Source organism: Lonchura striata, chromosome 5 (genome assembly GCF_050655825.1).
Source record: "Lonchura striata isolate lonStrDom1 chromosome 5, ASM5065582v1, whole genome shotgun sequence".
In the NCBI taxonomy this organism is placed as follows: Eukaryota; Metazoa; Chordata; class Aves; order Passeriformes; family Estrildidae; genus Lonchura; species Lonchura striata.
In genome coordinates, this window is record NC_140707.1 from 65,610,254 (window position 1) to 65,753,250 (window position 142,997).

The 142,997-nt window shown below is 44.2% G+C and overlaps 3 protein-coding genes across 15 annotated transcripts in view; 2 read left to right on the forward strand and 1 right to left on the reverse strand.

The window, feature by feature from the left end:
• The first annotated feature begins 6,802 nt into the window (after window positions 1-6,802).
• Window positions 6,803-65,141, forward strand: CEP170B (centrosomal protein 170B). 9 transcript variants are annotated; one of them, XM_085580846.1, is made up of 21 exons: window positions 6,803-6,941; window positions 8,281-8,416; window positions 20,151-20,240; window positions 23,248-23,326; window positions 25,947-26,005; window positions 27,285-27,423; window positions 35,792-35,893; window positions 36,438-36,914; window positions 39,130-39,192; window positions 40,069-40,817; window positions 42,821-43,006; window positions 43,202-43,310; window positions 44,763-46,538; window positions 49,771-50,020; window positions 52,251-52,410; window positions 56,249-56,287; window positions 56,875-57,018; window positions 58,530-58,618; window positions 59,176-59,269; window positions 60,194-60,245; window positions 60,964-65,141. In XM_085580846.1, the coding sequence occupies exons 2-21, from the start codon at window positions 8,312-8,314 to the stop codon at window positions 61,197-61,199; spliced, it is 4,998 nt and encodes a 1,665-aa protein (XP_085436972.1). In that variant the 5' UTR covers window positions 6,803-6,941; window positions 8,281-8,311; the 3' UTR covers window positions 61,200-65,141. The 9 variants fall into 9 exon arrangements, with proteins under 9 accessions (XP_085436972.1, XP_085436977.1, XP_085436974.1 ...); XM_085580851.1 differs by having other exon boundaries at window positions 49,876-50,020; XM_085580847.1 differs by lacking the exon at window positions 6,803-6,941 and adding an exon at window positions 7,460-7,579.
• A 4,954-nt stretch (window positions 65,142-70,095) lies between these two features.
• On the forward strand, window positions 70,096-84,022 carry PLD4 (phospholipase D family member 4). The gene is made up of 11 exons (XM_085580856.1): window positions 70,096-70,139; window positions 72,773-72,862; window positions 74,978-75,216; window positions 75,895-76,078; window positions 76,373-76,493; window positions 76,849-76,976; window positions 77,145-77,345; window positions 77,756-77,895; window positions 80,885-81,050; window positions 82,060-82,156; window positions 83,397-84,022. The coding sequence occupies exons 1-11, from the start codon at window positions 70,137-70,139 to the stop codon at window positions 83,612-83,614; spliced, it is 1,587 nt and encodes a 528-aa protein (XP_085436982.1). The 5' UTR covers window positions 70,096-70,136; the 3' UTR covers window positions 83,615-84,022.
• A 4,072-nt stretch (window positions 84,023-88,094) lies between these two features.
• AHNAK2 (AHNAK nucleoprotein 2) overlaps window positions 88,095-142,997 on the reverse strand; it is a 72,503-nt gene continuing 17,600 nt past the window's right edge. Inside the window, exons 2-8 of one of the 5 annotated variants that reach the window (XM_085580845.1) lie at window positions 113,277-113,381; window positions 112,397-112,486; window positions 111,703-111,759; window positions 110,963-111,104; window positions 110,453-110,628; window positions 102,642-109,655; window positions 88,095-101,636 (exon numbers count right to left, since the gene is read on the reverse strand). In XM_085580845.1, the coding sequence (XP_085436971.1) occupies window positions 89,073-101,636; window positions 102,642-109,655; window positions 110,453-110,628; window positions 110,963-111,104; window positions 111,703-111,759; window positions 112,397-112,486; window positions 113,277-113,381 (20,148 nt within the window). In that variant the 3' untranslated portion in view covers window positions 88,095-89,072. Of the gene's footprint in view, window positions 109,656-110,452; window positions 110,629-110,962; window positions 111,105-111,702; window positions 111,760-112,396; window positions 112,487-113,276; window positions 113,382-129,032; window positions 129,204-137,842; window positions 137,951-142,997 lie in introns of those variants that run through there. The other 4 variants (XM_077783931.2, XM_085580843.1, XM_077783930.2 and 1 more) reach the window with 4 other exon arrangements.

Sequence of the window (142,997 nt, forward strand, 5' to 3'; positions counted from 1 at the left end):
GGTACCTCTCTTTTTGTTCAAATGTCACTTAGCCTTTCTTAATCAATTATCTCAACCTCCCACAACTCATTTTTGGGAATTAATTTCACCAGCATGGAAATACCCGGGAACCTGAGTCTTGCCAGGAGTGTTGCAATGATACAAAGATCTGTGCCCAGTTTACCTGAGAGCTTGTTTCAGTCATGATCACTCCGCTTACCTGAAATGAATGGAGCTTCTACTCATAAACTCTGCAGTGAGAAGGACAGCCATGAGCCATGTGTGTGCAGTCAGAAAATGTGCATTTTTTGCAGGGTTTGAAGACGGTTTAATGAATGTGGAACACATGGCAGTTCATGCACCTGCTGACTAAAGAAGATTATTCTAAAGTATCCTGAAGCTTTTAAGAATCAGCATGTAATGAAGCCACTACTACATTTCAAAAATACTGCTCTGTTGGTCTCCTGCTTGCAGCCTTTTTTCTCCAGTGATGCTGGTAATACAACTCTTTTCCTCAAATAAATAAATATTATTCTGATGAGCTCTCATAAAATGCCTGACAAGCACATAAATCTCCAGCTTGATGGCTTGTATGCTATAAATTACTAAAGCTGCCCCTACAGTTACCCCATCAAAGTGGGCTGGCTCCTCTAGACACTACTGACCTTTTCTTCCACATTCATAGCATTCTTCTACCATTCTCAAGTGAAGAAAGAGCATCACTAAAGATCAACAGAGTGGAGTATGGTTTTAACTTCACAGGACAGCAAATATGTGAATCTCCAAGTGATTCAATAAATTATTCCCTGCAAGGCAGCAAATTATGAACCTTCTCTTCCTGTAAGGCCTTTGCCACTACACTGGATATTACTGAAGACATATTTTTCAATTTAAAGGGAACTATATATTTTTTACATGTATCTATTAAATATTTCATCAAAGCTTTTCATCTTGCAGGCAAAAATGATAACGCAAGAAACCAAGTAGGTAGTTTCAAGCAGAACTGACATTTTCATTAAACCAGAGTGGCATGATCTAGTGTCAGCAGAGAAAACACTTGTTTACAGAGGCAATAATAATGATTGCTTTAGAGATGCAACCGTACTGTTACCTAAAATGTTCTTTATGACATCAGCAAAATAAGTTTACTGGTCTTGGATTTCAAATAAAATGCATGAATTTGCTCAAATCATACAGGAATGACTTCTTTTCCAGAAGTTCTCATTTACCCACTGCTGAGTCTCTAAGTCTTGTCTTAACAAGTCTCTTAGGCAAGGAGCAACCTTGAATAGTTCATAAATCAGTAAGATCCTGTTGAATGACAATGTTGTAGTGTAAACTGATGTTTCATTTTGAACTAGGATTTTTATAATCCTCATGAATTTTAATCAAATGGCCACACTGAACTAAATATGAAAAGGATTTTCCTAAAAATGCATAAAGTTGAACCAGTGGGAGAAATTTTATAAAGAATCTTCTGACTAAGTGGACCCTTGGGAAAGGGTAGCAGAGGATCACTTGCATTAGAACAGAGTCTGCAATGAATGTACTTGCAAAATAAACCTTGGTCCAGATCTGAAAATGTGCAAGTGCATGAGTAGAGTACTAGGGAAGAGGAAGGAAAAGAAATAGAGGGGGTTACTGCAGCAAAACTGCTTAAGGAAATCCTGCATTTCCGGCATTCAAACAAATATTCCTGCCTTAGCATTATAATAACAACCACAGAGGAAGAGGAGAAAGAATTTGTTCATAGTTGGGAGGGCAAAGCACAGCCCTCTGGCCATGCACGTTGTGTTGAGTTCTCCAGGCCATGTGAAATCATTTTTTCTGTTTAAGTAGGCTTGCAACCTTTCTCTTAAGAAATATACACATATATGAAAATTAATTGAACGAATAAGAGGGAAAAGAACCCTGAAATAGAGATGATCTCAAGCTGCCTGTTGTTCCCATTCTCCCACACAGGAGGCCTCAAAACCCTGCTGCTTCTCTTATGAAACCAATCAACTTTCCCTGAGAAGCTATTTCTTTAAATGTGATATTGAAATGGCTCTGACTTGCCATAAGGTGATTCCCATTTAAGATGCCACACCATACAACTATGTATAATCTGACCTAATCTCATCAGACAGCACGACATCATCATTGACGAGCTTTTACTAATTAAACCCCCCTAAAAAGAGATCACTTAAGCGTATGTTTTAATTCTTTCAGCGAAGTTTTATACCACACAGATCCTAGATGAGACATTCTGACAATGTTCACACTAAACCAGCTCCACTCTTTTATTGCACTGATAATTCTTCCTGCTCCCCTGCCACAAGTTATGAGGGTCATAAATTAAAAATAGTTGTACAAATTCCTCTCCATAATAAAAATAAGATTTTTTTTGTGGCTTAGCTGGGGAATAAAGGAGGATCACTGGAGAAGGCCATACTGCACATTCTGGAAAGAAGTGTTAACACAAATGGGGTTTTATTTTAGTTGATTCCATAGTAGTAAAATTAAATTTCACGTTGGCATGTAGGACTATGCTGTGGATAAAAAAAAATACAAGTAAAATTCTCCAGCTGGTTTAAAACAAAGATGCCAAACTAAACCTGTTTTGGGCAACGCTACCACACTACAGCTAAGGATCTGTCCCTATGGCTGGTTAATAAACAGGTTAAAAACATGAGTATTGTAAAAAGTCATCTTGTAGAACCATGCAAACGACAAATGCCTGTCCCAGTCAGACTGTATCTGTGCAAATATTTATGCCAGGGAATAACCATGCATATGAATGGTCTTATTGTTTTCCAGTTGACTGGGTAGGGTTGGGGCCTGTTCCTGGCTATACAGGAGAAGAGAATGTTGGCAACCAGCACAACCGAGGTACTGGGCAGAGTGAAGGAATGGTGCTTAGATAGAGAGGAGGGGCAGATTGCTTTTGTTGGTCCAAACTCAGTTCAGCAAGGTTCCTACACCAAGCTAACTAAAATTCAGATAAGCATCCATTTAAAAATATTTTTTTTCATTCATTTAAAAATCATCAATCAGCAAGAAATTAACAAACAAACAAACAAACAAACAAAAAACCCAACTGAAATCAAAGGAAATATTTTTGAAATGACACTTAGAAGGCATATAATCAGAAGGGGGATTATTTGCATGTTGTGGTGATCCAGCTCATGCTGATAGCCAGAGCCAGTGATGAAAACTTTGGTCTCAGGCTCCATAGGAAAGGGCTCAGGGCAGCCAACAGCACCATTAGCTGTGTGAAGTACACAGGTCCAGACCTGCAGCATTCTCTTGTGAAAGACCACAGACCTTTCCTGGTTACAGTAAAAATCTAGGCAGAAATCCTGACCTGAAGTGGCAATGTTCCAGGCACACATCTCCCTGCAGCAGGGCTCAAAGAGCTGGCATTGTTCCAATTTTGGCCTTCTGGGAAAGAAAGTAATCACTGAGTAGCAGAATCCATTCAAATGAAGAAGTGGTTAAGAAACCCTGCATGACCTACTTGTGAACCTCTCCTAATGTTTCTCAAAGTGAGTTAACAAAGAACAAATGAAATAATCTTGGGGAACAGTGACTGACAACTACAGCCCTTGGATGCAAAGTAGTCAGGAATTAACGAGCTGCAAATTTACTCATGAATGTGTGTGCATACAGCTGTGCACACTGGATTTCAGCCAGCCTGCAAAGAGTTAATCAGGCCACGTTCACTTAGCAGTCCTGCACACCTTCATTTACCCACCGTGTTGACATCTAGCTCATGGACAGGGAAAACTGCCCTTCAGAGGGGGAGCCAAACAGGACATCTGGGTCAGGCTGTGATCGCTCTGGAACAGAAGCCTCCTCTGCAGCAAGATGCAGCTCTTGTTTGGCAACTCTATCAAAAAATCTCCTTCACATCAGAGCCTGCCAGCAAGAACTTGCCTTAGCTCAGTTCCTTTGGGAATGGTGGGATCTTTGTTTTGAAACAGGAATTTTAAGTGGTTCTGCTCCAAGCTGTGGGTTCAGGGTGTCAGACAGAAAGTATTTCAGTGGAGCAGATGACCTGATTCAATGGTTCTGGATACAGATTGCCCTGTGACCTGTTAATCTTCTGCCTGGACATTTTACCTTGCCTTCAATCTCCTTGTTTAGTGGGAATATGAGTGCTCTGGGACAGGGACTGGTCATTACTGTGCACCTGCTCAACGTACAGAGCAGTGAACCTCCTGCCACCCGGGCCATGCAGGTTAACACAGCTGTGAGCATGTCCCCTGTAGCTGAAGGTAACAGTGCTGTAGATGGATGTAGAGGGATTTGCATGATAAACATATGCCCCAAATTTAGAGTGAACCGCATTGTGCTGCTGCTACACCCAACTTTGTGAGGTCTTTCCTTGGCCTCTCAGCCAGAAGAAGTGGTTTTATGTCACTTTTATGGTGTTGTATTTTCCAAGACAGTTGTGTGTTTGGCTAGCCTGGGGGGTTGAGCGGCCCAAGGGCTACACTGCCTGCCAAAAGGGCTTGTTTCAATAGGAAAAAAAAGTAAAACTCAAGGTACAGCAGTGCAACAGCTTGTCTTCCCCATGGACACAAGCTCCGACTGGGATTTAAAGATGACAGTGTAGCACCAGGATATGCTGCCCACACACTCTTTTTGGAGAGGTGAGGAGTGAGGAGAGAGGACAAGGAAAAACTCCACTTATTATCTTTTTTATTCCTTTTAGATCACTGGAGTAAAATAAAGAGGCTGCAATGCAGCATTCAGCCAGGCTCAGGGTATTGGCCCAAACTTCATCTTCAGCCAGGTCAGAAGACTCGAGGCGGGAACAAGGACTTTTTTTCTTCCCTATAAATGCTGAAGTACTGACTGACTGCTCAAATAAATACACGTGGATAAATGCATAGTAAAACTGGGCTTAAAGAGAGACTAAAGCAAACACCAACCTTTTTATAGCAACTTATTACAAAGATTTGCCTAGATGGCAGGCTTGTATAAAGAAGTAAATTATCCTGCTTCCTTTGAGGAGTATAGAGATGCTCTACAGCTCAGTTCATAGAGCAGCCTCTCCAGTAAATAGATGTAGTTCAGAAAGAAGTGAATAATATATATAAAAACTTAAGCTATAGGTCAGTTAAATCAATAATAAAAGATCATTCAGTGACAGGATAAGCTGGCAAAATAGGGCAGAAGTCCATTTTTACTTATAAAGGATTTCTATTACTTCATGGCAGCACTCAATACAAAAGCCTTCGAAGAGCTGTGGAAGTGGGAGCTGCTCCCTCCATCCTCCTGCCTGGTGTCTGAGGGACACAGCACGCTGCAAGGGTGTGGTGCTCTGCTCCAAGCAGAGACTAAGAGCACTTCAATAAAACACAGATGCTGCAGCTCAGCCAGCTTCGAAGACTTTGAAGATAATGATACCCTGAAATCACTCTGGGGCATGATGTATCTGCCAAGAAAAAAGTCAAATGCTGATTAAAGAATACTATTAATTAAATAATAACAAAGTCCTACTTCTCTTCAGAAAGAGGAGGAAAAGGAAGAAATGCTGTTTTCCTTCCCTCCTTACAGTCCTGCTGCAGTTCACTTTGCCATTCCTGGCTCCTCAGCCTTGCAGCAAAGGTATAAACCAGGAGTAAGCCCACAAAGTGATGTGGCTAAAGGGCCACCCCCTGCAAGTGGTGTCACAGACCTGTGGTTTCCATGCCATCAGACTTTATTAAGATTACATCCTGAACCAAAATTCCAAAGTACACAATACTGAAGAGACCAAGAAAAGCTCTTGCAGGTGACTGAGAAACAATATTCAAACCCAACTTTACAGTGTATAAAAGCAAAGCTGTCTTTCCAGCTGGAATATAAGTCTGGGGAAACATCACCATGAACTCGGTGTCTTCCTATAGAATTCCTTCAGCTGCCTGTGTCAGCTGGAGCCAGAGAACCAGTGTTCAGCTGCTGCTCTTTGCAGCTCCCCTGACATCTGCAGGAGCTGGGGCTCTCTTGAGAAAGCTTCACCATGATACTCAATGCTCATCACAAAGGGAGAAAAGGTTGTAATTGCTCGCTGCACTTACTTTTCTTTAGAATTTTCTAATTACCAACGACTGAAAAGAACCCATAAAATGGCATGTCTTTTCACAGTACCCATTTTGGGCTCTTATTCCATGGTTAGATGCTCAAGACTAACTCGGTCCTGCCAACTGTGTTTTGGTACTGCCCTGCAAGAGTTCAAGGAGTGTATGTGGAGATGGATGCCGACCTGCAGGTTGGTAGAGAGTGAGAGAGACTGGTGCTGAGGCTCACTTGGGTGGCTGTGCTGGGACTGGAGAAGCAGCTGGTGCTAGGACTTGGTGGGAGAAGAGGCTGGTGTTGGACCTCCCTTGGGCTGGTGTGGGGTCTGGTCCCAGAGTCTCACAGAGGCTGCACCTCCAGCCCCATGGCATCAAGCTTGCATGTTGGACCTTCCCAGGTGAAGGATGGCTGCCCTGGTCAGAGAGGTGCCAGAGGCTCTGCCGGCATTCACTGAGCCTCTCCGAGAGCCTGAAGTGAGGGATGCTGAACCAGGGCAGAGCATTACACTGCCACAGGCTTCCTGGAGAAGCTGCGGACGCCCCATCCCTGGAGGTGTTCAAGGCCAGGACGGATACGGCTTTCAGCAACCTGGTCTGGTGGCTGGCATCCCTGCCCGGGGTGGCAGGGTAGATGCGATGCCCTTTAAGGTAGATGCTCTTTAAGGCCCCATCCAACCCAGCGCACGCCGCGGCCGTGTCCCCGCGGCGCTGACACGCCCCGCAGCCCGGCCAGCCGCGGCCGCGGACCCGCCGCCTCCCCCGGCCGGGCCCGGCGGGGCTGGAGCCGCCTCCTGACGTCGGGAACCTGCGGCGCGGGGGCGGAGCGGGGCGGGCGCCGGGAGCGGCCCGCGGGGCAGGCAGAGCCGGCTGGCGGGGCGCGGTGCCCGGCTGCCACCGCGCCGAGGGCCGCAGCAGGTAGGGCGGGCAGGCGGGGGCCGGGGGCCCGGCACACAAAGGGCTGTGCCGGCGGCTCCCGGCTCCCCTTCCCGGGTGGGCGCTTTGTGGGGCCGCGGTGTGTGGGGCCGCGGTGTGTGGGGCCGCGGTGTGTGGGGCCGCTCGTGTGTCGCGCCACGGGCGCGGCAGCCCGGAGCGGCGGCTCCCGGAGCGGCGGGGCCGTGCGGGCTGTCCGCGGCCCCCGCGGGCTGTCCCCGGCCCCCGCGGGCTGTCCCCGGCCCCCGCGGGCTGTCCCCGGCCCCCGCGGGCTGTCCGCGGCCCCCGCGGGCTGTCCCCGGCCCCCGCGGGCTGTCCGCGGCCCCCGCGGAGCTCGCTCGTCCCCACCTGCGCGCCCCGCGGCCGCTGAGGCGGCGGCGGGGCCGGGGAGCGCGGCGCAGCCCGGGGAAAATGGAGATCTCCTTCCCCCGGTGCGCTTAGGAATGCAGCTGGGAGCCCGGGAGGTGGGTGCGGGGAAGGCGAGAGCCTGGCGTGTGCGGCTGAATCCTCCTTCCTGCAGCCAGGGAGAGGAAGGTGGGATGCCGCGGGGGAGGCCCGGCAGCAGGCTGCCCGCAGCCGGGCTGTGGCAGCGACAACGAGCAGGTGTGGCCGGGAGAGCGCCGGTGAGTGCCGCACGCAGGTCACAGCTGCCGCCCCTCCGCCCGCTGGGCGCCGAAACCCCGCGGGGAGTCGCAGCCTGCGCTCCCTCACCTGGCGTGTGGACCAGCCGTGCAGCGGGGGAGGAAGGGAGGAAGGATTTGTGGGCTCCCAGTTTACACCAGGATGGAAGTGGGATGAGCAATAGGGAGGTTCTCCTAGCACGGGTGTAAGCGCTCCTGGGAGTGCGCTGTGAAAGGTTAAGGGAGCCACGTTATGTCACCTTACTGATGTGCTGGTCCACGTCTCTGATGATGGGAGAGGCTCAAGCTGTGTAGCACTGTGGCAGTGGTGAGGAAATGTTCTGGAAAGGAGATCTTTTTTGTTTTCTCTTTTTTCCCCTCCACCATATTTCATAATGTCATTGATTGGATTCAGATGGATGTTTCAATTTTTTAAACAATCCTTTCTTCAGATCCTTAGTCTTACTTTGCCATGGGAATATTTCTAGGGCTGCAGAGCTCCTACACATGGGCAGGAGGTCCTGGCAGACACTTCACAACTGCTTGTTGTCACCAGAGATTTAAAATAGGAACACAAGTGCATAGGGCAGCGTTGGGTCCCATGGTAGAGGGAAATTTGGGAACAGCAGCTACACACTCTTGTACTTGTGCAGTTCATTAATAGCTAACTCTGTCTTGTGGGGTTTTTCTTTTTTTGTGTTTAGGATGTATAAAGGTTAAGTGCCAAGCGCCAAAATGAGCGTGACTTCGTGGTTCTTGGTGAGCAGCACTGGCATTCGCCATCGGCTCCCTCGGGAGATGATATTTGTTGGAAGAGATGACTGTGAACTGATGCTCCAGGTAACATGACGCTTTTTTTTTTTGTAATTCTTCTGAAGATGCAGTAGATGTGTATGTAATACTGGGGACCTGTAGAGATGTTTGATGCTTTGAAGAGACACCTTTAAAAGGAACGTCTTCTTTTTGTCCTGAGTCTGCGTTTCCCCTGAAGACTTCATGTTTGTGACAGTGAGTGAGGTTTTCAAATTGCCATGTCATCAGATGGATAGGATCCATAGTGGTGGGAGATTAATCAAATAGATTAACTGTCTTGATGCTACTAGAAGCAGTAAACAAAGACATGCCATTCTGTCCTGATCTGTGATTATGCTGCTGGCTTTTTTAGCTTTTAACATATGCACTGTTTACATGTGATTTGAATGCAGGCAGGGTTTTTTGTTTACCTGTTTTTCCCCTTTAAGTTTGATTGAATTATTCATTTCTCAGGTGTTTTTATCATGGTAGAAAATGCTGATGTTTAGCAGAGGAAATCTGTTTTGGTAGGCTGAGTAGGCTGGTGACCTCTTCCCAAAGTAATTGTGTTACTTGGGCAAATTTTCAGCTTCAGTTAGTACTTTCCATACCAGCATGTGTCTCTGCTGGACCTAATCCAGCATGTCTGAAGTCTTGACTGAGGTTCTGATGTTTGACAGCATAATGTAGTAGATGTCACTCCAGATGAATGGAGCTAGAATCTTGCAAAGAGCTTCTGACACGAGCAGTTTAGCTCAAGAATTTGTAGAAGCTCAGAATTAAAATAGTGATTCTGCTAAACCCATGCCATGAGTACTTAGGTGCACAAAAAATTTTCTATTGCACCTGCCCATCCCCTTTTTGCCCCTTTGTGAAGGTGGCAAATGTTCCTGTAGGTGGCAAAATTAGGAAGCTGCCTACACAATGGAGACTCTCTCCTCATAATTTCCACTACTGACCTGATCATAGGCATGTCCTAAATGCTGTGCTGAGGATCTACTGAGGAGGCTTTGTCTGTAGTTGCTGTAGGGATTTTGTATGATATGTTAGTAGGAGGTCTGTTTAGAGAGGTAGAAGTTGTTGTAGGAGGTGTGCTTGAAGGGCAAGGTGCTATCTAGATGTAATAAAATGTCAGTGTCCACAAGAGGAGAGTTTGCAGTGTTTGTCCTGCTCTGCCTGCTGGCAGTGAGTGGCATGGCTGTGCTGCTGTAGAGTTGGGAGCTCCTGTTCCACAGCAGATCGTTTGTTTGGGTTCTCCCATGAATCACACTATCTCTTATTTCATGTTTCTACATGTCTGGCTGGTGAGGCATGTAAAGGTGAGACATTAAAAATGTCCTGATACTTGCTGTACATCTGCATTTGGCTGCTCAGGAACCTGATTGGCATCTTCTCTCATGACTGGGAGGGAGACACACACAGTGTCCCTGGTTTCCAGAAATGGTCTGAGTTTTAGGCTGCCCATCTTAATATCTTGTGAAAGAACTTGCGGCTTGTCAGCTTTCAGTATTCTGACAGTCATGTCTTAAGCTGTGGTCTCTAAAATAATAAAGACCCCAAATAACAATTACGCTTAAAATACACAGCTTTTTTCTCTAGCTGCTTATGGGGTTAACTGGATGTTGTGGATTGTGAGCCACTCCATACCAGCCAGAGTTTTTCATGCTTCTTTGCAAGTCTGAGCTGGCTTGTCAGTGTTGCTTGTGGAGTACCCAATCTTGTGAAGCTCTTGATTTGCCATGCACTTTTCTACAAGGTAAATGAATTGAGATTCCTGGAGGAGCCAAGAATATATGTGAGGCAGTTGTATCTAAGGGTTCAGAGGTTGTGGGTGGTATTAAAAGAGTTACTCATTATTTCACCAGAGTGAAGGCTCTGGATTGTCTATAAAAGCCAGCATGGGGTGAGCTGCATGTGACCCTTTATAAGCATAGTGGTCTGCTATCTCCAGTAATAAAGCTTTTTCTAGGCTCACATGTAAGGTCTTGTTTTGAACAGCACAGCACATTCTTTTCCTAGCCATTTGCTTATGAAGATGTTTTCCAGAGCTACCTGGGGCTCCAAATGAGATGTTTGTAGTAAGACTGAGTGCAGAACAGAAACTGTGAACATGGAGTCTTCATATCCAAGCAGAATTGTATGAGAGCAGATGGAGGATGGATCTAAAAATAGACTTTTCCCCTACTGTGACTGTCCATGTCAGAGAATCGTTGTGCAGACTGGCACAATCATTTGTCTTGGGGGAGCTTAAGAAGCAGGGCAGTTATCAGAGCAGATGGACAGAGCTCTTGTGGCAGTTGTTTGCACCTTGTTGTATTTCTGGCGTACTGACCCTGAAACTGTATATTCACTGCATGGTTATTTTCCATCTATATTTCAAGATACTGGCATTTAATCCTTTAAAGTGCACAGCTGGGAACAAACTGGCAGTGACTGGGTGACCTGGTCATTGTTTTTTCATGTCTAAGGCTGTTACTGCTTATTGATTTCATCGTGATATGGTTTGTGGTTCCCTGTTGAGACTACGTGTAACATGGTGCTCAAACACACAACACAGAGATAATCCTTGTTCTGGCGACCTGCAGTCTTGCCTTCCTCATTTTACTGTTTTAGGAGTGTCTTGTCTATTGATATTTTCTTGGAATGTGCTGTCTCAAAGTATCAGGTCTCTAAACAGCAAAAAAGGATGGATTTGTCACCAAACAATTAAGCTTTAGCTTTGTCTGGTTTTCTTATTTCATAATACAAGTAGTGGATTTGCTTTCTGATTAACAAAGAGGTGAAGAAACCCAGAGTCTTTAATCTTAGAATTGAGTAGGTCTGATAGTAGGGAAACATAATCTACCTTGATATCTTCTATACCTACTAAGAGGATTAGAAATATTTTAAATGTTTTTGCAGCCCTCTAAAGCTTCTAGTACAAGTAAATGCGAGATTTACATTGGGTTTGAATAATGCATGGGGGAAAATGCCATAAAGTGTAGCTGTAACTTGGCATGCAGTGTTGCTACCAGAGCCAAGGGCTCAATTCTGCCCTTTTTCTAAGAAAAGTGCTTGATTTCTTCAACAGCCTTGCTGCTTCCTTCAGGTAACAGTGAACAAACTGCAGGAGTGTGGAAATCTGGACCTTCACTAACTTGCATTGGTGTGGATTTTTAATGTGAAACTTGGGGGTGTTAGGAAGTAACGATCTGAAAAAAATCTACTCTTTTTTTTAATCAAAAATAAAAGAATTTTGGGACCATCCTGAAGAAAATATTTTTTCCCTCTCCCCAGCAACCTTATTTTGGGGAATGCAGCTGCCATTTTTATCAGCTTTGATCATTTGCTTAATGTGATGAGTATTCAGGGAACAAACATTTTGCAAACTCAAAAATTTCACTTAACCATTAAAACATTCTCCGCTGCCCCTAAACAAAACTTATATTTTTTTTTTTTATTTTTCCTAAATGTAAATATTTAACAGAATGGAAAGCAGTGTCATGATTTCCCTGTGTTTGTTTGATTATGATGTTTACTGGAAAATTTGGGGAATAGAAATGTTTAATCAGTGCTCCCCTGATTATTTCCCTCCCTTTAGAATGATGCTGTGGGCATGTGAGTTTGTACATGCGTGTGAGTTACAGCAGGAGTAGGTGCAGGCAGCATGGTGCTTTCTGTTTTATGCCTTTATCCTGTATGCCTTTTGGGACAACCTGACATTTCCTATCAGGAGACACTGTTTGCAATTGCTTATAATTCTGCTAAACTTTGTAGCTGTTTGGGATGAGAGTTTATTTTCCAGGCATGTTTTTTATGCCGTGTGTTCTGGATGCAATCATTTACCTCCTGTCTTTGCTGTGAGCAACTCTGAGAAAAATGCTGTTTTCTTCAGGTCAATTATTTAAAAGTATATTTAGCCTGTTCTTTGAAGTTCTGGCATTGTAGTTGAGCTGGGTCAGGGAAGATTTTCAAAAGTGAATGACTAGGTTGGAGGTGGTGTTTTTTTTTTGTTTGGTTGGGGTTTTTTTTGTTTGTTTGTTTGTTTTTCCCTTAATCAATAATCCAAATGTGTTTGACCAAGTTCCAAGCCTTTGAATAAAAGCTGGAGTTTGAATGTGGTCAGCAGGGACTTACTTGATAGTATTGCCGTAAGTAATTCCATCTGGGAGTGATGTTGGCAAGGAGATGGAGTGGAGTAGTGTCACGGGTTGGGCAAAGAGGAACTGGGTGCAGGTATTCACAAGACTAGAGTGTAGATGTAACAGCAGCTGTACTAGATTAGATCAGAGTACACCTAACCTGGCATCCTGACTCAGTGGTCAAAGCAGCTGTCGAGGAAAGGGCAAGAACAAGCCAAGAGTGTAATGATACTTCCAGAATGCTTGTTTAACCTCTTCACCTGTGTTTCAGGAAGCCACAGGTCAGATCTTTGCATGTAGTGCTTGCATTTCTACTCTGTAGAGCTTCACCAAATGATGAAGATTTGGCCAAGTGAGGAAGTACAATGAGGATTCTGTTTGTGCGGAGTGAGAGGAGGAGCAGCAGGACTTGGAAGAGTGGAGAGGGTGGTGCACATAGGGCAGAAGATGCTCGGAGTGGGCAAAACGGGCATTACAGGATGTGGCTGCTGAGCAGCATTGCCTTTAGGCCTGAGAATGGGTCAAGACTTGCTGTTTATTATTCTGGTGTCAGAAGGGAGCTGTGAAAGCTCCTAGCCAAGCATCTGTCACTGGTCCAGATGGGACCAGTGCTGCTTATGATACCAATTAGTCAGTTCAAGTGGTAAGTCCTTGTGAGCTGGACATAGTTCATTCTCCTGGTGAATCACACTAAGGTAACAATACTGTGTTTCCGTCTTTTTAGCCTGCTTTGTTAAAAAGACAGGGAATTATAAGCATTCTAGGAACTGAAGGAGTATTCTTATGGCTGCTAAGTCAAGTGTTTATAACTGCAGAGCAGTTACAACACCCTAGTGTGAAGGCTGCTGAAGGCTGCCTGTGTAATTCTGCCTCTGCCCCTGTGTACATAGGCATGAAGATGCAATCTGTTATTGTGTAGTTCCTGGGTATTTTTCCCTGCAGGATCTGTTCTGTGTCTGGTATGCAGGGTGCACGGCGTGTTCCACAAATAATAGAGTGCAAAGATGAACTCTGCCTGTGTGTGACATCTGGTCAAATTAAGGTTTCATTGACCTGGTGTATCCTGCCTTCCCTGGGCCATACTTGATAATATTGTGTCTTTGCTGTGTAGTTTAGTAAGTGCATACATAAACAAGTGCAAACAGGTGTGGTGTGGGTTGTCTACAGTGTTATGCTGGGAAGAAGCAGATGGTAAGAACTTGGTAGATGATCTTTTTCCTGGTCCTTCTAGGTGCATTCACTACAGTGCGGAAATTGCATCCCTCTATTGCTCACATATTTCCAGCACTGGGAGCTCCCAGAAGAAGCCATGAGGAATCTCTGCTGGGTTTTGTGTCTGGACCTCCTTCCCCATGGCAGTGTAGGGTTGAAGTGGGAAGCTGTAGTCGGACAGGGAGATGCCCCACCTGTGCTGTTTCACTGCAATTATCCAGAGGGTGTGAACAAGCACCTGAGTTACTCCCTGGGTGTTGGGAATTGCCAAGAGTAATTCATTAGGTGCTACAAAGGAGGTAAGAGTCTTATAAAAGAGAATGGATCTAGCCTTGGGAAGGTGCTGCTTTTTGACAGGTAGTGTTTCCAGGTGCTGGGATAGCAGCTGTGGGAGGAAGGATGCACATCCTGTATTTCCAGGCCTAGAGTTGTTTTTTTGGCTCTTCCTTGTACCATTGTGTTCTGTTAATGTGCACTTGATGGGAGGAGGTTACTATGCCTGATGGCATATGAGTGTAGGAGGCTGGAGGCATAGCAAGACTGGCAGATCTGGGAGGGGAGTTCATTGCTGGAGGCAGGGAAGGGAGAGAGGTGATGGTGGCACTGAAGGCAGATGGTTATTAGGGTTGAGAGGGCTTCATGCAGGTGCTGGAAGCCTGGACTGCCAAGGGAGGGTTTGTCCCACTCTGGAGTGGGCAGATTAAAAAGGGAGATGCATCTTCCTTGTATGAGATCCTGATACAGGCAGTAGCTGTTCAGCTGCACTATAAAAATTCAGGCTTGTGTCCCACCTAAAATGATGCTTTTCTATTCCTCCTGGGTGGCCATGTAAAACAAAGGGAAAGCCAGTGCATCTTGGGCAGCATGCTCCCTGCCTGTGGTCAGGATCTGACCCTGGGACACTTGAACCAGTTCACTTTGGGAATGGGGAACCAACAAGCAAAAACCCATTTTACTCCAAAATAACGGGTTAAGTTTTTATGGGAACCATGCCAGCCTCCAAATCCCTTTGCCAAGCTGTGGGGATTACAGTTTCATTTTCCTGGGGGATTTCTCTCTTTTGTTCAATGCATTATTTTTTTGCTTGAATACTCAGGCCTTGGTTCAGCCACAGATCCTCAAAGTCCATTATTTTGGCTGCAGCAAAGCTGAGGGCAGGAGCCTCTGCAGCCTGGGAGCTGTAAGGCGAGTCCAGCCCCAGGATGAGGTGGCTACACTTGCTGAAAAGATTTGTCTGCTTAGGCAGAGTCATTAGAAGCTGGCAGCACCTGCCCCTGGGAGCCATCAGGCTGCCACAGGGGTGACACACTTGCAACCAGCCTGGGCCAGGATGGAGCATTCACTGATATTCTGGAAAAGTATATATATTGTATATAAAGTATATATTGGAGGGGCCAATGCACACGACACTGTGAAATGCTTTGTGGTGAAAGAGAAGGACCCAGTCTTCATGTCTGTCATTAAATGTTATCCAGCATATATTTACTTTTTTTAAATTTAGTTTTGTCTATCTCCATTCTAAAGTGGGACACCAACAGAGGTTTATATTTCCTTACTGGGGCACTTGTGCAGAATACAGTACTGGCAGAAATGTAACCTGTTCACTATGGAAAGTATTTGGGCAACTGTTTTATTGCATGCTGCCACCAGAACACTGCAGTTATTTTGTGCCAGAAGTGCACAGCAGTCTGCAGTGAGGAACAGGGAAACTGCTCATGTTTGTTTATTTTATCTCCAGTGCCACGATGCCTTGCGGCGCTGGCAGGGCTGAGGTCCAAATCTCAACCCCAACTGGTAGGTTTTCACCCATGGTAATTCTCCTGAGAAAAAAAGTAGCATCTGTATCTGCACAGACAGCTGAGCTGTGTCTGCTCCCCAGCCCTGTGGGGAAATGCAGGCTGGCTGGCTGGATTTCTCCTCCTGCCTTTCTAAGCAGGTGTTTGTGCCTTGTGGATTTTGCTTAGCATCTCTGCAGCTCATGTGTTCATCCTGAGATCCCTGCTCTCTGCATCAGACCCTTCACCAAACACAAAGCTGTAGGGTATGTAGCACACGTAGCCAGTGTGATTTGTGCCTCTGTGGAGATTTCTGGAAGCTTTTGAAGCTGATTTTGCTGATTTGATGATGTGTGCAGTTTTGAGAATCACAAGTTGCATGGCTGATTGGAACCTGGTAATCCAAGGTGTTGGTACCGCTGTGGGACTGGCAGACCCCCAGGTACTATCTGATTAACATGATTGTGGAAGAAGGAAGAGCTATATATAAAGTACCTCCATCCTCAGTTATATACTGTGTGTGCATTTTGTCTACTAGGTATTTAAAGCATGATGCATGGTAGATAGTATGACAGAAAAGCAGCACAACCTTATATTAGGAAGTTATTTGAATGTCTGGAAATTCCAGCCTTGGATGAGGACTGAGTATAGTAACAAATCAGTGTCCATGTTTTCCCTGCAGAGAAGTGTAAATATTCTTAATCAGAAAAGCACACGTGTTTTCTTGAGAGTTGTTTTCATTTGATAACAAATCCAGTGTTGGGACATGGTGAGAATGCTATGTACTTCCTTCATTTCCAGCCTCTGGGAGTGTAGCCTTGTTTCTTGCCTGAAGATCACCACTGCCTAAGAGGACTCCTCCCTTCCTTCTTTTCCCCTTCTCAGCCTCCCCTCAGGTGTTCCAGCTCTGGTTTGGTTGTTTGGATCTCTTACCCATATCTCGGGACTACTGCTCACCCTGTCACAAGTGCTTTTCTGGTGAAACAGATTAACTGCAAGGATGCACTGGTTATTTTTTGCTTTTGACATCTGGATATGGGTAATTGAGGTTTCTTATTAACACTTTATTGAAAAATCTGTTGCTTGTTTTTTTTTTTTTTTATTTTGGACCCCTGTGTCTACTCATGATGGATCAGTCTTGCCTTTGGTTGTAGAGGTCATGGCTGATCATTAAGCGAAACTCAGTATTTGCTGCACGTGTGTATTTAGGCTAGAAGTCCTCTTATGTTAGTGATTCAGTCAACTTAATTGCAGTTTTTCAATTTGTAGAAGCCTAAAATCTTTCCAGTGAAGTTGCAGATGGCTGGGAGCTCTGCAGCCATGGATGTGTTGACTAAGGCTTCTTTAATCACTTTCTGTGATTCAGCAGGTCACTCCTTAGAAACCACTGACCTGCTGGGCTGAAGTGACTGTCCCTGGGCTCTCATGCTGTTACCAGCATGGAAACTGGTTTGTCTCCTCATGGGAAGTGGGATTGAGGGAGCGTGCTCCTCTCTGAGACAAAAGCACCATCAGCTGCTGGCACTGCACACAAGAGCAGTTTATGTTAAATGTGACTGATGTTGAAATAAACCACACCTCAGTTCTCAAGTAAGAGTGACCTTTGGCAAGTCTGCATCAAAATAAATAAGGTGTGATTTTAGTTTCTTTGAGTTTCCTTGGAGACAGGTCCTTAGGAACTCCTGCTGCCAGTTCCTGTGATGTTTGCTGGCTTAACATAAACAAAACTAAGAAAATTCCTTCACTTCTCTGCAAAAGCATGACATTTCACAGAAGTGCAATCTGCGTAACAGTTTGCCTTGTTCCTGATGTACTCTTAAAGAGATGCTGAGAGGAAGACTGTGGGTCAGATTTTGCTTGTTGTTTTGACTCCTTTTGCGGTGGGCTTTCTTGAACACAGCTGAAACTTCCTTGGAAAACAGGGTGGCATACATTGGTTCATTTGGTGACCTCTTTCTGCATTTATGGAGGGCAATATCATGTTGCTAGAATATATGTCTGCTCCCCTGAGATGACCCTCATCTGTTGGGGACCCCTGAGTGGCTGAAGTCAGCTGTTGCAGAACGCAGCTGAACAAGGGCTGTGCTCAGTTACATCAGGGTCAGATGCAGGGCAAGTTGAATTTTTTGGAGACAGCTGGTTCCCAGAAATAAACTTCTTTTTAAGTGACCTGTGATACATTTAAAATCAGATAGCAGATATTCCCTGGTTTTTTGTCTGGGTTAACTTTTTGGGCTGGAAACCTTTCTGCCTTTGGAAGGGGGCTAAGTGGTTTGTTCTACCTTTAGAATCTGTTAATGTTTAAATGAGCCTTCATGACGTGCTGTAAAAAACTAAAGCAAACACTGCTGCACCAGTTAATCAGCATTCCCTCGTATATCGTTGGGAACAGTGACACCCACAATTTTGAGTAGCAGAGGGATCACAGGGAAGACAGACCACATCTCTGCTGTGCAGGCACAGTCCTGTGTGTGGTTGTTTTTGACTCCCCTGGCATGAAGCATAGCACGTAAATGCCCATGAGCAGGGAGAGCGGATGGTCATCCCCCTCTGCTTTGTAGCTGAGGTGTGATGAGCCCTCCAGGAGCCCTGTCCAGAGCAGTGCTCAAACAGCCAGACTGTTGTGGGGACACACTTTGGGCTCACATCCCTCCAGAGGGTGTGAGGGACCAAGTGACGGATCAGGAACAACCTTAGCTTGTGTAGCATCAGCTGCTGTGGTACCTGAGGCTGTGCCTGGAGATACTGCTGTCCTCAGGGCCATGTGCTGAGGTGCAGAGGGCCTGGGCAGTGTCCCTCAGCTGTGCTTTCCTGGACCATCCTTACCTCACACTGCACACACCTGCCACACCCACTTTGGGTCTTTGAAAAATGGACTGGGGAGCTGCATCTGATGTAGATAATAAGAGAGAGAAGCAGTAGCTTCACTGCAAATGCTTGAGGTCAGGGGTCAGACACCAAGTGTGGGGATGGCATGGGGATGAGGGCTTTGTGTGTGCCTCTCCCGGGAGGGCTTTGCTGTCTGTTGCTTCTCATGTTTAGTGCTCAGCATAGCAGGAGACACAGGTGGGCTGTCCCCAGTCACGCTCTCTCTGCCTGTCCCACCTCTCTTTGTGTCTTTGGGGAGGTGATTGCTGTCTGAGCAGCATCAGTTGGGCAGCAAAGCATGAAGTGCTTCCTTGGAAGTCCAGCAGCATGTGGATAATTGTATTAGAGAAGGAGCTGGAGGCTTGGGGTCACTTGCCCCTGTCCTTGCTGCCTCTGCTTGGAGTGACATGTCATGAATAGTGTGAGGGACTTTGCAAGGTGGAAGGGTAATGTTACGGCCAGGTATGTGCTTGCTTCATATTGGTACTTCAGGGTTATTCTGGAGGATGTGTCTCCTGGGCTGATGGATGCTCTGCAGAGGAAGGAGATGCCATTTCTCAGGTGTTGTGGTACTTCTCATGTGCTTGACATTGGCAGGGCCAGAAGAAATTCCTGTAAATAGTAGTAGTTTGTGTGAAAAAAGCCTCTTTTTTTTTCACCAAGGAATTGCCTGAAAGAATCTTTGCCTCTGCATGCTTGCAAGAAGCCAGATAATGGCTTGCTGAGAGCAGTGCTGTGGAAACCAGTGCGTCTGTACTTGGCAAAAGGAAAGGACTTCCAGCAAGAATTTGTTGGTTGGTGCCCAGGAAGATGAGGATTAGCTGACTTGGAGCCTGGCTGGTCTCTCTGCTCTGGTATCATGGCCTCCCCTCCCCTGGCCTGAGGTACCAGGGAGATCTCAGTGCTCTGTGTACATGCTGCTTCCAGTGTCTGCCTAAGGTCAACTGCAGCAAGGACTCAAGTTATGAAAGGCAGCAGGTCTAAAAACAGACAGTCTGGTGTCTTTATAGCTGTAACACAGCATATTTCAAAATTATTCATAGATTTTGTTCTAGCACTTCTTCACAAGTCTGACGTGATGCCTGCTCAAGTGTCACACTATGTCTTGAAGATAAGGTGCATTACTTGTGCATTATGACAAAGCCAGTGGCACCAGATCACTGTCAAGTTCAGTGTACTCAAACCCAGTTTACAATTTAAATATTCCTGGAGTTGCTTTCTTGCTTATTCTAGGTTTACTAACCTCTCTCTAACTTGGAACACATCCTAAAATTTAAATCAATTCCAGGATATAATCCCGGGAACAGTATAATTTTTTGGGAACAAGTTTAGTTTGTAACTCAAGAAAATGACTTTTTTTTCTCTTTGAAAAATAGGAAGAAATGATCCCAAGTAGAAGCATCCCTAGTGTTGAGGCCATTGGCCTCAGCAGTTGAAAAATGGAGATCTTCTAGCTCATGCTGGCTCAGATCCTGGCCCTCAGGCTCTCAGTTTGACTGATTTTGTTCAGTGTCTATTGATATAATTTATTGAAATTGTGGCATAGTCTTGACAGCCTTCAGCAATTTTTAAAAACTTTTTATTTTCCCTTCTCCATTAAAATAGCCTATTGTCTTCAAACTCTGCAAACAACCATGGAAGCATTTACTGCTTATCCTTCCATTATTTATAGTAGTAAATAGTATTTAATCCTTCCTGCTTTCCCCCTCTGTCCCCCTACCCCACATGAAGGCAGTTTAATGTCTCAGTGTTGGCAGTGTCTATTATGCCTGACTGCTCTCACGCTCGCTGTGCTTCCCTTGCCAGTCCCGCAGCGTGGATAAGCAGCACGCTGTGATCAACTACGACAAGGACAAGGATGAGCACTGGGTGAAGGATCTCGGGAGCTTAAACGGAGTAAGTACCAAACCTCCCAGCTGGCAGGGGTGGCCTGGTGCTGTGCTGAGTCTGCAAGCACTCGTGTGCTCGCTGAATCCTGCTCTCAGACCATTTTGGGTCACTGCAGCTGTTGGCATGAGTTAAGCCAAACATGCATAATTATTTGCAAGGCCTGAGGTGGAGGTCATATAGCATCTCATCTTGGGAGGGGAAGGCTTTGGTGAATATTGTATTGCTTTTTCCCCTCTCTGCTGGTGTCCTTGCAGAATGCTTCAGGGCTCACAAAATTATGAAGCCTCTTCCAAAAGGGGAGGAAATAAATTCAGTGTCATGTTGGGGATCTTAAAGCTGGTGGAGATTCTGGAGCAGCTGTTCAGCACGAGCAGGGTAACCTTTTGGTAGTTCAGTTGTCAGTGCATGGAGTGATTTATAGGGGGATGAGACATTTAAGTTCATTGGGGGAAACTACTTAAAACCACCTTTTTTTTTATAATAATAAAAATTGCTCTTTTGCCTGCCTTGAGCCTGGTTTGCGTGAAGGCCGAGGAATACTGTGAGCACAGCAGAAGGAACTGAGCCTGACTGAATCTTAACACTTGCTCTGGTTTGACTTATGCAGTGGTGTTAGACACCTGAATTCCATGATATTTAAATATACCATTGTTGCTAAAAATGTCCAAATGTCATAGCATGCCTCTGTTTTGGTAGTTTCTTCATACAAGTGGAGCTATTCCTCTGCTGGAGCAGGCCTAAGCTAGATTCACATAATTGTTTTCCCAGTGGGGGTTCTACTGCAGCCATTGTTTCATTGTTTTGGACATAGAAGCCCTCCACCATCACAGCCACAAAACCACAAGATGAGCCCAGAAACTTGTATAAAAACAGTGGCTAAAGCAGCCCTCAACCATTCTGCCTCTTCTGGCATCTGAGCGCAGCAAGAATGAGTGCTAATCCTTCTCAGCCTAATAGCTGAAGGCATGCAGCCCTGCTGAAATGGGAATATTTCCAGTAACTGGTCTGGACTCTAGCTGGATTCCTGGTTCAAAAGCTATGGTATTTACCTCATGGTGGCAAAATAGCAACTGAAGATTCTGTTTGCAAGGGAGGGAAGACTTGTACCATTAATTATTTCCTATCTTCACATGCTAAAGCATAAGAATTTACAACATTTTAATAGTAGACTTATGCTTAGAGAGGCAGTGGAGTAAAAGGGAGTTACAGCAGTGCCTGCCCTCTGCAGCTGATCAAACATTTCTGTTGAAAAAGACTCTTGTGGCCAAACCAAATTTTGCGTGCAAGAAACATATCTTTATTTGAAAATTGTCACAAAAGCTTGTTTTCCCCCCTAAAACGAAAGAAATCACTTTTGAGCACCTTGATTTTAAATCCACTTTCAGAATTTCCTTTTATTTTGTATTTGAGTAGTCAGCAATGCATTATATGGCTTTGCTGGATAATCTGGTTCATATTAATTGTCAAAGTGTTTTATATTGTTTTTATTATAATGTTCAGGTAATTCTGCTGTCTCTATTCAGAGGTTTTTGTTTTTAAGGATAGCATTTCTATCCAGATTAAGAATTTTACTAGAGTTACTTTACCTCAGGTAAACATGGACAAATAGGTAAGTATCAAAATGGGTTCATGCAGACTTTTTTGAATTAAATTCAGCAAACAATTATTCCTTTTCCAGGTGCGATTGTTGTGGGTTTTTTAAATATTAAACACTTTAATGCAAATTGGAATTCTGTGCCTTTTAACTAGCTTCACTGTTTTTATTCTGAAATTACAGGCCTATTTCCCAGTTCTTCTGTAAATTGCCAGGAAAGTGGGGGCTGTTGTCTGCTGAGGTTCTAGTTTCCTGCTCTACCATTTATTTTTCCTCTGTGGTTAATGCTAGGTCTTATCATGCATGTTTGGCTTGGCTGAGGTGAGAAGACAGAAGGAAAAGACTGTGTTGCAGTCATGAAAACATGTAAATTCATTTTCTAGTGTAATTTTGTTTCCTCAGCTGTATTTGCATTAATGGCACAAAGCCCCAGCAACAGGTTCCTGGTCTGAGAGGCTGGGTGAATCCCACCATGCCAAGTAGGGTAACTGCTGGTGTCTGACTGCCTCAAATCCAGCTGTGGGAATGGTGAATCCCCATCAGCACTCTAGGGCTTCTTCAGCCTCTTCTTATTTTTTGTTTGGCCCAGATAATTGCAAAAATACATGGGTTAATTTGTGAAAGATGTACATGCACCCTTGGTTTGATCCTCGGTTGGTCTGGGAGAATTGTTTCATAGTGGTTCCCCTCAGGATGCAGAGACATCAAATACATTTATTCACAGCTGTGAAATACATGTCTTGCACCTTTAGAAGGATGTTAGTTTCTTTCAGCCTCAATTAACTGCCTGGAGCATGGGAAAAAGGGGTGTGTGAATTTTAGCATGATGGATTTGGTTATCTCAGACAGTGTGGCCGCAGCTGTCTTGGTGATGCTGATTCAATTTTTTTTCCCATTTCCCTGTGCATTTTCATTTCCCCTTTCCCCCATGATAGGCTTTGTTTGTTAAATTATCAGACCTTGGGGCTGACACCAGTCTTGTTTGCCATCCAGCAGAAAGCTGATTCCTAGTTCAGTAATTAAGGGCATGAGTTGCAACCGTTTGCTGGTTGAGATGGGTGTAGGAGAATCAGGAGCATTTGAAGTTCCTAACTTCAGGCACCTCATTTCCCTGCTCAAGTCAGAGACTAAAATTGTATTTGCAGTTGGTGCAAAGGAAATCACCCTAAAGGTCCCTTCACAGCACCTTGCTTTGAAGCATAATTGGAGTGCTCTGACTTGCCCATGGCAGGTACCTTGCTGGTGTTGGTTTTTCCAGGGAACTTAGCTCCTAGCTCCTGACTTGGTGCCAGCACGCTCTGAGTACGTGCAGTGCCATCAGCAGATGGACATGGGTGCCCACCAGGGAGCACCATCCATCTGAGATCCATCATCCTGATATCCTTGGTCAAAACCCATTCCTGTGCTTCTCTCCTGCAGACATTTGTCAATGATGTGAGGATTCCTGATCAGAAGTACATCACCCTGAAACTGAATGATGTCATTCGCTTCGGCTATGATATCCTTTCTGAAGAAGACTGGGACTCAGGCTTTCTTTGGGTTTTGTGCTGTTGGCTGCATGAAGAGGTACCAGGGCTAATTGTGTCTAATGAGTAAGGTGTTTGTTTTGCCTCTTGTAGCCTTTGGATGGCTCATGAGCTAGTGTTTCTCTACTATGAACCTGATTCAGAGCACATTAATCATGATGCCTGCATTGGACTTTGGATCAGGCTCTGCACTGGCAGTACTGACTGTGGAAGTGCCTCTTCAGTCTCCTCCTAAGTAAGGGTTGTGGTTTTTTATTTTTATTTGGGTGGCAGCTGTAGCTGCTACCAGCTGGGAGCAAACATAGTTCATGTATTTTTGTATGAACTAACATCTTCCTATTTTTTTTTAATTCAATTTGCCTTGTTTTATTAGTCATTTCACTCAGATGCTTTCTTTCAAACAATTTTCAGGCCTTCAGCCTTCAACAATTAGCTGTAGAGTTTGTGGCCAGACCCTTGACTCTGTACTGATTAAAGTTTGCCTATACGAATTGGTTCTGCCACAAAATGCAAGAGTAAATCTCACTTTAACAACAGCATAGTTCACCTCTAGCAAGGGAGGCTAGGTTTAGGTTACTGCTTTATTTACAGACTACAAATCCTGCCAGTGTCTGGTCACCTTTGCTTTCATCCCTATCTTTATCCTGATGTAATAGTATGGCTGGCTATAAACATAGATGTTGACATGCCTTTCTGAGCCCGAAGAGCAATAGTGATAAGTAGAGGCTCCTATTGCTGTCTTTTCATGTAATTTAATCCTTTTTTCACTTTTTTTCAGTGGCTTCTATCTGCCAAACTTTGCCCACTCAAGATGAATTTAGATTTAGAAGTAGCAAGTGTCTTCTCCAGGGTTTTGTTTTTTTTTTTTTTTTCTTTTCTGGGGAGATGTCAATTAAAACAGTCTGGACATTTCTGAGAATAGAGGCAGATACTAAGTTTTACCATTTGGTGGGGGAAAATGTTTGGCTGGAAAACTCTTGTGCATCCTTGACCCCAAGGCCACATTCTTCTGCCTTTTGCTGTCCCCATGATAATCCATTTGTGCTTGGCCATGCTTTAGCACTTGAAATACTCCAAACCTTTAGCCTTACTGGTCTTCCAGGGATCTGGTACCTCAGCTCTCAGCAGTGACAGTGCAGGAGCACTCACTGTTGCAACCAGGATTGCTTAAACTTATGTGTGTGCTGTCCTGGATCTGCAGGAAAAGAGGGTTTTCTGGGCCATGGATCATAATTTGGGTTTTGGTCACTGTCATCTGGGATCTTGTCATTAAAGATGGTGTCTTGCTGCACATGCGATGAAATCTGTTACAGGCAATCTCAGTTGAAGCTTTTCTTGACTTTGCAAATGCTTTTTTTTAATACAGCTGTTTGTGTATGTTCTGGTCTCTTGGTGTGTGAAGAAATGCACACAAGACTTGTCATGAACTCCAGTCCTGGGAAGGCAAAAATCAGTGCCTGGAGCATGGGTGGGTTTTAATGACTGCAATACCAGTTTAAACTTTTTACAGAAAGCAATTCTCAGCAATGATCAGCTGAGTTGAAGCATTTAGTCCTGCAATGCTTTCATGGCTATTCAAGTGAAATTAATTGTGAAGTGAATTCTACAACAAAAGTGAGTTGCAGATTTTATTGCCCTCAACACGGAAATTTTAAAGAATGTAGGTTTTAGAGTAGTCTTTGTGAGATGTACTGTACCTATGGCAGCTGTAAGGTCTTTCTCTGCTTTGCTGCTTCGGTGCCACTCTTTAGCAGAGCTTTCTGTGCACACTGCAGTTCAGCTTGGTGTGGATGGCAGCATCTCCTGAGGTCTTGGAGTCACTGTGTCCTTTTGCAAAAGAGCATTTCTCTTTTCCATTTACAGTTTCACTTACAGGCTGTGCACAGTTTCCCTGCTAGGCCAGTATCACTTGGTTTATTTTTAGTCCATCTTTCCTTTTTCCTCCTCTTTGGTTTCTGCTGTGCTGATTGGGTTGTTCATGATGACATTCCAGATGCCAGCTTTTTTTTTTTTTTTTTTTTTAATACAGCATTGCTGAGGATTATTGCCTGGGCTCAACCACATGGATGCCTCCCTTCCTAAGAGGTCACAGCAGCTCACGACCTGATTTACTTTTTATCTAGAAAACTGCAGTGACTGAAAGGTCTTGCAAGAGAGCACCATGAGCACCATTGTCCCAGGCATTTGAGCAAGGAGCTGAACTCTGCTGCTCCCTTATCCAGCATTTGAGACTGGCCCATCTTGGCCAGGATACTGACTGGTCTGCCTGAAGCTGCCAGCCAGGTGGAGAGGATCAGGGTGTAAGCTGAGCTGGGGCTCTGGTTGCTCCCCCAGGTCCTGCACAGAGTTCCTGGTGCTCCTCCAGGCTCCTCCTGCTCAGGTCCCCTTGTCTACTGCCCCTCAGCTGTTGTGGGTCTGGCCAGCAAATGTGACTGCACAAGAAAACCATGCTGGGCTGCAGCACGGGCAAGTTTTACTTCCCGGTGTATTTTATGACTTTCTAGTTTTATTATCTTGTTTTCTTTCTGTGACTCAATGCTAGATTTCTTTGTCCATTCAATTCCTTTGTATTTTCCTTAATGAATTCTGTACATTCCAATATGTATGTCCTGGAGCAAATTCAACACAAAGTCCCAGAAGAAGCATTAAAGGTAAGAGTGGCTGGGTGCAGTGCATTTACAAAAGAAAAAAACAAAACTTTACGTACTCTAGTGATGGTCAAGCAGAGTGAAATATTAAAATACTCTTGATGGCAGTGAAATGTTTCAGAATGTGAGGCTCTCCTTGGATTTGGACTTAATAAAACCCTCCTTTGAGGAGAGATACATTTCCCAGTTATCTCAGTTCTGATCGCTCCTGTCCCTGTACTTGCATGTAGATCAAGTTCTTTATGTTTCATGACTGCCAAGGAAAAAAAAAAAAATTACTTAAAACTGTAAGATGTTAAAGAACAACCAGCACATGAACTTGTAGGTGAAGCACAGCAGAACTTTTTTCTTCCCAGAAGTGGAGCACAGATGTCTTTTTCTGAGCATGGTGACTTATGCCAGCTCCACCACACCTCCTCAATAAGGCTGAAGTTTGCTTAATTTATTCATGTGTACCATCTCATTTTTTGCCTCCAAGCTCCCTGTTTTTACTTACTGAGCAGTCAGTCCTCTTAAGAGTGAGGTGTTTTTTAAACATTGTTCAGTAGCAGGTAAGAAATATTCAAGCATCCCCTTATCTAAGGCAGAAAAGCAACCCCCTCTGGGCAGGAAAAAAATGCTGTAATGTTCAGCTGTGGGACTGGGCTATCAGTGCCATGCATCAGCTCTTGGCTAGCAGATACTGCCTTCCTAGCCCTGTTCCATGTTGGCAAGAATAGGAAATTTAACAGCTAGAATTGGGCAAATGATACATTGAACACACTCAGGGATAATCTGGATGGGTTCGCCCTTTTATTAATTTACTTGTAATAAACCAGCTTCTAAATAGTTCATTTACTGTGTTAATATGGAACCTGTTTTAAGGTAGAATCACTTTCCTAGCTGGGGAGACAGTTTGGATAAAATAATTAAAATAGATTCCAATTGCCTTTGCTGAAAAACCGAGATAATGCAGATGAGCACTCTGAAATAATTTATAATGGTCCTTTAAGAACAAAGGGAATTTCAGGATTTGAATCCTGAGTGGAGAATGGCCTGAGCTCTGATTCTTCTCAGTCTGTTTTTTAAAGGATTTTCTAATTAGTTGTTTTGCAGCGCTAAGTCACAGTGACCTTCTTGTGTTCTACAGTTGTCACTTAATGGCTTCCAAATGAGGTACTTCTCCTGTTCTGTAGCTTCTGCTTAGGTGTGCATGCTTTTTGTTGAAGGACACAGCTGCAGTGGAGTTTTGGGTGATCTGTTGCTGGGGAAGAGGGTTTCACTGCTGTTTGTGTGTCTGCAGCATGAGAAGTACACCAGCCAACTCCAGATGAATTACAAAGGCACGGCCATGAAGAGGGCGGAGCAGCCCATGGAGCACGGTGTCTACACAGAGTCCCCACAAGCAAAGCTGGAGAAAGGAGAGAGGAAAGCAATTACAGGTACCTGCTTGGCAACCAGTTAATCTGCATTCTGAGCAAAGTGCAGCTTGAGCTCTGTGCTGGGTTATGATTCTGACAGTAGAGTCTTGTGGGTTGCATTTGGGAGCAGTTCTGGAAGGATCATCTTTCTAAACTCCTGGAGTATTCCAGACTCTGGGATTTTGGATATTCAGCCTCAAAAAAAAAAAAAAAAAAAAAAAAAAAAAAAAAAAATCAGCTGATATGATGGCTTCTACATGCGTTGTCTCTGTGTTTGTTCTGGAAAACCTGTGGGCAGAGCAGGTTTGGTAAGTTCTCTGGCACCTGTCTGGTCTATTTTTAATTTCCTAATCGTGAGCTGGTGTTTGAACAGAGAGGGTGAGTCAGAGTAGAAAATGTATAGCTGCTGTGGCATGGTGCTGGCAGGCAAAGAAGCAACAAGCCATTTCTTTCACAAAGCCCTGGATGGTTTTAAATGGCTGTATTTCCTAACTTGCCAGTATGTGGAATTGAAACTGAGTGCCAAACTGGGAGATGTTTGCTTCAGGTTCGCTGTTCCCTGGCTTCAAACCTTTTCTATTTGAGAAATTCCTTCTCTTCTCCATTTTGCTAACTGCTGCCTGCCTTGAAAGATCCTTTGTTGAACTTGGTTTCTCTGTGTTCCCCATTATGGTTTGTCAGGACCTCCCCAACAGTCTTGTCTCACCCATTTCACCCAAACTCCTGCCTCCTGTGTGTGCTGTCCTGACAGGTCTCCCTCCCCAGTTCTGCTCAGGTATCAGTTAATGGCTTTCTGGAGCTTGCTGGTTCATGGGAGGAACAAATAAGGTTTTAAAGCATACTGGTGACATGACTGCCAGTGGTGGTCTTGTGGCTTCAGGATGGCAGAGCAATTGAAAAGCTTTAGGGTTCAGCAGGGAGAGTTGTCCACTCTCTGTTGGAGGAAGAATCAAGGAGGAAAGGGGATGGACAAGTAAAAGAGTGAGGTAAACATCGTGGGTGAGTTTGCCTAGAGACAGGTGTGGCAGCTTTCTAGAAAAGTGTACAACTTTGGGCTAACCTGTTAAGGCTTCATGATAACTAATTGGAGTGGGTTGATTGACCATAATCTCCCATGTATTGTCCTTATGAAAATCCCCCTAAGTTGGCACAGTGAACTAACACAGTGTAATGTTCCTCCCTGGTCTCCTTGCTGTCTCCAGCTGTGTGGGGAAGCACGTGCACCCATGTGTCTGACTGCCATTTTGGGTACCAGAAAATCTTTCTTTGTGTTGCTTTGGATGTGTCTGTGTGGCTGTGTTTGAGCCTGAGTGTGAATGTAAAGGGATGGAATTGTGGATGATTAGGTGTGGCACTGGGGAGGGTGAGGAGAGGTGAACCCCACTGGGAGAAGAGCTCTCCATTGCCATTCAAGGGGCAGGACGGTCTTGGAAAGCTTTGCCAGTAACTGGGACCACTTTGTGTTTGCTGCTGCCTGGTTCCATGAACACTGAGTTTTTTATTCTTGCCACCTTCCAAAAGACACTCTCATTGATTTTAACCTACATAGCATAAGCAGTGGATATTTGGAACACCTTCAAAGCCAGGACGTTGAGTGACTCTTCAGCAAGGTGACCCGTTTCTCTGGCCTGTGATTCGCAGACCTGCATTATGTTACTGTCATCTTCAGTGGGCACAGACCAGAGGTCTGAGGCAAAACAGGCTTTGTGTTCTTACTGGGGACCAGCACTGAAGTATGTCACATGCAGTGGGACTGATGGGCAGAGCTAAAAAAATCTGTAAAGTGCTGCTAACCCCACTGAACTATAGAGGAAATCAGGACTTTTTGTTTGAAGTATTTTGCTGAATTGGACTAAAGCATGTGGAAACAAGAGCCTGAGCATTAAATCAGTTCCTGTCTCTCCTAGGGACTGATTTAGCATCTCTGTCTCGTGAGCAGAATGATCAGTGGATCCTTTCTCATCTGCGAGGTGACTAATTCACCTTGTCCTTGGCTGCACACCTGCACTGTTTCTCCTCAGCTGCTGTGGGGAGTGGCAGCAATTTGAAATGATTAGTGAAAAGAAGAGTGTAGTGTTCTTAAGGGGAGTGGGCTTGCTTAGTGGCAGCAGAAAGAGGCTTTAGGGAAAATCTGTTTTGCTAAGCCTGTAGGTATTTAGGAATTTGCATTGACTAATTAAAGCAAGGTCTGGGCTGACAAAAGCCTTTAGAAGGATCGGTTCCCAGGGCCCGGGTGGAAAAGAGGGAGAGGGAATGCAAGCTTTCAGGGAGGAGGTTTAACAAAACAATGTAAACAATTAGAACTGCTTAGAAATGGGAGGAGGTGAGGGGCTGAGGATAAAGAGATCCAGAGGAGTGAATGGGAAACAGTCAGTTTAGTCTTTATGCTGTTGAACTTGCAGCTTTTGGGTGTATGTTGCCTGTAAGCAGAAAATCATCAGTCTGTGAAATGTTGGAAGCAAGGAGCTTGGTTAATCCTATAGCTTGGAGATGGATATGAATAAAAGTGTCCACCGTTCAGCTAGTTAATGCTAAAAATAGCTATTAGCACTCATGTCTAAAGCCTTAAGTTATTAGGAAGTCAGGTAGAGCCTTGAACTGAGTAGATTTCAAGACAGTCACAATCCCTATTCCCATCTGTTGGTACCTGAGTTGAGGTACTTGATGAGATAAGCTGCTTTGTGGTCTTCTGTTCTCAGCACATAGTTAAAAATACTCAGGCTGATCTTAATTTTTTTGTTTTTGCAAAGCTGCCACAGCCTGATGGGACTGGGTAATCCTGAATCTGATGACTAACCTCTGAATAACTGCTGCAGGCCTGAGTTTCCAGGGGTGGAGGCTGCTTGCAGGGAAATGGGCATCATCACTTGCAGGAGCAGGACCAATTGCAGGAGCTTCTCCCGCGATCTGTGAAATACGTTTGCTCACCAGGTCAGCGTCCATGTCATTAGTTAAGTCCTCTCAGCAGACTGGACAGCTTGAAAATCTTGCTGATGTCCAGGGCTGAGGTCAGCAGGCAGCATGGATGGAGGCAGTGGGAGCTGTGCCCAGTTGTGAAGTGGTTTCCATGGTCTCTGGCTGCTTTCCCCATGAGATCATGGCAATAGCTATTTAGACACACAGCACTGCCCTAGCCTTTCATTTAAGGGAGTGGTGTTATATCTAGTTTTTTTGCCTGAACTAGAGTGGTGGTAACTGCAGCATGTTTAAGGTTTGACCATGTTATTGATACATTTGTGATCGTCAGCCTGATTTGGAAGTCCCTGGGGTCCGTGTGTGTTCACAGCAGGTACAAATGACCAGGGCCTAGATTAACTGTGCACATAGGAAATAAATTGTGTGGCAAAGAGTCAGAGAACTGCTTTATGATTATTCCTACTAGGTCTGAATTCCCTATTTTGGAGAGGAGTTAAAAAGCAGACATGTAAGGAATTAATTTTAAAATATTGTAGCTAGATATCTTTTTTCCCCCCAAGGCCTCTGCTGTAAGAAACCTACTCTGCATCTTCTGGAGATGGACATTATTGTTATTAATAATGAATCAAAAACAGTTTGACTTAAAGCAAGCTGGATTTCTCATGCTTTTGTTATGACTTACAGTAGCGAGCTTCAAAGCTGTGTGTGCTTCTGTGAGCAAAGAAATTTGCTGTTGCTGTCTCTCTCTCATGATTGTGTGAATCTTTGTGAAGATTTGAGCAAAGCACAGTGCTCAGTCCTGTCCTAACCACAGGGGACACCTTCAAGGGAAATCAGGACCCTCTGTTTAGTGGGAGCTGTGTGCTTGTCTTGAAAGCTCTCCTTCCTGCTTGATGATGGAAAGCAGCTTTAACACAGTCTTTCTCCTTTGCCTTTCATCACCAGGGGTGTATTTCTGGTTGTGGCCTTGTGTTCTGTGTGATTCACTTGGCCATAAATACACCCTTTGTATTGACACATCTCATTCTCTCTTTCGGTGCCTCTCCTTCAGATGATCAATAGTTCTATATTAATTTAACAGGCCACATTTTTGTCAGACTGTTAAGCAAATGGACTTCCCTTGTTTTGTGCCAGAGCAGCCTTCATTTTTCCTTTTGAGTGACTGCCCCAAAAACTGAAATGCAGGAGCAGAACCACGTGTATGTCAGTGGTCTTCCCTGTGTTACACCATCACTGGTAGCTCAGTATTTATCTGGCTGAATGCTTGTGCTGACCTCAATTCAGTTATCTAAAAGGATGGTTTTCGGGCTGCCTGCCTGAATTGATGAGCCAAGAAATATGTCTAAATGAATTGGCACCATCTGGGCAGCCTGGCACGGAGTGGAGAGAGGTGGTAACGAGCTGCCATCAATTGGAGGAAGTCTCATGTCATTAAAATGACTGAGCAGTTCATTTTCATTGGTGTTCCTCCCTTCACCACTGACTTGAACAAGCCCCAAGTTTCTCTGCTCTTGCAAGAGCATCCATCTTGCACTAAAATAGAACAGACAGGAGGTGGCTTCAGGGTGCTTTGCATGTCTCAGGACACAGGCAGACATGCTGCTCTGGATGTTGCAGGTCCATGTTGAGGTTGCTACCCAAAATGGATCCCAGCTGGTGAAGAGCAAAGCCCGCTGGCACAACTGCATGTGTAGCTGCTCCCTGGCCCACTTCTGTCACAGCCATCTGTTTTAGCTGCCTTCCCATCGTGCTTTCCCCCCCTCCCCTCCCTTCCCCTTTTCCTACAATATTGCTGTGTTAGAGCTGGTGCTGGGAGAGGTGTCAGTTGTGCTGGCAAATTAGAGGGACAGAAGCTTCTGACTGAGCAGGGCAGCAAATTCATGTAGCTCTTTGTGCTGGTTTTGGCTGGGGTAGAGTTAATTTTCTTCCCAGTGGCTAGTGTGGAGCTGTGTTTTGGATTTTTGAGGAGCACAGAGTTGTTAATACAGAGATGTTTTTGTTATTGCTGAGCAGGGCTTACATAGAGCCAAGGCCTTTCCATACTGCCACGCTGGAGAGGGGACTGGGGCTGCCTGAGAGGCTGGGAGGAGATACAGCCAGGACAAGTGACCCAAAGGGATATTCCAGACCCTATCACATGCTCAGTATATAATATAGGGGGAAGGAGGAAGTGGGAGGGGATGTTTGGAGTGATGGTGTTTGTCTTCCCAAGTCACTGTTATGTGTAATGGAGTCCTGATTTCCTGGAGATGGCTGAACACCTGCCTGCCCTTGGGAAGTGATGGATGAATTCCTTGTTTGGCTTTTGCTTTCCTTACTAAACTCTCTATATCTCAACCCATGATTATTCTACCTTTTACCCTTCTGATTCTTTACCTTATCCCACTGGTGGGGGAGCAAGTGAGTGCCTGTGTGGGGGTTGGCTGCTGGCTGGGGTTAAACCACAACACTTTTTTGAAGTCAGAGAAATTTTACTGTGTTTCAGGATCTGTCTACTTTCAGCTACAGCCAGGAATGATGGTGACTGTCATGTGACTTGTCACTTGACAATGTTACTCAAAATGCAAATTAATATGAAGCTCAGTGGAATTAATTAATTGCTCTTAAAATATTGAAACTGTCCCCAAATAGCAAGATACTGACTCAGCTTTCCACCTGTGCTTTTTGGAGTTTTAAAATGAAGTTCCCGTTCATTGTGGAGGTTGGGAGAGGAAAGGAATGAAACGCCACACACACAAATGTGCAGCTTTGTCACAGATGCTGTAACAGGCATTGCAGGTGGGGCCATGTGAGCTCTGTGTCATGGGGCATGAGGAACCCTCTGCTGCTGTGCAGTGAGTGCAATGCAGTGTCTTCCACCTGATGGCCCCAGACCTGTGCACTCTGGCCAACCTGGTGCACTCTTTTTAGGTGTCCTAGGCCTGCCCTGGGGTTTTGACTTTGTGCTAGCTTTTGTCAGAGGGGCAGTTAGGGTAATTTAAAAGTACCTATTAGTGCCCAGGGAAATTTGAAACCACAGAGGAGCTGGATCATTATTCTTTGTAAATCCTTTCTTTTCCTCCTTCAGCTTCAGTTGTAAAGTTCCTCATCAACAGAAGAGGTCTGACTTACTCAACCATGGTTGTCTTTTCCCTGTAGTAGAAAAGCTCCTGGCCAACAAAGGCAGAAGCTCCTCCTGTATTTGTATTCAGATGGGACAGAGATCTTTGAGCAATTTCTGGGAAGACTTCTGTTCTGCAGGATGGGTGTGAGCTCTCTTCTGCCCCTCTGGACACTGACTTATCTTGGAATAGATCACTGGCATCTTCTAGACTAGGGGGCCTTTGGGATCCCTTTGGGGCTGGGATGTGCTGGAGAGACGAGCTGTTAATGAGCTGCAACTCCTTTCAAGATGCAAGCAGTAACAGCATCCATCCTTGGGAATGGTGCTGCTTGTGCAACAGTGGAGTGCAGGTGGTCTTTGCATTTCATCTATAGGGTAGTTGATCCCTTCAGGCACAAATTACCTATGACATAACTGGCTCTTGCTAATGGATTTGTGTTGAAGTGTTGATGTCCTTCCCCTGACTTCCCCCAGATAGCTGCCTCTTGGCCATCAACCCTAAGATGTGTACTGCAAGCCAGAGGGTAATAATGCATGGTGTGCCCAAAGTGCCTGGAGCAGATCCTGCATGCGTGGGGTGGGGTCTAGTGGACAAGTTATAGCATGAAAAGAGTATGGTAGGTTTCTGCTAGGCTGTGTGACAGAAGTTCTCAGCCTAGGAAAAACCAAGCCCTACACTGGAATAGGGTTCACTGACAACCTTGTGAAAAGGTTTTTAAATTATTTTTTTCCCCTCTCTCCCATGAGTGGTTTACACATCAGTTATGAAATGTATTGCTTGGCAATTCCAATTTATCATGGTGAGAAATGCTTCCTCCTTTGAACTTTCAAAGGCCGCCCACATGGTTTATCTTCCATGCACTCTAGGCAGGGAGGAGAGTAATACTTTCAGCCTCTTTTGATCCTCAGTGAGAAGTGAGGCTGCGTGGTTAATTTTGAAACATGAACAAGATCTCTAGAAAAGGGCCTGTGGGCTGCATCTGTAAAGCAAAATTTTTGCTTGTGGACTGTCAGTGTATTAGCTTGTATTATCTGGAATGATCCTAGAACAAAAATACCTGAAGCAGTGGCTGCTGGGTCGGTGTAGCTTTAGAAACAACAGCATAAAATCAGGCTGCTTTTTAAATTTGAGTTATTTAATTCCCCTTTGTCTCCTGACTTCCCTTATGCTAACAACTGCTTTCTGTCGTGTCCCTGCTAAAGCAGGGAATGCAAAATTGCAGGGCTGTTTGAGAGCTGCTTTGCACAGAGCAGTGTGTGGCTTGAAAACCACAAGCTGAGCAGCAGCTGGCAGTAGAATCCCAGCTATGGCTCTGGAGCTGGAGCCAGGGTTTCAAGACATGGCCAGCTACAGCTGCTATGAGCACAGGCAGAAGCAGCCTAAAAAAGCTGGATCTTAACCTCAGCCCCTGACCTATCCTGGTATTTCTATCGCCTCGAGATGAAACAACAAGAGCTAATTTATTTGCTTCTCTTGAACTGTGAAAAAACTGTAGTATTGACTGCTCCACAGGCAAATTGGGTGTATTCTTTTTGTTTGTTGCATAAACAACATCAGCCCAAGGCACTGCCAAAACACAACCTTGTTTTGTGGGGTACAAAACAAGGAGCAGTGGATCAGCTCCACTGAGTGGGTGCAATGAAGCCCTGATCTTTCAGTGAGTGCTCACCGAATAGAGAAATAATGTAAGCCTGGCTCTTCTAGTGGAAATTCTCCATGAGAAAAACCTCTGTCCTACAATGACTATGCAACTCATTTGGTTTACTATAAATAAGCTTTAGAGAGTGAGAGTTTACTGCTTCTTTATGAAAGTGTGAGGAGATGGTTTTACTATTTTTCCTAAGTTTGTAATGCTTTGAGAATTTCCTTTTGTGGAATGTGTGTCACTTACAGTGGGAGTGGCAAACAGTGCGAAAAATCTGTAGCCTGGACATATCCAAGCACATAGTGGGACAAAAAGGGTAGAGTTAAATTCTTCCCAGTTAAGGTGAGGAAAAAGATTTTCACCCAAATTGCAGATGAGTTGAAGACAGTTTTGTGGGTAGTGTTTTGTAGTCTGTCCTGCCAAAAATCTTCCACTTTATGTGTATAGTAAGACAAGAAAGGGACAAAAGCCAGTATCTGGGAAACACATGAAAGACAATGAAAGGAGGTGGAGTTAATAACTTGCAATAGAATGTAAAAAGGAAAAAAGGGCAAAACAAAGAAAAGCCTGAATATATTATTATATATAATTTGCTGTTGTTGTAACTGTGATGTAACAGGTTCATGGTCTCATCTGGCCCTGCTGTTTTTCCCCTTTTGCTGTGCAGTTGAACCTGGTAAATTAATATTTTCTGTGTTAAAGTATTTGCTTATCCTCTTCCTAGAAACGAATACTTACCGCACCCCTCTCTATGGGCAGCCCTCTTGGTGGGGGGAAGATGATGCAAATAACAAGGAAGAGAGAAGGCAGGAGGAACATTACTCAGGTAATGGAGGTGAGGTGGGGTGGGGGCAGATAGGGGACACAAAATTTTGGCACACTTTTGATATTTACTGTTTGAAGCTGTCCTCTTTCAAGATTTCTAATTACTACTTCTTTTTGTGCTTGTATTTGCACATTCCTGTGTGTAGGTTGCTGCTGCTGAAATTGGCATAAGGGGGAATTAAAATGTTTTCCCTAAAATATTTGACCACTAGAAACAGCAGCTGTGGAGTAAATCACTAAGTTTGTTTTAGAGTTAGTTGTGTAGCCGTATCTGTTTCTCACCTCATCATCCTTGGTCTTAGCACTCCAGTTGTTTTCAGTCTGTGTGTATGGAAGAGGCATGTAGTTTTCACTTGTGCAATAAACCCGATGTTTCCATCATCATATGCTTTACTGCACAATGAATGTTTTATTTCAATGCACGCACAGTGTATTTGTTCTCTAGCAGAGAGGGGTTGTCATTAGTAGCCTTTCCAAGAAGTTGAAAAAAGTAGTACGGAAAAAATGTTATTTTATCCTTTTTTTTTTTTTTCCCACTTTTGTAGAGAGATCAAAAGAGATAACCCAACACGAAGAGGAACTGAATGGGAATATTTCTACTTATAGGGATGCCCAAGAACAATCTGTGTTTGCCTTCCGGAGAGAGCCAAGTTATTTTGAGATTCCAACTAAAGAATTTCAGCAGCCATCAAAGTCTACAGAAACACAGGTCCATGAGATCCCAACAAAAGATGTTGATGCTGTGGTAGCCCCTGTGGTACAGAGTCATGCCTCTTTCACCATTGAATTTGATGATGGTACCCCTGGTAAAATAAAGATAAAAGACCATATAACTAAATTTTCACTCAGACAGAGAAGACCCTACTGTAAGGAGCCAGCTCATACAGAAGTAATGTCAGCTGAGAGCAAAGTGGCTGACTGGCTTGTCCAGAATGACCCAAGCCTGATGAGAAGGCAGTCTGCAGGAGATGATGTTTACAGTACCAAGAGTGACCTGCCAGTTCATGTGAGGACTCTTAAAGGTGAGTGAATGTCTTGTCATGTGGACAGAGCTCTCTGTTGGCCATGCAAAATCCAGCCTTTCATAATAAAATATGAAAACCCTTCTCCCATCAAGGAGAACTGGACTTAATTATCTCTACTCCAAATTTGCAACATAAAGAGTATTACTTTAATGACTGTTGGTATTTTGAATGCAGCTAGCATGCTCTTCACCTGAAGTCCTGTGTGATGTTGGCTTGGGGACACTAATGTGACTCCTCTGCATCTGTAATGCCAGCTTAAGAGTAATTGGTTGAAAAAAAGATTTTGTTTTTTAAATGTCTAAAATAATTTCTATATGGTCAGGCAGGCTGATAAATACAGATATTTCAGTGAATTTGGTTCTCTTGTCTTCCCCTACCTGATGGAATGGCTTCTCTTTTTAACATTAGTCCAGAGGAGTCTAAGCATGATCATCCTGCTGCCTTAAGTCTGAGTGTGATCATCTGGTAATGACCAGACTCGGTTGGATGGCCCAAAGTTGTTACAGAGACAATACTGGTAGAGTTGAGATACACATGATCCCTCATAGAGGAAATTGTTGTGCTTGTAGGAAAAGGTTTCTCCTAACCCAAAGCTTTCCTAAAATCCTGCTCTGTTCAAAAACAGCAGATTTAGTGGACCTGTGTCTTGTTAAGTGTGTCACTGTGAGGAATTCTTTTGGGATTTTCAAAGGTCTGAAGTTAAGTTTGGAGCCCAGTTCTTAGGTGATGGGACTTACATGATTCTGATGCAACTTGGAATGCATTCTGCAAGATTTATGATTGCTTGGGTGTCTCTTCTTGGGCCATCCACTGAACAGCTTGGAGGAGACCAGTGATTCCTGCATTCTCACTGCCTTGCCTTTGGAAAAGCTAGTGTTTTGAACTGCAGCTTGAGCTGATTCTGTGGAATTGAGGGTTACCAGACCTACTTGTGCTTGAGGTCCTACTTAAATAAGTAGGACCTTCTTTTCTCTTAAAGGAATATTGCTTTGACCTTCTTGAAAAAAACCCCAAAACTCGTTATAATATGAAGAGTTTTATATATTACACCTCCAAATTGCTGGTTTGGTTACATATTTGTGGGAACCCTGTACCTGTAAAGTCTCATATTCAGCCATATGGTTGGGCATGGCATGGAAATTGAACTAATTTTTTGGCCATTGCTTGGTTCTAGTCCTTCCCAATAAGGGACAGTGTTGAGGTGCCCTGTTTCATTATTCAGGGTCTTATTTTCAGCATAATGTGACTGTGATGGATGGGTTTGTGCTGGGATTCTTTATTTTATTGTCATACTGGATTTTGTTGACTTACTGGAGAACATTGTCAGGGATAGAAATGTGTTTCAGTGGTTTTGCTCTTTCCTCTTGGAGAAAACTAGAGAGTTGGGCAGGTATTGCTGTTGTGATGCACAGGAACACTGGCTGCATTTGCCTGTCTACAGTCCATAAGGCATGGAAAGAAGCTGAGGTAATTCAGGGCATAATTTGCATATCAAGAAATCAACTCTGGACATTTGATTAAAACGTACAGTGTTGATGGCCTGAGGAGCTGATCCGCCTCTGCTTTGGGAGATGTCATTTATCTACGATAGCTGTGCAGCGTGTTCTTCTGGCAGGGCTAATGTTGAAGATGAGTTGGAGGCTGCTGCTGGCTGCCTACCAAGTTTGGTCTCCAGGATCAGAAATGCCCTCCACTGGGGCTATATAAGGAGTATTTGTTCACTTCCAGCAACACTGTGGTGAATGTAAAGGCTGGTATCAAGACTACAGGGTGTTCAGGTCTTAGCAGCTTGAGGGGATGTGCATGATGTTCTGCTGGGTCATCCATGAGCATGGTGCATGTTTTCCTTGTGTCCTCACCGTTTTGCATTCATCAGAGCTCTTCCTCAAGACCTTTAATTTTAAGAAATTTCCCTTCCAAGGATGAAGCTTATCAGCCCTCAGGGCACAATGCAAAGTTTGCTGGCTTTCTTCATGAGTGTATTAGCAAACTCTTCATAGAATTGACTCCTGGGTTGAATGGACCTTGCATTAAATTCTAATCTTTCACAGTTAACTTGATGTAATAAATGGTCTTCACCCATGAGTTTGGAGAACTTGCCAGGTTGGTTTGAGCAGTTTTCCCTCAAACACGTGGTGTTTTAGCCAGTATATCTTGCTACATATTACAGTCTCGAGCGCAGAGACCTCTTTCCCCGTTCTCCCGATGACAGGTTCCTGGTCGTTGACTGAATCGTGTTGTGTGCCTTCACACCCGTTTCCTTCTCCAAAAAAAGGTTTGTTTTTTGTTTTACTTTTAACTTTTTGTTTTAATTTTGACTTTTTGTTTTACTTCAACTTATTTTCTGAGAGTCCTGAGCTAAGGTGCTGAGAGGCAGGCAGGCACTGATACATAGAGACAGTTGTAAAGACGGTTGTTGCTAACATAAGTGAAAAGAATTATAAACTTAGTTTAAGCTTAGTGAACTCTTAAGTAATGATTTAACCTTTGCTTGGCTGGTGATAGGATGGTGTAACACACGGGGTGATTCTTAAATCTCCAGGAAGAATAAAGAATCCTACAAATCCACTTTTCTGTTAGCCTCTGGTTTATTTCCCCTTGTAGGGTGCTCAGAGATGCATGTACTTGTAATGCAGTGATCTGATCTTTCATTGTGGGGATTTGGTTTCATGGTATACAGTGTGAGGGTTTTATTTCCTGATCCTGCAGAGATATTTCTGTTCCCTAAAAGAGAAAACCTAGCGAGGTGGTCTTGGACTACAGTAATTGGATATAACGGCAAAATAATTTCTTAATTTTTATTTGAATTGATTAAGTAAAGAAACAAAATATTAGGTATGTAAACCCATCACCACCAGAATCAGAAAAAATCAGAAATCCATGAGCTTGAAAGTACTTCTTGAATTCTTCTTAAATAAATAATGAACTTGGTAGCCAGCCAGTGGTGAAAAGTGGGGTCAGGAGAGAAAGCTGCTTTCTCTTTATTTCTTCTGATAGGGTGTAATCCCTGTACCACACAGATGTCTTTGGAGTTTTTTAATCTTACAGAATGCTTTTCTTGTAACTGAAATGATAAATTTCAACTGGGAGGTAATGACAGGCCTACAACAACGGAGAGTATGAAGGTCAAATCTGCATACCTTGTTTCCAGGCAACAGGCACGAGGACGGGACGCAGAGCGACACCGAAGACCCCAAGGCGGAGAAGGAGACGACGACGGGTGGGGAACGCCCGGCAGAGCAGACGAGGCTGCAGCGCCAGATGAGGCGTGACCCCCACGAGATGCTGCACAACAAGCAGGCCTTCGTCATCGAGTTCTTCGAGGACACGCCGCGCAAGAAGCGGTCCCAGTCCTTCACGCACAGCGCTCACTCGTCCCACAGCGACACGGATCCGGGGCTGAAGAGCAAGCTTGAAAAGCGCAAGAATGCGTTGCCGGCGGAGAAGCCGGGAAATTCAGTGCCACCATCCCACCTCACAGCCCAGGCGGGCAAAGCCACCAACAGCTCCTGCGGGACCCAAAGAACCAGCTCCTTCAAGAGGGACAAGACGGAGGATCGGATCAACGCTTCATCCTCCTCTGCTCCCAGAGCCAAAAGTTACGGGAGCGTTGGGAGGAAGTCGAAAATGGCTCAGGATTTTATGGCTGAGTACTTGCGTGAGACTGCTCAGTCTGGGAAGCCAAACGCTGAGAAACCAGCCCCTGTGCCCATGCCGGTAGCTCCACGCGTGGTTATATCCTCAGAACCAGAGCCTGCCTCTGCTCCACCTCCAGAGGTGAAGTCTGCCCAGGGCAGGAGGAATGATGAGGAGGACAGTGTAAGTGAGACGGGCACATACACCATTGAGACAGAGTCACAGGACAAAGAAGTGGAGGAAGCGCGAAAAATGATAGATCAGGTAAATTGTGCTTTTCTGTGCTTGGCCAGTGAGCTGAGGACTGAAGGCTCAGAGGGTCTATATGAACTGTTGCCATGAGGGGATGCAATTGGGTGCAGCAGGGCACCCAGTTAGGGGTGGAAAATCATCCTGGGTGACCTGTGCTAAGGATAGGCCCCAACAAACTGTGATGCTTGTCTTTGAAAAATCCCATCAAAACAACAAAATTGCAAACAAACAAAACCCCACAGAGTTAAAGAAGGCAAAATATGCCCATGGCAAAGAACTGCTTGCTCAAAAATGGAATTTGGAAGCAAAAGGGAAAGAGTGAGTTTGCCATCTGTTTTGAGGAAAGGCAACACCTGAATAAAGATCAGGCTGTTCCTGCTGACAGCTGTGGCTGGGAGCAGCTCTGCTCTCTAGGACTGCTCCCAAGCCTCTGCCTTGGCATTGCATCACCTCCTGCCCGCTGTTGTGAAGATGGGAGCTGTAGCCCATCACTGATGCATCATCCCATGGTAGGCCACAGGAAATGCCAAGGGCTGGTGCTTACAACCCTTAGTGGCAGATGTTTCTCTATTTGGCTATGCCTGATTAGAAAGGCAGTGCTTGCAGTCAGGGCAAGTGGCAACTGGCTGAGATAGCAAAGGGTGTGATCTAGGGCAGAGGCAATCCCAGATGGATCTATACTTGTCTGGATTTTGCAGAGTGAGTGATTGCCTAAAAGCTAAACAACAGAGGTGAGGGAGGCTTAAGAAGAATCCACCTAACTAACCAACCGCAGGGCAAATGAAAGTTTGGCTGATTTTCAGGTTTAACTCTCATCTGCGGTCTATTATGAAAACAAAACTGGCAAGTTGTTATGAAGATTTAGTGAAATGTAGTCAGGAGGATGGCAAGGTTTAAAGGAAGCCTTAATTGAACCTAGCTTTAGAGCTTTGTATACAGTGTTTATGAGCCTGGATTTAGTTTCTCTCCTTTGTTTTTGATTACATTTGTTCCTTACATCTTGTTTGCAATGTGATCGGAAGCTTTCAGGGCATGGTATTTAGGTCACAGCAAGATCCTAGTCCTGACAATAGGTGACTAATTGTTCTGATGGAGAAATATGAAGGAAAATGCCACAAAAATACAAATATTTCTGGGGAGTATTCTTGGCAGCCATGTGACTCTGGCAGACAAACTGGCCAGCTTCTGGCCCGACTGTGCCATAGACTTGGTGCAGTGTGGACCTGCCACTTGTGAAACAGTTAATAAGTGAACCTCAGTGCTTCTGTCCAGGAAGAAAGAAAATGAATTCTGGACTTACTTAGGTTCTAAGGTGTTTCTGTTCTTTATTCCTCCACCGTTGCAAGCTCATTTTTTCAACAGCAGTGAGAGTGGAGGTCTTTATGGCTATCTGCACAGCCAAGGCACCCTCCGTAGTGGTATCTTTGTCAGAACTTCTTGCAGTCAAGTGAGAGGAACAAGCCCTTCTGAGGCATGAGTCCTTGTCATTCTCCATAGAAGGCCTGTTTATCTTCAGGGGGAATCTGTGCAATGAGTTCAAACACTCACCCATCTCAGAGGTGCAGCCTGTCCCAGTTCCTTGTGGCAATGCAGGGCTGCTTTGTTCAGCCCATTCACAGCTACAGTCTATGAAAGGCACTGGGGATGGAGCTTTCCCATTTTCTCTGTCTAAATCTTCGTGAATGAGCTGGTAAGTAGCTTTCCTGACATTCATCCTAAATTTCTCTGGGCTGAAAAGTGAAAGTTACTGCTGTTAAAGGCAACACCCCTAAATAATGAGGGAGAGAGGAAATGTGGGTGTGAGTAGAATTCTATGATTATGTATATTTAAAGCTGCTACTGTGGAATACAGAATAAAATCATTTACATGGTTTGCATGGAAGCATTGGCAAGTGTTTCTGGCCTCTTGGGATCATAGTTTGTGTGTGACTGATGTTTCACAGATTTTCACAGATTTTGACTAATGTTTTTCTGTTTCCTTGCATTTTTATATTCCCATGCAAACATCTTTTCAGGTTTTTGGTGTTCTTGAATCGCCTGAATTTTCCAGAATCTCTTCAACCTTTAGACCAATAATTAAAGGTGAAAAAGATGACACTGGTTCTCAGCATCTAATCAATGAAAATGGCACTAGTCAGAAGTCACCCTTGCTCCAGGCGTTTTCCTCAAAAGCTGTGAATGGGTCTCAGGCTGAAGCACAGGTATGGGCAGTCCAGGTGGATTTCCTGGGATGGTGGAGGTGTAGATGGGTTTTCTGTCTGGATGTAAGTGTGATGTGTAGCTTGATTTCCATCTCAAACACACCAAGTAATGTCAGTATGAGAGGAGAGGATTTTGTGGCTAGGATTTTGTGTACAAGCTCTCTTTCTGACCTCATCTTCCCCACCTTGTTGTAGATGTCTGCAGCATCTCCAGGGAGTCAGAAGTGGGTGTCAAGGTGGGCGAGCCTTGCAGACAGTTACTCTGACTCTGGATCTGTCTCTGGGCAGGGTGATGGAAATGCAGGTAAGTCTCATCTGACACTGCAGTTCAGGGATATCTGAATCTAAACCAGGATGATAGAAAAAGCAGAAACTAAGGGCATCTCTGCATCTGGCTGTAGCTTATTTTCTGTTCTAGCTGTCGTAGTTGGAGATGGGAAGCACAGAGTGAATAGTTCCCAGTGGACTGAAGACAGAGAGAGCCTCTGGTTTGCATTTTAGAGTTATTCAAGAGATTCTTAAATGTTAGTTTTGACATGACTAAGGGGAATCTGGGAAGGAGAAGGCTTGTAAGGGCTTTGGGTATTAACCAGCCCCAAGCTGTGATTCCTTAAACTGCCTTATGATGCCTGATGAGAGCCCTTTGCACATAGCCTTTGAGTTAAGTTCCTGACTTTCATGTTTTTTGTATGCATGTCCTGTGTCTGGCTGTGCTGAGAATTTAGGCTGTTCTGGGATATGCTGTTGAGTGGCAGTTCTAAAGGGTGGAGATCAGTGTAGAAAATTAGATATGGTGGGAGAGAAAGGAAGTTTGAGGATATCAGATTCCCATCATAGCTTGGAAGACACCTTACAGACCCTGTGGTCTTCTTGGTGTGTGAGAAAAGGAGAAAAGCACTTTGTTGGCTTTTACAAATGTTTTCAACCGTTTTTTGATCAGGATTACTTGTCATATGTTCTTTCCATCAACAGCTACAGCTAGATCCAATAAAGATTATAAGGAAGGTTTGTTTCAGAGATCATTGCTACTGTTTTCACACCATGTAGGACACCTAACTCCTGGAGTGCTTGTAATATTACCATAACCAGATAACCAGTTATCCTGGTATTTAAGAGGTCTTATCAGATACGGAAGCCTGGCCAGCAGCATGGGAGAAATAGAAACATTCTTTCTATGGAGTGTTGGTGTCCCTGCTGATAAGCCCATGTGTGCTGGGACAGCGAGCTGTAATTCACAGTCTCTTGGTTATTACAGGGTCTTTCTCCTGGGACTTTGCTCTGGGATATGAGTGTAGGAGAACTTGTACTGTGAAAACCACAATCTATTTAGTCAAATGGGCCATGTTGTTTAAAATGGCGCTTAGAACACTGCATACTGATGTCTGATGGCTTTTCATCTCATTCCTGTGGCCTGATTGATACTAGATCCCAGCAATGTCATTATACTCCATAGTGCTTGTACTGAGAGGTAAATTATGGGAGGATGAATCTGACATACTACCTGGAGAGGGGAAGGTGTGGAGCAGTGTGATTCAGCAAAGGAATTAAGTTTAATGTCTGTATTGATAAACCCAAGGGAGCAGGGACCAATCAGGCCCTGCTGATGTTCATGTTACATCAAACCTTAGTTCTAATCACATCTTATGACTGCTTTTGTGGACTTACACTTTGCAGGATCAAGCTCTTCCTAAACAAATAAATAAATAAGTGACATAATTTTACAGTAATTGATTCTTTTCCTCATGACTTTCTTCAGAAAGTGGGGCACCCCCAAAACCTGGGGAACCAGAAAACTCTGTACCCTCAAGAACAAGGCGCCTTCTTCCCCAGCTCCCACCAAGTGATAAATCAGACAGCCCCACTCCCCCAGTCCTGGTGTGCCAGGAGTCCTATTCTGAGGTTACCAAGAGAACCATTGTGAAGGACCACTGTGTGGAAGCCTATGGCGATTCCAGCAGCCACCTCTTCATCCAAGAAGACCTGGATCCGGATAGCCTCAGCGATGCCAGCAGATCTGACGATGGCTTCAGCACGGAAAAAGGCAAGAAATACAAAGAGAACAGCAAAACACTAGAGCAGATGAGGGAAGACAATAGATCAGAGAGCCGGCAGCCAGGAGCCTCCCGGATCTCTCACGTGAGAGCTGGGAGTGAGCCAGTTTCTACTTCTTTCTACATTGGTGATGACAGCAATGATTCAGAGGTTCCCTCCAAGCTCTCTCTGAGTGTGTCCCACACTCGAGCAGACAAGGACAGCAAGGATCCAGAGTTTTCCTTCAAGTGTGCTGGCACAGCAGTTTCTGGAAAGCCACCTGTCAAAGATGTTAGTGCTTATATAAACACAGCTGGAAAAGTTGTCATTTCTCTTCATCAGAGTCTTCCTCAAGATCAAGAAAACATGTCAGGAAAGGAGACAGCGTCTTTTGTTAGACAGGAAAGTTTTACCAAAGATAAATCAAGCAGTGGTGTTCCTCAGAATAAACTCCCACATATTTCAAGTCACCCTCTGCTTAAAGATTTAGAGGCTGTTCGGTCAACTCGTATGGACTTTAGTCAGGACACTCATCTTCTGCTTAAGGACACTGAAACTGCCTTGGCAGCGCTGGAAGCCAAATTGCTTGGTCAAAGCCAACAGCTGGAGCCATCAGAAACTGGTGGTCAGCTGGAGGACTCCTTGTCAGGGGACTCGGATGTAGACACGGCCAGCACAGTCAGCTTGGTGAGTGGCAAAAACGTCCCAGCAAGTGCCCCGAAACGCAAAGCAGTTGTGAGCTTGCAGAAGGAGAAATCTTCCTCCACACCATCCATCCAGGACCAGTGTGGGCAGCCCAGCGCTCGGGACAGGCTGACGGAGAAGCGGAAAACGCAAGCACCGGAGGCACCCAACCGAGCAGAGGCCGCCAAACGCTTCCAGATGAAGCGGAGCGCTGGGACTCGAGGGTCACTTGACTTCACAGATGACGAGAGAAGCTCAAACCCACCCTACCTGCCAGTCCCAGATGCGGTTGTGTCTGACCACGAGCACTCAGTTGCCCGGCCTGTTCCCAGGAGGAAACCTTTCACTCAGGTCACCAAGGAGGATCAGAGCAAAACAACCTCGAATGTGCAGAAAATCCAGCAGGTTCTCACCCGCTCCAACAGTTTATCCACCCCACGACCCACAAGGGCCTCGAAGCTGCGCCGTGCCCGGCTGGGAGATGCTTCGGACAACGAATGCGTGGACGCTGAGAAAACAGCCTCCAATTCGGATGCCACTGCTCAGGGCACCAAGCAGCCCACGGAGACGAAGAAGCTCTCCCGGCTGGACATCCTGGCCATGCCCAGGAAACGGGCAGGGTCATTTACAGTGCCCAGTGACTCGGAGACGGCGCAGTCGAGGACGGGGTTTTCGGGCCGCAGCGCCGAGTCCTATCGGAAGACGGGCATTACGGAGGTGAGAGCTGCAGCCAGGAAAACAGCAGCTGCTGCCTCTGCCAAGCAGCCTTTCAGCAGGACTCGTTCAAGCAGTGTCAAATATTCCTCCTCATCATCCTGTAAGTGGTCCTGCTTTGTGTTTCTCCCCTCTTCCCTGTTTCTGACTTACAGGCAACACGTGGTTGCCAAGGATTAGTATTACAGTAGTAGAGGTGCTGCCTTGGTGAGTACAAAAGTCTGCATTAAGGAGCAGCACGGATGTTGAGACTTCATGTGGATTTGGAGACAGCAGAGCACTCTTATACTCGGTGAGATGGTATTGTGGTTATGTCTGTGAGGATACTACAAATAGCTACTTCTTTTTTTCTCCAGTGGTTTATTTTTTGAACAACCAGTTGCCATTTGACAGTACTTTTTTTTTAAAGACAGAATTTAATGCCTTTCTAGTACTACAAAATATTCTGATCTGTTTTACTTATAAGATTAAAAGTTTTCTCCCAGAGTGTTTATAATAATGTTGGTGACAGCTGATGTCCAAGGTGGCAGGTTTGAAAGCATCTGAAACTGGAGAACAAGTAATATATGTCCCTGTGTTGTGAAAGCTGTTCCCTTGTTGTTCCTGATAATATAAATACAGAGATAGACAAGACACTGCACATTGATTACTCCAAGAAATTGACACTTCTGTGGATTTTCAGTGACTTTTGCCACAGCTAAGGCAGGTTCACAGTTGTGGTTCCCATGAGGCAGAGGTGTGGGGACTACATCGCCCTATAGTTGAGTACTCAGCAGACCCTTGAAATAACAGCATTTGTCACACTGAAATCAGCTTTCAATTAAGAGATGGGGACAATTCAGATGAGAACTTTAGCATGGTAATTGGTAATGGGAGATTGTTCCTGAAACCTTTGGTCTAAGTTCAGGTCTGTGCCTGTAGCTCTTGACCTTCTAGAGATGTGGCAAAGCAGATGTGTTTGCTTAGGATTTTTGGAATGAGTGGTAGACAAAGGGACAGGAAGAACGTCTTTGGCTGGATTTCTCAGTCCTGTTGAGAGGAATGCTATTTCCAACAGTTTCATGATTTTGTTAAGGGGTCTTGGAGTTCTGGATGTGTCCTTTAATATATTTTCATACAGCTGAGTATTTATCCCTTTTGCAGTATTCATTTTTATTGCATGCTAAAAATGTTATTTGCTGCTTGTTTTGATTTGGATTGTTTAATACATTCAGCTTCACCTTTAATTTCAGTGATTTTTTTTCTCACACTGTTATATGCATGTACATCAGAATGTGATTAAGCTAAAAGAGTATGTACAGTCTCTTCTCTTGCCTTTTTTTTTTTTTTTTTGAGATGATGCTATTATTAACGTCTTGTTAATACTGATAAATTTAAAGCAAGATAATGTGGTCAGAGTTTTCCAAACAGCAGGTGCTCTTTGCGCTCCCTCTGCCTTTGGACCACAGGCTTCAAACCATTTAGAGAAAAATTATAAGTGTTGGCCAGTTCTTTATTTAAATGAATTGGTTTTTGATTTCCACACCTCTGTAGCAGCATGCTAACACTTTTCCTTGTCCATAGTTGCAGCAGATGATGCTAATCCTTCCTCTGAATTAGTCACTCTTAAAATACTAACCTTGTAATTCCTTGATAGGAATTGATCCTTGTGCAAGCTCTAAGTACATGCTGGTGTATTTAGAGCTTCATCATGCTTGCTTGTCGTGTGATCCATGCTCTTGTACTAATGCTGTTGTAGACATAGCAAATCAGCAGCTAGAACTCCTTCCTGCAACAAGAGGGACGTGTTGTTAAACTGGACTATTGCACTGTGCCATCAAGACTTTTTTTAGCATGATACAACAACCCTTGAAAGCTTTGAATGTCAGGCCTAGGGGATAAGGAGGCAGATGTGGCTGATTTATTCCAGGAGTTCTTAGTGTTTAGCTAACCATGGGAGCTCCCAACTCTCCCAGTGGAAGAAAGTTAATCTTGCTAGTGGAGGAACAGTGTGAACTGTCCGCCCATGAGACAAGAGATGCTGGTAGATTGTTGGGCCGTATGAAGTAGCTTTCTGTGAAAGTCACAGATAACATCAGAATAATCCAAGTTACCAGTTCTGAAAGCTAAAGGCCTGTCTCCCATGCTCCTCTGTGTATATAATTTGTATACTCAGGGTAATTTAAATGATATTGAGGGAGCTGATTCTGATTTCCCTTGGCGCACAGAGATGGAAAATGAGTCTCATAATTTTAAAATTGCTGTTCAGTGACAGGGTGACCTCTTGATTCTAAAACTGCATTAAAAAAAAAAAGATGCAACTCTATGAATTGAATATGAGCAAATTGATTTTTATTATATATATGTATATAAAAACCCTAAGCCAAGGCATTATTATAGCTATGGGTGGGGTGAGATAGCAATGTCTAGGAATTCTTCTTTCACTATACAGTAATTATCTATAGTTTCTACCTGCATCTTACAAGCCAAATTAGTTGGTTTTGTTTGTATGGTGTATGATGCCGACTTAACTCACAGGTAGTGTTTCAGTGTTAGGATTGTCTTGGTAACACAGTGAAGTTTTTTGTCTGAATAACTCATCTGGTTCTGTGTTTGGTGGGTCTTCATTCTCCAGGGGTGGACAGAAGAGAATGAAGCAGTAGCTGTAGAGAGTATAGTGAAGCAGCAAACATTGGGAGCCCAGTTTTCAAACAAAGACACCTTGACATTTCCCATGCAAAGAAGACCTGGGTGTCTGCAGAACAAGTTGGGATAAGTGAGCAGCTTCCACTTGGCTCCAGGGCTTGGAGCCAGTCCTGACTGTGAACGCTTTCTTGTAGAGTGTCATTAATGGTGAATTGTGAGGCAGGAGGTGAACACGGGGTGTGTACTCTTGCAAATAACACCAAGCACCACTGTCTACTCTTCACTCAAAACCCCTTCCTTCTGCTTGTACTTGAAGCTAATTAGAAAGGTATCTGCAGGCTTGAAAATTGGGCTCTCTTTAGAAAAGGATTTCTGTGGGACTATGAGGAGTCTGAAATGTGTGCTACTTATACACAGAGCTTCTGTGCATGGAAAACTGAGTCTGTGGTAGTAATTTACTACAGTGGAAGCGTTAACCCAGTCATTATGATTTTCCATTGGAATTTTCCACTCCAAATTTGTACAGTGAATGGGAGCCATAGAGGGGCTCAACTCTGAAATAAACTCAGAGAATGTGGTGTTTTAACTTAAGATCTGCACAGAAACTCTCTTTTCCTTGTGCTCTTGGGCTAGTTTTGTGTTACCTTTCAGCCTTTTGTAGTTACTCTTGACTACTGTCCTCCATCTGAAACCAATTCATTTTTTATAAGCATCAAGGCGGAGACCACAGGGTTCAGATTACACTTCTACTTCGGAGGAGGAATATGGCTCAAATCACAGCTCCCCTAAACACAAACGCTCCCATACTTCAACAGCCACACAAACACCGAGGATGCGTGGCTCTGGGCTGGGCAAGCAGAAACACAACGGCAGAGAAACAGATGAGGATGAAGATTTTGATGACAACCCTGACCCCTACAACTTCATGGCGCAAACAGCAGAGATAGCAGAAATAGCCAGGTGAGGTGGGGCTTTATCTGTTAACCTATGAGTTTAAAATGTGTTGTTTTCTCCTTGGTGTTCAAATCAAACCCAGGTGTGGGGGTAGAAGGAGAGGCTCTCTCCTATTGTTTGTGTGCCCACATCTCCTTTATATATGAACATTGACTTGGAAGTTTTCATGAACCTTTACAGCCTGGATATGCTGGTTGTACCTTGTATCTACAAAAGGCCACAGTGCAGGCTGTTGTCTCTTGGTTTGTTTCTTGTTCAAGCTGTAGGAAGTCTAATTGTTTATACCTGCATAACTCTGCTCTCTGCTGGAAGTCACAGTGTGTGTGTGTGTGTATGGTGTGGTTGGTGTGAACTCTCTTAATTCTCTGCAGAGGAAGTCAAATAGATTAGCAAAGACTGAATATGTAAACTGTGGAAGCTGCTTTGCCTGAAGCTGGTGAAGGAGCAGTAAGGAATAGCTGCAGGGCAGAAACCTCTTTGCTGGGAACAACTGAATCTGAACCTGTCTAGACCTTGTATATAAATGAATCCTTGCTTAGCTTGATGTCCCTGGATACGGTACTTGCTGTGTACTGGTGGTCTGATGGTTGCCTGGAGGACCTCAGCAATAAAGCAAATAGATTCTTTTTTTAAACAGTGGCATTTGAGGTTTGTCATCTCTAATATGCAACTGTGTTATGCCAACTTTCCAGAAATACTGGTCTTCCATTGTACTGGCCATACTTGAAATACTTTTGCTTGAGGAAGCTGCCTTGTGTCTGCTTTTGGCCACATCGCCTTCGCTGCTGCCATGCTCACCTCCAAAGGACTTTTCTTGCTGAAAGTTGCTGTCAAGCTGCTAGAAAGTGTGTCAGCCTTCAAACCAGGCTGCTCTACCTGTGCTGCACGAAGTGTGTGTGTGTGTGAGATGCCAGCTTCCCTCCCAGCAGCATTCCCAGCACGGGGAGCGCTCTGGCTCTCAGCAGCTATAAATAAAGGCTTGCGTCAGACTCGTCTGGCGCTGCAGCGTGCAGGGCTCTGTCACAGAGCCTGCCTGGTAATTGCAGTCCTGATTTCCCTTGCTGCTCCCGAATTAACTGGGAGGGGTTTAGAGGAGTCAGGGAGAGTTAAAAGGGAAAATGCCACTTGTTTACAGTACTGAGTCACATAATGGAAGTGTTTGGTGACAACTCTATCCAAACCAGCACAGAGAGGGGTTACCTTATGCAGGCAGCTCAGCCTGTATTTTATTAGTTCAACTGTGCATTTTCTTTCCAAGCAAATGTTTTGATGAACTGACAGTTTTATCGCATTGCTTGTTTTCCTTGTGGGTGCCTTCCAACTTGGAATATTCCATAATAATGTGGGGGTTTTTGTTGGGTGACATGTTTTGGGGTTTTTTTTTTTGGTTGGTTGGTTTGGTTTTTTTCATTAAAAGAGGACAGTTGTTTCAAGTGAATCTGACTAGCTGTAAGATTATTTTTTTCTCATGGAAGTTTTCCTTTAAAATTACTGTAACAGTTACTTCTGATCTGAAGGGGTTTTTTAAAGCTCTACTACCAACAATCCAGAGATTTAGGACCTGTTTTTGAGCTCTAGAGCAGATAGAGCAAGGTCCTGCCAACACTGAGTATTAACTGTACACCTGTCAAGGGGCTTGAGGTTTAAAGGCTTGGTTTCTGAAAACCAGATCCCTCTAACGTATGCTATGCTTATCCTCATAATCCCTCAGCTCTTCTGGAGAATGTGGAGGCATATTGTGATTTTCTGCCTACAGACCACAAGGAAAATGCAAGAGAAATTGAGGTTTTTTTCTTTAAGTAAAAAAAGAAGGTTTTTTTCCCCTGTATGTACTTTTTAATGGAAAACAAAGAAGACCCAGGAAAAATTAACTATACTGTATTAAGAAAACAAACAAACAAGAGAAAGAGGTAGAGTGAATGTGTGGAGGAGCAATAACATAAAATTTCTTTATGGATTGTCTCTGCTTTCTGGCAGTGTGTAGTTACTAGAATTTGCTTTATATCAATTCTCCACTTTGAAGCTGGATTCAGGTGGGAAGGGGATTTATTTTTTGTGCAGCCAGAACATTCCTCAGCACCTTGCCAAGGTAGCCCATAAAACACTGCTTGCCCTAGCCTCTGCAGAGGTTATAGTTCCCACAAACTTTTTGTGGCTCCTCTTTTTATATTTTATGAATGTGAGGCACGTTGGTATTCTGTGTCCTAATGGTTCTGCTTCATTGCTTGTGCTTTAGGCTCAGCCAAACCTTGGTGAAGGATGTGGCCATCCTTGCTCGAGAGATTCACGATGTTGCTGGAGATGGGGACTCGCAGAGCTCCTCGGGGACGGGACCAAGTCCCTCCCTCAGCTCTGTGCCCAACACTCCGGCCTCCACCATATCGGCGAGGGAAGAGGTAAGGGCTGCAGTCACACACATCTCTGCCCCTCGGTGCTACTAAGTGCCTGGGGCATGACTGGAGTGCGAGACCAGGGCAGCATCCCCAGTTGCTGCAGCACTGAAAAACCTTCATTCCTTGTCCTCCTAAAGAGCACCACCAGAAAGACCAACTGCAGCCTATTTAGGGTGCTCTGTTTTGTCCGCTCTGCTGCAGCCAGCCTTGCAAGATTCATTTCCTAAGGCTCTCAAGGCTTCTGTCTGGACACTGGTCCCTGAAATTTGCATCTGAGGAGCAGGATGGAGGGGATGTGTTGTGCTGCTGTGCCAGGGAGCCAAAATTTTCGTCTTTGTTTCACACAAGGCACTGACGGTGTGTGCTGGCTGCACTCTCTGTGTCAGCTGTGTTTTGTACTTCTGCTGTGTCCTTTCTGCCAGCACTGTTGAATTGCTGTGCAGGTGTTGCTTGAATCCCTTCCCTTCATCTGAGTATTGATGGAGGAGGACAAGGACTCTGGGAGCTGGGCAGGGAGGCAGGCAGGTAGCTTGGGAAGTGCTGTCCCCCAGCCCTTCAGTGAAGCTGTGGCTTCATCCCAAACTGTGTAGCACAGTTTGTCTGCACTAGGCTGGGAAGGAGAGAGGCAATTTCTTAATTTGGTTCACCAGTGCCGCAGCACAAAGACCAGCTCAGCTCAAATTTGGCTGCAAGGTCACCAGGAGGCTTCAGCTGCTGAAGCAAAATTGCCTTTGGTACTGTTTAAATCCAAATTCCCTCCTGTGTACTACCAGCGTGGGCTTAAAAAATACATAGCTTTTTGCTGCTCAGATGGTTCCCCTGGCCCCCTGTTGTCTTTGATTGTTGGGAGAATTGCAGACCTATCCTAGGCAGGGTTCAAAGCTGAGACCAAACTTGTTACTCTGCCAAGAGAGTCCTTGGAGGTCCCATGATCCTGCTGTGATCAGCACTAGAGGGGCAAAGCAGAAGTTTAGGGGGATACCCAGAAGATCAGCTGAGTGTGGCTGTGATTGTGCTAAACCGAGATCAGCTGCAGCCTGCTCAGGGAGGGGTTTGTCCTGGGGCCTTTTGGAGCCAAAGTGCACAAATGTTTCACTGTAACTGCAGACTCTGAGATAAAATGTTTTATTGCTTTGTTTCCTTGCAAGTGCCACACCTGCCAACTGCCTTTTGTATTATTCTTTTCAAGCAGTAAAGGTGACATGCCTACTGTACTTCCAACTTGCAAAATGAAACATTTTACTGGGCTCCCAGTTGCTTACAGGGGAAGAAGAGCAGTATCCCAGCTTTTTTTTTTTTTTTGGAGTGCCACTGAAGGGTTCAACCCTAACTCAGCTCATACAGAGGGATGTTCCCAGCTGCTAGAGGAAGACACCTGCAGAAGTGTGTTTCTAGTTTCTCTAGTGTTTCTGCTCTGTACAAACTGACAGGCTCCAAAGTGTGATGATAAATAGCAGACTCACAAACCCAGGATAGCTCAGACCTGGATGAGGGTTTCTCTGTGGCTTTGTAGTGCTGCTGTGTGGCACATGCCAGTCAGTCCCTCACAACAGTCAGGAGAGCAAATTCAGGACTGTCACACTGTAGGGAATACTCCTGGCAGTGCCCACTGCTAGAGCAGTTCTTGAGAACTTACAGTGGTGTGAAAGACAAAGCACTGATGGGAGTCCATGAAGATCTATCAGGAGCCATAACCTTTGGTGTGTTCAGGTAGTGGGTGAAAGCACTCTCAAGGCTTCTAATGAGGCTTCCTCTGAACAGGAGAAGATATCACCATGATTTCAGCAGGGCCAGCATCTGGCAGGCTGCTTGAGTACACCCAAAATGCCACAATGCATCAGTGTTGCTGCCTTATGTGATCGATAGCCAGGAACAGGTTCCATCAGCAGGGCTTTCTGCTGGCAGTGCTGAGATGTGGAGCAGATGCTGAATAGCTTGGGATCCTAAACAGTGCAGCTTGGGGGTCTTGTTATGAATGACAACTATACAAACTGATGTGGGTTTAATAAACACACGTCATCTTTGGCACTGGACCAGATTCAGCACCAGCGCACAGCCACGCCTACTTCCCACAGTCTAAGTGTTGTTGAAACTGTGCTGAATTAATAATTTTGGCTTGATGCAGAGAAGCTACTAGGAAATGTCTGAAGATGAGTGTGTGTGATGCTAAGCACTCTGAATTTTGTGAGTGTTTATCAAACAACTGTATATTAAATATTCTAGGAAAGGACACAGTGATGAGAAATAGCTACCATGGTTATAATAGTAATATATTGAAAGATCTGATAGAAGGGATTATGTGAATAAGAAAAGTTTTCTCTGTGTGGCTGTCTCTTATGCTGCAATGGTTTATACAGTGTTGTATGCCATTCTGCATTCTAGTACTAAATATTTATATCTATTCCAAAAAAGTGGGGGAAAATGCAGGAAAAAGAAGTACTGATACTGGAATCACTTTTGAGTGTTTAATGCTGTACCATTAAACACTCCCTTGGCCTCAAATGAACTGCTTTTTAAATTACTTTATTAAGAAGCTTGGTTAAAGTTTAAATGAGATGTATCCTTTTAAAAGTTAAGGTGGAGCCTTAGATTTAAACCTTATTCTTCATGTTCTGTCCTTTCAGGTTCAGTGCTGGCTTGGATGTGTGCCAGGGAGGCTTTCAGTTTCCCCAGTGTATGTTTGGGGTGGTTTTGTTTTTCTAGCCTCAGCTGTACAATTTATGATAAAATGGATTATTGGCATACAGAACTGAGTACTGCTACAAATTATGCAAATTAAAAAACAACAACAAAAAAAACCCAAAAGAAACCCCCCAAAAAAACCAACCCAAAAAACAAAAAACAGAACAAAAGAAGGGGTTCAGCAAGGGTGAAACTTTAAAGATTCCTGTTTGCCAAAGCCTTGGGTTGTTTGGGATGCCTTGCTTTGTGGGTGTGTAGGTTTTGCAGGACCCAGCTTTCTGCAGAGCTCAGCCATCAAATTTAAACATCAGCTGCTGCTAACACAGTCAAGTTGGATCATCCCAAATCACTGGCTACTTCTGTGAACTTTAGACCTGCATAAAATTCTTTTGGCAAATCTTTTAAAAAAAAGTTGATACTGATGTAACAAAAACTAAAGAGCCTGATTAAGTTTAAGTTGTTGTGTAATGTACTTAGTATGAGTATTGGTACAACAAGAGGAAATGCTTACAGGTGTGACAGAACAGAAAATGTGAGAACAGAACAGGTCATGTGCAGAATCTCCTGGATGGTGGAGCAGGTGCTGTCCTTTCCTTGTTTTCAGCTGGTTGTGCCGAGACCTGCTCACTGTAGGAGTATCTCATTCCCTTCTGACATTCTTACTGCTGCAATCAGCCTAACTTACTGTTTCTGCACTTGATGAAAGGAAGCTTATTAGCTAAATATTTTGGCTGTTCTGCCCCTGTGCCATAATATCTCACACCTGCTGCCTGTGTATAACCCAAGTGCTGCTGCATAGTGTGGGGAGCCTGGACCTTGGATGGCACATGGTTTCCTCACAAGGAGCTGTGTGCTTTGCCAACCAAAGGGCCTCTTGGGCTGGGTGTTCAGCCCTTTCCCAGAGCACTCTGGATTTCACCCAGCACAGTCCAGTTTGGAGTAACTGGGGAGTTTCCTGAGGCCACCTCAGCAGAGCTGGCTGGGGACCAGGATCTCCGTGGCTTCAGTGCATGATGGGGGGTGGGCACCAAGTGCTGGTCCCCAGGAATGTGCTTTTGGGAATGTCAACCCCAAATAACCCCAGACCCTGTGTTCTCTTTGATACTTGCTGTCACAGTCATTCACTAGCATTGATCTCTTTGTTTCTGTTTTAACACAGATTGCTCGTAGATCTTTTCGGCTGGCATATCCATCTCAGGTGCACTTTCCATCCCATTATTTTGTATCTCTGTCTTGTCACTGTTATTTTCTTCCCCTTCTTTTAAAGTTTTTGTCAGTAAAGCCAACAGGAGTAACTGTCTTGTAATTTCTGTTCTTCCAGTTAATTATTTGCATTTTTAGTGGTTTTGTATTGCTTTTTCATCTCTTTCATGTGTTGCTAAATGGTTTCTGATTATTTTGAGTGTGTCTTTAATGTTACATTGATATATTAAGACATAAGATATGGGAAAATAGGGTCCTTTTGAGCTAAATTAAGACATAAGATATGGGAAAATAGGGTCCTTTTGAGCTAAATTCAAAAAAGACAAAGATGTACTTTTCCATACATGCTCAAGACTCAAAATTTTAAAGTAGAATAACCCCACAGAGTTTTGTGGTATGACTCCAGTGGGTAGACACTTGCAGGATTGGGGTCTAGTAATTTGCTTATGAGCCCATACCTGTCTGAACAAGACTTAAATGAATCAGGGTTCCTCTTGGGCTTGCCTGAAAATCTGCAATACCTGCAGTGAGTGCCTGCTTTCCCTACTAATTTTTAATGACTCATTACTCATTATTTCCAAGTTGGTGCAGCACATTCCAGAAGCAAGTCTGAACTACCAGAAAGTGCCTCCGGGATCAGTGGAACTGAAGGATTTTGACCAAAATATGAATGACAACAGAGAAGAGGATCCCTCAAGAAAAACAAGGACAAGAAACCGTGAAGAGGCAGGACACCTTTTTCTTTACTTTATTTAGTACATTGCTTTAAGATGCTGCATGTAAACTTTTTTTTGTAAATTGCCAAAGGAGGCTAATTAAAAAAAAAAAAAAACAAAAAAAAAAAAACCAAAAAAAAACAAAACCGTACTTGAAGTGTGGGTATAGAAACAGTGTTTAAAAAGAAAGAAGAAGAATGGAACCACCCCTCTTGCCAGTAGTGACTGGAAGTTTCCTCTCTTGTGTAAAATGTCAGTAAAACCTGAGGCTTGGTCACCTATTTTTGGGAGCACACATTGAGTGTCAGAGCCTTCTTAGGCTATTTCACTGCTATCTTAGGGAAGAACTCAAACATTCCAACTTCGAAATCTGAAGCACTGATAGTTTAATGACACCTTACTGTTCTGCAGCTGGCATCCTGGTTAGAGCTGCTGATGGAGCAGCAGTGGCAGGATCTGGACCTTAGGAGGGGATGTGTGACTGGTGCTGTGGCACAGCTGGTGTGCTGTGGCACAGCTGGCTCGCTGTGCCCTGCAGTCTGTGAGCATTGCTCCCTCCAGTGTTAGTGCAGAGTGACCTGCAAATCACTGGGGTGATGCTAAAGGCTGAGAAAGCCTGGCCTGCACTTGAGGCTGGGGATGGTGTTGGATGAGGGGTGTAGTGGGGTGATGGTGCCAGGGGGAGGAGGAGAAAGCTGCTGATCCAGCACTGGCTGTTGCTCTTGCTTGCTTTCTGCCTGCCTGTCAGCTGTGGTGGGAAGGAAGAGCTGGGCAGAGACTTCAGGGAGGCAGTGCAGGCAGGAGGGCAGAGCTGCCTCCAGCACATCCACTCTGGAGGTGGAGTGACTCACACAGGCACATACAGGGGACCGTGGGCTGAGCCACTGGAACTGATCCTGTCCTGTGACTGCTTTGAAGCAATCCCTTCCTCTCCTGTAGAGAAGTGCCAAGGCTGGATAAAAGGTGCAGCTTCAGAGTGCCCCCAGCTTGGTGTGGGCTTTCCTGGCAGAAGCCTGGAGGCTCTGCTAAGCCACAGGACTTGAATATTTGGGGTTTGATAGTATTTTGTTGTTATTTTTAATAAAGCAGAATGTAACATGGTGGGATACCTGGCTTTGAAGGTGGTTTCAACTCATATGTGTCACATTAGATCGTTTCAGTGAGACTGCTTGTGGGGCTTCTTGCATTGTGATTTGACTTTTTGGTGTGGGTTTTTTTTTTTTTTTGTGAGGTGTGGGAAGTCTGAAGTGCTGTTCTTTCAGAAATGCTTAAATGCTTATGTTACTGCAAAAGCTGTGTCTCTGTCTCTAAAATAAGTCTGAACAAGTTAGTATTAACCATTATAACCATTATGCCAAAGTGCTGCACTAAATATGCACATCATTTTAATCTCCCTTGAACTTCAAGTATCATCCACACAAACAAAGATGTTTCAGTGGAGGTGATTTACTGTACAAAAAATTCCTGTTTTGTAATATGCTGCTTTTGCTAAAAGTTTTCCAATCTGTCCTCATATTTTAGGTAATCTTTGACAATCTGATGTTGAACCCAGTGTCCCAGTTATCACATACAATCCGTGAAAATACAGAAAATCTTGCTGAAAAAATGAAGTAAGTAACTTCTTGTCCCTGTCCTGAAATATTGACTTGGTGGTGAGTTTGTTGATTTGTTACTTGTGGAAGATATTGTACTGTTGTCTTGGAAAGTTCTGTAATCAGGATGCAGGGAATCTACGTGTAGGAAATTGTGTGTGTGTAACCACCCAGAGGTAATATGATTATTTGCTATCACTTTTCCTCATATCTTTGGCCTTTGGAATTTTAATGTTGGAATTGTAATGCCTGTTGATGCCTTGACTTTGAAATGCTGCCTATGCAGGAGATAGAGCAGAAAACTGGTGGATTGTTTCTTCTTTCCTTTTCTGTACCAAGGCTCTTGTAAATATGCAGTATGTTACCAAGCATGTGAAATCTTTTCCAAGTTTGTTGTTGCTCTAGAGACATCAGAGGGAAGGACTTTGGATTGTTCCTAAATCAGCTGAAAGGAGCTTTGTCCAGCTGCTAATCCACTAATCTCTTTTGTTGCCACATCTTGTGATAATTAAGTCTTTTAAACAAGCAGTTTTTTGATGGCAGTTTTAAGATCTGCGCTACTTTTTGTGTTACAGGATTCTGTTTCAAAATTCAGAAAGGACCTGGGAGGAAATGGAGGCCAAAATCAATTCAGAAAATGAAGTGCCAATTCTGAAGACATCAAACAAAGTAAGTCCATGCAAACAAGTGAAATACTAAAGACTTGATCCATGAATGCTTTGTAAGAAACCAAACTAACAATCTCTGACCCTTCTCAAATCCATTTCTGAAATTTCTGGTCCATTTTCATGTGTTGAACTGCTGGATTTCGTTACTGTTTGAAGTGTGACAAAGCAAGTTCCTTCTGTGGTTTTGTTTCACCAAACTCTTTCCCAGTTCCTTTGCAAATGATTTTCAGAGACTGGGTCTCTTAACAGATGTTGAAGTTCAGGGTCATTAGGCCTCATTCAAACATTTACCAAAGGGTCATCTGCCATGTGGTTGCCACAGCTTCAGTTGTAGACAGGTGTTTCTCATGAGGAAACACCTGTTTGTTTTCTTCACCTGTAAATGTTTGATATTAGGACAGTAAAAATCCACCTCAGGGTGCATTCACTCAGGTGATTCAGCCTCAAGACGGTGCTGGTGCTCTCATGACCTTTCATTGCCCTTGAAGGGGGATTGTCAGTGAGGTTTTAATTGCAGAAGTAGACCCAGTGAATATGGTTAATGCTAAACAACCTTGTGCAAGATGTGTGTAGCTTGGTCCTGCAGCAGTATAAATGTGGCCAAATACCCTGTCTGGTCTAGGAGATGAGTTTATAAATATCTTAGTGTATTTCATATTAAGGAGGATGTACAGATGTAGCATTTCATATCTAAAAGCCACTGTGGCTATGAATGGGGTGTGTAGTAGGACTTGGTGACAGGATGCAGAGCAGGCACCCTGTGCACTGACCAAATGCCCCTCACTACAGCTTTTCTGTTAAACGAGCAAGGTTGGGTCTGACTTTGAATCTTCTTGATCAGATAAGGCAGAAGCAGTAAGACTAAATTCCTGTGTCAGTTGAATACTTTGTTGCTTAATTTTCTTTCTGATGCTTTTGTTTCTAGGAAATCAGTTCTATCCTGAAAGAGCTCAGGCGAGTTCAAAAACAGCTTGAAGGTTGGTCATCTTAAATGTTCCTGTTGTCTCTCAAATGCCAGTAGAGTTGCACAAAATAATGTTGGCCTGATTTGTCAGTGGAAGCTGGGAGAGGATGCAGAAGTTCAGGCTGTTACCACAGTGCTGTCTGATGAGTGCATAGGGAATTAACTATAGATTAATCTTATACTGCCAGTTTTTAGGAAAATTTTTTGACTATTGAAATGTAGAAGCTGTTGCTATGGAAATGCTTTTTTTTGCTGTAATTAGCATATTCCCATAAGATAAACTGGTGCAAGACTGTTCTGATGAAATAGTATTTAGCAGCTCTTCCAGCCAATAAGCTATGCTATGGTTTTTGGACTTGAATTTTGCTCATAGATCTATGTATTAGAAAAAGCAAGACAAACTCTTGCATCATCTAAAAGCATAGTAAAGGCATGTAAAAACATCCAGGCATCATTTTGGGCTCCTGCTAAAAGCTTGCCATTTGACTGCTGTGGTTTGTCTTTTCCAATTTAACCAGAAAGTTGAGAGTCCACATCTCTTCAGTCTGGGAGAGGTTTTGCTTGTTAAAGCTGTTTACACCTGAAGGTGCTAATGAGGAAAATAACCTGACTAAAATGAACTAAACTATTCTTACAGTTTTACTGCTTTCAAAATGAAGGCAGCAAATTTCTGTTTGGAAACTTTACTGTCTGCTGCTAATGTGTTTATGTCATTTTTTTTTTTTCCCTAGTCATAAACGCTATCATTGACCCTACTGGAAACTTGGATATAGTTACCAGTAACAAAGCATCTTCTGCTGCTAAACAAACTACAGCCACTAAAGTCAGGACTGCTAACAATTCTGGGTCCACACTGGAGACTTTGTCCCTAGCACAGATGAGAAACTACGCTCAGAAATCGAACTGTGGGTCTTCTAGCTTACAAGAGTCAAATTTCATTCCAGATGGAGAGAAATATGTGATCTGATACAATATTTTGTATTGCTGTTATACTGTAATCTACTGTTGCATTAGTATTGTGTATGAGTGGTTTGTGGACAGTTTGTGTGGAGCAGTTGTTTAGATTGCTAACATGTTGCACAAAAAAGAAAAATCTATGCTGTGAGGGTGAATGGAAAGTCTGTGTATGCCTTTTAAACAAGACTAGCACTGTGGAGCAGCACATACTCAGCACAGAGGCAAACTGATTTTTACTAAATTACTCATTTATTCTTCCAGTGTGCCATAAGAAAACAGGCTTTGCATATTTTCCATTCAATACTGCTGAGGCTAAAGTGCTCTTGCATTGGACTGTTTATAACTATTCAGTTGTAATGAGGTTCAAGTTGAAAAAACCCACACTTTTTTGGTACTATGTTTGTTTGGATTTTATTTGATTACATTTTTTTTTAAGTGTACAAGTGAAGCATTACAACTCTGTTGGAATCAACTTGCAAATCCAACAGAATGACTGTGCAATATCATAGGTTTCTGAGAGAAATCCTTACTGCAGTTGTGTAAGATTTCCTTTCAGCAGTCATAAAAAAACAACCAGACTGAAGTTGTGCATCTGTTTTTCAGTCCAAAAACCAAAACAAGACAGAATAAACCCATTTGCTTTTTCTCTTGGGAAAGTATAAAAGTTAATAATGGTATGAATGTCAAGACTACTGATGCAGCTACTATTTTTGATTATATTTCAGACCCAAAGTTTGGGGTAGGTACAGAAAGTTATATTTTACAATTTAGCTTGCCAAATTTTCATGATTTTGGTACAAATGCTGTCTTTAAGCTGCTTTTCTTTTTTTAATTTAAATATACAGTCTTTTCTTAATGAGCTACAAGTGCTCTTGGCTGGGCCAAAGACTAAGATGTTTGCAATTACCCAGTTGCAAAGAAAACCATCTGTTCCAATGGCTCATGGAATAAACTCAATTACACAGTTGCTGTGAACTAGTGCAATCACTTGACAGCACTGAAAAGATATGGCTTTGATGTAGCTCCACCTTTATGGCTAGTTCTCTTATGAATTTTTTTTCCAATGCAAAAGTGCTTGCAAAGGCCACTATGGTGGTGTTCCTCAGAAACTATTCAACAGTTTCAAGCACTTGTACAGGTACATTTGGGATTTTTGTCTCTGGATTTAATTTTTGGTCCGTTATAATCCTAGAAACACTAAGGAATGTGCACAGTTGTTTGAACAATTTCTTATTTAACAAAAGTTAGGGTTTATATTCTGTCTCTGTGTTAAACTGCAAAACACTAAGCAAGTTTTGTTGCTTTAAGAGCAAAAAATTTGATTTTGAGGGGATCTCTTCCAGATGTGTTTGCTCCCAGTTTTTTCTGTCTTGTATCTATTCCTTTTTCATTCTTCCAGGTCAACAAATAGTAATCAGGTAAATAAGTTCTTTTGTAGCTGTGGAGGATACATTTAATGGGAAAGGTGAGCAGATGAGTTCCACTTTACCCTCATACACTATATAGTTTAACCAGTGAAAATGGTTTCCCAAGCTTGACTGCTTCTTGTGTGCTGACTCTATATTTTGGGGTGAGTAGTGGATTCCTTAGTTAGCTTCAGTAGTTACCTGAGCTTTTCTGCTAGGATGTTGTAACAGTGGGAACCTGTTAAAATAATTTAAATAAATAGGGGTGCTCACAAAAACCTTACTAGTGAAGAAGGTGATTGCTTTCCTGGTGGAGCCAGTGAGAGCTTTCCATCAATTGCAGCAGAGACAAGATGGGTCCCAAAATGGGAATATGTCAACACGTCATTAGTTTATTTTTGAGCCTGCAAGACGCTGGCTGGTAAATAGTAGGTGAAGATATCTTTCCAAGATTTCCAGTAGGCTATAAGCTCATCTGCTTGTGTGGAGATGCCCTTCCATGAAGAAATCTGCTGGATCTCACATAGATGAATGCAGAATAAAAAGAATTTGCCCTTGACGTTGTTCTGCCTGTAATATGCGCACTATCTGAATGTGTTAATTCAGTTGTTGATCCCAATCTGTCTTTTCTTGAAATACCTGACTGTGTCCTTGGTGAATATCATAAGTGGTGGTAATGTTCCTGACATATGAAACACAATTTTTCAAGCCCTTCTTAGGGTTTGAACTGACCAGGTGCTACCCCAACTCACTAGGAGTTGAAGGACCTTCACAGATAAGGTGTTGCTGTTAGTTTCAGTTTTGCTGTAGAGACGAGTGAATTACTAAGATGTACATCCAATTTCTCTGATTATTTGTTATTTCCACATCTTCATGGCTATGCGCAGGTGGATTCTGTTTCTCTGCAGTGTGTCCTTGATGGGACTTCTGTTTACTTTCATTTGAAAATTGCTTGATTCTTCTTTGATTCTTGAACACATCAGGGAGGGATTTTTCTCCCTTGGTTGCTCTCTTCTGAACTAGAGAGAGCAAGTCCACAGCCACCTTACATCAAATCAACCTGCAAAATACAGTACCTCTTCAAATGACTAATGAGGATGCAACAATCAGTGTCTCTTGATGATTTGTAAATGAGTGTGTGAAGGCAGGGAGGATGCACAGCTTGATTTTATTTGTGACTCAGCCAAACTGTAAAATGCTTCTGTGTCCTGACACAATGCTCATTCTTGGATCTTTGCATTTGAAAAGGTTTTGCTAGTCAACGATGAAACGCAACATATTTTTTTTCTTGTGTTCAGCGCTTCTGAAGTACTGTGTGCTCTTGTCTGCTCCAGATAAGCCAAAGAGCTATCCACTCCTTTGCTGATTGTTGGTTCTTACAAGCAGTACTGTATGCAGCCATGGAAACATGCCTGTGTGACTCAATGTGAACCTGACCCATGTGTAGTGGTGTATCTGGGGGGGCCCAGGGTCAGTGCACGAGATTGCTGCTGGCTCCCGTGAGCTGTGGATGGGCCCTGCATTGAGCTTGGCAGGGGTGACCCTGCCCTGTGTGTCACTCCTGGGCCACTTTGCTTTTCTGTGTTTTGTGTTTGACTAAAGCAATGTAACCAAGGCTGGGATTTTCGAAGTCTTGGGGAAGCAAGTGCTCAGGTCCTTTTGGATTTTCCATATGCTTTGGGTGCTTGATGCCCTGAGCACCTTCCAAAATCCCAGCCCTCAGCTCTTCCACTATACTTGAAAACTTTTCAGTTCGACACTTTCAAATGTAAAATCCTGTTATTCTGTTCTGATGGCATGAATGTAAATTCCTGTGAGGGTGTGTAGGAGCTTTGGGAGCGAGGACCCAGCTGGATCTGTGGTGGTGTCTTGTTGTGGTCATGCTCCAGGAGGAAAGAACGTCTGCATCATCTTTGAGTATTTTAGAAAAGGTACAATTAGTGGAATGTTTACATACAGCCTACTGACAAAAAAGGAGACAGAAAAAGATAAAAAAGTGTAAAGTATTTAAGTGCAAGACTCTACTAGTTTTTTCTTGTTTTGCAGATCACACTAGCTATTTTTGAAGTTGGTAAATGTGTATAACTTTTGCAAAGACCAGACAGAACTACCTGTTCACTTTCAATGTGCCCCGTGCTGAATTGTGCCTATTTCACTCTCTGCTGTTGTTATGCTGCTGATTCTGCTGTTCTGAACTGTTCACTGGATCATTCCATTTGCATGCAACACAAATGCAAGCTGAGCTGTCTGAGAGTAAAGCTGAAACACGTTTGTATAACTTGAATCGATTAATGACTTTCTCTTTTCCACGCCCTCTTGAAATGCTGTGTATAATTTTGATTTGTTTCTTCTGCCCTGATTTCTTTCCACTTTTCAGTTTGTTGTGGTTTTTTTTGAACAGTAATTTATTTTTTTGTTTGGATTATAGGCAGTATCTGTACATTTTGTTTCAAGGTGATATTGTGGATGTCTTTAAAAAACCAAATTGTTATTTTATATAATTTTATCATAAAGTTGCTCTAATAAATCATTCTTTTATCATGTGACAGCGAGGGTGCATTTTGTGCATTAATTTGGAGGAGGATGTGTGTTTGGTGGATGGATTGTTTGAACTGCCTGTTCTCACTGGTGTTAAGTGCAGTGCAATGATAGAAAAGTCAGCAACTGAAGACTCAGAGCACAGCTGGATCAGTCCTGGTGACACCTGTGGCTGGGCAGGTCCTTCTCCAAAGAGCAGGAGTCCCCTTATTCTCCCAGAACCTGTGGGATTCAAGTCCCTAAGTCCCTTTAACATGAAGGAACCACACTTCAGTATTTTATGGTGATACTTTATTTAATTTTTAGTGCTCTTTTGTTTCATTGTCATGATTATTAACATGGTGGTTGAATCCAGCCTGGAAGTGATCATTTCCCAGGAGGTATGTAATTGCAGATTCATTACTAGGCTTTCTTTTTTTTTTTTTTTTTTAGATACATATATAGTTTATTTGTCTGTGAAATAGTTTTTGATGTTTTCCTGTTTTCCTTCATTCCACTAATGTTTTCCTTCCCTCCAGCAGTTCTGTCTGAGCTTTGCATCCTTCCTGGCACTTTAGAAATAATGTTAATTCCTCCTCCTCTGCACTGCCTTCAGCCTCCCCCACCCTGCCTGGTGCCACGTGAGACTCTGCATTAGCATAGCTCCTGTAGGAAGCAGAACACATGCAGCTGATGAAAACATGGCATTGTTTGCCAGCAATAACTAAAACAGATATAGGAAGAAAATACTAGTTCCTAACTAGAATTACTGGGAGATTTTCCATCCCCTTGTTACCTTTCCATTAGATACTTGCATATGAAAATCTTTTACATTTAAAAGTTTTAGGGAGGGATTTTGTATTTAAAAATAAATCTATTGCCTCTATTAAAAAGCCTTCTGAAGCTTAATTTGTGTGCTGTGTCTGCAGAGGTTTTCTGTGCTGCCTGCAATGCAGGGCTGCATTACACACTGACAATTGCCTTTCCCCAGGCTTCCCTGACAGTATGGAGCAGTGTTTGAGTTGGGATGCTGTGCAAAGGGCCCTTTTGAAATCAATAGTGCACCCACTTCATTAATTTTTAACAGTTTGACTGAATAAACATAAGAGGCAGTGGAACTGTAGCCAAAACTATTTGCAACATAATGAAAGCTGCTAGAACTGAAAAATAAAGGATAGATGGGAAAAGTAATGATCTCCTCTGTGCATCTTCCTGCTGAGCCTTCAGCTGCAGGCCTGGCTCTCCAACAGCCTCAGCTGTTTTGGGAAATAGAGCCTGGTTTTCCACATGTGCACAGCAGGGAACACCAGAACACTTTGCCTTCAGCAGGGTTTCAGGATCCTTTCTCAGAACAAAGCTTTTAGTTCTTTGGAGGAGACAGGTTCTCCTTTTTGGGTGTTTGTGAAGATCCAGCAGTAGACCCCCATCTGCTGGGTTCTGCCCACGTGATGGTGGGAGAGCACCAGGTTCTTCTCAGCAAGGACATCCTTGGGCTTTGAAGGCAGAGCCCTGCAGGTCTCAGCTGGTGAGGTGGGGCTGGTGAGGGGAGCAGGGGGCAGTTTGCCTGCAGGGGTGCTGCTTTCTGTAGTGGGTGCAACCATTTGGATGCAACCCTGCAAAGACTGAGCACCAGCACACAGGAGCTGCCCTGTGCAGTTACCTAGAAAAGGTGTTTTAGGGGGTTGGCTGCTGAGCTCCGTGAGTGATGTGGGCTGAGCAAGAGAAGCCAAGAAAAATAATATAAGAAAGTAGCACTCATTAGGACTCTGCCCTCATTAAGCCTTTTCTCCTCTGAACAGAAAATACAGGATATACTGTACTTGCCAAAAGAGCTGGTGCTGGAAATGGTATGTTCAGTACTAAATGTTTCTGTCAACATTCAGATCACAGGAAGGAACAACACCACCAAAAAACCCAAAATACAGCATCCACCTAGCACCTGCAGACACTTCCCAAACAGGAGATCCAGAGGCCTGGGTGAGGTTTGGAGCAATAACCACAGAAAGAGAGAAGGAATATTATTTTTATAATAGGAAATACATTCAACACAGCATACACTTGTCGCTGTCGAGGCAGGATGGGAATGAAGAGACTGACTAGATCAGAAGGCTGTGAGTGTAAAACTGATTTATTCAAAATACACTGCTCTTTTATACTGAGCTTCGTGAGGACCAAATCCATTGGTTCTGAAGTGAAAACAACTCAAAGCATTGGTGCAGAGTGCTTGATGCACAGTGATAGAACTTCACTATAAACAATGTGAAAAACAAGAGAGATAAAGAATTATTTACATTCTTCTCCAGATCTTTCCCAGGTGTCTGCCTGGCTAGAAACTCTCAGTTTCTTTCTTTGACTGAATCTGAGTCCCACATACACTGAAGTATTTTCCTAATATTTGCAGGTTGTCTTTTCCAGGTGTGACTGGAGAGTGAGTGCTACAAAAGATGAGTGACAAGACTGAGACAGCAAAGGACTCTGCAGTCTCTTGTGCTATATGAATCACAGATTTATTTATTTGTTTTCAACTAAATATTTTTCCAAACAAAACATGGCTGGCAGGTATTCAGTATTTAATTTTAGGCTGAATAAAATTATTCCATATAAGTTAAATATTTCAAGTTAAGTGTTTCAAATCCATGGTCAGATATCTTAGTGAATTTACTGAATATTTTTTAAAGTGCAAACTGAGTAAATCTTGAAAAATACTTCCAAACAAATCACAATTTTATTTGGACTTTGAAATTTTCCCTTGGCTTGTCAGCTGAATCACTTCCCAGTTTTAAACATGAAATAATTTATTTTGGGTACTTCCCCTCCCCACCCCAGCTAGTTTAAATATACAATGTTTTGGCACAAAATATAAATAGAGCATTTTACTTTTCAATGGTACAGACCTTGACTACTCCTGCCTCGTATCCTTCTGTCAGCTGTTGGTATTTGCAGCCCAGCCTTGTTCTCATGGAACAGAAAGTGTAGTTTTGTAGTAATCTCTGCAGTGGTGCTGATGTTTTTGTCCATAATTAGCTCTCAGAGATGAGAATGCATTAAATTGGCAGTTTCTTCTTAGCAAACCTCCCACACAGGCAGAAAAACTCCTTCACTGTATCTTTTAATGTACCCTGTAACAAACTGGAAGTCCAGGCATGATTTTTAGAGGGAATGTGTTAACCACAGAATGCCACCCAACCGTGCAGCAAGAGATGCATTTCTTCTGTGTGGGATGGTGGCAAATCAGCCAGAGCAGCTGGCAGAAAGAGCCTTGTCTGAGAGATGGGGAAGAGGAAGAATAAAGAAAATTTCCTGTTTGCTCTAAAACTTGCTATTCTTTTTTTCTTTCTTCCCCCCCAGCTGCATGAATTGGTCAAATAGAACCATACTCTACTCATAAATCCTCTTCCATCTTGAATCTGTCATAGCTACAACTGTTAGTAGGATCAAAAATGCGGAATGGTTGTGCTGGTATGTGATCAGATGAGAAGGAATCCAGGATTTTGCAGCTGGAATGGAGGACAGTGGAGTTTATCAGTGCTGCAAGTGGTTAGAGAGCTGACAAAGAGGAGAAATACAGAGTACTCCTTTTCCTGGAAACTGCTCTTCCTCTGATACAACCCTCTTAAACCGAACTTGTGATATTGGAGACATAAATGATAAATCCTGAACTTCATAAAAAGGTGCTGCTGCCTGTGTGGTTTGATCCTGAAGTCAGTCAGAGCTTTTGTGACTCATGCTGACACAGTTCATGCCAGGATTTCAGTCCTGCACACAAGCAGGAGCTTTGCTGAAATATTTAGTTGGAATGCTCAGCCTCTGAAGTCATCTGAGGGCCAGGGACACTTCCTGGGGGTGATTTGGATCTTTAGCAGGGGTGGCTTTTTGGAGCTCTTTTCACTGGCTGCAGATCCTGCCTTCAGCTTTCTGGTAATTTGGGTCTACAGGGACAGCAGCAGCCTTTGCTTTGTTTTTAAGTCCTGTTGTAAATCCAGAGATTTGGGATGGCTCCCATGATCAGTGATCTGTGCATAGCAGTAAATTAAGGAGTGAGGTGGCTGGGCAGAGAGGTGTCCTATCTGCTCCACTAATTACTTTTTGAGCTTCTTTGACTTCATGCTTGTGTTTTAGTCTTGAGGAAAGCAGAAGACTCATGGCATTTGCAGTTTCCCAGGGAAAGCTGTCTTTCTGTTGTACCAGACCTATCCTCTGGCTCCTTGTTTTTTCCACCTTCAGGAGTTTAATAAGGTGTGCTAAAGCCTTGTGTTCCAAGCTGTCTCTCCATTGACTCCTTACAGCATCCTTCCTCTGGTACTGCACTAGGGAACTGCATCCTGGGGTTCAGTAGGAACGAGAGGCTGCCTGGAGAAAACCAGCAGAGTGATTTGTGATTTGTGTCAGCTGAGGTGCAGCCTTTGGATTTTTATAGAAGGCATAATTTCTTAGAAACTGCCCTAAACTCAATGTCAGATATAACCCCTCAACTGCAAATTCCAAATGCCACGTGTTCAAGATGAGGACTGCATTGTTTCAAAGGAGCTGGCTTGCTCCCTTGTGTTTGTGCTTTCAAGAAAAACTTTGCAGAGAGGTTGTTTTGGAGGGTTTGTTTGCCTGCTTAGAATGAAGATTCTAGTTAAGAATAATGCAGTGAAAATAGAGGCATGTTTGGGCTGCTAACAGCACCAAAACCAAGCAGTCCTTCCAACCAGTGTCTTCTCATGCTGATGTGGACTCTGACTTTCCACCACTGAGTGGATGCTCTGCCATCCAACAGAGCAAGTTATGGCAAACAAGAGAAGATCAGGATCTGGAGTTTAAGAACAGGGTCACAACAACTGGAGGATAATTTAGTACTCTGTCAGTACATGTTGTGAAACTGGGTGTCTAAGAGGAAGTGATCTACAGCAGGAGGGGGAAAAAACCAGAAGAACCCTAAACAAATGTGCTGACAGAGCATGAGTATTGCCTTTTGTACAAAAGGCTGGGAGTAACTTCAGAATACAGTGGGACATCCACACAAGAGGAGGCTTTCCAGGATGGTAAGTACATTTGTCATCATCTTGAGAGAGCTGGGGGGTAGCCATGGAGAGATGAATGCACCTTGTTCATCTGAGGAACTTCAAACAGCTCCTGGGGAGGATTTGGTAGAGTGAAAAATCACATTCTTCTGTTTGAAATTCAAAGTCTGACACAATTCGTTGCTGGTGGAGAAAAGAAGTACCAAGAGTACTTCAGAATACTCAAAGTCTTTCAGAGGCAAGGAGAAAGCAACCTTAATGTTATAAACAGCAGTGTCCTGTGGGTACTCAGCAGACTGGTATTAGCTGGTGTCCCAGCCTGTGAAGCAATGCTAAGTAGTGCTTATATTTATTGCTCTTGGATGAAGTTCATTCAGTCATTGAAACTGGCAGCTGGTAGAGCCCTGAAAGCTTTGAGGGAGCTGTAGGTAATTGCTGACTAGCTACAGTATTATTCTTAGGAGTTCTGGTTTTGTCTGTGATGTTTCCCTTCTTGAAAATTAAACTGTTTTAGAGCAGTTCTCAGAACTTCTGTACAGCAGGTGGGACTTCAGCCCATCACCAGTCAAAAACATCAAGAAGGGCTTTGTTTGAGCAGAATGGTAGATGATTCTATCACAGCACATACAAAATCTGTTCATCTTCATATTTAAGAAAAACGCTGCTTTTGGAAGACATTTTGTAGCTGTTGCTGAAAAAGAGAAGTGAAACAAGTTGTTTCTGGTAAGCTCCATCCATCTGAGGCCATCATGTGGCTCTAATAGCACTGATACCTGCAGTTTCTTACCAAGACACTGCCTGGGTCACCAGATGTGACTTCAGGAGCCAGAGGGACGAGGGAGCCAGAGGGACAGCTCTTAGCTCCAGTTCTGTGATGAGGACGCTCACGGTGGCTGTTCCTGGCCAGCCCAGCTGACTGGGACAGCTGTGCCAAAGTCACAGGCTGCAGAGTGTGACCTGCAGCCTCAGTGGGCTCTCCTGGCCCAGCCTGAAGAGCTGCTGCTGTTTGTCAGATGCCTTTCTTCTCCTCTTTTAAAATACCTTTACCTCACTTTCTACCCAACTCTTTCACATCTTCCTGTCTCTTCCCTTTCTTCCCACTAAGATTTCTGGGTTGGAGTGTGACCATTTCCTCCCATGTCTGTTTGTGTCACACACCTTTCTTTCTGTGGTGGGTTATATCCCCCATCTGCTTGGGCTGTCAGCTCTTTGGGTCTTTATACAGTGTTGAAAACATGAACTGGGATTTCAGAGCTATGGGAATGGCCAACTGTCCTTCACTGCTGGCAGCCACTCCATTTCTCCAGGGCTGGAAGAATGGATGCTTACCTGCCAGCATTTGTAACTATTTCTAGTAGAAAAGCTTGCAGCTGAGCCTGGGGCAGCAAACAGAAGTGACAGTGAAAAGTGTGAGTAAAACTGCTTTGGGAAGTGGGCCCTGCTGGAGTGATTGCAGCTGATAACAACAATATAACAGGTCCTGAAGTGGAAACAGGGCTTTTTCTATGCAGCTCCAGTCCTGCTTTTAAGCAGGAGTGTTTGTACCTTTTCTTCTGTCTCCACTTTTTCCATCTTTGTCATTCTCTCATTATGGGCAGGCACCATAAGCCCACCCAGTTCAGGTGAGGAAAGCTGTGAACACATGGCAAGATGGATGGGACAGGTCTGGCAGGATCCTTCCTACAGAAAACTTGAGTGTGGCCACCCACAGAGCAGCTCCACATCCAATGCCACTGCAGCAGGTTCATCCTCCAGGCTACAAAAGCCCCGTGGCTCAGGGGTCAGAGGCAGGGACTGGACAGGTGGTGGTATCATCTGGTAGCACCTTCTGAGATCTGCTGTACCCCAGGATTTGCTTCTTGCTTCTGAGAATGAAAAGTGTCATCAGGCTCCTGTGGGGTAAATTCACCTCTGCCAATGCTGGGATGATTCATGACCCACTGGGCATGTGTCAAGTTTTTGAGAAGGTAAAATAGGCAAGTGCCAACTCCCCCTGTCTGGCCATCTGGTGCCATATTGGCATATTTTGGTATTTGGTTGCCTCTGCTGATGGAAACACAAGATTGGAGAAATACTGCCTGAGAAGGAAAAGAAGATAACTTATTTTCCAGAGTCATGACTGCAACAGGGGAGAAGGGGAGTTTGTATTTCAGCCTGGTCTCTGTCCCCTTAGCAGAGTCACTTCTGGAAGAGGCACTGGCATTGAAGACAACTCACGGGCACAGGAAGAGAGCAGAAGCCCGACAGAGTCACATGCAGGATGAGACTGATGCTGCAAACTATCACCCACTGCTTCTGCATTTAATTACTGCTTGTTGGCAAATATGTTCACTTGCAACAGGACAAAAGTGGGTGTTGAAGGATGGCTGGAAGAGGCAGCGATGCAGTTGTTTGCACATTAATTACTGCAGGGATTTTTGTGTGTAGACAGCACTGGGGAAAAACTATGGGGACATATCTCTCTGTCACTTTGGGATTTGTTAATGTCACTCAAGACCCATAATACAGGGAGGGTGTTGCACAGATCCACACTCAAATCTCAGAGCATTGTGTAAAGCAGTAGCAGTAACCCGCACTTTTTATCTGTAATTGAGTGTACACAAATGTTGTCATAAAGCTTTATTTTTCCCCTTGCATACATTTCTGTTTTTCAGATTGTGAAAAAAGCATTAAAAACATCCCTGATGTTTAATGAGTCCTCCAACATGAAATTAGGCGTGAACAATCAAAAAGACGTCAAAACGGTAATTATTGGGATACACCACATTTGCTTACAGGAGCTGAGATTGTGCTGACATTTCTGAAAAGAAATAACAGGTTAAGAAGAATGATTTTATTGGCCATTTTAGAAATCTAAGTAGGTTTCAATCCTATTTGTAAACACTTGAGTGACAAAACCCTCACTGATTTATCTGGTAGACTGATCAAACCTTGCCCAGAGGGAGTAATGTGGAGATAAATCCTGCAGCTCTGTCTGGCTCAGGACAAGGAAACCATGCTCACACAAACAGCCTCACTTCCACCACTGGCACAGCATTTATTCATGTATTCATTTGTTCATTTATTCAGATGCCCAGAGTACCTGGACATCACAGTGTGTAGCATGGTGACAGCCATGATGTGACTTCAAAATAGATTTTTTACCTTAGAAATGTCTTCTAAAACCTGTCTAAGTCTTGCTAATGTGTTCATGTGATGAAATGTGGATCTGTTAAAAATGGGTGAGATTTTTTTTTTGTGGTAATGTGGAGAACAAGCCAGAGGGCAAAAATTTAAGTAGATAACTTAAAGATGATTATTTTATTCAAATCACAGCCTGAAATCCATGTCAGCACTGTAGATTTTGAGCAAAGCAGAGAAGATTAAAAGCAAGAAGCTTTATCTACATAGAAAATGAAACAGAAACTTTCAGACGCAAGTGGTTTCTGTGTGGTTTTCCCATGTGCTTGATTTAGCTCAGATTTATGGCCACAGCCTCACGACCACCCCCAGACTCAGTTCTCCTGCCTGGAAGCTCAGAAGCTCAGCTCTGAAGTCCATGTTGCCTATCACAGGGTGCTGGATGGTTCCAGCTCCCACAGATTGCCATGGGGAGCCAGACATGATAATTACTGGGTGGGGGAATAGATCTGCATGTGTGGCTGATTGTCTTTTCCTGCTCGGTACAGGGCAGCATTTAGAGCCTGGTGCTGTAATTTTCAGCATGTGAGCAGCTGGACTGCAGACCTGAAGCTACCAGGTAGCCAGGCTACTTTTGTGGTTTTTTTCCATCTACATTCAGGAAAAAAAAGAAAGCACACTAGAATGACATGGGAATACTGTGCACATGGATAAATGAGATCTGTGTAGTTTCAGTTAAGGGAGGTTTAAGACAAAACCAGAATGTGTTCAGAAACCACAAAATGTCTTTCTGCCTCTGCCTCTGACACTTTCTGCTTCTTTTTTCTCCCCTGACAACACAAACTTCCTTTTTATGGTAGTGCTTGGCTTAATCCCACAGCTAAACTTGTGTTAGAAATTTCCCTGTTTTGATTTTGGTAGAAATTTTGTTGAACATCCATTGGTCCTGTGCTAAAATAAAGCTAATCAGTGACAAAATAATCACAAAATTTGGGGAAAAAACAAAGGATTGATATGTTGGCACAAAAATATTAAACCAAAACATGGAAAAATCACAGTAGTCACATAAACCAACACCAATCCATTTCCAATTTTTTTTTCTTTTGTTTTGCACTTTATTTGATCATATCTCCTTTCCAGAGTGTTTGTTCCACTTGATTCTCTCATTGCAAGATTTCATGAAATTTCAGGAAATCCTTCCTTTCAGGAAAGGGAAAGAAATCTTGCCATTTCAATGAGGATCAATTGGGCAAGCTCTGGTCCATTTCCCTGCATGTCATGTCGTCCCATTGGCTTTTATTGTTTTCACTTAGTTTCAGAATTTTCTCTTTTGTTTTTTAGCATTTCCTTTCTTCAATTTATTCTCCTGTCTCTCTGTTTACCTTTCTTCCCTGATTTTGGGGTTTCAACGTGAATAATTTAAGCAAGTTTTGGTCCCTCTCACTGCACCTCATTTGAGTTTAAAGGGACCTTTCAAAGGTCATCTAATCCAATCCCCCTGCAGAGAGAAGGGACATCTTCAACTAGATCAGGTTGCTCAGGGCCCTGGCCAAGAGACCTTGAACAGTTGTTCCTCACTTTCAGTGCTGCACCTAAGAACTGTCTGGCAGTAGCTGCAAGCAGATCTCCTATTCAGAGATTGTGATTTATTCACCTGAACAGGTAGTCATCCATTAGCTGGTACATCAATGTCTTGGTGATCACTTAAATCATCTTCTCCTCTCTGGGTTCTGTTCTAGTTTCTAATCTTAGGGGCAATTCTGATGCTTGGTCTTGTCCTGATGGCTTTTTACTTCCTGAGTGTGGACAGCAGAGTTGATGCTGATGGAGAAGAAGCAGCAGTTGTCAGCATTTACAGAAAGGTGGAGGAGGAAGAAGGACTGTACAGAGATCTCCCAGAGGAAGAAGGACTCTATGGAGATCTCCCAAGAACCACAATAACCGAGGAGGGCACCAAGAAATCCAATGAGTCCTGCAGGTGAGTCAGGTTAGATGGCACACGGAGAAGTCATCACCAGAGGGAGAAATAGTTGCAGTACTGATAATATCAGCATGGGTTTTATTCTCTTCCCACTGTATCATAAGTGATGAAACACCACTAATTTGGGAAGAGTGGGGGTGCTGTTAGGCATTGGGTAATTGGTAGTTTGCTGCTGTGAGGGACAGTAGGGTCAGTGTCACAGCTCCTCTTCCAGTCCTATGCTTGTATGCTCATCTCAGCTCAGTTCCTCCTCTGCCACCCCCAGCCATCCTCCTTTTCTGTCACAGCAGAGTGACCAGCTGGCAGAGCAGTGGTTTCTCAGATGCTGGAGGGGCAGGGAATGGGGAATGTCTGTGCTGGGAGAGGGTGAAGAGGGTACCCTAGCAACACCCAGCTATGGGGGCTTCCTTCTCTCCACATCTCAGGCATGGTGAAATAAAAAGCTCAGAATGGCTACTGAGAAACCATTCTGCTGAACTGGGGAGGTCGCTGTACAACAATATAAGCCTGGCTACAAAAACCAGGGGTAGAGAGCACTCCCAGCCTGTTTGTCCAGCTCACCCTGCTTGCTGTGGAGGCTGACACCCAGCATGGCCAACTATGTGGCCTGACAGATGCTTGGTGTCCTGTTGGGGTCACAGTCACTTGCTTCACAACACAGCATTGCCATTGCAGCTTTGAACTCGTGGAAAATGTTCCTTATGACTTACCCTTCGAGATAAACAGCACTGCAGCCAAACCCTTGTACCAAGCCTGGACGAGGCTGCTCGATCTAGCCCAGGAACAAGTGCACGTGGCTTCTTACTATTGGTCTCTTACTGGGAAGGATATTGGGGTCAATGACTCCTCCTCCAAGCAGGTAAGGTAAAATCAACAGCAAGCACGTCTGTGGTTGTTTTTCCTCATGTCCATGTGGTCTGTCTCCCAGAGACATTGCTTAACTCTTCCTGCAAATCCAGGAAGGTTTTCCATGCTGTTCTGAAGCAACACTCCAACTTTCCTCCTTCAGTCAAGTCAGACTGAAATAGTGAAAATTCTGACCTTCCTTGTGCTGGTGTTCTTCAAATAAAGTACCCATTAGTAACACTGCCCTTGCATACATCTTACTACAGCTTCTGTAACAAAATATAAAAAATAACAATGTACCACACAGGGTGAAGATATTCTGCAGAGGTTTGAGAGGTTACTTGCAGAGAATGTCTCTTTGTATATTGCAGCAAGTTCACCAACTCTGGCTACAAAATCAAGGGACCTTGAGCTTTTGGAGGAAAAAGGTAATTATTTCCCTTCAGTGATCCACTCACAGCTTCTGTATTGCAAAAAGGCATTTGTGGGAAAGTGGTCTTCAAGGCCTCTTCTGATATAGTGCTTCAATGGGTTCACAGGACAAGCACTATTTGCTCATTAGTTCATGCTTTCTTTCTGTGTTGCCGTGCTCTTTAGGATTTTCTAAATGTTCACATTTTGCATATTTTTTTCAAGTTACTGTGTTCCCAGGAATGAGTGCTTGTGAGTTTTGGTAGCTGTTACTGCCTTCAAGAGTCAGACATGCAGATGTGTTCTGGCTGTTGAAGAACCATCTCCATCTTGTATCTAAACTCTTTTTTCCCCTTCTCCATCTTTCTTCAGGGGCTCATGTGAAAAAGATTGATTTTGGACGTTTGACAGGAGGAGTGTTGCATAGCAAATTCTGGATAGTAGACATGAAACACATATATATTGGTAGTGCAAACATGGACTGGAGATCTTTATCTCAGGTAATGTCTGCTGCTGTATATTCAAAAATCTGGGGGAAAATTCATGTCCTAGCAGATAAAAGAGAAAAATCATAATGATGTAAAATATTGTCAGAGCATAAGAAATAGCAAAGAAACCCCTGAAGGTGGCTCCTTCTGGGGCTGTGACACAGCTTGCTCTCTTTGCAGGTGAAGGAGTTTGGTGCTGTGATGTATAACTGCAGCTGCTTGGCCCAAGACCTCTGGAAAACATTTAGTACCTACTGGGATGTTGGATATCCTAATGCTACCATCCCAAGTCCTTGGCCTCTTAATTATTCAACCCAGATCAACAAACATCAGCCTCTGGAAGTAGAATTTAATGGAATCTTGACAGAAACCTATTTTTCTGTAAGTATGTTTGAAAATAATATAACTGACTGTAAACTGTTTAAGGATTGAGCAGGAAAGTTTCTTCAGCAGTCCTCCTCAGTTGCTTGTGTTCCAGGTGGATAATAATTTGTTCCTTAGGTTTCCCTGGAACTGTTCAAAGGATAGGGATAAACCCAGCATAAGCTGTCAAACTGTGTGGCAGGAACAGCATGCAGGTCTCTTTTAACCACCTGTAGGCTCAATATATCAGTAAGTATCTGACCCAGCAGGATATGGAAGGCATGAGGAAAGGCATGGTGGTCCATCTCAAGTGCTCTGGGATATTTGAATGAAAATTAGACAGATCTAAACATAAAGGGGTCTGAAGTTAAAAAAAAAAATTAAATCACTGATCTAATAATTTTCTTTCTTTTTATTTTTTTTTACAGGCTTCTCCTCCAGCTTTTTGTCCAGAAGGTCGTACCCATGACCTCTCTGCTATACTCAGTATTATCAGTTGGGCAGAGAAGTTTGTCTATGTTTCTGTTATGGAATATTTCCCCACCAGCCGTTTTGTTCAGCCAAAGAGGTACATTTTTAATCCTGAGCAAATCAGCTACTTGTACTATTTAAAGAAAAAATTATATGATTCCCCTCCTTCTGCAATGCAAATACTCAGAATGGAGAGAGCCTTTGCTCTGCATTCACAACCATCCTGCAGACTGTGCCTCCCAGGCACCAAGGGACAGGATGAGAGGGAACGGCCTTAAGTTGTTCCAGGGGAAGTTTAGGTTGGATGTTAGGAAAAAGAAATTCATGGAAAGGGTTGTCAGGTATTGGAACAGACTACCCAGGGAAGTAGTGGAGCCACCATCCCTGGAAGTGTTTAAAAATTCTGTGGATATGGCACTTGAGTACATGGTTTAGTGGTGAACATGGTGCTGGTGCTGGGCTGAGAGTTGGACTTCATGATTTTAAAGGTCTTTTCCAGAACCTAACAATTTTAAGATTCTGTGATTCCAGTCCTGATGCTGCAGGAAGGATGATTACCAATACCTGTGTGCTTTGCTGGTGTTTTAGAGCACCCTCCTTTGCTGTACACACAGCAGAAATCTGTGAAATGCCATACTAGGGACAGACAGGTCCAGCATCCTCCAAAATTCAACATATGAATTAAGAGGGAAGGAAACACCAGAAATATATCTGACATCAGTTTTTTTCAGAGAAAACATTGCTGTGCTCTCCTTTCTTGCTCCCATTTTTCTTTCTTGCTGTCCTTTACTTCTGAAGAGTCTTGATTTCCTGCTCTATTTCCTGCTTGATGCACCTGACCAGTAGTTTAGAGGGTAGTTCTTGACTCTCCTGACCTTTGCAGTGAGAGCTGAAACAGCCTCTAAAATAATTTTTTGGGTTTTTTGTTTGTTTGGGGTTGGTGTATTTTTTTTTTGTTGCTGTTGTTGAGGGTTTGTTGTTGTTGTTTGAGGTTTTTGTTTTGTGTTTAACAATTCCATCTAAGTTCCAGCAGCAGTTTCAGAAATAAGGTGATAGTGGTGATCTGGAGTAATCACAGAATCACAGAATGGTTTGGGCTGCAGACCACCTCCTTCCTCCCCTCCCATGCCATGGGCAGGGATATCTTTCACCAGACCAGGCTGCTCAAAGTCCCCTCCTGGCCTTGAGCCTGGGCGTGGTGAACCACTGCCATGGCCCCAGAAACTGCCCAAGGCCACAGCAGAACTAGGCAGGCTCTGCACATGAACCCAAACCTGGGCAGCACAGAAGGTTAGTCAGTCATGGGGCAGCACTGAGACTCCCAAATCCTCTTACATGTGCTTGAATTGGGATGTTCGTGTGCAGTCAAGTGCTCTGAATGATCTGCTTACAACATTTCTGAGTTTTCCAACCACCTAAATAATCTGAGAAAGAAGTTCAAGTGGAAGAATTATGTACAACAGGTCTTGTGGAATAGGGTAATCTCTAGGCTGCCGTTTATCCAGGATACCATGCATTATGTCCCTCTGTCACAACTGTGTAAGGCCTCTGTTGTTCAGCTGAGGCACAGGTGTGTTATGAGGAAGATTTTAGGATAATAGACACAGATAATTCTACTATTCAAGAAACAAAATCTTGAGACTAGCCTTTACTTGGAGGATACCTTTAATAAATCAAACACCTCAGAGGACTTTCAGTTTATATGTAATACAACCGAGTTTCTGGGTTTCTCATCTTCTGAGAATCCACTCTTCTTTCTGGGAATAAGTTCCCAGAAAGTCTCTTTTCCCCCTTAGGACTGAGTGCATTAATACTCCTTATTCTTCATCTGAAGGCTTAATCCACAGTTTGTGACACCTAGGGCTGATCAGATGCAAACAAGAGTTTGAAAGGCCCAGGGAAAGCAGCACAGGGCCTCGGGCTATCTCCACAGCAACCAGCTGTAGTGCCTTGAATTGGAGCTGATTAGTTCAGGTTAGGTTCCTCCAGCAGCTGAGGCAGAGGGAACAAAGCTGCTGTCTAATGCCTGAGTGTTAATCAACTAGAAGCTGATATATTTTAAAAATTGAAACCATTCAAAAATTACATTTCAAATAGCATGATTTTCCAAGCTTTTCAGGATCTATAAGTCAAGCCTGAGCCTCAGAGCACGTGGCCAGGCCATTGATTGCAATAGGACGATGCACAGGGGAGGATTAGAGAATTCAGGCCTTTGTGCATAAGACCAAAAGGATTAAGCTAGGCAAATTAATTCATCATTGCTCATGGGACTGTGAGCAAATGCTGGACCTCTCTCTGTATCAGCCCTCCAATCTGTACTAAACATGCTCATCTCTCTCTGTGCAGCATTTGTCAGGATCTATGCAATGAAAATCCCACGTGGGTGTTTGGAGTTCCCAGCCCTGGGATGCACACTGTCCAGCTCTTAGTGTTGTGTAGCTGGGTGAAGGATGCTAAAAATGTTCCCCATAGCTACAGCCAACACAAGTGTCAGGAAAATGGATTTTCCCATGTTCAGGGAACATGGACACAGCTGTGTCCATTACCTTGGGCACACACAGTGAGGATGGGGAGAGGTGGGGAGGGATGGATGGAGCCTGCCCACACTGGCTGATGGCACAGGACCACTGCAGACACTGGAAATAATCTACAGGGGCCTGAAAAAGCCATATTCTGCACGATGGTTCTTAGACTTTCCTCTGGGCTCTGTACTGCCCTTTTTACTCTGTGCTGTATGAACTGGCTTTACCCTGGAGTTGCTATTGTTTTCTTTAGCTTCCTTAGGAGATAAGCATGGTGGCACCATGCTGTGTGTGTATCTGTATGTGCACTTTACTAAGAATTAAACTTTTGGATGAATTTCACCCCAATTTGGCAGAGTCTGGAGGTCTCCAAACACGTTCTGTGAAAAGAATGGACTTGGTAGAAGGCAGAAACCTTGCTTGTACCTCCAGGGAAGACACTTAATAGACATCAGAAATCCCATCTGTGCATCATCACTCATAGTTTCAGTTTAACTTCACAGCTTTCTAGTGAACTGTTTTAAAAAAAAATATCCCTTTTTGCACCCCCCTCCATCTCTGCAGATACTGGCCAGCCATTGACAATGCCCTGAGACGTGCAGCTTTCAACCACAGAGTGCAAGTCAGGCTCCTGGTCAGCTGCTGGGCATACACTGACCCAGCCATGCTCCACTATCTGAGGTCCCTGCGTGCTCTCAACAACCCACTCGCCCACATCAGCGTCGACGTGGTATGAATAAGAAACCTGATTTTGGAAAGACACACTGATTCCTGAGAATAAGCTGCTGCTTGTGTGTACTAAAGTTAGCTTTTAGAGAAGCAGGTTGTCTGTTTTTGCAGTGACTGCTTCCCATTTTAGTGAAAATAAGGCCCAATATATAATCTTTGAGGAAGCAGCTATTTCAAGCTACTAGTGATATCAGGTATGTGCCTGTCTGTGGCACTTGAGACATTATCCAGGCAGTTCCTTTTGCTGAGCACTGTGACAGTAACAGTTTGTATGATAACTTAGTGCTCCTCTCAGAGACCTTTTCCTGCATGGCATATATTAAATTGCTCAAATTGTTATCAGTTTTTTAAAAATTGAGGGCTCTGCTGTCAACCTATACAGATAGATCTGTTCTTAAACACTAAATATTGCACACAGGCTTTAGGCATTAGGCTGGAATGCATCAGGTGGAGTGGGGATGGTGTGGATGCTCCCAACATGATGCAGTAATCACAACAGAGAAATATCACAGAAGGAGGAGTGAGTTTCAGGGAAAAAATAAAAAGGGAAATGTAGATTTTGGTAAGAGTTAACACAAAAAGTTAGGCATTATAGTAGTTGCCTACAGTGCCCCTTGTGTCTGTGATCAGCCCATTCTCACACAAAATAAGAGCAGCAATCAGTGGTAAATGCAATCTATTAAACAGCTGCCTAAAACTGCATTTTATTGTCTGCCCTGTAATGATAATAGCTGTGCCACTAATGGAACATTGTGGGGCAAACATTTTCTGTATCTGATCTTAATTGCTTATCCAGTTTTATGTATAGTGGAAGTATTATTTGCTAGTTTTCTTGGATAGAAGTAAAATCTCTTCTATGGTCTATTCAATAACAGAGAGCAGTATGTTCTCTTTTGTTCTTCCCATACTCTTCTATTCTTTGAAACCATAGAAAACATGTACTGTCCAATCATGATGTCTGTTCCTCACTCTAGTATTTGTGTTAATAGTTTTATTTTCTCTCCCTCCAGAAACTCTTCATTGTTCCTGTTCTGAATCACACAAACATTCCTCATGGGAGAGTAAATCACAACAAATACATGGTCACTGATAAAGTAGCCTACATTGGTATGTATTCCATTATTCCAAATAGTCACAGTATCTCCAGATGTACTGGACTTAGACTGAGATAGGATAAGCTGCAATACCAAAAAAATACCTCATTTTGCCATATAAAGCAAAGACTGTCCTAGGTAAAGTACAGATATGAAGGGGAGAAAAGAATGTAGGTCAAGTTCAGTATGAGATTATTTCATATGATTGTGAGCCATTAGGAGCAGAGCATGACAAGGCTGAGTGCACAGCCTGTGACAAGCACAGTGGGAATTTCACAGCCTGTGTGCTCAGAGTGACACAGGGATAGCTGGTGCTCCAGTATATAACATTATAGTGCTTTAATAAAAAGGAACTGCTGGGAGGAATTAATTCTATGCACTGTTTAGGAAAGGAAATGAGAAAACAGTAATGTCAACTGTGTGCTGTTCCTTAAAGCTGGGATGGTGTTTACATTTCATTCTCTAAAAAGGAGATGTGAAAGCGCTCTGTCATTTCAGCCAGCTCATCCTCCCAGCAATACACACCAGCAAATAGCCTGATCTTCCAGCTGGCTGAGGGTTTACAGCTCCAATTGCCTTCAATGCTTTAATAACTTGTTTTATACTTGAAGGCAGATATGCAGATGATTTGTTTTCATGCCTAAGCACCTTCTAGAATTGACAGATTTTTCTGGCTAAGGCGATCACGAGGGGAAATGCGTAAGTGATAAAATGTGTATTGTTCACAGTGCTTGATTTTCTGAGCTGGGGTAGCTTTGGAGAGAGCCCTAGACAAGGTCTGCAGCTGGATTTCCAGCTTTGCCTGGTTTAGAAGCAGGCTTTGCATGTCAAGCTCAGAACAGCTCCCGAGGGTTTATTGATCAGGAGTCCAGTTTCTCCTTTTGTTTTCCTTTAACAAGTGATGAGAATTAAGTAAATTAAAGACTTTTTCTTTAAACACTGAAACCCATGTCAAACACTGGCTCTTACTTCTCTTAATACTCAAATATTGCACTTTATTACCATGTTTATGAGTAGATTTGTGCATTCTGTCACAGGCTGTAATGAATCAGAAGGTTATGAACCCTCAAGGTTGCAGTTAATACCAAGTTTTCAAAACCTGAGGTCTGGCATAAGAAGGAGGTGACCTGATTTTTGCTGCCTCGTTGGTCCTAATGAGATTTGCAGTCATAGAGCGAATCAACAAAGCCCAGAGATCAAACAGAACACTGGGAAATTAATGTTTTCTAATCAGCTACTTTTCCATTGCATAGGGACTTCCAATTGGTCAGAAAACTACTTCACTGATACAGCTGGCGTGGGACTAATTATCAAACAGAATTCAACCAACCTGCAAAGAAAGCAACAACCTATCCAGGAGCAGTTGAAAAATCTTTTTGAGCGAGACTGGAATTCCAAATATGCGGTGAATCTGGAAGATGTGCAGGGACAGAAAGACTGTAACTGGGATGCAGACCCTGAAGTGAATTGAAATGTGCACTTAAAATAGAAACAAAAAAATGCATTTGAATCTTGTTCACATGCAAATCAAGGAACTCTTCTTTTTGTCTTTGTCAGAGAAATCACTTCCTTGTAGCATTCACATTGGTGACATGTGAATTTCTGATAGTTGACTCTACCTGTAAAACCACTAGTCAATGTGTGAGGTTTGATTTTTTTTTTTTTTTTTTGTGTGTGTGTGATTACCTCATTGCAGAGTTAATGAAATGGATACAGTTGTACGACAAGCTGTCTGGCATTCAAGCAAATATCAGAGACAGAGATCATTATTGCTCTGCTATTTTATCTTTAGAAACTATATATTTCAACCTAGAGGTTACATTAACAGTGTTTGCTTACATGTGTTTAAGCATTTTTAATAAACTCCTGGCCACCTTAATATTTCAGCCATGTATATGATCACCTGCAATAGCAAGGGCAGATTTTTAAAAGCATTTAGAAAATAGAGATACAGAGATTAATTTTGGTTGAAGAAATTAGAGATTACCTGTTTTTAAGTGACTGCTAGAGATGAATATCTGGGATTTAAACTTTGGGGCCAGTTTCCAGCTCAGCTGCCCTGGAGTCTGGGGATGTTTGGATGTCTGTGTGTCTGTCTTGTGCAGCAAACAGGATGGGGAGCAGGGCAAAGCTTCTACATGGGTGCTGTCATGGCTAGGGCGTCCCACCTGCACAGTGGGCAGGGCTTGGAGAGCCTCCTTGCTCCTTCTGGGCTGCCCTGGTGCTGGCCCTGAGCAGTGGTGTGTCTCTGGGCTGCCTTTCCTCCTGCACTCACCCAGGGACCACAGCCCTGAGCCATCTGGTGCTTGAATCCATATCCACCCCAGCTCTGCCCTGGGTGACTTTCTGAGGTGACAGGAGAGGAGAGCAGGGCTCGTGCTCCAGCAGTGAGTGACACTGGGCTGGAGCCTTGCCAGGGCTGTGCATACACAAAAATCCCCATAGAAATAAGGACTTTTAGAGATGACCCCCATCAATGTTCCTTTTTTTTAGTTTCCAGACTGCTCCTTAGCTATTTTTTCAGATACTTCCAAGATTTCTTGGAGTATTTTATCCATCATTACAAATCAATGCTTCGTGTTACTGTGGCAGATTCTTTAAGACATGTAGTTACATGTACAGACATCACTGAAATTTTGGGAGTATTCACATACATGCCAAAATATTGAATAACATGCAGGTGCTTTTCGTGCTCTCACACCCTATTTCCTTACTAGAGTTAGCTTGAAAATCGTTGAGACATTACATCTTCCACCACCTTTGAGATCTTACATCTTCCACCCACAAAACAGTTTTTTGTAGAGGAGTGCATTCCTCTAGATGGCACTCCAAGCTGTGTTTTCTGTTTCGGCAGGGATAGCTATTGCAGGAGTAAGAAGAAACTTTCTTCTGCTTGGGAGCTCAAAGCTGACAGTGCTGGATTAGTTGTCCAGTGCCACAGAGTTTCTGTACAAGCTGGCAGAATTTTTCTTATGGCCACATAAACCTCAGGTGGGTTAATGTTTCACTTATAAAAGAAGAATGGATGCTTAGGAGAGTGCTCTTCTGTTTTCTATGCTGACATCACTGTTGGTTTTCCTCTACATATGGGAAGTTTACAATTAGTACAATGAACTTGATCTAAGAGGAACTTGGGAATATTGCCCTGGTTACTTGTGGGACTTTTGAAGCTTGCTCACACCTTGATTCTCATTTACTTGTTTTCTATTAGAAAGGTAGAGTATCATGTAAATTATAACCAGGCTTTGAGTCTCAATTTTTTTCTATTTATGAAACAGGGTTAATAATAGTCCTTATTCATTCACCTCTTACTTATGTCTTTCATTTAGATTGTGATTTCTCCAAGCTAAGGACTGTACTGAATGTATCCTGGGTCTTCTAATGCCATTTATTAGCATCATCCTTGTGCAGATTGGCTATTAGAAAAAGGTTCTTCACCCAGAGGGTGGCTGGGCAGTGGAAAGGCTCCCCAGGAAAGCTGTCACATCAAGAAGTGTTTTAAATACACTCTTGAAGATGTGGTGAGATTCTTGGGGTTGTACTGTGTAGAACCAGGAGCTGGACCTTGTGAATCCCTTCTGACTCAGGATACTCTATGATTTTCTAGTCTAACTGTAGGCTGTTCACATTTTTGTCAGTGTTGGTTTATTCATGTCTAAAAAAGGTCACTGTTTTGGCTCTTGAGCATGGATACTCTCCCCTGATCAGCTCATCTCAGGTGCCTGTGTGACAAGGGAGTACAAGGTGTGTTAATTGGCTCTGCTTCACTGCAGGGGCTTTCAGGAGGAGCTGCTGCACTGCTCCCCCAGCAGGATCACCTCTGGAAGCTCTTGGTGCAGTGCCTTGTGGCTACAGTGCTGCAACAGCAATGCAGCTGACAGCAAGACAGAACCTAGCTGGCTCCATGGGTTATGAGCACTGACATGACCACACAGTCACCTTAGACATTAGACACAGCTTGTTCCAAAAGCTTTAGTGTTATCTGTTCACATTTTTTTCCTGCAATTACCCAGGATTTTCCTTTCCCTGTTGTTCCAGATAAAACATACCTTTGTTGCTTTAATACAGGTACTGAGAAAACATTTAATCTACCATTTATGCCATATTAGGGTACACTTAATTTCTTGACAGTCATGACTATCCCCACAATCCTGAGAGGATAGCTCTTGGGCCATGGGCACTGACTCACAGACCTCTGCTCTCTGTAGAGGCTCAGAAAAGTCAGCTTTAGTTGCAGGGTGGATTGTGGTGGTGCAGCTTCCTGAAGAGGGAGGTGCCAGTTCCTTCTTCCTGGTATCCAGTGTTAGGATGTGTGGGAATAGTTCAAAGTTGCATCAGGGTAGGTTCAAACTTGGCACTAGGAAACACTTCCTTACCAAGAGAGTGGTCAAACACTAAACCAGACTTGTATTGAGATGTGTTCAATGCCACAAGCCTGTCAATGTTCAAGAGGCATTTGGACAGTGCCCTTAATAACCTCAATGTTTTTTTGATGTTTTGGTCATCCCTGAAATGGTCAAGCAATTGGACTGAATGATCATTGTGGGTCCCTTTCAATTAACTATTCTATTCTATTCTATTCTATTCTATTCTATTCTATTCTATTCTATTCTATTCTATTCTATTCTATTCTATGTCTATCATGTGAAACAGAGCTAGATCAGATATAAGGAAAAAATCTTCACTGTGGGGGTGGTGAGGCCCTGTCAGGCTGCCCAGAGAAGCTGCAGCTGCCCCTGGGATTGTTCAAGGCCAGGCTGGGTGGGGCTCCAAGCAAGCTGGGCCAGTGGAAGGTGTCCCTGCCCATGCCAGGGGGTTAGATGGACAATCTTTAAGTTTCCTTCTGTCCCCTTAACATTCTATGATTCTGTGATAAGAATAGAAGAAATTAAGAACATCTTAATCTACAGATGGTTCGACACCAAGTACACTTCACTTACAACTCATTTCCTAATGGGTTTTGCTGGGTCTGCTTTCCTGTGCTAAGTAGAATATGGAGAAATGTGGGAAGAGAAAACAACTATAATGAAGCATGTCTGCACTTGTTATTCTGGAGAGAGGATCTCGTGAGTGAAGTGGTGATGACAGCCGTCTTGGCCAAAGAGGCCACAAAGAAATTGAGTTTAAAATCTCTGTTGACAGGAGGAAAAGGGACAGCAAAACTTCAACTCTGGACAGGAGGAGAGCTGACTTCAGGTTGTTCAGGGAACTAGTGAGTAAAGTCTCCCGGGAAAATGTTTTTGTATTTGAGGGGAGTGTCCTGCTCTGCTCTGCACTGGGGCAGCTTTGCCTGGAGTCCAATGAACAGTTTTGGGTGCCACAATTAAAGAAAAGGTATTAGAGAGGGTCCAAAGGAGGCTACAGGGATGATGAAGGGTCTGGAGGGGAAGCTGTATGAGCAGTGGCTGAAGTTGCTTGGTCTGTCTAGCCTGGAGGAGACTGAGGGGAGAGCTCAGTGTGGCCCTCAAATGCTCACGAGGGGAAGCAGAGGGGCAGGTGCTGATCTCTTCACTCTCGTGGCCAGTGACAGGACCTGAGAAATGGCTGGAACTGAGTCATGAGGGGTTTAGGACAGATGTTAGGAGAAGATTTTTCACCCAAAGGGTATTTGAGCACTGGGACAGACTCCCCAGGGCAGCGGTCACAGCCCCAGGCCTGACAGAGTTCAAGAAGCCTTTGGACAATGTTGTCACAAACATGGTGGAGTCTTGGCGTGTCCTATGCAGGGCCAGGAGTGAGATTCAAGGATCCTGACAGGTTCCTTCCAAATCAACACATTCTATGATTCAACTCGGGATTATAATGAATGAAAAGTCTCCATTACCCTTATGTTAAGGAACTGTGCTGTCATTAAGCATCCACCTCAGCAGTCACTGAAGTACATGCAAACTTTTGTAAATTTAACCTGGGATTTTCCTAATTAGAAATGTCAGTAACTCACACTACTCAAGTTATTATTCATATAGTGAGTTTATTGTGAATTAAGAATACAGACAGTGTTTTAATGGTACATGTGAAGGCTGTCACATATGCACTCTGGTTTTCATTGTGCACTTGAGAGAAGCATTAATATAAACAGAGGAGCAAATAATTATATACACCTCCTTTCCCAGAAAATCTCTGAAGCAATTCCACCAGTGTGGCAGATCATTCTAAGCATTTAACTATCCCATAAGTATATACATTAAAATTTATTTATCCACATTTGAATAATATTCTTTGTAAGCATGTTTTATTCTGGTATCTTACAAACATGATTTAGTTACATGTTTTTTGGTATTGAAATTATTCTGTTGGTTTTTGCTGTTTTTTTTTTTTAAATTATTTTAAGGCTAAATATGACCCGCCACAATAATAAAAAATGAGAAGAGAGGAAGAGGCAAAGCATTAGTCTCTCTACACTAATATTTAATTTTTACTTTATATTTTAAAATGTTTGTGGAATATACAACTACCTTAGCTGAAATAAAGAAAAGACATTTTAATAAAAAGCAAAAGTAGATCAGAAAGTTCCAAAATCTAAACAGGTAAGTATAGTTCCCATAATACTTGTTTAGAGCCCATTCTGGAAATAATCTGTAATCGAAATATAACTGATGTGTTTTGAGAACCCTTTTTAACAATTTTTTGCTATCATGGAGCCTTTCAGTGATTTACTTACATGGTTTTGGTATCTACTCAGACTTTGCTCAAACTATGGGTTCATCTGCACGTGTCATAATTGTTGCCATTGGGGAAGATATGATGAAATTATTTTTATTAGTGTACAATCTAGTACATCCATGTACTTGAAAATTTTAACGTAGTAAATTCTGTTCAAGTGTTTTCATGAATACCAACCTTGGGTTTTAATTTTCAATTAGTAGAAAATTAGGAAAACATTCTCTTCTGTGATTTTGTTTTCATTGATGATTGAGAAAATACAACCTTCATTTGGTTGTATCTCCAACAATATTAGATTTACTGTCTTCCTCTAGCAAGATTAGTTCAGTTCTTGCTGAAGATGTCACAATAGATGAGGCCCCATCAGTCTCAGCTTTTTCACCCTCTCCTATTTCTTTAGGTGATAAGCTTTCTTGTGCATCAAAAAACACATCTGGCTTATCTGTTGGGCTATCTTCATCTGAGAGTCTCCCCTCTTTATGACCCAACTCTTCTTTGAGAACAGACTTAGACTTTTTGGAGGGAGATGTGAAACCAAGCTTGGGAAGTCTAAACCATCCAGTTTTTTCACCCTGCTTAGAGGAATCATCTGATGTGTCAGCAGGTTTCACATCTTCTGGAACTGATTTTTTTATTTCTGCTTTTGCATCTGTGTTTGCTTCATCCCCAGAAGATGAAAAGCCAATACTTGGAAGCCAAAATTTAAATCTTCCAGGAGATCTTTTACTATCAGTCTTTTCTTTCTCATTGGTTATGTCTTTTTCTTCACCTTCCACTGCTTCAACTACATCTTCATCTTCAGAGAGACGAGCTGGAGTTATTCCCTCTGGTGATTTATCAGGAAAACTCTCTTCAGGTTTACTGGAACCCTTTACTTCAGCAGCAGATGTTTTTAACTTTGACAAACTTACTTTTCCTCTAGATTCTTCAGACTCACAGTGTGGTTTGTCAGATAGTTTGAGCTCAGTTCTCTGTGCTGCTACTCCCAAACTTTCACCAGCACCTGTAGGTTTTCTCACTGATGCATCTCCTGTTGGAGATGGCTGCTGGACCAGCATGTCTAAATCACTGTGTGATTCAGGCAACTTGGCCTTGAGCAATGAGAATCCCAAAGTAGCAGTTTTGACCTCTGATGACAGAATCTCAGATTCTTTCAGTATTTCAGTGGTGTAAATCTCACACCGCTCAATAGCAACATGTTCAGGTTCTACTTTTTCACTTACTTCTTGGCCCTCTATATAAGACCAATGAATGTCTTGCCCTGCACTTGAAAGGGAGGACTCAATGGTAGCTGTCATTTGTGCTGTTTTAATGTCAGGTTCAGTCAGTGTTAAAATTTTGCTTTTTGCTTTTTGAACACCCCCCTCTACAGCTCCTGGTGTTTCTTCAGGGATAGCAGAGCTTGCTTGCAGTTGCACTATTTCAATGTCAGTACTAGATCCCTTTGGATCTGTTACAACTTTTGACAGCAAAACATCAGCTTCAATTGGGGGAGTTCTGAAAGTGAATCTTGGTATTTTTAGTTTAGGAATTCTTACACTTACTTCTGGGACACCTTGTATTTGGTCCACTGTTCCCCCTGTTATTCTGGCAGATGCTTCTATATGATCTGGACTTTTCAGGCCAATCCATCCTTCTGGTTTTTGTAAATGCATTTCTGCTGTGCCTTTTTCACTTTTAGATGCTGAATCAGCTTCTGACTTTGGCAAATCAGTATCATCTTCAAAACCCTTGATTTCAGAATGCAACATTCCAAATCTTGGAATCTTAAACTTGTATGCTTTAATTTTACTTATTTCTGCTCTGTCTTCTACTTGCACTTCCACTCCTGCAGACACATCCTTTTCAACACTTTTCACTTGAAATTTTATTTCAGGATCTACTCCAGTAATTTTAACATCTGTTTTCACAGTTGGAACTTCTACCTTTAGATCTTCCAGTTTAGCAGTAACATAAGTACCATCTTCCGATCCTTTTGTTGTAGACCATTCACACGCAGTCCTTTTTAATTTGCTTTCTTCACTGTCTTTTCCTATGATTTTCACCTCACCCTTTATCTTTCCTTTTTTAATTGCTGCCTCTTTATTTTGAGAATCTAGCGCTTCCTTTGGAAGACTAACATCTGTTTTCATCTGTGTTGCATCCAGAGTAATTTCAGCTGATGATGGTTTGCATTCTACCCCTGATGTCTCTAATTTCATGGAACTTTCTACCTTTTGGACACTTATATCCTGTGATTTGCCTTTATGCTCTGGAAATGTCAGTGTACATGTAGGAAACCTGTTTGTTGTACTCTTCTCCTTGTCACTTTCTGAACTTGGGTATGATTTAGAAAATTCTGCTGCAGACACTGTGATTTCTGAAGTATGTCCTTCAGCACTGCGCTTAACTACATCTGCGTAACTTTCAGTTTTTTGAATACTCACTCTACTATCTGTTCTTTCTGTGGATAATGAAATATCTCCTTCAATCTTTGGCAAGCTAACATTAGAACTCTTCACAGAATCTCCTAATTTTTGAATCCCTTCTTTTCCAATAGTAATTTCAGCAACTGCATGTGGTAATGAGAAGATATTTTCAGGAACACTTGCTTCAGTTTGTACTTTAGCAGAAGGAGTACTTGCCTGAGCTTTTTCCATACTTCTTTCAATATCAGCATCACTTCTTTTTTCCTTTAAGGATGACCTGCTAAATGCAGGTATTCTGAATTTTGGCATTTTAAACCATCCCTGATGTTCTTCAGTCTGAACTTCTTCAGCTTTTATTTCATGATCTTTTAATTTGATTTCCTTCTCCCCAAGACTCTCAGTCACTCCCTCTGTTTTTGGTTTAGGCACTGACTGGGTGCCTATGTCTACCTTTGCATCATCAATGCCACCTGTCAGAGTTTGGGGTGTTTTTATCTTACCATCAATTATTCCAGGATCTGACATATCAGATGTAAGTTCTGATGCTGGAACTCCCACAGCAATGTCAGCAATTTCATTTGTTGTTCTTAGTTGGGGTAGCTCAGTTTCTATTTTTGGAGAGCTGATCTCTGACTCTGGGACTTTCCCTTTTGTTCGGGAGATTCCAAACTTTGTCTTCTGGAATTTGGGCATTTTAATCTTCCCTTCAGGACCTTCCAAGTTCACTTTCCTTCCATCCACAACTGATGAGGTTTCTGTTAACATATCAGGGCTCTTCAAATTCACTGAAGCTTCTCCTTTGGGGAGCTTAGTACCTGTTTCTTTAATATTACCTTCATTGGTAGAACTTATTTTTAAGTCAACCTGTTGAAAACTCCCCTCTGAGGGAGTCAAAGATGCATCAATCTTTCCTGAGCTGACTGTTATTTCAGTTTCAGAGGCTTCAGTTTCTACTCTGGAAAAGTCCAGAGTGTGGACCGTAGTCTCAGCCAGTTTTATGCTGATTTGTGCCCCTTCTTTAATCCCTTCAGGATGACTTTTTTCTATATCAGGTATCTTAATTGAATCATCACCCTCTATTTCACTTTTAGGAAGAGTAGCATCAGCTTCAACTCTTGGTGAATGAGACTGAGATTTTGGAACCTTGATCTTGGAGAGTGAAATTTTAGGCATGACAAATTGAGGCTTTTTAATGGGGCTTTTTTGTTCAACTTTTCCTGCAGATATTTCCACATCAAGGTCTGGCCCACTACCTTGATCATCAATTGTAGTATCTTTTACTTCTGTGTCTATTCTGCTTGACATGACAGCAAGTTTTTGGTCTTCCAAATTTGCTCCAGAATCAGATTTAACACTTACTTCCTTCTTTGGTGACCAACTGAAGGATGGAAGTTTGAATTTGGGCATTTTGAAATGTCCTTCTTTCTCTTCTCCATCTCCATCTTGCTTTATTTCCCCCTTGATCTTTACTGCTGCATCTGAGGCCTGAATATCACTGTCTGTTTTTGGAATAGGAATGTCAGCTGATGGGAGGTGAACATCAGCCTCTGATGTCTTACTGTCAGTTTTGGTAATTTTGGCTTCAGGGCTGTAAGTCCCCATTTCTGTGCCACATTCTACCTTCAAGTTGGGTGCTTCAACAGCTATGTCAGATATTTCTACTGTTGCTTTTAGTTGGGGAACCTTTACTTCTGATTTGGATTGGCCAACATCCTTTTCTGACCCTTTCCCTTTAGAAAGTCCAATTCCTACCTTTGGCATTTGGAATTTAGACAGTTTTGTTTTCCCTTCAGAACCTTCAGGTTTTATCTCTACATCACCCACAGCAATTTCACTTGATGTTCCTTCAACACTTATGTCAGGACTCTTCACCTCAAGTGAACCTTCAGGTATCATCTTAATATCTGAGGTGGAGAGGCTGACATGAGCAGCAGCTGCTTTCAGTGTCAGCTCATCTCCTTCACAGGTAGGAACTGTGACCTCACCTGTAGACATGCTAATATCCATCTCTATTTTTGGAGCTTTGGCTTCTGGTTTGGCTTCTGGTCCCAAAGTTGGGACTGTAACTTTAGGCACTTTTATGCCCAGTTCTGCCCCTTCTCCACTACTTCCCTTCTCAGATTTCTGAACAGAAACACCTTCTATTTCTTGTTTAGGTCCAGAAACATCAGTTTCCAATACAGGCAGAGAGACCTGCACTTTCTGACCCTTAATTTTAGGGAATGAGATCTTTGGCATGGTAAATTGGGACTTCTTGGTTTTGGCCTTTTCACCATCTTTTTCTGTTGTATCAAATTCTGCATGAAGGTATTGATTGTCAGGAGTAGGAAAAGTTAATTCAGATCCCATGTCACCAGGTAAGGTAGACAAAGTGGGTCCTTCCAGATGCTCCTCAGCATGAGAAGAAGCAATAGCTTCTTTCTTTGGTGACCACCGAAATGAAGGCAGTTTGAATTTTGATGATTTAAATTTGTTTTCTTTCTCCTCAGTATCCTTCTCTCCTGTAACTACTTCCTGTTCTGCCTTGCACTCTAAATCTGGGCCATGGATTTCTGCTTCTAAGTTTGGCAAGGTAACCTCCATGGATGAGAGATTTGGATCCATTGCTGGTGCATACAGAACAACTTCAAGTGAAGGCTTATGCAACTTTACACCAAGTTGGGCATCAGAGATATGAGCTGGTTTTTCAATATCAGGATCAGTCATATCAGATGTTATCCGTCCCTTAGAAATTTCAGATTCCATGCTGGAACCAATGTCACTTTCAGATGCTTTTCCCTTAGACCGAATTCTGAATTTAGGTTTTCGGAATTTAGGAAATTTAACTGTGACCTCTGTGTCAGCCAAAGGTACTTCAGCAGATGTGGTTTTGCCCTCTAGCTTAATACTTCCTTGCTCCTCAGAACCATCTTCACATAAAATTTCAAAATCTGAAAGATTTTCATCAGCAAGAGATGCTCTTTTTGATTCTGATTCTGTTGAATTAATTTGGTATTTAGTAAGAGTAATATCCCCCTTTTGTAATGAGGACTCCAGATCAATTGTAGATGAGGTCACATCAGATTTAGAAAAACCAATGCTAGGAATTCTGAATTTGCTACTTTTAGATACACTCTCTACCTTAATGTCAGGAAAAGATTTATGTTCAACACTCTCAGAAGGAACAGAAGTTTCCTCTGTTAAAGAATAACAAGGACTTTCTGAAACAGAAACATCACATCCAGACTGGCTTTGTGCATGAGGTTTGAAACTTTTGGAAAGAGAAATTTTAGGCATTCTAAATACAGAAGTTTTAGATTTACTAAATTCTACCTCTTTAAAAAGAGAAGAATCTAGGGAAACATCAGAACGGGGTGCTTGGATCTCAGAGTCAGAAAACGTCATGTCCACATCAGCCATTCCCGACGACACTGTCACTTGAGGCTCCTGGAGGCTGACGTCCATCTCAGCGGCCACAGTGCCCTTGGCCTCCCTGCTGCTGGACCAGCCAAAGGAAGGCATGCCGAACTTGGGCATCTTGAACTTGCCGTCTTTGGCCTTGCCGGCCTCCTTCTCTGGGCCTTTGGCTTCTTCTTCAAGGCTAAGGGTGGCCTCGGGTGCCTGCATGTCAACGCTGGCCTGTGAAAGGGTGATGTCGACAGAGGGCAGGCTGATGTCCACCTTGGGAGCTTTGATGTCAGCTTTGGGCATCTTGAGAGATGGCTTCTCAAGCTTCAAGCCGCTGCCCTCCCCTAAAGCCATCACAGTGGTGGATTGGAGGCTGACCACTGTGCTGGGCAAAGTGACCTCGACTGCGGGCACATGGGCCTTTTGGGAGGAAACTGTGAATTTGGGCTTGTCAAACTTGGGCATCTTGAGCTTGCCTTTCAGACCCGAGCCTTCCAGCTCGAGCTTGCCTTCAGCTGAGGGAGCTTTGAGGTCTATGTCGGGCGCCTGGATCTCGAGAGAGCCTTCGACGGAGGGCAGCGTAATGGCAGGGGCCGTGATGGTGATGTCGGCATCTGCAGCCTTGAGCTCAGCCTCTGGGAGGCTGTCATCTGCATCCATTTTGGGAGACGTGACGGAGGGCTTGGAGAAGACCACACTGGGCACCTTGACTTTGGGCATATGTATTTTCATTCCGCTGCGCTCAGCTTGGCCAGCAGACACCTCCAGGCTGGCTTTAGCCTCGGGGCCCTGCAGGGCCACTTCACCCTCCTGGTCTTTGGGCAGTGACACCTCAGCCTCGGGCAGGCTGACCTGTGCCTGGGGAGTTTTGACTTTGGGCAGCTTGACACTGGGCATCTTCACATCAGGCATCTTGAATCGGCCTTTCTCACCCTCTGCTACAACTGTGGCCGACTCGACGCTCACCTCCACACTGGGTGCTTGGATATCGGCTGAGGGCAGGGTCACCTCCACTTCAGTGGGTCCTGAGGGCACCGTCACTTGAGGCTCCTGGAGGCTGACATCCACCTCAGCGGCCACAGTGCCCTTGGCCTCTTTGCTGCTGGACCAGCCAAAGGAAGGCATGCCGAACTTGGGCATCTTGAACTTGCCGTCTTTGGCCTTGCCAACCTCCTTCTTGGGGTCTTTGGCTTCCCCTTCAAGGTTAAGGGTGGCCTTGGTTGCCTGCATGTCGACGCTGGCCTGGGGAAGGGTGACATCAACGGAAGGGAGGCTGATGTCCACCTTGGGAGCTTTGATGTCAGCTTTGGGCATCCTGAGGGAGGGCGTCTCGAGCTTTAAACCGCTGCCATCCCCTGTAGCTGTTACAGTGGTGGATGGGAGGTCGACCTCTCCGCTGGGCAAACTGACCTCGACTGTGGGACCCTCGGGCCTGGGGGAGGAAACTGTGAATTTGGGCTTGTCAAACTTGGGCATCTTGAGCTTGCCTTTCACACCCGAGCCTTCCAGCTCGAGCTTGCCTTCAGCTGAGGGCGCTTTGAGGTCTATGTCAGGTGCCTGGACCACAGGAGAACCTTCGACGGAGGGCAGCGTAATGTCAGGGATCGTGATGGCAGCATCAGCGGCCTTGAGCTCAGCCTGTGGGAGGCTGTCATCTGCATCCAGTTTGGGAGACTTGACGGAGGGCTTGGAGAAGACCACACTAGGCACCTTGACTTTGGGCATATGTATTTTCATTCCGCTGCCCTCAGCTTGGCCAGCAGATACCTCCAGGCTGGTTTCGACCTTGGGGCCCTGCAGGGTGAATTCGCCCTCCTGGCCTTTAGGCAGTGACACCTCAGCCTTGGGCAGGCTGACCTGTGCCTGGGGAGTTTTGACTTTGGGCAGCTTGACACTGGGCATCTTCACATCAGGCATCTTGAATCGGCCTTTCTCACCCTCTGCTGCAACTGTGGCTGGCTCGATGGACACCTCCACACTGGGTGCTTGGATATCGGCTGAGGGCAGAGTCACCTCCACTTCAGTGGGTCCTGAGGGCACCGTCACTTGAGGCTCCTGGAGGCTGGCATCCACCTCAGTGGCCACAGTGCCCTTGGCCTCCCTGCTGCTGGACCAGCCAAAGGAAGGCATGCCGAACTTGGGCATCTTGAACTTGCCGTCTTTGGCCTTGCCAACCTCCTTCTCGGGTTCTTTGGCTTCTCCTTCAAGGCTAAAGGCAGACTCGGGGACCTGCATGTCAACGCTGGCCTGTGGAAGGGTGATGTCAACGGAGGGCAGGCTGATGTCCACCTTGGGAGCTTTGATGTCAGTTTCGGGTATCCTGAGGGAGGGCTTCTCAAGCTCCAAGCTGCTTCCCTCCACTGTGGCTGTCACAGTGGTGGATGGGAGGTCGACCTCTCCGCTGGGCAAACTGACCTTGACTGTGGAACCCTCGGCCTTGGGGGAGGAAACTGTGAATTTGGGCTTGTCAAACTTGGGCATCTTGAGCTTGCCTTTCAGACCCGAGCCTTCCAGCTCGAGCTTGCCTTCAGCTGAGGGTGCTTTGAGGTCTATGTCGGGTGCCTGGATCTCGAGAGAACCTTCGACGGAGGGCAGCGTAATATCTGGGGCCGTGATGGCGGCATCAGCGGCCTTAAGCTCAGCCTGTGGCAGGCTGTCATCTGCATCCAGTTTGGGAGACTTGATGGTGGGCTTAGAGAAGACCACGCTGGGCACTTTGACTTTGGGCATATGTATTTTCATTCCGCCGCCCTCAGCTTTGTCTGTGGACACCTCCAGGCTGGCTTCGACCTTGGGGCCCTGCAGGGTGACTTCACCCTCCTGGACTTTGGGCAGTGACACCTCGGCCTTGGGCAGGCTGACCTGTGCCTGGGGAGTTTTGACTTTGGGCAGCTTGACACTGGGCATCTTCACATCAGGCATCTTGAATCGTCCTTTCTCACCCTCTGCTGCAACTGTGGCCGACTCGATGGTCACGTCCACACTGGGTGCTTGTATATCGGCTGTGGGCAGGGTCACCTCTACTTCGGTGGGTCCTGAGGGCACCGTCACTTGAGACTCCTGGAAACTGGCATCCATCTCAGCGGCCACAGTGCCCTTGGCCCCTTTGCTGCTGGACCAGCCAAAGGAAGGCATGCCGAACTTGGGCATCTTGAACTTGCCGTCTTTGGCCTTGCCAACCTCCTTCTCTGGGCCTTTGGCTTCTCCTTCAACACTGAGGGTGGCCTCGGGCACCTGCATGTCAACACTGGCCTGTGGAAGGGTGATGTCGACGGAAGGCAGTGATGTTACTGTGCTTGTCAGAGTGGGGGATGGGAGGTTGACCTCTGCGCTGGGCAAACTGACCTTGGCTGTGGGCACCTGGGTCTTCGGGGAGGACGCTGTGAATTTGGGCTTGTCAAACTTGGGCATCTTGAGCTTGCCTTTCAGACCCGAGCCTTCCAGCTCGAGCTTGCCTTCAGCTGAGGGCGCTTTGAGGTCTATGTTGGTCGCCTGGATCTCGAGAGAGCCTTCGACGGAGGGCAGCGTAATGTCGGGGGCCGTGATGGTGATGTCGGCGTCAGGTACCTTTAGCCCAGCCTGTGGGAGGCTAACGTCTACATCCATTTTGGGAGACTTGACGGAGGGCTTGGAGAAGACCATGCTGGGCACCTTGACTTTGGGCATGTGTATTTTCATTCCGCTGCCCTCTGCTTTGCCTGCGGCCACTTCCAGGCTGGCTTTGGCCTCGGGGCCCTGCAGGGCCACTTCAGCCTCCTGGCCTTTTTGCATCGACACCTTGGCCTCGGGCAAGCTGGCCTGTGCCTGGGGTGTTTTGACTTTGGGCAGATTGACGCTTGGCATCTTCACATCAGGCATCTTGAATCGGTCTTTCTCACCTCCTGCTGCAACTGTGGCTGGCTTGATGGTCACCTCCACACTGGGTGCTTGGATATCGGCTGAGGGCAGGGTCACCTCCACTTTGGTGGGTCCTGAGGGCACTGTCACTTGAGGCTCCTGGAGACTGACGTCCATCTCAGGGGCCACAGTGCCTTTGGCCTCCCTGCTGCTGGACCAGCCAAAGGAAGGCATGCCGAACTTGGGCATCTTGAACTTGCCGTCCTTGGCCTTGCTGACCTCCTTCTCAGGGCCTTTGGCTTCTCCTTCAAGGCTAAGGGTGGCCTCAGGAACTTGCAGGTCAACACTGGCCTGTTGAAGGGTGATGTCAACAGAAGGCAGGCTGATATCCTCCGTGGGAGCATTGATGTTGTCTTTGGGCATCCTGAGGGAGGGCGTCTCCAGGTTCAAGCCGCTTCCCTCCACTGTGGCTGTCATGGTGGTGGATGGGAGGTCGACCTCTGTGCTGAGCAAAGTGACCTCGACTGCGGGCACATGGGCCTTTTGGGAGGAAACTGTGAATTTGGGCTTGTCAAACTTGGGCATCTTGAGCTTGCCTTTCAGACCCGAGCCTTCCAGCTCGAGCTTGCCTTCAGCTGAGGGAGCTTTGAGGTCTATGTCAGGTGCCTGGATCTCGAGAGAGCCTTCGACGGAGGGCAGCGTAATGTCAGGGGCCGTGATGGTGATGTCGGCATCTGCAGCCTTGAGCTCAGCCTCTGGGAGGCTGTCATCTGCATCCATTTTGGGAGACGTGACGGAGGGCTTGGAGAAGACCACACTGGGCACCTTGACTTTGGGCATATGTATTTTCATGCTGCTGCCCGCAGCTTGGCCAACAGACACCTCCAGGCTGGCTTTGGCCTCGGGGCCCTGCAGTGAGACTTCACCCTCCTGGCCTTTCGTCAGCGATTCCTCGGCCTTGGGCAGGCTGACATGTGCCTGGGGAGTTTTAACTTTGGGCAGCTTGACACTGGGCATCTTCACATCAGGCATCTTGAATCGGCCTTTCTCACCCTCTGCTGCAACTGTGGCCGACTTGATGGTCACCTCCACACTGGGTGCTTGGATATCGGCTGAGGGCAGGGTCACCTCCACTTTGGTGGGTCCTGAGGGCACTGTCACTTGAGGCTCCTGGAGGCTGGAATCCATCTCAGCGGCCACAGTGCCCTTAGCCTCCCTGCTGCTGGACCAGCCAAAGGAAGGCATGCCGAACTTGGGCATCTTGAACTTGCCGTCTTTGGACTTGCCAACCTCCTTCTCGGGGCCTTTGGCTTCCCCTTCAAGGCTAAGGGTGGCATTGGTCGCATTCATGTCAACGCTGGCCTGTGGAAGGGTGATGTCAACGGAAGGGAGGCTGATGTCCACCTTGGGAGCTTTGATGTCAGCTTTGGGCATCTTGAGGAAGGGCTTCTCAAGCTTTAAACTGCTGCCATCCCCTGTAGCTGTTACAGTGCTGGATGGGAGGTCGACCTCTCCGCTGGGCAAACTGACCTCGACTGTGGGACCCTCGGCCTTGGGGGAGGAAACTGTGAATTTGGGCTTGTCAAACTTGGGCATCTTGAGCTTGCCTTTCAGACCCGAGCCTTCTAGCTCGAGCTTGCCTTCAGCTGAGGGCGCTTTGAGGTCTATATCGGGCGCCTGGATCTCAGGAGAACCTTCGACGGAGGGCAGCGTAATGTCAGGGGCCGTGATGTCGGTGTCAGGAGCTTTGAGCTCAGCCTCTGGGAGGCTGACACCTGCATCCAATTTGGGAGACTTGACGGAGGGGTTGGAGAGGACCACGCTAGGCACCTTGACTTTGGGCATGTGTATTTCCATTCTGCTGCTCTCAGCTTTGCCTGCGGCCACTTCCAGGCTGGCTTCAGCCTCGGGGCACTGAAGGGCAACTTCACCCTCCTGGCCTTTGGGCAGCGACACCTCGGCCTTGGGCAGGCATACCTGCGTTTGAGGAGCTTTGATTTTGGGCAGCTTGACGCTTGGCATCTTCACATCAGGCATCTTGAATCGCCCTTTCTCACCCTCTGCTTCAATATTGGCTGACTCGATGGTCACCTCCATATTGGGTGCTTGGATATCAGCTGCAGGTAGGGTCACCTCCACTTCGGTGGATCCAGATGGCACTGTCACTTGAGGCTCCTGGAGGCTGGCATCCACCTCAGCGGCCACAGTGCCTTTGGCCTCCCTGCTGCTGGACCAGCCAAAGGAAGGCATGCCGAACTTGGGCATCTTGAACTTGCCATCCTTGACCTTGCTGACCTCCGTCGGTGGACCTTTGGCTTCTCCTTCAAGGCTGAGGGTGGCCTCAGGCAGCTGCAGGTCAACGTTGGCCTGTGGAAGGGTGACGTCCACGGAAGGCAGGCTGATCTCCTCCTTGGGAGCTTTGATGTTGTCTTTGGGCATCCTGAGGGTGGGCGTCTCCAGGTTCAAGCCGCTTCCCTCCACTATGCCTGTCACAGTGGGGGAGTGGAGGTCGACCTCTGTGCTGGGTAAACTGACCTTGGCTGTGGGCACCTGGGTCTTCGGGGAGGACGCTGTGAATTTGGGCTTGTCAAACTTGGGCATCTTGAGCTTGCCTTTCAGACCCGAGCCTTCCAGCTCAAGCTTGCCTTCACCTGAGGGTGCTTTGAGGTCTATGTCAGGTACCTGGATCTCGAGAGAACCTTCGACGGAGGGCAGCGTAATATCTGGGGCCGTGATGTCGGCATCAGGAGCCTTGAGCTCAGCCTGTGGGAGGCTGTCATCTGCATCCAGTTTGGGAGACTTGACGGAGGGCTTGGAGAAGACCACGCTGGGCACCTTGACTTTGGGCATATGTATTTTCATTCCGCCGCCCTCAGCTTTGTCTGTGGACACCTCCAGGCTGGCTTTGGCCTCGGGGCCCTGCAACACAATTTCACCCTCCTGGCCTTTGGGCAGTGACACCTTGGCCTTGGGCAGGCTGACCTGTGCCTGGGGAGTTTTGACTTTGGGCAGATTGACGCTTGGCATCTTCACATCAGGCATGTTGAATCGGTCTTTCTCCCCTCCTGCTACAACTGTGGCCGGCTCGATGGTCACCTCCACACTGGGCGCTTGGATATCGTCTGAGGGCAGGGTCACCTCCACTTTGGTGGGTCCTGAAGGCACTGTCACTTGAGGCTCCTGGAGACTGACGTCCATCTCAGCGGCCACAGTGCCCTTGGCCTCTTTGCTGCTGGACCAGCCAAAGGAAGGCATGCCGAACTTGGGCATCTTGAACTTGCCATCCTTGACCTTGCTGACCTCCGTCGGTGGACCTTTGGCTTCTCCTTCAAGGAAACGGGTGGTCTCGGGTGCCTGCATGTTGACACTGGCCTGTGGAAGGGTGATGTCAACGGAAGGCAGTCTGATGTCCACCTTGGGAGCTTTGATGTCAGCTTTGGGCATCTTGAGGAAGGGCTTATCCAGCTTTAATCCGCTGCCATCCCCTGTAGCTGTTACAGTGCTGGATGGGAGGTCGACCTCTCCGCTGGGCAAACTGACCTCGACTGTGGGACCCTCAGCCTTGGGGGAGGAAACTGTGAATTTGGGCTTGTCAAACTTGGGCATCTTGAGCTTGCCTTTCAGACCCGAGCCTTCCAGCTCAGGCTTGCTTTCAGCTGAGGGAGCTTTGAGGTCTATGTCAGGTGCCTGGATCTCGAGAGAACCTTTGACGGAGGGCAGCGTAATGTCAGGGGCCGTGATGTCGGTGTCAGGAGCTTTGAGCTCAGCCGGTGGGAGGCTGACACCTGCATCCAATTTGGGAGACTTGACGGAGGGCTTGGCAAAGACCACACTGGGCACCTTGACTTTGGGCATGAGTATATTCATTCCGCTGCCCTCATCTTTGTCTGTGGACACCTCCAGGCTGGCTTTGGCCTCGGGGCCCTGCAGCGCAATTTCACCCTCCTGGCCTTTGGGCAGCGACACCTTGGCCTTGGGCAGGCTGACCTGCGTTTGAGGAGCTTTGATTTTGGGCAGCTTGACGCTTGGCATCTTCACATCAGGCATCTTGAATCGCCCTTTCTCACCCTCTGCTTCAATATTGGCTGACTCGATGGTCACCTCCATATTGGGTGCTTGGATATCAGCTGCAGGTCGGGTCACCTCCACTTCGGTGGATCCAGATGGCACTGTCACTTGAGGCTCCTGGAGGCTGGCATCCACCTCAGCGGCCACAGTGCCTTTGGCCTCCCTGCTGCTGGACCAGCCAAAGGAAGGCATGCCGAACTTGGGCATCTTGAACTTGCCATCCTTGACCTTGCTGACCTCCGTCGGTGGACCTTTGGCTTCTCCTTCAAGGCTGAGGGTGGCCTCAGGCAGCTGCAGGTCAACGTTGGCCTGTGGAAGGGTGACGTCCATGGAAGGCAGGCTGATATCCTCCGTGGGAGCATTGATGTTGTCTTTGGGCATCCTGAGGGAGGGCGTCTCCAGGTTCAAGCCGCTTCTCTCCACTATGCCTGTCACAGTGGGGGAGTGGAGGTCGACCTCTGTGCTGGGTAAACTGACCTTGGCTGTGGGCACCTGGGTCTTCGGGGAGGACGCTGTGAATTTGGGCTTGTCAAACTTGGGCATCTTGAGCTTGCCTTTCAGACCCGAGCCTTCCAGCTCGAGCTTGCCTTCAGCTGAGGGCGCTTTGAGGTCTATGTCAGGTGCCTGGATCTCGAGAGAACCTTCGACGGAGGGTAGTGTAATGTCTGGGGCCGTGATGGTGATGTCGGCGTCAGGTTCCTTGAGCTCAACCTGTGGGAGGCTGTCATCTGCATCCAGTTTGGGAGACTTGACGGAGGGCTTGGAGAAGACCACACTGGGCACCTTGACTTTGGGCATATGTATTTTCATTCCGCCGCCCTCAGCTTTGTCTGTGGACACCTCCAGGCTGGCTTTAGCCTCGGGGCCCTGCAGGGTGACTTCACCCTCCGGACCTTTGGGCAGTGACACCTCGGCCTTGGGCAGGCTGACCTGTGCCTGGGGAGTTTTGACTTTGGGCAGATTGACACTGGGCATCTTCACATCTGGCATTTTGAATCGGCCTTTCTCACCCTCTGCTGCAACTGTGGCCGACTCGATGGTCACCTCCACACTGGGTGCTTGGATATCGGCTGTGGGCAGGGTCCCCTCCACTTCGGTGGGTCCTGAGGGCACCATCACTTGAGACTCCTGGAGGCTGATGTCCACATCAGTGGCCACAGTGCCCTTGGCCTCCCTCCTGCTGGACCAGCCAAAGGAAGGCATGCCGAGCTTGGGCATCTTGAACTTGCCGTCTTTGGCCTTTCCAACCTCCTTCTCTGGGCCTTTGGCTTCTCCTTCAAGGCTAAGGGCAGCCTTGGGCACCTGCAGGTCAACGTTGGCCTGTGGAAGTGTGATGTCGACGGAAGGCAGGCTGACGTCCACCTTGGGAGCTTGGATGTCAGCTTTAGGCATCTTGAGGGAGGGCTTCTCAAGCTCCAAGCTGCTTCCCTCCACTGTGGCTGTCACAGTGGTGGATGGGAGGTCGACCTCTGCGCTGGGCAAACTGACCTCAACTGTGGGCACCTGGGCCTTGGGGGAGGGCGCTGTGAATTTGGGCTTGTCAAACTTGGGCATCTTGAGCTTGCCTTTCAGACCCGAGCCTTCCAGCTCGAGCTTGCCTTCAGCTGAGGGTGCTTTGAGGTCTATGTTGGTCGCCTGGATCTCGAGAGAGCCTTCGACGGAGGGCAGCGTAATGTCAGGGGCCGTAATGGTGATGTTGGTGTCAGGAGCTTTGAGCTCAACCTGTGGCAGGCTGATGTCTGCATCCATTTTGGGAGACTTGACGGAGGGCTTGGAGAAGACCATGCTGGGCACCTTGACTTTGGGCATGTATATTTTCATGCCACCATCCTCAGCTTTGCCTTCGGCCACCTCCAGGCTGGCTTCGGCCTCGGGGCCCTGCAGGGTGACTTCACCCTCCTGGCCTTTGGGCAGTGACACCTCGGCCTTGGGCAGGCTGACCTGTGCCTGGGGAGTTTTGACTTTGGGCAGCTTGACACTGGGCATCTTCACATCAGGCATCTTGAATCGGCCTTTCTCACCCTCTGCTGCAACTGTGGCCGACTCGATGGTCACCTCCACACTGGGTGCTTGTATATCGGCTGTGGGCAGAGTCACCTCCACTTCAGTGGGTCCTGAGGGCACTGTCACTTGAGGCTCCTGGAGGCTGATGTCCACCTCAGTGGCCACAGTGCCCTTGGCCTCCCTGCTGCTGGACCAGCCAAAGGAAGGCATGCTGAACTTGGGCATCTTGAACTTGCCGTCTTTGGCCTTGCCGACCTCCTTCTTGGGGTCTTTGGCTTCTCCTTCAAGGCAAAGGTTGGCCTCGGGTGCCTGCATGTCGACACTGGCCTGTGGAAGGGTGACATCAACGGAGGGCAGGCTGATGTCCACCTTGGGAGCTTTGATGTCATCTTTGGGCATCCTGAGGGAGGGCTTCTCAAGCTCCAAGCTGCTTCCCTCCACTGTGGCTGTCACAGTGGTGGATGGGAGGTCGACCTCTCCGCTGGGCAAACTGACCTTGACTGTGGGACCCTCGGCCTTGGGGGAGGAAACTGTGAATTTGGGCTTGTCAAACTTGGGCATCTTGAGCTTGCCTTTCAGACCCGAGCCTTCCAGCTCGAGCTTGCCTTCAGCTGAGGGCGCTTTGAGGTCTATGTCAGGTGCCTGGATCTCGAGAGAACCTTCGACGGAGGGTAGTGTAATGTCTGGGGCCGTGATGGTGATGTCGGCGTCAGGTTCCTTGAGCTCAACCTGTGGGAGGCTGTCATCTGCATCCAGTTTGGGAGACTTGACGGAGGGCTTGGAGAAGACCACGCTGGGCACCTTGACTTTGGGCATATGTATTTTCATTCCGCCGCCCTCAGCTTTGTCTGTGGACACATCCAGGCTGGCTTTAGCCTCGGGGCCCTGCAGGGTGACTTCACCCTCCGGACCTTTGGGCAGTGACACCTCGGCCTTGGGCAGGCTGACCTGTGCCTGGGGTGTTTTGACTTTGGGCAGCTTGACACTGGGCATCTTCACATCTGGCATTTTGAATCGGCCTTTCTCACCCTCTGCTGCAACTGTGGCCGACTCGATGGTCACCTCCACACTGGGCGCTTGGATATCGGCTGTGGGCAGGGTCCCCTCCACTTTGGTGGGTCCAGATGGCACTGTCACTTGAGGCTCCTGGAGGCTGATGTCCACATCAGTGGCCACAGTGCCCTTGGCCTCCCTGCTGCTGGACCAGCCAAAGGAAGGCATGCCGAACTTGGGCATCTTGAACTTGCCGTCTTTGGCCTTGCCGACCTCCTTCTTGGGGTCTTTGGCTTCTCCTTCAAGGCAAAGGTTGGCCTCGGGTGCCTGCATGTCGACACTGGCCTGTGGAAGGGTGACATCAACGGAGGGCAGGCTGATGTCCACCTTGGGAGCTTTGATGTCATCTTTGGGCATCCTGAGGGAGGGCTTCTCAAGCTCCAAGCTGCTTCCCTCCACTGTGGCTGTCACAGTGGTGGATGGGAGGTCGACCTCTCCGCTGGGCAAACTGACCTTGACTGTGGGACCCTCGGCCTTGGGGGAGGAAACTGTGAATTTGGGCTTGTCAAACTTGGGCATCTTGAGCTTGCCTTTCAGACCCGAGCCTTCCAGCTCGAGCTTGCCTTCAGCTGAGGGCGCTTTGAGGTCTATGTCAGGTGCCTGGATCTCGAGAGAGCCTTCGACGGAGGGTAGTGTAATGTCTGGGGCCGTGATGGTGATGTCGGCGTCAGGTTCCTTGAGCTCAACCTGTGGGAGGCTGTCATCTGCATCCAGTTTGGGAGACTTGACGGAGGGCTTGGAGAAGACCACACTGGGCACCTTGACTTTGGGCATATGTATTTTCATTCCGCCGCCCTCAGCTTTGTCTGTGGACACCTCCAGGCTGGCTTTGGCCTCGGGGCCCTGCAGGGTGACTTCACCCTCCTGGCCTTTAGGCAGTGACACCTCGGCCTTGGGCAGGCTGACCTGTGCCTGGGGTGTTTTGACTTTGGGCAGCTTGACACTGGGCATCTTCACATCAGGCATTTTGAATCGGCCTTTCTCACCCTCTGCTGCAACTGTGGCCGACTCGATGGTCACCTCCACACTGGGCGCTTGGATATCGGCTGAGGGCAGGGTCACCTCCACTTTGGTGGGTCCTGAGGGCACTGTCACTTGAGGCTCCTGGAGGCTGTTGTCCACCTCAGCGGCTACAGTGCCCTTGGCCTCCCTGCTGCTGGACCAGCCAAAGGAAGGCATGCCGAACTTGGGCATCTTGAACTTGCCGTCTTTGGCCTTGCCGGCCTCCTTCTCTGGGCCTTTGGCTTCTCTTTCAAGGCTAAGGCTGGCCTCGGGTGCCTGCATGTCATCGTTGGCCTTTGGAAGGGTGATGTCGACGGAGGGCAGGCTGATGTCCACCTTGGGAGTTTTGATGTCAGATTTGGGCATCCTGAGGGAGGGCGTCTCGAGCTTCAAGCTGCTGCCATACACTGCAGCTGTCACGGTGGTGGAGGGGAGGTCGACCTCTCCGCTGGGCAAACTGATTTCGGCTGTGGGTGCCTGGGCCTTGGAGGAGGATGCTTTGAATTTGGGCTTGTCAAACTTGGGCATCTTGAGCTTGCCTTTCAGACCCGAGCCTTCCAGCTCGAGCTTGCCTTCAGCTGAGGGCACATTGAGGTCTATGACGGGTGCCTGGATCTCGAGAGAGCCTTCGACGGAGGGTAGTGTAATGTCTGGGGCCGTGATGGTGATGTTGGTGTCAGGAGCTTTGAGCTCAACCTGTGGGAGGCTGTCATCTGCATCCAGTTTGGGAGACTTGACGGAGGGCTTGGAGAAGACCACGCTGGGCACCTTGACTTTGGGCATGTGTATTTTCATTCCACCATCCTCAGCTTTGCCTTTGGCCACCTCCAGGCTGGCTTCGGCCTCGGGGCCCTGCAGGGCCACTTCACCCTCCTGGCCTTTGGGCAGTGACACCTCGGCCTCGGGCAGGCTGACCTGTGCCTGGGGAGTTTTGACTTTGGGCAGCTTGACACTGGGCATCTTCACATCAGGCATCTTGAATCGGCCTTTCTCACCCTCTGCTGCAACTGTGGCCGACTCGACGGTCACCTCCACACTGGGCGCTTGTATATCGGCTGAGGGTAGGGTCACCTCCACTTCAGTGGGTCCTGAGGGCACCGTCACTTGAGGCTCCTGCAAACTGACATCCATCTCAGCTGCCACAGTGCCCTTGGCCTCTTTGCTGCTGGACCAGCCAAAGGAAGGCATGCCGAACTTGGGCATTTTGAACTTGCTGTCTTTGGCCTTGCCGACCTCCTTCTCGGGGCCTTTGGCTTCTTCTTCAAGGCTAAGAGTAGCCTCAGGTGCCTGCATGTCGACGCTGGCCTGTGGAAGGGTGACATCAACGGAGGGCAGGCTGATATCCACCCTGGGAGCTTTGATCTCAGATGTTGTAATTTCTGAAATTTCATATTTTGTTTTTGTATTTAAGTCCTTAGTTTGTATTGGAATATCTGTGTTTGAAGTCTGTATTTTTTCCTTTTTGTCTTCTGTATTAATTTTTATTTGCAATGATTTTATTGTTGGATCTTTTGGACTAGGCAACTGGCCTTCGCGATTTTGCTTTATTTTGTGTTCATCTTTTGTTCCTATGGGTATTCCTATATGCATTTCCGCACTTGGAACCCTAATTTCTCCTGGTGGTTCACTTACCTGAAGACCTCCTGCATTTTCCAGTGTTTGCACTTTTACTTCCCTTTCACTTATCTGTGCTTCAGGTTGGGCTGTTTCGTCCTTAGTAATTGACCAGGTAAATGTAGGGAATTTTAACTTTGGCAGTCTGAATTTGCTTTCTTTCTCCTCTGTATCTTTTTCTCCTTTCTTCTTTCCAATTTCTATGTTTAAGGCTTTTTCATTTGTAGGCATTCCCTTATCCTCAATCCATTCCTTTTTTACACTATCTTCTTTGTCCTCTCTGCTTTCTTCTCTTGTTATTTTCATGTCAGTTTTAGGTGCTTTGGCCACTTTGAATGATGGCATTTGTAATTTCGAAGTAGATACATTTGATTCTGCATCTGGCATAAGAGTTTTCACATTTAAATTCCTGCTGTCCTCTAAAGTCGTATCAGCTGGTTTTTTTGGTACTGAATGTGGAACATCACTTCCCTGTTTGGTAGTGTCAGTCTCTGTCTCTTTTTTTGGGGGCACTGAAATTTCATAATTTATTTTCTGAATGCTTAGTATTTGTGTGTCTTCTGCTCGTTTTTCTCCTGTTCCCAGTGTGTCAGATGTCTGCAATTCTGCTTTAGCAGCGCCAATTTCTAGGCCTTTTACCTGTACATATCCTTTAGTATTGTGACCTATCAAGTCTATGTTAATTCCACTTTCTCCATCTCTTTTATCTGCTGCTCCCTTCTGTTTCTTTTTTCGGGATTTTGATGAGGCTTGTGGTGATTTTTTAGTTGGGCTTACTTTCAGATCAGCTGCTTCTAAACTGGGCTTTGCTATCTCTGTTATGTCTGGTACTTCAGGTACACTAAATTTTGATGTTGCTTCCTTGTCTTTTTCTTTTTCAATGCTTATTTCAACTTCAGGGCATTGTTTTACATGAGATGCAATACCATTTTTCATCTCTTTTAAGTCTTTTGTTAAAGCTTCATGTCCCTCCCCTGTTTTCATTTCATAAGCAGGAGATGTGGTATATTCAACAGTTAAGATTTCAGGATTTTCCAGGCTTATATCATCTTTATGTATTTTTTCTTTTTCAGAGATCAGTGTCGTTTTTATTTCTTTTTTTTGCTTCTCTTGAGGTTCTGGTCTGGACCTATGCATTCTGAATCCAATGCTAGGGAACTTCAGCTTCCTTTGGCTTGCTTTTTTCTCTTTGGTATGGACCTCTTGTGGAAATTGAGACTCTGTGTCCGTGCTTGTAGGGGAAATATCCTGCACAGCAGGCTCATATGCATCTGATGTACTATGAGATCTTCTGTGCCTCAGTATCTTTTTATTTTTAATTGATTGAAATTTTGGCCATGATAATCTATCTTTTTTAGGTCTTTTACTTCTTCCTACCCTTTGGCTTACAATTAATGTTTGCCTGTCTTCTTCTGAAATGGCTTTTCCTGAAACAATCAGTGTTTCTTCAGGAATGCTCTCACTGAGTTCTTTTTCCTAAAAGAACAAATAGTAATCAGAAAATTAGAAGTAACCTAAATATAAGTGCAACAGAAAATAAAAAACATACCATAAAACATGTAGAAAAATGTTCTTCTTATTACTAGTATCTACTTGTTATATAAAAAAATCCTGAAGATTACAAAAATATGCAATGTCAGGCAGAAATTACATAAAACAAATTGACCATAATATATGGATTTCTGAAGATTTTCATTCCTTGCAAAACATTACAGTAAACAGAGGTTTCTATATGTATCTATATATGTATATATGTTCCTATAAATATATAATTTTGAAAAAATATATGAAAAATATAAGAAGAAAATATAACCTTTAAGTTTATGGAAACCTATGAAGAGATCATAGGTCCATCAAAATATCAGTGGTTAGACACATATTTTTCTAATAGAAAAATCTTACAGAGGAGTTTTGGATAAAAATTTTTACTTATATTTTACAGTTTTGAACATAATTATTATAAATATTACAGAGATTACCCAAATCTGTTCCATCAGTGGATAATCAACAATTAAAAAATACTAACTCATAAAGAATATTTTCGCACCCTAAAACAAGATTGTGGATTTATATAATATCTATAGTCTCACTCAAGATATTAAAAAATATCTTTTTTTGGTGGGATTTTTTAAATTCAGGAATATTCATGCTAGTAACTTTAAATACATGTGTAAGTCTTAAGAAGAAAAAAAGCGTGTGTTTTATGATCTATTTTCACACAGCACATTGCTGCAGTATGTTACCCAAACTTTGTAAACTAATCAGATATCTACCTGGCCTATCCTTTCCTTTTTGTGCTGGGCTGTCGAGTGTTCTAGATCTTCTTGCACGGCAATTTTTCTTTTGAGGCTGAATTGGACTCTGTATGGCTCGGAATATTGGAGAATCTTGAGTGCATCTTCATATTTGATATTATCAAAAAATATTGTAGCACTTAGAAGCTGATCACCTGCAAGTGGAATAATGGATAATTTTAATTAGTTTGTGATTTGTAATAGTTTTTTTTCATTTTAGTTTTGTATTTACTACTTTCTGTGTGTCTTCTCCACTGTTCCAGTGAAAACTGATTTTTTACAGTCTACAAAAAACATCACATTTCATTATTGTTCAAGCAAGTGATCTTAGAAATTATGAATATCAACAGGTTGAGCTCACAGATAACATTATTTGGTTTGAAATCTACTGTTTCTGATACCTAAAGAGATGGGAGATCACACAGCTACAAATCTCATTATTTAATGATATAGAATAAAATCATAACAAAATAAAAAATCAGACTGTACCTTCTCTAAGACTAAATATTTTTGAAGCAGGAGATTCCTTAAGTACTTTTTTGATAAATATTCCTTCATTTCCTCCACCTTTCACACTAAAACCACTAGCTCCAGCTTCCACTTCTGTTTTCAGGGTCACTTCCATTGTCTCCTAGAGATGGAAAAAGATGTGAATTTATAATTTTTATTCATTTGTATTAAAGGATTCTAAGTTGTTCTACAATAAAAAAATTTAGTCTTCTCAAGTATATTTTTAATAGCTCAAGAAAGATTATCCAAAATAGAGAATATACTTAGTGTGGGTTGGAATCTCTTCTAAATTACAATTAAGCATGTGTGTTAGAGTTATGTTGAATCAGGGTCATAGGGAAAATAGATTATAATTTTAAAATGTGTAACATGGAAACTTTTAGGGCTGAAAGATTGTATTTTCTGTGAAGATGTTAATCACTCAAATTAAAGCCTATGGGCCAGAAAAGTCAGAATAAGAGCTAATGCTGCACTCAAATTAGACAAGGCTAAAGAAAGAATTCTAAAAAGAATTATGGAAGGACCACAAATAGGACAAATAAATGTTCCTGCCTGTGCCACAACTCAGCCATTCATGAAGTTCCTGGTCAAAACAAATCCAAAGTGATTCTTTGCCCATTTGTCCTTCCTTCTGTCCACCCATTCATGTCTGTGTGTTTTAACAAATTTTGCTATTTACAAGGCTCATACCTAAAACTACAGAGTGCTTTTAGACTGACCTGTGGATGACTTTGCTTTGATTTGTCTGTAGAATGTTTTTTGTTTTCTTCTTGAAGCTGAAAAATAATTTTTAATTATTTCAAGTTCAGAAGCCACAGTGTTCTTGAGTAAAACAGAAGTCAATTAAAATTCCTGGTTTAGAGCAAGAAATGAGGCTGAATTTAATGGCAACAAGGCAAAATCAGGATCAAATGCTATGTACAACATGAATGATCTAACTATATTAATCCCAGTAGTAAACTAGATGCCAAGGCCTCCCTTCATAGCATCAAAATTTGCATTAAATCACAGACCATTGTACCAAAATTTGCCTTTGGTCGGAGATCAAATGTCTTAAGATATTGGGAGTTTTTCTGTGTCCTAATGTAGTATATTGTTCACCTTTCAATTTTGTAAATATAATACTTTTTTTACTTATTCAACTTCAGCACGAATTTTAAACTGTTGCCTACTTAACATACTGTACTAATTAAATCTCTTAACTTTGAATAACCAAGAGGTACAGATAATTTTGAAATACTTAGGAGCAAGATTCAAACCATACATTCTAACAGGAAAAACACTGGACAGGAAGACAATATGGCTGCAACAATGGCCCATTCTATGACATGCGACTCTCTGCTACTTGTGAGAGATAAAGCCTCTTGAATCAACTTGATAAAGCCATGTCTGCACAAAAATTCAGTATCTTGCCTTTGAATAGTCTTCTTCTACTGGATATTCATAAACTGGAGAGGATCCTTGTGGCCTTGGACGAATGTCTTCTACTGCCACTTCATTAACCTGTGGAAAAGACATGAACGGTGGTAAAGGAACACCCACCATTAAACAGTGACTCCTTTTTAGGAGTGTTTCTCTAGCTATCCATAGTGTCCTTCTGATAAAAATCTTTCATTAGTGATGGTGGATAAAAAATAACCAATAACTTTTTTTTAGATCAAGAGCACACACAGTTTTCATGTTAATACACTCAAAACCACAAGGGACAGAGTTCTGAGAGACAAAAGCCAGTGGTAAGCTTATTTTGATTTTCTTTATGTACTGTATGTATCTACAGACTGAACAGACTGAAAATGGACAGATCAATTAGTAATAATTGAAAAAGTAAAAAAAAAAAATCCCTTCTCTGCTCTATTTGCACACCTAAACTTTGCATCCAATGGCTTCAAACTTTATTGCCCTCTATAAGCAAGCAAACCATGGAAAAGTCCCAGTAGGAATTTCTGCTCACAAGCACTTGGCATTCTTTCTTCTCCAGTCAGACAACAGGGAACCCAAAAAATCCTCAAAGAAAAAATCTATCTAAATCGTTAAAGAAAAGTTACTGTAGTTAACAGCCACGTAATAGTTTGATAAGTCTTGGTAGTAAACTTATGCCAATGAACCATGGCAAAGTGCAAGTGCCTTTACACTGAAACATCTTTCTGGGGTTTGAGCTGGCAGGACAATCCCAAGCTAAAATACAATATTTTTAATGGGAAAACCACCAGCAAGACCCAGCCACAAACAAAATATTTAAGATCCCATTTTGCCAAACTGTCATCACAGAAAAATTCAACTCTAAAAAACTCACAGAATCTTCCTCCTCTGCATCTGCATCGGCATCAGCATCTCCCGGGGGCTCGGCCGGCCTCAGCTGTCGTCCAGAACCTGAAAGCAGCACACAGGTTGTTGGTGCCTGCACGACCCACACAGAGCACAGAGCAGTCAGCTTGCAGCTGAAACCCCCTGGAGCAGCACAGCAAAGACCATGCACAGGCCACTGGAAAGGCCTGCCTGAATTTAGGCATCACAGAACAATTTGGGTTGGAAGGGACCTTAATCTAGTTCTCCCTATCAGCCATAGGTAGGGGTTATAATCTGGTTTACCTCCAGTTCTATATTTTCTCCCAGCTGGGGATTTTTCTCCTTCACAAAAGCCACATTTCTGGATATGAGTATTTCTGCTATCTTTGGAAAAAAGAAAGCATCAACCATCTGCTGACCCCTTTCTGCCTCCACCTTTCCAAAGGGACTGAGCATAGCCCACAGTGAAGGCTCAGAGGGATTTGTGACCAGAAAAAGGGAAGAAGAGGTCTACAGATGGTACCCAAAGTATTTCCCTGAGTTGTTTTATTCTTTAAAATAACAGAATAAGTAATTAACAGTTTGCTAATTCACAATGAAATGAATTTGATTGAAATTCCCCATACTGAAACTCTTCCTCGCTTCCCACAAAGGTCTTAAGAAGAGGAGAGTAAACATCAAGAACCTTGATAGTCAGAAGATACTGTTTTCTTAGTTTTTAGAAGTATTGAGGATGGACAGAGATTAGGTGAAGGAGATGGCCTGTCTGAAAGTATGATTCTCTTGAAATGCTTTAAATTGGGCACCAAAGAATGAAAACAGCATGAATTAGAACATTTTCAGAGATCCAGGCTTAGCCAGTAGAGGACAGTGTAGCTGAATTACATATTCCCTAATGCACCAGCTATTCACACTCATGCCCAAGTCCTTGTCCTAATAACTGTGTCTCTTTCCTGTCTCCATGCTTGTTTTTTCCAAGGCATCAGGCTGTCTAGCTCCCCCACACTCAATTCTGCAACTGCCATTACTATACATAGTTTTGGCTCTCCTAAACAAATCCTCTGGCTTAGAAATATGCTCAAAAACTAGAGAAAACAACTGACAAGAAGAACTGTGCAACTCATTGTCTGTTTTAAATGGAGAATCCTTGGGCTGGAACACAAGATTTCTGGATGTTACACACTGTGTGTGCAGACAAGATGGCACGACTTAGTCATGTCTGCAATCACTGACTTACACACGTTGCCAAACTCTTGTTAAAGCGGCTGGGATTTTGTTGGTCACTCCTCATAGTGTTCTGATCTCCTACATTTACTTTTTCCTTGATTTTTTGAAGGTGAAATTATATAGTACAGGCAAAGTTTTGAAAGAGTTATGCCCCAGTGATCAGTGATGGGCCACTTTGTTAAGATGAATGGGAAGAGTGTGCTTCCAGTGGGAATATCCCATAACAGTCTGTGGGTCAGGCTTCCAAACTTGATAAAATAAAAGGCAATCCACATTAGCCATATGTACAGCATCATAATCAGCTCTCCTGCAGTATTCCTGCTCCAGGGAATTAGGATCAACCCAGAACACATCAGGGCTGCCAGACCATCCCTCCTTTAGCCTTCACAGCACTAGTCCTGACACCTACAATGGACAATTATAGCAAATTCTAGAAAATGGTCTTAATGCACATTTTAACTCAGATTAATGACCTGCCTGAAATTTAGCTTTTTTTTTTTTTTTTCCAAATGTCTAGCATTTGCAGTCTTCAGAAGCTCAAAAATTTTGAAAAATTAGCATAACCTTATTTAAAAATTTAGACATGGAGTCATGAACTTGATTTTAAGCATTTCTGCTTGAAAATTCTGGAACCCATTCATGAAGCACTTCACCAAATGTATTTTAATAAGCATCATATGAGGAGAAGAGCTGCAGGATTGATGCTTGATTGTTTAATTTGCCTAGTGTTTCTAAAGATTCAGGTGCCAACAATAAATTTTATGGCTGTTACTAAAATTCCAAGAAATAGTAAGGACTTAGTCTTGTGGCATTTCCATATTTTTCACTTGGGAGAATCCCACCCACAAGCCCTGCAGTCCAGTAGAATGACTTAACAGAAAATTGCTTGGATTGCTGGAGTGTTTTTCTCTTCAGTGCAGCACTCCAGTGTTAACTACACATTGATCCCTGGTGGCTGCCAATAATTTTGCTACTGGAAAAGAAACACAGATGACCTTCCCTCCCAAAGCTTCACACTGAGGCTTTTCCATCCACCCTGATTTCCCCAAACTCTGCCCAGGCTGCCCCTCTGTGATGGTTAACCCATATCATAAAAGACTTCTCGTGCCCTTGATTCCTACTGTTGACTAAGATTTGCTTCTGATTATTTCCTGATTCAGAATACTTTCAAAAGAAATCTATAAAAGAGGGGCATTACAGTACATTTTCAGCAAAGCCTTTTTTCTGAGGAGAAAAGCCTGTGCCAATAAACTATGATTTATATGCATGTCATTCTCATGCCCTGAATAGTAGCAGTGCCAACATTTTATAGATTTTAACTTTTTTTTATGGACCCTGGACAATCAATGCTTTGTTCAAAATGTTTTCATAAACAAGATGGAATTTACATCAGTGACTACTTCTAATAGCCACTGGACTGACTTCAGAACAAGGGAATTTTTTGAAAGTAAGCTGTAGGAGTTATATAGGCTGGATCATTTTCATATCATATGACTGAAATGTGTATCTGCTTTTTGAAATGCAATTATTTAAAAAATATTTTATTTTTAGCTTAGTAACCCAGATGGACTGTTTGGGCAAAACCAGAAGGAAAAAAGTAAAAACAGGTTATTTTTTTTAATATTCACATTCAGTAGGTAACAGTCTCCAAAATCACATTTGATACAATATAATGGATTCCAAGTATGACAGTGTCACTGAATTTAAATCAAATGTGCTCTAATGTGTTGTATAAAGAGAACCCTAGTTTTAATTGGAACACTGGCATATAAAATTCCTGTATATCTGTATACTTCAAAATTAAAAAACAGTACATGAAAATACCAGAGATGTTAATAAAACAAACAAAAACGTCTTTTGCTGATCATCCTAGATTCTCTGCTTCCAGATTATAGTCCTTTTTCTGCAATTCTTAGATTTGGGGTTTTCACTTTTCAAGATTTTCTACTGACATTATATTTGCTTATGAGAAGATAATTTAAGTAATCTGTTTTTATCTTTAGGCATATTTCTTTTCCTTCCATCAACTTCAATGTTACTCCAACAAATCATTTCTCTCAACAGACAGAAACCTGATCCATGATAAATATCTGTCCACAGGTGAGAACTTTTAGGCTTTGCTCACTCACTTATTGTTATTAACAATAACACACCCTCTGCCTTTTCTTTATGCTTTGTCACAACCTATGCCTTTTCTTTATGAGGATTTTGGCATTTGCTAGTTACCATTTCTAAGCTGTGACAAGAAACAAACAGTCCTGTTTGTTCAGTGTTGTGGAAATAACTCTGAGTCCATAGCCAGTTAGAAAACTTGCACCTTGACATGTGGGCAAGGCTGGGACATCTTTAGATCAGGTCTTTTCTGACAGTGCAAAGCACGCTCTGGACACATGACCTCATTTGTGTTATTAATAAGGAGAAGAAGGAATGAATAATTGAAAGAAAAACAACAGCAGTAATAATTTAATGTCGTTGTTGTTGTTGGCACTGTGTTTGACCCACTGAAAGGATTCATACATGTAGGTCAGCAGTTTTCATGGTGCTCCCTCATGGGCTTATGTCTTGTTGTAAACAAAGCTGTGCATGGCTGCTGTCACAGACAGCTTCAGCTGGCTCCTGTAGCAGACCCTCCTCCTGCAGCCATCAGTCCCTGTCCCTGCAGGTCTGTCCCCTCCTGTCAGGGGCTGTTATTCCTCATGCATCAATGGCTGGTAACTGCAAATGCATTTCTCCAGAAAGTATTTTGGTTTTCAAACCACATCCCTCTCTCCAGATGGATGGTGTGCCTGACTTTCACGCACAGCGCGTTCTCCCTCTCCTGCAGGTATCGCAATTACTGGGATTCCTTTTCCTCCCCCAGAGCTCTCAGAGCTCCTGAGCAGCGCTGCCGTGAAGTCCCACAGCCCCTTCTGATTCCCTTCTTAGAGTTGAAATAGGGAATACTTAGAATGCCTAGAATATTTTAAATGGCAGGTCGAAGTTCAGGAAAGCACTTGATAGCAGGAACACTATGCACATGCCTGACATTAATCTTGGCCTCTCAAGAGCACTTTTTCAGATAGGTAAATTCACCTGACTTCTAAGCAAGAAATGCTGGAGGGAAATGATCCTGCAAGCATCAGCTGCAAAGATAAGAATCTGAAAGTGCCTGCAAATAAACCTTGTTGTGCATGTGCTGTGTTGCTGAAGGACGCTGCCATGAGGTTTAAACACAGTTTATAGCACAGGCTCTTGCACAGTCCGTGCAGGCTCTACCACGACCTGGAGAAGGTTCGTGCCATTTCCAGTAAAAGCTCCAGTGATGCCGGGGAAAACCACCAGCATAAAAATCAAGAGGTTCATCTTTGGCGGAGATTTCCTGGTGCATTCCAGAGACCTGGATTCATTCCATCGCCCTGCGAGATGCCGCGGGCTGAGTTACAGCAACTGCTGGGCAGGGCTCGGGCACGGCCGGAGCGCAGCAGGAATGCTCGGCTCCCGCTCCATCTGGGCCGGTCCCCGGCCACGGGGGATGCGACCGCCCCGGCACGGACAGGCTGCCCGTCCCAGCCCTCCGGGGCAGCAATGCTTCCCTTGAACCGCTGCCAGGGAGACAGCGGGGCACGCAGCAGCTCCAGCCAGCAGAGCCAGCCCGTCAGCTCGGCACAGAACGGCTGCCACGGGGAAAAAGCAGCTGCTCTGCCTCAAAAAAAGGTGTTAAAAGTGAGCAGCGGCACCGCCCCTTTAGTGCTTCCCTCTGCTCGGTGCCGGGAGTGGGACCGTCCCCGCCAAGCCCTGAAATTTCTGTGGGATGAAGACAAAGGACTACTCTGTGGAATGCAGATAAAGATTTTGCTGCTGAAGGAGTTTAACAGGCCTCGTTATCAGCGGGACGCTATCAGAACCAGCCGGGCCGGTGTTCCAGCTACACTCCTGCCTTTGTTTTGCGCTGGTTTGGCAATGCCCCTTGGCTGCACTCCGTCCCTGGGCTGCATACTTGCGATGTGATCAATGCAGCTCAGACCTGCGAGCCGAAAGCAGGCGCAGAGTCGTGCTAAAGGAGCAGCTACTCCCAAATAACCAACGTGCGTGAATAGTTTCCTTCCATTCAAGGCATGGACAAGATGTTTTGATTCATTGCCTTGGTATGTTAAGCTGCCCTTGTTGGCTGTTAGAGTACTTCATTAAAAGCCTTCAAGTCACTTCATCTCAAAACCTTTCGAAGACATATATATGTGAGTTACAATCATGAGTCTCCTTGCCCGGCCAGAGGATTGTCCATGAAGTTAACACTTATTTTTATCAAAAGGAACGGTACTTTGCTCTGCAAAGTACATCCAAAAACAAGGGAATGTCTCAGGAATTAAGGTTCCCTGCAGACCATACTGAGCTCTGTAGGATTTTACAGAGCATTTTCTACAGTTTGACTAATATCAGGAAAGATGTGTAAGAGCACTAGCAACTAAGAACTGATATAAACACTACCACAAAACCAGAAACTAACAGCCCCCAGATGAAAAGAAGAGTGAATGGCTTTCCCATGAGTATTTATTGATAAGCTCTGCCCAAAGATTTAAAAGTATTAAAAGCATCCCTGCTCACACTTCACAATGGGAACAAAGCCTTTAGGAAGGCTGATCAGAAAGAAGTTCTTGATTCCTACAGTGGTCCACCTTTCCTCTGATGGTAAAGATAAACTTAATAGAAACCACAGAACAATTCAGAACATGAAAATAAATCACTCTGGTGGGTCCCTGCACAGACCTTCTCAGTTTGAGTCATATTTTAACATGAAAAGCACAGGGAACTTTTTTTTAAACTGTCAAACTGAAATTTCCCAGATCCTGAGTTAATGACTTTCATCTAGCTATCATCATTTACTGGTTACTTGGCTATATAGGAAATGTAGTTTGGCCAGATCCACATAACTCTTCTGCTACAAGGATAAAATATTAACTAAAGTATTTCATTAGTCTGATATTTCACCTCTTACTGAAACAGAATAATGTGTCCTACAAGTAACAGAGAGTTTGAAAATAACCTCTTAACCAAAGTTTATTGCAAGAACATGATAGAGTGATGTCCAAAAGAGACAGCAAAAGCAGCCAGCAGTGGTTGATAGCTGTATTTGGCTCTCCTGGTCTGTCCCTCCTCTTCCTAGCTAAAACACATGTGAAAAGGGTAAATGCTCATGGTACCCAGCAGGCAACCAGAGGTTTGGTGCTGTTTCTCCTAGGCACTGTCTCAGAAGCACAAGTTTTGTATAATCTCCAGTTTTAGTCTGTGTTCATAGAGGGCAGGTGTAACCTCCTGCCCTGTGTGTCTGTCTTGCACGTCTCAGGCAGGAGTTTTCCTCTCTCTCGGGTTTTATGTGGCAGAATGCATTTCCAGTCTGTGCTTTACTTCCTGCATAAATTCGTACAGTGTTTTCTTGCATAATATTGTGATGATGTAGTGAATCAGGACTCTCTCTGATAATTATAAATTATGATTTTTCCAGGATTGCTGGGCCTGTTCTCACAAAGATGATAAGAGAAGGGAATAACTTTTTAGCAATTGTTGCTATGTGTGTCCAAATTCATGGACTGAACTAAAATTGCTTACCACCCTTTTGAAGAGAAAGTAAGCAATTCATAGCCAAATAAAGAAATAAAAACTGTTCTAATCCATTCTGATCCTCAACAGTTTTATCTCCTGGGACTCTCAACAGTTTAATCTCTTGGGATATACTGCTTTTACTTGCAATTGATTCGCTACCATGCTGTAAATAGTTGTATGGATACCCAAATAAAATTTCCTGGAGTGTCACTGCCGATCTGGATGATCTGAGTTTTAAGAAGGGTTTCAGGAACATGTTGCAAATTAAGAGCTCTCACTTGCTCACTTAGCTTCAGAAACCCTTGTGGGAACTACTGTGCAGCTATTTGGTTATCCAATATACTGATTAGGCATCCTGCAGTTTTCTCCCCTCCGAATGGAACCCCTTCACCTATACAACAAACTAGACTTGGGAAGGAAATGCACAGCACATCTGCCTTCCTCTCAGAGCAAGGAGTTGATTCCTGCTGTCTTCCCTGTTGGACAGCTGTGAACTCGGCTCTCGCCATGACTCACGTAGAAGCACAAACAGGTGGGTGCCTATTGCAGATAAGGCCCATAAGGATCACAAAAATTAACTTTGTCACATTCCTTCTCCTCTCTGATTCACCCTTCCAAGAATTCAGGCTTCTACCAGAGCAGATTGCCTGTTCCACTGCCAAAGCACAGCCCTGCTCAGATTTATAAATGAATCAAATGAATGCATTTATGGAAAATGATCTCTCTGCCTGCGTAGGCTTGATTGGCAGCCCCAGAGACTCAATTTCTCTGGCCACAGAGTCAGTATTTCTTAAGAATAAGTGGTTGTAACCCCAAGCTGTTTCTTAAGGTAGCCCAATAATGACACACTAAAGAAAGATGCTAATTCTTGATGGTTTTGGTAGAAAGCACATTTGTTCCGTAAGAATAGGTCTTAAGATAGAATAGAGGAACTGCTAACGTTTTGCAAAAAGCCCAAAGAAACTGATGCAGTCTTTGTATAAATGGCACTTATCACTCCAAATTAGAAACAGACATTTTAGCCCAAACTGCTAAAAATGCTCTTCAAGCACTTTGCTTAAAAAAAAAAATCCTCATCAGAATCAATGCTCAGTAAAAATGTTTGTACTTAGAGATAAAGATAAACACATACATACATATATAGAGAGCAAGAGTTTGTACTGTGATCCTTATGGTCTGAAGGTTCTTATGGTCTAGAAGACTTTTATTTCTCCTTACTCAACTGATAAAATTCAGTGCACAATTAAGTGCCCAGATACAGCAAATTAATGGAGTGATGCTACTTTGGCTGTCTCTTTGGTATGCTGGGCACAGCCCCTCTCAAAACAGGAATGCAGAAAAAAACCCTTGTAGTTTTCCCACAACCTTTTATGGGGGCTTTTATATAAATATCTGCCTTTGGAAACAGGTTTTCAGCTCAAGAGAAAATTCCCTGGGCAACTTGTTTGGATGTAAATCACCACAGAAGAAAATATTTTTTAAGCTTTTAAATTCTTTAATGTATATGTAATACAAGAGATACGGGATAAAGGTGACAGAAAATTATTATGGGAAAATATTTTACATCAAAGATAAAGTTAACAGTTCCCTCACTCTGTTAAGATAGAAATCTTTTCTGTCATTAAACACTGACAGTAGCAAAATAGCATTTGGCACAGCTCACTTTTCCTTGTTTTTGTGTAGTAGGAGATTCTCTTTAAAATTAGAGAGAATTTCTGGATGCAGACTGTGGGTTTACAAAAGTGTAAAATCTCATTTACAGACAAATTAATACATTGAGTCAGATAAATAAATAAATTCGCTTAGTTCTGCACACATCAGTGTAATTCAAATCTGAATAAATGGACTATAAACTTGGGGTTCAGTCACAAAAAGGTCAGATTTCAAAATAATTGAATTGGTCACATACCAAATTCTTTTTGAAAATGTTGTCTCATGACTTCAGCCCATTGGTTTTTACCTCTTTTTGGAACACCTTTCCCTAAGAATTGTATACCTTGCCCCAGCATTTTCTAAATGTGTAGTTTGATACTTGTCTTCTTTTAGAAATTAAATCTATTGACTTAATCTTCATTGTTTGAAATGAGAAATAATTATGTAAGACTGAAAAGCACTGGGCTTTTAAGTACATATTAATTTACAAAAGGAAAAACTGTTGCTGACAAACTTTTATTGCATTATATTTTTGAAAAAAATAAAATTTAATCTTTGCGTGTGCTTTTTAAATGGTTCAGTCCTGATTTGCTTTTTCTGCACCTCCTAGCACCCAAAAATAACAAATCAAAATGCTTGCTTAATAGATTAGAGAAAAACACAGTTTAGTTAAGGAAACAGATTTCAGTTTTAGGTTTCACAGACGCTAGTATAAACTATAGGGAGAAACCATTTCTTTAAAGACTCATTACTGTAGTTCTGGATTTCTTTCTGGTTTAAGATTAAAATACAAGAAAGTAACTACACTGTGGTTCATCCATGTAGTAACTGGTGAATGAATTTAGATGGGTGGAGTTGTTTGAAAGCACTAAGAGGACTATTTCTTGGATTTGATTATCAACCCTAACGCTGATTCATAACATTTCTAAACATCCAGAGCTTCTCTGTAATAGGAAAATAATGATATATAATGGAAATGAGTAACTCTATAATAATGGTCTGTTCACACTCAGGTTAAGTATTTTCTAACTCAATTAAAACAGGATGCACTCTTTTGAAGGCACATGGTAAGATTTTTCTTGATTAAGAGCTCTGCTGAATTCAGACTAATTAATAAGGGAGAGTAAATTACATTTTGCTCTTCAGCCAGATCAAGGGCTCCACTGAAAACAAAACAGCTTTCTACCAATACAAAGTATTCAAGGGAAGATCCTGGAGCTTCAGTTGCAGTTTTTGAGACCTGCTGCAAGGTGGCTTCTTCAGAGTCATTTAAATCTGTGCAACAGGAGGACAAGCCAGTGGCTTGGCCCCACTCTCAAGAATAGCAATGACCACCCTGATTTGGGGAACTGTAAAGAGTTTAAGCAAAAGGAGAGAATGGAAGGCACCTGGAGACACCCAGTCCATCTGTAGGGTTTTCTGCACATCTTTGCAAAGAGTATTTTTAACCCTGGTGTTTTACGACCTGTGCTCTCTTGCCTGCCTGATCTAATGGCCCCAGTGAGGACTCTGCTGTCTGAGCAGTGGCTCAGCTCTCTGTGAGCTCTGTGTGCAGCAGAGAGACCACTGCCCTCTCCTAAGGAAGGTGGATTTGCACTCCTTGCACTATGCACAGCTTACAGTCAATAACGCCGGAAAAGGAGAACAATTGCTACCATGAAATTACCCCATCTGAAACAAAAGGCTCCACCACCATCTTACCATGTGACATTTTTAAATACTGCAGTCCCAAAGTCCTCCATGGACTGAGATGTTAATAGGGTTTTAGCAGAGACTGAAATATTTGCTTTATATAGTTGTGTTGGGGCAGTGTTGACAGAATTCTGCAACTACACTTGAGAGCAGAATTTGTTTCTTTTTTCATTACAAATACTTTGAAGACTACTTAATCCCACTTTGAACACTTATGAAGAAGATCTGCCCCCATTTCACCAAAACGGAGTAAAGAAAAGCATTCTGCTGGCCTTAGAAGACAAATGCTCAGAGGTCTTCTTCTTTTCAGAGAAATCAAGTACAGGGCTTGATCCAAAAGGAGACACATGAGAAAGGGGCACAGACAAACCCACACATAAGCCCAGAGTAAGTCACAGAATCAGAAAATTACTGAATGTTTTAGAAAGGACCTTAAAGATCATCTAATTCCAACCCCCTGCCATGGACAGAGATACCTTTCACTAGACCAGATTGATGAAAGCCTCCTGAAGTTCTGCTAACTGAAAAACAGGTCCTTTACACTTCTACATCAGGAAATCTACTGTGGAGAAATTATCTCAAAAGGTTTTGAAAATACCCCTGGGCCAGAGCCTCAAGCATGTAGGACCCAGATCCAGCAACACTAGGCAAAGCACAGAGTGAGGGTTAAAATGTAGGATCTCCTGGGGCATGGAGGTTGGTTAAGGGAAAAAAACGTTGGTTTTGGAACACAATTAACCACTGCTAGGTCTTGTTCCTGATCATTGAACTTCAAAAGCCAATTCTCAGAGGGCTCAAGCACACAAGTGCAAAGTACACGTTGCTGCAGGTTTATCCTCTGCAGCTGGAACCACTGGCCCTGTGAACAACTTCTAGACTGGTCAGTACAAGGAGGTTCTGATGGATTTGTTACTCTTATTACTTGGGCAGGTGTGGACATTACAGCTATGTTACTCTGCACACCTCTGCAGCAGGGAAGGTCATGACCACTTCACACATACACCTTCAAAGAGAAGGATTTGAAAATGTATCTGAACAATTTCTAGGAAGTTTAAGTTCTCCTTCTTGCAGAGCAGTGCCAGCTCAGGGATACTGGAAAACACATTTTTCATGCATATGTTTTTTATTAAATGCAGCTGTCAAAACAGAGCAGGGCTCATGTTCCTGAAAAGGTGCAGGGATAAAGAGACAAATGGTTGGAATAAAGCAGGAATGTGCCTGCTCTGCCTAGGCAAAAATCACCACTTCTGTAGAGCCTTCAGGGCAACCTTTAAACTAGCTGGCTCAGGGACTGGTAGCTGTGGGATTTCAGTGAACACCTTACAAACCCAACCTCCTCCCCAGGGAAGCCAGGACTTGCTGCACCAGCCACTCCTCCCGTGCCCAGACCGGCTGGACACAGCTCTGCACCTTCCCAGGGCTGTGCAGGCACAGCCAGACACAGACTGTCCTCACCAAGGCTCCCTCCCTGCCCTGCTGCAGACAAGGTGTTCCAAGAGTGCTGGCAGTGAGCTCACACCATCTACTGCAGTCTGGTGACACCTACCTCTAATCGTTTTGCTGCAGTAGAATTATGGAGGTGAAAACAGCAAAAGCAAAGCAAATTTTTTTTTTTTTTAATGATAATTGTCCTTTTATTCCATAGCTATATATTCAGATTTTAGTCTCTGGTCTAAATTTGTGTCCTGAAGGTCTTCAGCTGAATTTATAACAGTGCAATAGCAGAATCTGGCCATGATCTTCAGACAACAACAACAGTTACAAGACTTGTTTATTTCTCTATAATGTATTATTTGGGTTTTCTATGATGTTCCTATTCAACCAGGATTATAGTCTAAATACAATGCAGTTGTGTGGCAACAGTGTACCAGATAAATTCAGCTAACTCTGGGTAATATCACAAAAAAATATGTGTTTATAGCCTCATGCCAGTTTCTGACTAATGCTTTTGTTTGTTGCTATAGCAAACCACACATGAATCTGATAGCCAAAAGCATGTTTATGACTAACCTTAGCTCTCTGGGGATTGAAAATATGGAATAAAAAAAAAAAATCTCTAAACCACAACACACAATGTGAGGAGAACATGATAGGAAACACCTTTTTTTGGCACAAGTTACTATGAACATTAAAAGAGAAGAACATCATAAGTGGAAAACATTAGGAAATGGGAGCTGTGGGAATAACCGCCTTTAACCCACGGCAATTCAAATTGAGCTTTCACTTCACATCACAGAGTTGTCTGTGCAGGACTAGAGAACTTTGCAGGAAGTCCTGGCTGCATGCTAGGAGATGGATTTAAGCCTCTGAAATCTGGAGAAGCTTTGTATCACACTTTAAAACACTCAGACCACTTTACTGGAGATAATTTTTATACCCTGCCTTGACACCTAGGACATGGGTATTCACTTAATTAATTTCTATTACCATTTATGCTTTAGTAGTTTCCAAGAGCCTGTCCCAAGACTGACACCTCATTATGCTGTACAAATACACAACGGAGAGCAGTGCTGGCCCCAAAGGGCTTTCTGTTAAACTAACAGAGAGAGGCAAAGGAGGAGGGGGCTGGACAGAGGGGGAGGCAGACACAGAGAGCTGACCTGACTGCATTACCTACCCACTCAGAGGTTGAACCCGTGGTCTTGCACTCCAGTTCAACTGACTGACTCTAGTTGCCAAATATGTTACTGTGAGAAGAAGAATTCATTATGTACCTTGCAGAGGAGAGAAAATCAATGCAGTTGAAGTGACACCTAAACTAAGACAGCTTACAACAAAGCTAGAGTACGTCAGGGAAAATTTATACTTTTGCTACCCTGTTATTCTTAATAACCTTTCTCCTTTGTAGGTTAAAAAAAAAAAAGGAGGAGTAATATTGCAGTGGATAGACTTTAATATTGCATCGTTATTCTCAGGTTTGTACAGTGCATAAAGGCATATGATTATCACTATTCCTGACAAGTTCTTCCATCGTCTGTATGATACTCAACAGCTGGAGAGGTAAGTCAGCCCAAGCTCTCATGTTCCAGGTATTTCCAAAAGGTTTCATGAAAGACATCTTGACCCACCAGTAGGATCATAAGGACACAGCCATAAATGGAAGCTTACAAAAATCAGCAGGACTTACAAGATACCTGCTGATCATCTAATGCCACAGGATCAAATCCTGAAGTATTGATATTTCTTTTTGTGCCTACTCCTGCAAGACATCACTTGGCCTCATTGAAACTGATACATGGCATGTTACATTGCATTCATCTTGTAATTCAGACTATGATATGGGCTGAGGTCAGCTTTGATTTCATCCTGCAAAATCCAGCAGAGCACACATGACTGCTCACAGCAATCACACCTGCAACCTTGTAAGATTAAATGTTTTGAGGAAAAAAAAAAAATGCAAGCGTTTTGTAGATTAGCCATGAGCTCCATTGGTGGGTACAGCAAGTAGCACAAAGACATCAGTGTTGTATGAAGTGAGAAACAAAGGCAAGTAAGAGATAGGCAGAAGTTTTCCAGGAATAGCCCAAGTATCACTGCTGGACTACAGTTGTGTGGCATGCAGAGGGCCATATATGACTCTCTCTTGGCTTTCATATGCTTTTGCAGTTCTTTCACATTTGGCAGAAAATGCATCTTACGAAAAAGAAAAAAATAATGAAGCTGCCAGCCTTTTTCCCTCCACACTGAGATCCTGAAAACAGCTTTAAGTCCAGGAAGCACAAATACAGAGACCATTTAAAAACAGCCACTTTATTTTCTGTGATTTAGCCTCAAAGCAATTGCTCTTCCAGGGATTGCTGTAGAAAATGAAATAGGAGATCATAGGTAGAGGTTGCCAACCCAGCTTTAGCTCCAAATTACTTTGTGATGTAGGAGGCACTGGTTACTGGCACTTATGGACACTTGTTTATGCAGGTTTGGTGCTGCTTCATGAACATGTTTCTCTTTGGGCTCTCCAAAGGCACAGCTACCCCTTGCATCTTCTGTCACACACTGCCTGGCACATATTAATCTGCCAGCTTGGCAACTGCACCATCTTGGTCATGGTCACCAAGGAAACCCCTCCACCTGCCCAAAGCACCATGAGAAACTAGGTGAGCTCTCCCCACCTTGCACAAAGATAGCAAAGTGAAAAAAAAAAAATTACTTGCTCAAAGTCACAAAGCATCTTGGCTGCAGAGCCAGCAATAAATAAAACCCAGATGTCCTGGATTCCACCTCCTCCCTGCACCATGCTGCCTCTCTTAGCTGGAAGGAAATGTTTTACATTTACTCATCCCTCCTTTTCCTTTGTCAATAGAAATTAAAGCAGGCATCTGACTGCCTAAGTCTTGAATGCTCCAATGGTTTCCAAGGCTTGCACTAAAGTCAGCCAAAATTTCTATTGAATCCAGCCCTAATGGACAACTAAAAGTGATTTCTTTGCCAAGTAGTCTATCAGTGCAAAACTCATTTAAGCACATACTACTTTTATATAGATATGCATTGTGCATACATATATATACTTCATTATTATGCAAAGAACCACTAATTACAAACCCACAATTTTTGTAACTGTGATGGTTTTGGCTGAGGTAGAGTTAATTTTTTTCATAGTAGCTGGTATGGGGATGTGTTTTGGATTTGTGCTGGAAACAGTGTTGATAATTCAGGGATGTTTTTGTTATTGCTGAGCAGTGCTTCCACAGAGTCAAGGCTTTTTCTGCTCCTCACAGCAACCCCACCACTGAGCAAAGTAGGGGTGCAAAAGGAGCTGGGAGGGGACACAGCTGGGACAGCTGACCCCAACTGACCCAAAGGATATTCCAGACCATATGGCATCTGCTCAGCATATAAAGCTGGGGGAAGAAGAAGGAGGGGGAGGACACATTCAGAGTCATGGCATTTGTCTTCCCCAGTGCCTGTGATGGAGTCCTGGTTTCCTGAGGATGGCTGAACACCTGCCTGCCAATGGGAAACAGTGAATTAATTCCTTATTTTGCTTTGCTTTTGTGTGTGGATTTTGTTTTACCTATTAAACTGTTCTTATCTCAGCCCATGAGTTTTTTTCACTTTTACTCTTCGTACTCTCTCCCCATTCCACTGAGGGAGGGAGTGAGTGAATGGATGGCTCTGTGGGGCTGAGGTGACATCTGGGGTTAAACCATGACAGTAATTTAACCAAGCACTGAATAAACTGAGCTACTACTATTAAGAAAAAAAAAAAAAAAAAGCTACAGAATACTTTTTGTAAGTATAAATTTAAACAAACCTCTATACCTTTTTATTTTGTTGAAAGGCAGGAAAGTTTGTCAGGATGTTTCTTTCACTGAAGCCACTCAGGTCTGCAAAACGACTGATAGCTAATTAAGGTTAATTTCCCATAAATTTATTTTGTGAACAGAATGTCCAAATATTTAAAATTTGCTTATTGAGCTATCTATGATGTCTGTGTGGTAGGCCACTTTCATGTATTTTCCAAAAGCAATGTAAATCTCATTTCCACCAAATACGTCATGTGCTGTCAGCAAAATATCCTTACTGCTGTCCAAGGTGAGTCCGTGTCTCTGAGCAGTTAAACTCTTACTTGCCTGTTTTCTCACCCTCAAGGTGAATGCCATTCCATTTTTCCTACCTGTTGTCACACAAATCCAACTGGGATTGCAGGTATTGTGCTGCTGTTGCTCTAACTCCACTTCCAACATGCTGCTCTGTCTACTGAAGGTACTTCAGGGGAGCTGGACAGAAGTTAAAAAGAAATGCAACATTTCATGTCGCATCCTGCTCTTACTCAAATACTCAAGGGGCATGACAGTGGGAACAAAAACTTCAGCAGCTGCAGGTTGCCTAAAACACTCAACTCCCTCACTTCTCTTGACTGGAAAAAATTGCCCTCCAGATTTTGCATTCAGGTCTCCTGTCAGAGAGCAGCTGTGTCCTGCTCCTCTGCAGAAGAGCAGCTGAGATCCCACACATGGCAAGGTCAAAGAGCTCATGGTCTTCTTAGATGCTCCTGTATCAGGTGCCTCCACCATGAACACTCTGCATGAACCCACATGTTGGACAACTGCATCCACAGCTTTTCTCCAGCCACCAGGGCTTTACTACGATTGACATTTTCTGAGATCTTCTAGAAAATGAAGCAGACAAATATGTACCTCGAGAAAGCCTTCCTTCTTTCTCTGTAGAACTGTTTCTGCTATTTCCTCATTACTGTCACCTCCATTTTGCTCAGCTTGTGTGACACAAACCTTCTAAATCCTCCGAGGCACACCTGGGTAGGAGACTGTGTATCAGCTAGCACAGTGGGGACCTGAACCTGCCCTCGGACTGCAGCAGCAAGAAATGAAGAATAGGTCTTGACAAACACGGCTGGGTTGTGCCATTTTTGTGCAACAAGAGTCAGTTTTACAGGCCTGAGCTGTGCTCCTGCCAGAGACACTGCTGTCTGCAAAGTCCCAGCGAAGCAGGAAGCTCTCACTCCTGCTCCCCAGAGCTGCTGCAGCCAGGTCAAGGACATTGCTCCTTGCTGCAGTCTGTCAGAGCCCATTTAGCAATTCCCCTGAATGCCGGGCTCTGGCTGGCCTTCCCCATGGTTCCAAGTGTGCTGAGAGCCAAAACCTTATCGCAGTCCATCTCTGTCTCCTCACAAGAGCAGAGCTGGTGGAGGAGCTGGCGTGGTCTGTTTGTGCTGGTACGACAGCCAGCTCCTGTTTTGGATTAGAGGATGAGGGTTTTCCCTCCCTCTCCATCCCTTATTGGGCATTTGAAAGAGGAGGATTTGTGGGGAGGGGAAATACTTCTAATGGGTTTTCATAGCTCCTTTGCCCTCCCTTTGCTCTGGTGCAAATGACAGCCCCAGGCCCGTGGGCTGTGTCTGTGTGTGCTGTTACGGGACCCAAACTTTGTCAGGCCAGGCCATAAAACAAGAGTGTGATGGTGCAGAGGTGTTCATGCAGCACCTGAGCTTAGCTGCAGCTCCCTGCACAGAGGACAGCTGGCAGAGGAGCAGTTTCCAGTGCATGTCACAACTTGGGGGATCATTGCAAAAGCGCCGCTTCCCTATCAAATGCAGGGTGGAGATCTGCTGACTCCAATCCCCATCTTTCAGAGCAGGGCAGGGACTGAATGTGAACCAGCAATAAGCTCCAGACACAGGAGAGCAAAGAAATTAATGAAACACATTAATCAGCTAAGAACGACGGGGGCATGGTCAGCAGAAACACCCCAAACACAAACACACTGCAGCATGTCCTGTTGCTGATGTGCAACACAGCTCTGGGGCACCAGCATCTGAGACAACTCCTCCGAGGTGTTTCTCCTGGGCTGGAAAATAAAAATGCTGTGGTTGCCCACATGGGCAAGGAGGAGATTTTGCTGCATGAGGCTGTCTCACCCACACTGGTTTTCACTGGGCTGTGGCTGGATGTCTCTGTGTGTGGCCCTGCTGGCTGCGTTCTCCGTGCCCCTGAGAAATAATCCAAAATCTCTGGTTTTATTTCCACGCCATTTGCTTCTGTCCCTGCTCTGGGGTTGTCTTTGACTCCATCACTGCATCCCAAGGGTCTGCAGGCACCTTTGGGCAGCCTTGCTGATGCAGCAGCCTGTGGTATGGGGGTGTGCTGTGAGCTCCCCTGCTCCCATGCCTGTCTTTTTGCCAAGGTATCTTCCTTCAACACTGCCTCTGCCAAGCAGACTGATCTCAGAGGTACCAGCTGCAAAGGACTTCAAGGTGAGCCTGTCACTATCTTCCTTCATGGGCGCTGTATGAAGTTAAAGTTTTCTTTGGGGGAAAAAAAGCCCTAAAACCTGACAATAATAAATGAGATTTTTTTTTCACAGGTTTTCCTTCCCAAGCCACGCCATCAGCTATTGTCCACATCCAACAAGTTAATCTGACTCAGGTGCTTCACCATCTCTGTTCCAGAGCACCTGCAGTGCTGAGTGCCCTGAATGCCTCTGCAAGAATTGCACCATTTGCCTGGCTGCAAACACCCACCCTGCAGAGCCACCACCCATCTGCTCTGCCATCTGCCTGCCACAGCCTTCCCTGCCCTGCACCAGACACTGCTCTCCTGGAAAAGCCACAATTCTATGTTGATAGAGAGGGACTGCAGCATTTTCCTAATCTGAGTTTGTGTGACAGCGTGCTCTGGAGCCCATATGTTGACTACAACATCATCTTACAGATGTGCAGTAAATGGTGCTGACACGTGTAGCTGTTCATGCTGGCCCCAGGATGACACAACACTGCTGCCCTCCAAATAACATTTCTGCTGCCAGATTCTCCCTACCTACTGCTGCTGAGATCCTGCCAGTCGGGGGTGCTTCATTTTCCAGTACCCTCTGACAGCCTGACTTCTGAACAGGGATACCTCAGGCACCCACACACCCTCCACACTCCTTAGTCCTGCTGTGCTCAGCAGCAGCAGCAGAAGGGAAATGATGATCCAGGTCTCTGGGAGGGGCCCCATGGCCTGGGTCTGGCCCCGTGGTTGGGATGTGAGCGCTTCTGCAGGACTGGGGCTGCTTATCCAGGGTAGAAAAGCAGACAGAGTGAGAAAGGGAGAGAAGGAGGGGGAAGCACTGGGCAGAGCTCCCAGGAAAATGTTGCTGTGGACAGTTTGCTTGGGCTCCTCAGGGACTCCTGATGGCTGCTCTGATCTCCTCACCATGAGACCCAGGGATGATTTGTTGTCACATGCGCTGAGCAGACTGTTTTCTTTCTAAGAAAAAAGCTGGTGTATTAAGGAGAGATTACATTCATGCTTGAGCTTATCTGAAAATGCTAGGCTTATTCTCTGGGCTTTAAGGTTTATTTAGACTAAATAAGGTTTATATATTTGGTTGGTGAAGCATGCAATGTATACATTATAATTATGTAGTTAATGCACTAATCTCTGTGATGAGCTTTCCTGGCATAACCCAGTACAGTTATCCAAAAGCTTCTTTTTAATCTGTGAGGAAGGATAATTTTAAGAAGAAAAACATGAATTCTCCTGCTATCTCTATCCAAACCCTTTCATTCACAGATTGCTTTTAGACTGACTGAAGCAGTGGTTAAATCCACTGTGAACATATAATCCAAATACAGATATAAGATCACAGTGCCATTACTAAATTTATTCCTTTCACAACAGACCTGTGGGGGCCTGCCTCCATCCAGCTCTGCTGATCACTGGAATGTCCCCTCATAAATACCTGTGTGTGAAGAGTCTGTTTTACACCACTTACATAGTCAATCATTTTCTAGTCTGAGACGTGCCTCCAGAAAGGATCCTGAGAGCAAAGCCTAAAAACACACTACCCATCACTGTTCATGGGAAGCCTGAGTAGCAAGATGGCATCACCATGAACCCAAGTGCTGCATGTAGTCATTCTCATGTGAAAATGCCCAGTTTGCCTCCAAAATGAGCTCTAACTTGCTCTTTAGGCACTGAGCTGGCTGAGCTATTCATTCTGCAAACAACTTTTTTCTCATAATCAAGCCCATTATGTGAAAAAGTCAGCCTTAAGGAGTGTGAGGACACAGATCATATAAAAATCAATAGAACTTTTCACTGAAGCATAAATCAGATCAGCTCTGACATATATGAAAATATTTGGGGAATGCTTAATGACATTTTTGTGTTCTTGTAAATTATTTGCTTTCAGCTGATTTTAGAAGCAGGAATAGGGGAAGCTCAGCTCATATCAGGAAACATCAGCAATTGAAATTACCAACTTTCTCATGATAGTTTCATAGATCTTCATTCTTATAGACCTTCCAATAAAATCACACACACAATCACAGGATCTTTCAATGTGGAAAAGACTTCCAAGATGATAAAGTCCAACCTTTGACCTAATACCACCCATCCTTAGTTTTCAAGCAAATAAAAAAAAAATCAAACCAAATCTTTTGTATGCTTATCTGATCTTCTGATCTGAGGGAGAGCTGCTAACTTCTCTGAGGTTCACCAAAAGCTGATCTCTAATTTTCAAGATAATGATGCCCCATCCCATAGAGCTATTTTTCCCCCTTCAGAATGCAATGCAAGCATCAGTTAAAGCCATTCCTGTTGCATGGAAAACTTACTATCCCATTTGCTAACTAATAATTTTTGCTCATGCGTGCCATGTCCTTTGAGTTTCTTCTACTCAGGCTAAAATTCCCATTTTGGAATTCATTCCTCCAAGTAATAGAGCTAAGGCAAATTCTTTGGATTAAAAAAGAGTGATGTGAGGAAAAGAATAGTTCCTGCATGTGTTTACTTGAGGGAAAAGTAGAGCACTGTGCCTGGCTGACAGTCAAAGGTCCAGGAGCTGGAGTAAATCACACAGCAAGTAAATGAGCAGAGGACTTGTGGAAACCTGATGACATTTGCTTCCTATGGCTGGTATGGAGTATGGGAATCCTAGGAAAAAAGGGGATGCCTGGATTAATAAACTGTGTGAGCTTTCAGGATGCACTTCAAGGTGGAATATTTTATATCTATAACAGTTTATTAGACTATTTAGCTAGGACTTGTGGAAATTGAAAGAAGTGTGTGCAGCTTAAAACCTTTGCTTTTCAGTGCTGGCTGAGGCTGCAACCACACCACTGTTCAAGGGGAGAGAACTGGGAGGTCAGTGGGCAGGTAGAAGGTATTTAAAATCAGAGGGCTGCATGGATAAGAGAGGCTCCTCTGACTCGATGAAAGTCAGGTACAGACCACTGCTATCAAAATCAAGTAGTGTTTGTTCTCTTAACTACAGAGAAGAAACAACATTTGCCCAGCAGTGAAGAGCAGTTCCTGTGGCTTTGGAGCCTCAAGGATTTATCAGCAAGCTTGGAAATCATATAAACCTTATCTCCTTCTTTGTGTTTCTGAAAAACAGATAATTCTGCCCCCTGAAGACACTGCTATCTTTATTAGGTAGATGAAGTAGACTTGGTGCCTGCTCTTCTTTAGGCACTTGCATTCCTGCTCCATGGAATTTTACTGGGATTTGAGCTGTTACCCTGGCCTGGGACTCTCTCCCTTGGAGAGCTGCTGTCCCTTACTGATGGGTCTTCTATCAATTATTTTGTCCTATTTATTATTTACATGCCACAGCACCCTCAGCCTATTTTGACTTGTTTCACTCTGGATTCACTATTTTCACTTGTCACCCTGGACTACACATTTGTACATCCCCTTCTTTGACAGAAAACTGCAGACCTATTCTCTGCAGTAAGCCAGTGGTTACTTTCAGATATATGGCTACCTATAGTCCCATTTCAGGAAGCAAACATATTGGTAGGAAGTATTTAGTACGTGAATGGTCCTCTCCTAGCCTGAGGTTTTGTTTTCCAATATGAAATAATGAATTCCAGCCTTGACTCTGAAATCCGGAGCAAAATGAGCAAACACACGGACTTAGCAAATTTTCCTTGGAGCAGGCATAACCCTCCCACACTGGGGCTAGGCACAGCTGTAGGTCATCCAAAGGATGACCTTCCCTGCCACAAGGATGTTGCCTTGATTCCTGCAGCATGTGGAGAGATGGCAAACTAGCTTTGGTCGGGTTTAATCTTAGCTCCACTGGGAGCTGAATCCCCTACATCGCTCAGCACTGCTCCAGCACTTGGCTGTGGAGGGAAAAGCCTGCTGGGCAGACTGGAAGTTACCTAAGGGAAGCAGACACGGCAGCAGTTGTTAGCTGGTGTTGTCAGGAAAACAGTTTGTGGGTGCACTGGGGGTCAGGGACATGGCAAACTGCCTGAGAGCAAGAGCTTGCCCTTGCTGGGTCTGCCTGTGCTGGTGCAGGGAGCCAGGTCCCCTCCTCACTCCAAACAAGGTTAATGGTGAGGCTTTTCTCAGCCTTACTGGTTCAGATTGCAGCTGCAATGCAGAGCCCACAAACACAGAGAGATGTTTCTCCAGAGGAGGAAACGCTGGGTTTGTTTTTTTTTTTGAGGGCATATTTTTCTGTTTCCAAATGTAAGCAACATTATGGAATGTAAAAAAATAGATTCACTGTATTTACTCAAATATTTGCTCAGCTTATAAGATTTCACACCTTTCAAATACACGGCCTTATATTCTAATCATTTAGGTCCTTGAATGTGAGGAATCCTGGGAAAAAATCTTATTCTAATCCCTCAGTGTTTTACACTTGTATAGGATGAACTCACTTCTTTGCCCAAGTAGAAGACTTAGAGGAATAAAAACAACCCAAAGCTCTGAGTATATTTGGAGATTCAAACCTTCAAATACACATTCCTGTGGCTTCGTGTAAGGCATGACATCTCGGTAAGACCCTGATGCTCCCTCCACTCACAGTGACAACATGAAGTGAAATGCCTGTGAAGTTCATGGTGTGGCTTCCTGGAGAAAGGTATGTCCAAGCACAGGGCACTGAACCCCCTGAAGTCAACAGCAGGTTAACTCAGATTGCAGCTATTCCCAATAACCATGTGTTACAGACTGTTGGATTTTGTTGCAGTGATGAGCTTCAAGTACAGCCAAAAGTGAATAGAGGCACGTTGACCTCATAGTTTTGTGACTACAGACTGAGCGTCCAAGACAATTAAAAGCAGGGAATACGTGCCATCTCCAAACCCCTGGCCAGACACTGCCAGAAATTACCGCTGCCCCATCCGACTGAAAAGACATTAACACTCGCTGCAGAGGAGCTTGGAAGGCAGCCATCCCCAATGGATTGCTTATGAGCACTGACTAGAGTCAAACTGACTTCAGTCAGAGATTTACACAAGCCTCATAATCTAATAGTAGAGTTTACTTTACGAGAGTGCCACACCAAAGATAGTAAAATGCAGTTTTAGCTAACAAATCTACATGCTTGCACAGAAAAGCTACAGCCATCATGGAGCATGTCAGCACCGCAGAGCGCCTGGCGCAGATTTATAGTTTTCAGTTTATTGCTGAAGAGTTATTGTTAACTCCATTGTTATAGACTTTCTGCAATTAAAAGTTCCAGTCACACTTATCATTTTTAAACATAGCTAATAAAACCCAATAAATCCTGAGATGTTATAGGTTTTCCCGTGCCGTTAAACATCTGACATTATATTTATGCTGGATTTTTGACGTATGTTAGGATAGATTCTGGAAGTAAATTGGCTGTTGTGAGCTGCTTTACTTCTGATTTGTTTACATCTGCAAAATTTCTTGACATTTTTCTTTATTACAGTAAAAGAAAGAGTGAGGCAATACTAAGACCTTTTCCCTCATGCATGCAACAGGTGATCATAAGTACTGGGTCTCTTACAAGTCATCTTCCAACCTTCTGTGCTTTTTGTGGCATAAATTATAAAGAATAATGGTTGGTTTTGTTTTAGCAATGTCTTTTGGACTTTTCTCTCATATGAGTAATGTTTTCTCTCTTTTCTATCAAAGCTTTGAGAGAATGGACTTTTCATTTTCTCTACAGATGGTTACAGTTTTAAGTTCTACTTCTGACTATCTGTATTCACATGTTTAGAAAGGTATCAGGGTACATGGATGAACCTAGACAGGTGGACAGAATAATTATACCCTGTGTATTTCCCAGCACTTTATGAACAAGCCTCAGCAGCCTTGCAGTGAACACTTCCAGGATCCAACTTCTACTGACAAGGTTATGGATCTGCTTTTCGAATGCTTCAAGGTTAATCTTAGTCTCAAATTCCATGAACATTCAGAGATCCTAATGCCATCTCAGTATATACATATATATATATATATATATGTATTGCAAATAGTATCTTTTGAGATATAATATCCACACAAATAGTATTCCTCTTATAGGAGCAGAGATACTACAAAATCCAAACATAACTAGGATAAGATCAAATAACAGAAAACTCATATGTATCAGAAATCAACCTCACTGTAAGAAAATGGCCCTTTGCACCCTGAAATTCATTGCAACAATTGGGATTGGCTCTTTGCAGTACAAAAGAGATTCACTATCTTTGAGATCGTCCCAATGGGTTAAGTATACAGACAGAGGAAGTAAGAAAAACAACATGCATGATCTGCAATAGAGATTACTGAATGGAGGGGTGTGTATACACTAAGAACCAACATCCCTCTGAAGGCTTTGGGAGGCTTTGAGACTTGAAACCCCCTATGTAAAAACATGGATCAGAAACTTTTTATCAAGGTGAACACAGTTGTTCATCCCTGATCTCACCTTTTCCCATACGCAAGAAAGGGGCAAAGGTGAGAGGCACCTTGGCTGAAGCTCTGGCCAGTGTCATTTAACACACAACATCTCCAGGTTTCGTTCATCAAGTACAGCAGCTGGGAACATTATGTCTTTACAATTGTAAAGTCCGGTTTCTGTACCAAAGGGTGCAAAATGCTCACGCCCACATCTCTTTGCATTTTTAAAAGCCCATCATCTACTGCAAACTTTTGCAATCTGCATCAGAGATTTCACGGAAAGAAAGAAAGAAAGCGAGAGAGACGTTTGGGTTTTAAGAAAAAAACTTACCAAAAATAACTGAAGTTCTCTAAAGTTGCCCTGAAGTTGAAATAGCCCAGAACACCAGTGCAGAGCCTGCCTTAAACTCTCTCTCTTTCTCACTCCCCCTCTCTCTCCAGCAATTGGAAGGAGGGCTGTGCAGAAATTCAGCAAACAATTTTCCTTCTATGTCGACCGGGGCGTTCCTCACGGGCAGAAAGGGGATGGCTGAGCCTGGGTGAGGCTCGCTGCTATCCCCCAGGCAAAGAGCACTGTCGCAGATTACACAGCCCGTGAAATCCAACCCCTTTCTCTGCTCAGGCAACAGCTGTACGGCTTCAGCTGGGGCGGGAGCAGGGGACAGACCCTGGGCTTGCTGCTGGCCAGGCTTTCCATGTCGGGGGCGCTGAGAATGGGGGCACAGGGGTTGTTTCCTGAGCTCCGCGTCTTCTCCCAGCTCGCTGCCTACGGCCGCAGGCACGGGCGCTCGCAGGGTGGAGATGCGGGGCGATTTCCGCGGGACTGGGAGTATATGGGATGTGGGCGCCCGCGCAAAACAAACATCTCTCTTCCTGAAATTCATTCCCAGCCTTGCTTCAGGACATAACTGGGTAATCAACGTCGTAGGTACTAGTAAATTCTCATGCAGGCATGCACACACGCAGGATGCAGCCTGTCAGCCTGTCACGACAGCGCGGTTCAAAACGGGCTGCAAGGCTGTCCCAGCGTCCTCTCTAAGCTCGTTTTTCCCTGTCACTTTTAGCCAGCTGTTCGATTCTTTCCGGCAGCCCCCTGAACGCTGAGCTGACGGTGCTTGCACCAAGCGAAGCGCTGCGGTGGCTGGCAAGGTGGGAGTGCTGCGCTCACCGTGCGCTGACATTCTTCTACACTGCTTAACGCCTGCAAAAACGGATTTATGGCAATTCCCAGCCCCTCCTCTCACCTGCTTCTATTTCAACCCCACGTAAAGAAATTTGTAATACAGCTGATTCCTCCCTCTCCCAGGAATTCCACTGATCCTTTGACTCCTCCTCCCTGAAGCTTTAAAAAGTCACAGCAACAGATTTCAGCCGCGTTTCCGTGTTTCACAGAAACATCTGGCTGCTGGTTTGCATTCTGTCAAATAGGGGTGAGGTGAGAGAAGGTGCAAAACACAAACAACACATAAGTAGCCCTGGGAGTGTCCTGCAATTGCTCCGGCTGCTTTGCCAACAACCCAGAGCCGGTAAAAAACACTCCAGCCAAAAGAGAAGGAAAACCCCTGTGTTTACAGAGCAGCCTGGTTTCGTGTCGAGGCAGATGCTGTGCTGGGGATTTTTATGCTGTTGGCTCTGAATAGGTTTTGATATTCTGCAAGTACTGGGTTTCTGGGTCCAAGTTTGGAATGGGTGTGCATGGTTTCCACAGAGGGTATTTGAAAAGCTGAGAGGGAAAACTGCACGTGTGTCTCTGATTCCATCTTATGTGGGTGCTTAACAGGCATTTTATGAAAACAGGGTCACACAACTACAGTATTTATAGTAAAGCAAATTATTTAACTTGTGCAATTAATGTATATTATTACCATCTAATTATACATTATATATTAATTACAGATCACAGATATAACTTAATTTAGAAATACTATGTGTAATTTTATCTAATTAATATACGCAGTTTTTCAGCACATGAACTGAGTAACACTTCAGCAATTGTGTCTATTTATTATGTGATTCTATTGTATACCTATACAAAATAATATATAATCTCATAATGTGTGTTTATATACTATATCTATAATCATATATAATTAATATAAATATGTTGTGAAGCAGTATGCAGTTCACACGGAACCTCTGCCTTCTTGTGAGTGTGGCATCCACATAAAGAGTTAAAAGCAGAGGTTGGCTGTAGCCACTGCAAGGTGTAAGGCTGTGAAGGAGGAAGGTGAAGCAATGGGACAGTGTCAGCACAGGGGTGGCACCTGAAGTGTTGAAGGCCAGGCTGGGTGGGGTTTGGAGCAACCTGCTCTAGTGGAAGGTATCCCTGCCCATGGCAGGGGCTTGGAACTGGATGGTCTTTAAGATCCCTTCCACACCAAACCATTCCTTGATTCTGTGTTTTGAGCAAGATGCCCTGCAGCTGCCTCAAGGATGGAGGTGGCCAGAAGCAATAAAGGCTTCCTGAGGTGCAGTCTGCAGCAGCAGAGTGCTCTGAGATGGCTGAGAGTGGGAACCAGACCTTGCTAAGAGCTGGCTCAGGCTCGCTTTGCTGCCATCCCTACTTCTGTGCGCTGTCTGTAGGACTAGGCTAAGGTCCAGCCTTTCTGAGCCATCTTCCAACATCCTGACAAACAACATACATGTTTAGAAACACACATGCAAAAGAAGCCCAGCCTACATCATGGATTGATGTGGGGACAGTTTTGGATGCAGAAATGCGGAGTGAGCGGTGCCAGCAGCAGCGCTCCAGCAGGGCACAGGCTGCGGGGTGGCAGCAGCTGCAGTGAGCTCCATCCCCAGGCAGTGCTGCATCTCAGCTGTCTTTGCTGAATATATGCATGGGCGTTGTTTCCATCTTTTAAGAATTTTTAAAGCCCACATGAGAGAAACTCCTGGCTAAGTTGAGAGAAGCCAACTGTTTTTCCATCAGCCTGGAAGAAATGACTCCGTTGGTTTTCATGGTGTTGGGAAATCTACGTTCACTGTCAGTGGCTTTTTTCCAGTTTCATCTCGGATCTGAAGGTGTGAGTCTGGATGTCTGAGCACTGCCCTGCAGCTGTGACTTCACTGAAGACAACTGCTGTGTCAGAGATTTATCTCCACACCATTTCAAGGCTAAAATAGCCCCTCTTTTCAGTCAATATGGTGCTGTTCTGGGACTATTAAATAATTTCAACATGATTTGACTGACAGGAATTCTTAATGCTCACTTGGTTTATTTTTAAATATTTATAAAATCCACTGTTTTTCTACTGAGCTATTGAAAAAATGCTATCAGACCAATAATTTCCTAATTTACCAAGTGATTTCAGCACAAGTTATTCAGTGAGAACACTCCAAACAGCCCTTGTGTTTACTCTTCTTGACAGACATCTAAATATTAAAAGATAAAGCTTTTTGAGTTATGCTACAGCAATATTAAAAATATTCCTTTCTGCTCAACTGCCTTGGCAGGGAGCACCATTGTATCTCACATTTCTCTATCCTATATCTAACCCTGTTTCCCAACTTCAATGTTGTTTTTTCTACTGTGATACAACGTTCTTGTCTCTACTCTGCTCACAGGTAAATCTGCAAATACACAGTTGAATGTCACAAGCTTTCTTTTATTAGTGCTACTCACACCCTGACCTGTGCATGGACTCATGTTAGGCTTACGCATAAGGGTGTGCTGCTTTAATGGTAATTGAGAAATGAAATTAAAAACAACAGGAATGTTCCTGTGTTTTCTTTGACCCAAAGAGAGAGAGGCAGCATGTTCCACGAGATTGTAGTAAAGCATGCTCTGGAACTCAAATCCCTGTAGTTTAGTATGGAGGATGCAAGGGTGATAATTTTTATTATTTTTCCTTTTTAGCAGTTATGAATCTTTGGATATTTGGGGGAAAAATATGAAGCCAAAAATTTCCACAAGTAAAGATTGTGTTGCAAAAAATAAGAAAGCAAACTTGTCTGCACAATTCAGAAAGGAGTTAAAAAATTGAGGACCTCCAGCTGAAAGAGAGATAGGCTGCTAAGAGAATGAACCACAGGAGAAAGAAAAAGGAAAGGAGAGACAAGATCAATGTAAACTCAAGATGTAGAAGAGTGGATGGAACTGAACATCAGACTGGCAATGAGAGCAGTGAATGGGTGGAAGCATTTTGCCACCAACTCCCAGTTCTAGCCTCAAGGAAGATAAATGTAACATTAATCTCCAATTTAGACATCTCCCATGCTTTGTCTCCCATGACTGCATTTTGTTACGACACAGGAATGTATATATTTATCTATTTCAGTCAGTCAGTTTGAACTGAAAAGGTATTTAAGCCAGCCATGCAAACTTCCTCTGAATTTCTTCTCTTTTGCAATACATAAGCCATTAATTTGATTGATTTGCTTCAACTTTTTTTGCATAAAACTTCCATTTGCAGGTAGACATGCAACCTCACACAGAGAGAGCCAGGTATGGAAATGAGGTTCCATCACTGCCTCTTTTAAGAAACCTCAGGGTTGGACTCAAAGACCTCTTTCTGAAGTTAGTAAATTCAGATGAGTTCCCCCCCAAAAATGAATGGGTGTCATTCATGTATCTTGTAAATTAACTGAAATCTGTCCTCCAAGTAGATTGGTCTTTTCATCTGAGAATTTACTCAAAAGAGGCTCCAGTGTCTACCTACCTGTGGCAACCTGCCTGCTTCCTGCACTAACACCAAGATGTAGCTGATAATATTTTGTACAGAAAGAGGTTTCTCCTTTGTGAAGATAAACAAATGTCAACTCCAGGTATCCAGGGCTGGAGTGGTAAAATTCAAACTGATGGCAAAATAACCAAACAAATCCAGGGAAGAGTTGTATCATTTCAGAAATTCAAAAATTCTATTCCAGGATCCTAAATATATATATATATATATATATATATATATATATATATATATATATATATATATATATATATATATATATTTGCTTTAGTGGTTAATATTGTTGCTGGTGGGAAAAAAAAAAAAAACAAACAAAACCTAAAAATGCAGATCTACAAGCAGCATAAACAAAAACCCCAACGACAACAGAGAAAGCATTATTTAGAATTGAAACAAAATGAGACATTTCCAAGGGTAATCCTTTTACTAGCAGGAGGAGAAGAGGAAACTAATTCACCCTGCACAGTTTCTTTTATTTTGTCCTCAGGCATATGCTCCATCTCTCTTTGTCCCCCAAATGAGTTTCCACTGGCCCTGACAGTGCTGGCATTGACCTTCTGCAGCCCAAATAGCTTGGACAGAAAACAGAAAGCCAGGAGCCAGCCGGAGCAAGGGGCAGCGCAGCCATGGCCACGGACCTGGGGAAAACTCCTATAATTGGCAAGGCTGGTACAAAGCCCAGGGGACTCGTGGAGCTGCTGCCCTCCTGCCCTGCCAGTGCCATGGCAGGTCACTGAGAGCAGAGGGCACAAAGCCACCGCCTGCAGGACTCACACCTGAGCACTCACTGCTGCTGCTGCT

Excerpts from the sequence above, each read along its gene's own strand:
- CEP170B (XM_085580846.1), top strand. The coding sequence starts at position 8,312 with ATGAGCGTGACTTCGTGGTTCTTGGTGAGCAGCACTGGCATTCGCCAT. Across the intron at positions 8,417-20,150 it reads ACTGTGAACTGATGCTCCAG|TCCCGCAGCGTGGATAAGCA; the intron begins GTAACATGACGC and ends TTCCCTTGCCAG. Across the intron at positions 26,006-27,284 it reads TCCCAGAAGAAGCATTAAAG|CATGAGAAGTACACCAGCCA; the intron begins GTAAGAGTGGCT and ends GTGTGTCTGCAG.
- PLD4 (XM_085580856.1), top strand. Across the intron at positions 76,494-76,848 it reads TGAGCTTTTGGAGGAAAAAG|GGGCTCATGTGAAAAAGATT; the intron begins GTAATTATTTCC and ends ATCTTTCTTCAG. Across the intron at positions 81,051-82,059 it reads CCCACATCAGCGTCGACGTG|AAACTCTTCATTGTTCCTGT; the intron begins GTATGAATAAGA and ends CTCTCCCTCCAG.